The sequence below is a fragment of the Globicephala melas genome, chromosome 2, assembly GCF_963455315.2.
Source record: "Globicephala melas chromosome 2, mGloMel1.2, whole genome shotgun sequence".
Taxonomy (NCBI): Eukaryota; Metazoa; Chordata; class Mammalia; order Artiodactyla; family Delphinidae; genus Globicephala; species Globicephala melas.
Genome location: NC_083315.2, coordinates 176,899,636 through 177,034,895, shown reverse-complemented (window position 1 = coordinate 177,034,895; position 135,260 = coordinate 176,899,636). Strand labels below are relative to the sequence as shown.

The window sequence follows — 135,260 nt, the reverse complement described above, 5'->3', positions numbered from 1 at the left end:
TCCAGGCAAGTAGGGGGCGATGACCAGAGCTACCCTTTGGGCCCATGGGGCAGGGAAGGTCAGAAAAGGCCCTAGAAAAGAACATCTAGTTTGGGGGGCCCAAGGAGGGGTCCCCTCCCCCCATCCTTTTGGCGGTGGTTCTGATCAGTCACCAGATCCTGCTGCTGAGATTTAGGAGAAGCTTTTCTGGCATCTCTTCTGTTTCTTTGTAGCCACAGTATTCACAGTTGCTTTTCTCTCTAGTTGCTGTCTGTGTCTTGTTGTCTACTGAAAGAAGCCCAGCCCAAGCAAACGGACTTTCTTCCCTCACCCTTGGGGTTTACCATCCAGCGCCCCATTAGCTCTTTCTCCTGCAGAGGAGCCCATGCTGGCTCCTTCCTTTGTAAGAGCTCAGCCTCCAGCGCTGACTCCCTATCTGGAGCTGCAAACAGCTGTGGCTGCTTAAAGCCAGGGTGGCATTTTGGAGAGAACAAGAGAATCTGTGTTTCCCACATGTTCCTGCGCCTTTGGGGTGGTACAGCTGAAAGCCACGCGGGGCTGTCTGTCCTCAGCCAGCTGACTGGGTATTGTCTTACATCGCTGCTCCTGCCAGGCAGAGTGCCTGTGGGTCTCATACCTCTGAGATGGGGGGAGGGAGGTGTCCGGAGAACGGGCACCAGCCCCCTGTGAGGAGAGGGGCCCAGTGACCTCGGCGTTTGGCTTGCTGCGGTGCTGGATGGCGAGAGGTGCGGTGGCGTCAGATGAATGGGCCACCTGACACTTTGTGTCTGTGTGTGCTGGCATCTCACCCAGGAGAGGAGTATACCTGGGGGTCAAGTGAGGAGATGTGGGGTGACTAAGCCGTACACAAGGGGGCTTGACACCAGCTGCCTGTACAGTAGAGTTGTGCCCCTCCTCGGTCCCAGGGACCACTGTGAACCCTTCATGGACTGGACAGCCCTGTTCCATCCCCAAGTCACAGACGAGGAAACTGAGGCACCCAAGGGTATGCAGCCCCTAAGGGGAGGGGCCCGGGTGTGGGCTCACACAGTCTGGTCCAGAGCTGTCCCGATAAGCACGACGGAGGAAATGCTTAAATCTTTCTGCGAGGCAGGGAGGCAGAAACTGGAAACAGGCTGTGTGCTCTGTACCTGTGACTCTGTTTTTATTTGTTCCTTTTTTAAGGTAGGACCATGTGGACACCACAATGTTAGTGGTGGTGAGATGGAGTGGACAGGTATCACTTTGTGATCAGAGTCACCTTTTTGGCCAGAACCTCTTCCATGCATTGTCACCCTCTGTGTTTGAAAATGACTCTGGACTGTGTGTCCCAGGATGAGTGCCCTGAAAGCTGGGAGGATGCCCCTCCAAGTGGTACAGTGTGACACATGCTCCCCACACACACACCCCGCAAATGTTTGGAGGACATCTGTTCTTTCTGATGGCTGTTTCTTTAGAACAGGAACTTGGTTAAAGAGGACCCTCTCTGGACAACTGGTGTGGCATGGGTGGGGATGAAGCTGGCGGAGAGGGTTTGTCTAGAGCAGAGGTCCCTGGAGGGCGCCCTGAAATCCTTTGCTAAGGACCTGATAGTGTGCCACCTGCCTGCCAAGTTTTTCAAACGCATTAAGGCCTCGGCTTTCCAAACGGGGCGGTAGGACTGCCGCTGTGTTGAAGCCCCCCGACTCCCGGTAGATAGGACGAGGTGGAGGCTGGCAGCTCCTTCCCTGCGATCCCACCCATCGTCACTGGGGGGCCCTGCGCCTTCAAGTCCGGGCTCTCGCTTTTCTACTGGGGCGCTCTGGATCTCCGGCCCTTTGGAAACTCATTCGTCTGTTCAGCCTGAGTTAAATCCCCCCAGGCGTGGGAGGCAATGCAGCACCAGGCAGGGCGGCCCCTGACTGCAAGAAGCTCCCCTCCGGGTGCGGACACCGCGGGGCTCCCTCCGGCAGGAGCCTCGGTGCGCGTCTTCCCGCGCCTGGAGCGCAGCGGGCTGGGGCGCGCCAAGTCGGCGGAGGCTGGTGTGCTCCTCCGCCCTGTGGCCTTTGGAGTGGCTGCAGCCGGTCAGGTGAGTGGCCAAGGCCTCCTGCAGGGCGCAGACACCCGTTCAGCTGGGTGGTTCCAGCCTGCTCCAGCCCGCAGCTTGGCGGCATCTTCTCTTCCTAGGGCGGTGCTGCGGGAGAGGCGCAGGGGCGGGGCAAGACTCTGGCCTGCCCACGCTCCTGGCAGAAACCCCTGGATGTGACCTATGTCCCATCCACTCCTGTGGGTGGAAGATGTGGTGTGGCTGAGGCACCATCACTGAAGTAGGGATGGGAACTCTTCACAGAAGCCACAGCAGACGACAAAGAGTGGCCCGGGAGGCAGTCCTCTTACAGGGAAAGAACAGCTGTGACCTCCCAGGGCAGGGCAGGTGTGCTGGGAATGCTGTGAGCCCGAAGTCTGTGTCTGAGATGCTCCGGGAAGCTGCAACAGGATTGCGGGCATCTGGCACCAGAGCCTCAGGGGTGGGTGGGCTCAGCTTGAGGGCAGCACCAACACTCCTTCTGTTGATATCCAACACAGGGTTAGAGATTCAGACACTTAGGATGCCTGCCTGTCTCATTCACCTGTCCACCCCGGCTGAGCTTCGTAAGCCAGGATGGCATTCAGCATCTGTCTCCCTGGGATGCCCTCTAAGTGGCTGGCATGGAGCAGGTGCCCCACTGATCCCTACCATTGACTGACTGTGAAAGAGGCTGGAAATTCCATCAGGAGCTGCCCAGTGAAAACGTCTCAGGTGACCCTTACAGAGCTGAGTGGAAAGGTTCAGACATTTGTTCACTTCATAAATGATCATCAGGCTAGTTTCCAACCCTAGGGACACAGGAAAGAAAAAGCAGAACCTGGTTCTTACCCCCATGGAGCGTACATTCTCCCAGGGAGAGAATATGAACAGGTCAACCAACACACAAAAACATTGTACTTTCCGATAACGGGTGTTTGGACTGAGAGAGCGTGGGCAGGGAGGTGACGTGGGGCTGAGGATGGAAGGACAGTGAGGTGCCAGTGGGGGAGGGCAGTGCCGGCCTGGGAGCTCCCTAGAATCCTGTCTGCTGGGCTCAGGCTCTGCAGGGCTGGAGCGTCCCCAAGAGTTTAGGGCAGGCCTGCCCTCAGCCGGCTGAGTGTTACTGAATAACAGAGAACAGAGACTGAGGACCACGGGCAAAGGCACAGCGGAGTGTTTACAGAGGGGCCAACGGCATGTCGTCCAGTGCGCTGGGGGCACAGAACAGAGTACAGGGAAAGGAGCCACAAGCCAACCATCCGGAGAGGTCTGCGCAGGGGCACATCTCGGCGGCCTTTTCTACGCATACCCATACTTCTTCAAAAAATCTGGGTGGAAGTACAAGTACTGTATTTTTTTTACCTAACAGCAAACTATGAGCATTTTGCTGTATCCTTGAATGTTTTTCTAGAGTGCGGTTTTCAACGGCCTTTTGCTATTCTGTGATGTGGATATGGCACAATCTGTTTACCCAGATGTCCCTTTGCGGGCATTTAGACCAGCATCATATATGTGGTAAAGTGTTAGTGGCATCCCATTAAAAGGGTCAGTTAGTCCTTAAAACGTTAGTAAGGGCTAATGTTTTAGTGGGAGGAAGGAAGAGGTTATACCGTCATTATGAATAGAATTTGGTTATATCCTGAGAAAATGCAAGAGAAGAACGTGGAAGAGTGCTGTAACTAAGCAGAAGTAAGAATGTTACAGGTTGTAAGACGCAAAGGGACGGTCCACCCCTGAAACAGCAAACAATAAGACAAAGTACCCCTCGTGGCAGAGAGAGCTAGTTGGCCGCAACACCTGTTCTCTCTCTCCCAGAGGTTCAGAGCTCTTGATCTGGGGCTGAACACAGGAGGAGAGATCCCTTTTCCAGCTTTGGGAGCATACAGCTGGGTTGTAAAGGAATATTTGCCTGTGTGGACAGCAGTGCCATGTGAGGAGGCTTCTCTGGGAGGGGACTCATCAAGTGCTCCCCACAAACGGACGGGTCCAAAATGGTCAGTGCAGGGGGCTCATAGGGAATTTTGTGTTGACCCAATGGCCACCGGTGCCCAGATTAAGCACTGTTTCTGGGTGTGTGTGAGGGTGTTACTGGATGAGATCAGCACTCGGACAGGTGGACCTGTAACACAGGTGACCCTCCCCAGTGCAGGTGACCCCCCCCAGTACAGGTGACCCCCCCCAGTACAGGTGGGCCTCATCCATCTGCTGAAGGTCTGAATAGAACAGAAGGTGGAGGAAGGAGGGATTTGCCCTTTTGCACCCGCCTCACCATTGAGCTGGTCTCGTCTCATCGCCTGTCCTCGGATGGGAGCGATGCCATCGGCTCCCCAGGTTCTCAGGCCCTCGGACTTGGGATGAATCACACCACCTGCTCCCTGGGTCCCCAGCCTGCGGACGGCAGCTCGTGGGACTTCTTGGCCTCCGTGACCGCGTGAGCCGACCCCTCATAACAAACCTCCCTGTCGGTGTCCGTCCTATTCGTCTGCGCCTCTGGGGAACCCCAAGTACTACAGGGAGCTTGAGAAACTGGTGCTGAAGTTCACCTGGAAGAATAAGCAAGGGGTCGTAGCTGTGAGACGGGGTGACTGCAGCAGCCCGCCTTCTCACTTGTGAGACGGGGTGACTATAGCGCCCACGCTGCCTTGTCGTGGGATCAGCACGGGGGTGGGTGTGAACGTGTGGAGCTGCTGCCCAGAAGGCACAGGAGAAATGGGCAGTGTTGACGGCACCGCTACTGCCAGGCTTCGGAGGGAAGCGGAGGTGTCCTAACCAACTGCCTCATGAGATGACAGTGACCGAAGCCATGCCTGTCCCTGCAAGAATCCAAGAGGTGGTCAGTAGCACAGAACAGGTGAGAGGAAGGCTCTTCTCAAGGCTGCTTGCCAGAAAATCAGGCGTGAGCCTCCCTCGTGCAGAACACCTGCGCGAAACCCAGGTGGACGACACAGTTAGGCGTCAAATACGGCACAGCCACCTCTGGACTTGAGGGGACTTTCTGAGCATAGCAACACTCTAGGAAGTCACTGGCTGATAGCCGGTGGTATCTGTGTACCTGGAGATGTCCACTGTCTCCGAAGCCAAAAATCCACTGTCAGCAAAGTTAAAAGGGAGAAGAATGTATGTCGTAGGCCAAGGGTGGTAACCTGGTTACCTAACGACCACCTACAAATGGATAGGAGTGATGCAGACAGGGGAAGGCATTCCAGAAGACCGGTAGATGGAGGTGGGTTGGCCGGCAGTCATGGGAATCGAATTCCCACATACAGAGACACCCGTTTCGCCCTGAGAATTTGAGGATCTAACACTGGGATCCCTGCGTTGGTGCTGGTAGGAAACGGGTGCCGGTGCACCGGAGGGGCTGTATCAGGCCCCCTCTGGGGGAACCGGAGGAGGAGGGGTCAGGAGCACAGGACCCCGCAGGTGGCACTGCCCTACAGCCACACTGCAGGAGGTTCCTGAGGTCACCTCTGACCTGTGGGAGCCTCGTAGGCCCGGGGCTGGGCCAGCGGGGCTTCTCAGAGTGAAGACTGGAATCATGTCCAGGGTCACAGAGCCAGGGGAGGTCAAGCCGGCCACCGCACAGCCACCCCCTGGAGCATACAGCTGTGCAAAATGGTAAGTTAGGACATGGCTAAAAATACGATCCTTTTTGGTTAACAAAATGTGTGTGTAAATGCACGTACGTGTAAAATGTATATTTACATGTAAGTGATTATACGTGTAAAAGACCTATTTTCAAAGTACAAGGACAATACGGAAGGTTAAAAATGAATCCAAAGTGTTAAGAAATTATCTCTTTGGCAGGAATTCAGTTGATCGAGCTTTTCTTTTTGCTTCTCTTTACCTCATATTTTCTCTATGATGAATATGTATTAATTGTACCACGAAAATAAAGGAAAAGAGTAGCAGCTTCTGTGGTCAAATGGCACGGGCGGCCCGTGGAACATGAAGGTGCGGGTAAAACGGGTGACTGTGCAGCCTCAACAGCAGGGAGAAAGCCCACCGCACATGGCTGTGTGAGAAAATCAGGGCGTGCAGCTGAACAGACGCACCCCTGGGGTCAGGAGAACGCATGGGAGCCCTGCTGCCTCTTACTGGGGGGTGTTCTGGGCCCTGAGTGTAAGGGGCGCCTTTGTAGTTACTTTTTTTTTTTTTTTTTTTTTGTGCGGTACGCGGGCCTCTCACTGCTGTGGCCTCTCCCGTTGCGGAGCACAGGCTCCGGACGCGCAGGCTCAGCGGCCATGGCTCACGGGCCCAGCCGCTCCGCGGCATGTGGGATCTTCCCAGACCGGGGCACGAACCCGTGTCCCCTGCATCGGCAGGCGGACTCCCAACCACTGCGCCACCAGGGAAGCCCTGTAGTTACATTTTAATACTTTTCTGTGTTCCCCACAATGGAAATTGTGTCACAATAAGTCAGTACAAGAGTTAAATGTTGGAAAAGAAAACAACAAGGCCCTAACACAGAAATCAACAGACAACATTCCCGGGTAATTCACAAAAGCTGGAACACCATGGTGGCAGCGCCCATGAATCAATGTTCGACCTCAGTGCTGTTCAGATTAACATAGGAATGATTTCCGGTTTTCCTTAGAATTTTCTTTGTTTTTCTGATGTTTTACAATTAGCAAACATGTTTTTGATGCTTGAAAGCAACATTATTTCTCAAGCAGAAGAAAAAAAGTCGGACCAGTGGAGGGTGGGCCCCGAATGCCGGGCTTTGTGCAGTTTTAAGCAAAAAGAGACCTGAGTGACACAGCATTTTTCAAATATTGGTGTTGGTCGCATGGCACATGGGACAGGGACATCTGGGGCACCCGGGGTGCACTGCCACTGCTGGGGGTGGGCCTAGCTGGCTGCTGAGAGCCACGGGTAGGTGGGCCTGGGAACGACCTGGTGGTCGTTCGAACGACCTTGGGTTTGGGGCAGGGGGAAGAGAGGAGTAAAAACCAGCTCAGGCTTGGAAACTGACAGTCTCCCAGGAGAACGAGCAAAATTCCTGAGGGGGAGATGCAGTACAGAAAGCAAAACAAACACACAAAGGAAAAAACGGGAGAGTGTCTGGGATGCACAACGGTCAGGTGGGGAGCCTGGCCCTGTGTTGTACGCTGCAAAGGGACACTAAATCACACAGACACAGCACATCTCCCAGGAAACTTCAGGCACTGCGAACTAGTGAGAGTCCCCTGACAGGTCTGTCAAGGGGTAACTTTAGCTGGGATGGGGAGGAATTCACTGGAGGCACAGAGAGTGGCACATTCACCCCAAGGGCCACCTGCATGACGTGGAGGGCGGGCATGAGCTCTGCGTGGCCAAGCCAGCCCAGAGGAGAGCGGGTGCAGGGTGGTCCTCGTCCAAGGAGGAAAACTTACCCATCCAGCGAATAACTAGTAGGTGTCTTCCCCTTTGGGGAAGATTATGTGTTTGTACGTAATATTAAATTTTGCAGTAGTCTGGAGGTTTGCAAAAACAGGTTCAGCTAAAAAAAAAAAGCAAAAAAATAACCCCAGCTATTCTACTAACATTGCATGCTGATTTCTCTCATCCAGTATGACCCTGGCGCAGGGGCTGTGTCACCGCTGTGCTGTCCCCTCCCCAGGTCCTTTCCTTCTTGGGACATATATTGGAGTCACGGGGGTCAGCCAGGGCTTGGAGACATGAGGACATCCAGGGGACCCTGGGCTTTGACCTTGGGGTACACTCCCCAAGGAGGCCTGGTGCGGCATTCCTCTCTCAGACCTCTGGACCCGGAGCATGCACCTGAAGGGGGCCCTCAGTGTGGCCCCAGGAACTGTCAGGGGAGGCGACACCTTGGCTGTAGGTGGCCTCAGAGCCGGAGAACCTAGCACCCACGCGTCCTTAGATTCTTCATTTGTGCCAAGTCCAGTCCTTAATACCTTGGTCTTGATGACCGTCTTGCACTGGTGAGGATGGGGTGCTTCCAGCCTTGCTAAACTGTATGCGGCTGGCCGTTGCTCTCCCTGGCCCATCTCGGCACATCCCCAGGTGAAGGTCCTCCCGACAGTCGAGGAGACACCTTCTCTGAGCAGATGGAACCAGGAAAGCCTCTATCCCCGAAAGGCAGCAGCCGCAGCCACACCCCTCCTCCCAAGGAGGCTCACTGGACCTGCGGACGTTCCAGATGTCTGGAGTCCAGGAGCTGTCCGGAGGCCGCAGAATTCAGGCGTGGAAGGAGCTGTAGAAAGGGGTCAGGCCCCCGTCACCCCGTCCACGGGAGGAACCAGAGAGATGCAGGTGGGGCAGGTGGCCCGCTACACCAGGGACCCCTCTCACCCCTGGTGGAGGCGGGAGCCTGTGACCCACTGTGCATCGGCCCAGGAGGTGGGACACGAGGGCGCCGGCCCATGGCTTCTGTGGCGGAAGATGGACTGCACCCCCCCTCAGTGGCACATGATGAGGGTGGGCAGAACAGACAGAGACAGGAGCCTGCGTTCTGGGTGGTCTGCGATCGTCACTGCAGTCTGTGGCACATACGCCATTTCCCCTGCTCTGCCCCCGCCAGTGCTGGGATGGAGATGCCGTGACCTCTGCTATGCAGACGAGGAGACAGAAGCTTGGAGACCTCGCCCACGGGCACTGAGCTGCTGATTTTCAGGTGCGGTGCTGGAAGCTTGCGTGCCCAGCCCGGTCCTCTCACCTGTGCTGACCGCCACACGGCGGGGACGTGTTGTGAATGTGTTAGCGACCAGGGTTCTTGCCCTCCTTAGTCGACAGAAATTGATCAGAGGCCAGACAAGAAATGCACGCAAGGCTTTACTGGGGCCCCTGCTACAGCAGGGGAGAGGGAGAAGCAGCAGGCCCCCTTACTTGCTCCCCGACGTAGGGCAAGCTGGTTCCTTCTAACGGGTAGGGATAGGGGCGTGTCCGGGGTCAGGCTGCAGGGGTGGCTGAGGTAGTTTGCCTGCCCTCGGGCGGTGCTGTGTGCAGCGGGCATGCGCAGTACCGTGCTTTTGCGCGGGGCCCTTCGGAAGCATCAGCTGGGCTTTTTGGTCTTGTTGTGCCTTGTTGTCCATAATCTGCCCCAGCTGTTTGCATGCACACCTTTATTTGCAGTCCCTTATCGTTTCTTTGTATTTCGTTGCCGGAGGAGAGGTGTGTCCAGGTGCAAGCCTGCAGCAAAGGGTCCCAGGTCCCAGCCCATCTCAAATGTACCCGAGATGTGTTTTAATCAGGTGTGGTAAGGTGACAGACACAGAGACAACTGCCTTTGAAAGAAGGTGCCTGAAAAGCAGGAAGGCAGAGAACGCTGCAAAGCCTGGAGTAAAGCTTGGAATCCTATCAGCGCCTGATTGCATCAAGGTATAGGTCGCCCTCACCTGTGTGACTGACCGAAGGAAAATAAATTCTCTCTGAATAACAAAAACATCTCTGAGCCTCACAGTTTTTCTTTACAACGATCATCATTTAGTCCAAAATTACCAGGTGTGCCAGGAAACGATTTCACATAAGCCAAGAAAAACGACAGACATAAATCGTTAGGTCACCAATATTGGAATGATTAGAATGAACCTTAAAAGGTGATTAATATATTCAAGAAAATAAATTTTAAAAATGGAGAATTTCATCAGAGAATTGAAATCTAAAGAAAAATAATCATGAAAATTCTAGAACTGAAATATAAAATAGCTGAAATGAACAACAGAATAGATGGTTTCAAAAGCAGATTACACACAGCAGAAGAGAAGATTAGTGAAATGAAAATTATGTAAGTAGAAAATACCCAGATGGAAACAAGGAGGGGAGAAAAGAATTTAAAATACAGAGTATAGTATGAGGAACGTGAGCAACAGAATAGATGGTTTTAAAAGCAGATTACACAGAGCAGAAGAGAGGATTGGTGAAATGGAAATTACATAAGTAGAAAATACCCAGATGGAAACAAGAAGGGGAAAAAAAAAATGTGTCAAAATACAGAGGCATATAGGACATAGCAAAAATCTAACATGGGTGTAATTGGAATCCTAGAAAGAGATTTAAAAATTTTAAAAGCATCCAGGAAAAAAATTGTAGCTTAACTTCAAAGTGCAACAAAACAGATAAAAAACAGACTTTTTCAACAGAAATGATGCAAAGAAGACCATGGAATGAGCCTTGAAATTGAAGGGAAATGACTGACAGCTTCCAATTCTATCTTGGTTGCCGGCAGCGTGGCCACTCCCGCAGGGCCCTGTCCCCTCTCCAGCTGCTCAGCTGCTCCCACCTGTGTCCCACCACCGAGGGCAGCGGCCAGGCTGCAGGGTCCCTCGTGCACTCTACACTCGTCAAGCCCCCCACACCCTCTCATATCCCCACCTCGGGCGTCCACACCGAGGATTCCGGCAGCTGGGCAGGTTCCCAGCCAGGGCGAGGGGCGGGCTCCCTCCTCCAGGCGCCCCCATCTCTCCTCACAAGACGCCGGGGTCGACCCCCACTCCTCTCCCCGAGGGATGGGGAGGAGAAAAGCCACCTGCCCCTAGGACTCCCTGCAAGGCAGGCAGGTGTCTCTCCAGCCCCCCCCCCGCCCCCCAGGCCTGCAGCCTGCACCTCAGCCTCGGGAGGGAGGTGCCCTCCAGCCTGGTGCTCCAGATGGGGCCTGGGAGCCCACTGCTCTGACTCGGGGCCCAGCTGGCTGGGGAGCCCCGCCCCATGCCCGGGCAGCCTCTCCTCCTTCCCTCTATCGGGTGACAGGTGTGGGAGGGAGACAGCCGTCCAGCGTCCTCCGCATCTGCTCGTCCGGGGCTGGCCTGGCTCTCTGCTCTGGACACTTCCCTCCTCTGTGTGGGTCGCGAGGCACTCTCGGGCTCCCGGACCCCAGGTCTCTCCCGCGCTGGCTGCAGTGGGGTCCCCGCGCTGTTCCCCCTCCCTTGGAAGCCTGCAGGGGTCTGGGCGCCCAGGGTGGCGCTGGACGTCTGGTGCCCCGTGTGTGTGTCAGGTTGGGTCAGGGGGGCGGCCGGTGGCGCTTTTAAACATGTTCCGGGTCCTCCTCCCTCGGGTGTGGGCAGGACGCCCAGGTGGAGCTGGTGCAGCGACGGCACTGGCAGATTGGTCAGCCAAGCCTCGCATCTCCTGTTCTGTGGGTCCCGGCCCCCGGCGCCCCTGTGAGGACGCTGTGGGGGCTGCCGGGTGAGGCGCTCAGGCCCCACCAGGAGCCACGTGAGGGAGCTTGGAGGCAGAGCCCCTAGTTCCGGCCAAGTCTTCAGAGGTCGCGGCCCTGGCCGACACTTTGGCCGTGACCTCGGGAGACCCCAGGCCAGAACTGTCCCACGAAGCCTCTCCCAGACCCCTGACCCACGGAAACTGTGAGATGATAAGTTTGTCATTTGAAGCCGCGAACTTTTGTGGTTATTTGTTAGACAGCAATTGATAATGAGCATACAAAAAGTTGGCCAAAATGTGGAACAGTATTGAACTAGGAGACAGTAATTTCATGGGACAATTTTGGGGATCAGTTTGCCCATGTGTGGTGTGTTGAGCGTAGGAATACTCTGCGCTCCAGTGATGCCCCTTGGGGAACATCCATGTGTGCATGGGGGCACGAAGACAAGGGTCATCACTGCAGCAACCTCTGTTTCCTCAGCATGAGACCGGTGACCAAAATTCTGCTCTGTCCTTCCAACAAAAGACTATGTTGTCCCGACCATACATGCACTGTCTTCTAGCTTAACCGGCTCGACTGTCCACACCCTGCGGTGAGGGCGGCCACCTGCAGGGTGAGGCGATGATGAGCCACACATCAATGGGGCTCAGAGGCCAGGCACCCTCCCATCATGACAGAGATCCACTGCAGGTTTACAATACCCTCTTGTATCTTATTCCAGGAGTCATTGCAGTTCTGTTTCTAAGTTCAGCATTTAATGCCATTTGGGATTTATTTTTAGAACAGGGTGAGGTCGGGGCTCAATTTACCCTTTTCCTCCTCTAAACGGAAACCCCAGCCCCACTGAAAAGTCTGTCTTTTCCACAATGATTGAGGCCCCTAAATTTCCGTGTATAGTTGGGTTTGTTTCTGGACTCCTGGTTTTATTCCACTTGTCCCTGTACAAATACCTCGTGGTTTAATGGATGTAATTTGATATAATACTTTGATATACAGAAGGGCAATTTTCCTCTTCTTTTAGAATTTTCTTTTTTTTTTTTTAATAAATTTATTTATGTATGGCTGCGTTGGGTCTTCGTTGCTGCGCATGGGCTTCCTCTAGTTGTGGTGAGTGGGGACTACTCTTCGTTGTGGTGCACAGGCTTCTCATTGCGGTGGCTTCTCTTGTTGCGGAGCACAGGCTCTAGGTGCGCAGGCTTCAGTAGCTGTGGCTCGCGGGCTCTAGAGCGCAGGCTCAGTAGTTGTGGTGCACGAGCTTAGTTGCTCCACGGCATGTGGGATCTTCCCGGACCAGGGTTCAAACCCGTTTTCCTTGCATTGGCAGGTGGATTCTTAACCACTGCGCCACCAGGAAAGTCCTTTTTAGAATTTTCTTGACTGTTCTTGTGCAGTATCTCTTCCAGATGACTTTAGGGTCAGCTTATCAAGTCACTTGAAAATCCTGTTGACATTTTGGTGGGGATTAAATCGACTTTACAAACTGACTCGTGAAGATTTTAAGTATTTACAACATTGCTTTCAAGTGGGAATAAGGCATTTTCTAATTCAGTTAGAGCTCCTGTCAATCCTACAGTCAAGGTTTAACGGTTTTTGAAAAACGTGGTCTTGGGAGTTCCCCGTTGGCCTAACGGTTAAAATTCTGGGCTTTCACTCCTGCGACCCGGGTTCGGTCCCTGTAACTGAAATGCCGCAAGCCGCGCGGCCAAAAAAAAAAAAAAAAAAAATGTCGTCTTGCACATTTCTTTTCAGGCTCATTCCCGGGGACCGCATGGGTGTTTCGGCGACCGTGAATGGCACCTGAAGGTAACTGAGGGCGCGGGTAGAGGGACACAGAAACGTGATGACACCGGTAACCACAGGTGGCACAAGTGACTGTCAGGGGGTGGGGAGACACGGGGGGGGTCCACACAACAGGGGGCGGGGTTGCATGGGGGCGTAAGGGCACCGCCAGACGGAGCCCGCGGAGCCACTAAGAGCCGCGGAGCCTGCCCACAAGCCCGGAGGGAGGGGCGGGCGGGGGCGGGCGGGGGCGGGCGGTCCCGGGCGAGGGTCTCCACCCTCAACCTGCGCCAATCCGTCGCAGAGCTCTGCTTCTCAGACCCCGCCTGAGGCCCCGCCCACAAGGTACGCCCACAGTCCCTGGTCCCGCCCATAAGGCCCTCAGGTCCCGCCCACCACTCCCCTGCTCTCGCTCCTAAGGCCCCGCCCACAAACCGCGGTCCCGCCCATCTGGCCCCGCCCCCGCAGGCCGCTCAGCCTTTCCTCCTGCTGCTGGCGCGCCGCCGTTGCGGACTGTAGGTCCCAAGTTCCGAGGCCTGGTGGCTGCGTCCTGGCCCGGAGGCCGCGGGTTCGAGTAGTCGCGTCTTCGCCGCGGCCCCGGAGCCCGTGCCCGTTCCGCGGGGCGCGACCGTGGCGGGCAGCGCCGTCCCGGCCCGCGCGGCGAATCTGCCGCTGCGAATCGGCGGGCTCGGCGGCGGCGGCCTCGCGAGAGTCTGGGCGGCGCGGACGCGGCTGCGGACGGGCCCGCGGACGGGCCCGGCGGACGCGCGGGCCGGCGGGCTGACTGGGGCCGGGGCCGGCGGGCGGGGGCCCGGCCTGGAGCCGCCGGCATGACTGGCCGCGTGTGCCGCGGCTGCGGCGGCACCGACATCGAGCTGGACGCGGCGCGCGGCGACGCCGTGTGCACCGGCTGCGGCTCGGTGCTCGAGGACAACATCATCGTGTCCGAGGTGCAGTTCGTGGAGAACAGCGGCGGAGGCTCGTCGGCCGTGGGCCAGTTCGTGTCGCTGGACGGTGGGTCCCGGCGGGGCTGGTGGGGCGGAGGACCGCGTGGCCAGTGGCCTCCGTGCGTGTGCGGTTCTGGCTTTAGTAACGGAACTTACCGGAACAGGGGAAAGGATGCGGCCTGGGGTCGGGGTCGTGGCCCATCCCCCTCAGCGCAGTCCCTTCGCTCCTTGGGGGGACAGTTGTTTGAATCTGGGGGTCGGGGACGTCAGCGCGTCCCCTCTCTCAGTCATCATAGTCGATCCAGCTCCTTTCGGGTTACAGTTGTATGAATTTAAACACATTTGGATTCGAGTAACACCACAGCGAGGATAGAGTTCCACAGCCCCACGCCTCCCCGCAGCGGCAGCTGCCCTCCGTCCCTGCAGTCTTGCCCTCCGTCCCTGGAACCAGCCCGTGGGCCACCTTCGGAGACTGGCATCTGTCCCTCAGCCCTGTGCCTTTGGGATTCGCCCAGGCTGTTGCGAGGATCTGGGCTCCTTCCTGTGCACGGCCCACGATTTGCTGAAGGACCTTTGGTTTGTTTCCAGTTGGGGGTGATTATGAATAGAGCTGCTAAAAACTTCGAGGATGGCTTCTTCCGTGGACATAGGTTTTCATTTCTCTAGGGTAGTTACCCAGGAGTGGATGGTAGCCGTATGTTTAACTTTATAACAAACCATCAAATGGATTTTCAATGTGGCTGGCACCGTTTTGCATTCTCACTAATTGCTTCACCAGAACTTGGTGTTGTGTCAGTATTTATATATATTTTGGGTGTGTTTTTAGTGTGTTGTGGTGCCTCATCTCCGTGTTGATGCATCTCCCTAATGCATAGTGATGTTAAACAGCATTTAATGTGCTTATTTGCCATCCCTTAATCCCCCTTGCTGAAATGTCTGTTCAAGTAGCTTTTTGCTCATTTTATATTCAGGTTGTTTGTTTCCTTACTGTTGAGTTTTGAGCATTCTTTAATATTGTAGTTACAAGTCCTTTGTTAGATACGTGATTTGCAGAGCAGAAGTTTAAAATTTTGATTAAAAGTTTTAAAATTTGATGCAGTCCACTTTATTGATTTTTTTTCTTTCATGGATTGTACTTTTCTCTTGTTGCAGAGCATGGGCTCTAGGCACGCGGACTCAGTAGTTGTGGATCGTGGGCTCTAGAGCACAGGAGCAGTAGTTGTGGCACATGGGCTTAGTTGCTTCGCAGCATGTGGGATCTTTCCAGACCAGGGCTCGAACCCGTGTCCCGTGCATTGGCAGGCAGATTCTTAACCAGTGCGCCACGAGGGAAGCCCCCGGTAGTAAGTCTTGAAATCAGATGTTGTGATTCCTCCAGCTTTGCTCTTCCTTTTCAGAATTGTTTTCGTTATTGTAGTTCCCTTCCCTTTTCATTCAATTTTAGAATAAGTTTGTGTATATTTACAAAAATTCTTGCTGGGGCTTTGACTGGAATTGCATTAAATCTCTTGATAAATTTGGAGAGATTTGACATTTTTACTATATTGTGTCTTCCAGTCCATGAGCACAGATGTCTCTCCATTCATTAGGTTTCCTTTGATCTTCCGTCATCGTTTGAAGTTTTCAGCATATAGCTCCTGTACATATTTTAGATGTTTACCTGAGACCCAAATAGAGCTGTTGTCAATAGTATTTTTCAGAAATTCAGTTTTCAGTTGTTCATGGCTGGCATATAGGAATACGGTTGATTTCTGCCATTGGCCTGTTTCCTGTGAGCTTGCTAAACTTATTAGTTCTAGGAGTATTTTTAAAAATAGATTCCTTGGGATTCTTGATGTAGACAATCATATTATCTATAAATAGGGGCTGTTTTCTTTCTTTTGTTTCTGTTTCTTGCTTTTGAGCAGACATGCTTGCCTTCTTCCCAGTCTTAGAGGGAAGCATTCACTCTCCTCCCACGCAATATGATGTTAGCTATAGGTTTTTGGTACCTGTTCTTCATCAGTAAAGTTGAGGAAGTTCTCTTTCCACTCCTAGTTCGCTGAAAGTTTTTATCATGAGTGGATGATGAGTTTTGTTTTTCTTCCTTGGTCTGTCAGTGTGGCTGGTTTTTGAATGTTCAACGTGCTTTGCATTCCTAGGGTAAACCCAATTGATCACTGGGTATTATTCTTTGTATGTGTTGCTAAATTAGATTTGTTCATATTTTGTTGGGGATTCTTACATTTATGTTCATGTGGTATATTAGTGTGCAATTTTCTTGTAATGTCTTTGTCTGGTTTTGATATCAAGGTAATGCGCCTCCTGGAATGAGTTGGGAAATGTTCCCTTCTCTTCCGTTTTCTGGAAGGATTGTGTAGAATTGGTGTTATTTCTCCTTTGACTGTTTGGTGGAATCTACTGGTGTAGCTATCTGGGCCTGGAGGTTTCTTTTTCAGAAGTTTTTAATTACAGGTTCAGTTTCTTTAATAGTTGTAGGTTTTATTTATATTTTAGAGTATCTCTTTCATGTCGGGTGAGTTTGTCGTTTTGAGGATTTGGTCCATTTGATCTAAGTTGCTGAATTTATGCACGTAGAGTTGTTGGTACTATTCCCTTATTCTTTGGATGTCCGCAGGGTCTGTAGTGGTGTCTCATTTTCCTTTCAGATATTGGTGTTTTGCATCTTTCTCTCTTTTTCCCTTTATTTCTCCTGCTGGAAGTTTATCAATTTTTTTGATCTTTCCAAAGAACCGGTTTGGGGTTTCATTGCTTTTTTTCTCCTGTTTTCTGCATGGCACACGTCTTTGTGTTCTTTTTTTTGTTGTTCTTTGTTTTTTTTTCGTCTTTGTGTCCTTCCTGAGCAACTTCCTGGGACTGCTGTGGCGGAGTCTCCCTGGCACTGTGTTTGCAGCTTTGTCACATGTTGCCAAACTGCCCCCTCAGTCATCCAAGACTTTGATGCCTGTTGGGAAGAGAGTAACAACGACAGTAAGAAGGAATAATCATAGTAGCTGACACTTAGGGTTTCCCATGGGAGGCACTGTGCTGAGTGCATCCCTTGTACCTGATGACAGCCTGTCCTCACTGCAGACGACAAAGCTGGGTGCAGAGGAGTCCTGGACGTGAGAGATGTGCTGCCACCTGTGGGCAGTGACGTTGGTCCCACGGCCTGTGAGCACAGGCTCAGAGCTGGGTGCCCTTTGGTGGTGTGATTTAAAGGTGGTATGAACCCGGGCTGGCTCTGTCCGGTGGGCTCACTCTCTGGAGGGAAGCGCTGCAGGGGTTGTGGGTTCTCAGCTCCTGTGTAGAGGGCGGAGAGGGAGGGGCGAGGGGCGCCGCCTCCTCCAGCAGCCCCTCCCTCCCCTGGGTGGATCCCTCCCAGACTCCTGGCCTCCTCCCTTCCCCATCACAACAGCAGCCGCCCTGGTAGTCGGCTCTGGCTGCTGTCAGCCTGCCTGGTGCGGAGTGTATGCCCAGCTGGCCCCCCAGCTCTTCCTTCGCTCCAGCCTCATCCTGGAAGCTGGGCCTTCTCTCTGGGGTGCCCTTGTGCAGGGCCCAGGGCCGCTGTCTTTCTTAAGCGTTCTTGTTTACTCTTTGAGAAGGAGTGGTGGGTGGTTAGCTCCTCAGTTCACTTGAGAATATGTAAATTAGACGTCAGGGCCCTGTGGCCAGCGGCCCTGTCACCAGCTGGGTTTCTGACTGTGACCCAGGCCCAGGGTCCAGAGGCGAAGAATCCCAGTCCCCCTGGGTCCCCTGGTAGATGTTTGAGGATCGGCAAAGTGTGAGTCCAGCGTCCCAGGCTGGACTCGCAGAGTGGTGGCAGCTAGGGTGGTGCTGGGGACGCCTGGGCTGTGTCTTTCAGTTGATGGGCAGCTGGTGAGGGGATGGGCGTGGCTGAGAGAAGGGATGGATGTGAGGACTGCAGGATGGCAAGGTGGTGGGCAGAGCTGGGGCAGCTGGGCCTCTGCGGGCCTGAGGAGGGTCCTGCTGAGTCATGGGGGAAGGGCTCACCAGAGCGTCAAGGAGCTCAGGGGCAGAGTAGGGCTTCCTGGCACAGGCCCACGCCAGCATCCCGTCCCTGGTGTCGGTGCTGAAGGTCTCGAGGACAGCAGGTCTTTCCCCTGGGTGTCCCCTGCAGTTGATGGTGCACAGTGAGCCCGTGGGCCCCTCCCGGGAGCTGTACCTGCTGCTCCCCCAGGATGAAACCCAGAGGCAGAGGGAGCTCCTGCTTCCCTGGGTCCTTCCCTTCCTCTTCTGGGGTGCACTCCCATGGGTTCCATGACCACAGCTTTTAATCGCTGCAAACTTTGTCCCTGAAGTCAAGGTGTCTGTAAGTGCTAGTGTTCTCGTGGTTATGAGTAATGAGGTGCTTTCCATGCGTAAAACGATGAGGAAGGTTTGGTGCCCAGCTCTGGTGGGGGTGGAGCCTCTCTTGCTCGCTGGGGCAGCTCCCTGGGTCCTAAAGAACAGCAGACCCACCTGCCCTCTGCCTGGCTTGTGCCCTGCCCGGAGAGGGTTCTCTCGGGCACAGCCTACCAGGTGTCCTGGGCAAGCTCTGGTCCTGGAGTTTCAGAGGTTCTGCATCTCTGTTTCTATCTTGTGGCCCCTCAGAGCCCCACTGAGTCCCTGCGGGAAGGGACCTGCTCTCAGGAAATGGCCGAGTTTTGTCCTGGAGGCACTTGCGTGAGAGGAATGTTGTTCCTAAAATGTCATTTGCTGCTTTTATCACCTGCCATGCTGCATGCTGCGTGGTTTCCATAATCAGACTCTTAATCGTGACGAAACAGGCTCTTCAGTAGCTGTGTCTGGTTGACAGAAGTTTAGGCTGCCGCCACTGTTTAGCTGTTGATTCACCGACCGCAAGAGGTATGTGTCCAGCCACGGCCCCATGCCCGGGGCTCAATGTGGACTTGCTGAGTGTTTCGGGTGCCTTAGGGGAGTTATGCCAACGTCCGAGCTCAGGTCGAGGGGCCACTGGATTTCTCTTCCGTCCTGGAACCGCCCAGCTGGACCTCGTGCAGTTGTCCCCCCTTAAAAGGAGTTTCACAGCAGTGACAGAAACCCCTCACTTTAAATAAAATGAATACAGACTTAGGAAAGGTTTTGCTTACCCATGTGAGAGGGATCTGTGAGTGAACTGGAGGACGGGGCTTTGTGCTGCTTTTCTGTTTGTGGTCTTGGGGTGTTGGTGTTGCTGGCTTTGTCCTCAGTGCTCAGAGTGGCCGAGAAGCACCCCCCGCTCCCCCACCAAGTTGCAGGGGTCAGGCCTTTGCACCTTCTTGCTTTTGCAGCCACAGCTGGGAGGGGCACAGGTGCATCTGGGTGGAATTTCCGGCCCCTCCCCTGCTGTCCACAAGGGGGCAGTCTTGGCCCGGCTGTGCTGATAAGAACTGCAACTTCTACTTGTTAGATGTAGCTGGTTGTATCTTGTTTGTTACAGGATCTTGTTATAGAAAATACCAAATGTTTTTAGAAGTAGAGGGAATAATATGAAGGGCATCTGAAAGACAAGTACAGCGTGCATTGATGGTTTTGGTCAGAGGTGGTACTCAAGCTTTCTTTCACGCTTCAGGGGACCCTAGCCCCGTGGTGTTAGCTATTTGAGATTTGCTGAATAAGCACTTTTCATAGGCTCCACCACTGCTTTCCAGATGTTATCTACTGTAACCAAATCCCCAGTGGGTAGTATTTGTTGAATAAAAGAATATGCATCCATTTGGCAAGCAGGTTTTGACCTGCCCCCTCCCTTCCCCCAGCTGGCCGGACCTAGTAAGGCACCTTCCTTGCCAGGACTTAGTCCCCGTTTCTCTTGGGAGCACATGCAGGACTGAGGCTACGTACAAGGGCCTTGGAGAGCACCAGGGTGGTGTGTGTGTATATGTGAGCGTGTGTGAGTGTGCACGGGGGCAGGAAGCATCAGCTCCCAGAGCAGGTGGGGCCGGAGCAGCCCCAGGAAGCGTGACTGGGGCGTTGGGGAGAGACAGGGAAGGACAGCACCGCAGCAGGAAACAGAGGTCCTGGAAGTGCAGGGGGGAGCGCCTGCAGAGAGTGCAGGGGGGGAGTGAGGGGAGAGGGTGAGGGGAGGGCGTGACCTCTCAAGGTCTTGCAGTGCCTTTAACGCTCACCCAGAACGAGGCTCTGCTCTTACTCAGCAGCATCTTCGGGTGACCTGCCCTGGTCGCTTCCCATCTGTGTCTAAGCAGGGAGAGGTGGCTGGGAGGAAGGCCCCCCAGGGTCCTCGCGCCTGGAAGGTGGGGCTTCAGGGGATTTATACCCTTACGTTGTTCTTTTTCTAATGCAACATTATTGTAATTGTTTGCTTAAAACATGTGCTGATTTCCGCTAAAACAATGGGGTGATTTTTTTTCCTTTTTCTCAAATAAAAGTTGGGCAGCACTGCACGCAGGTCAAAATGTGGCCGTCCTCGTCAGGGGGCTGAGGGGTTGTGGCCTTCTTCAGTGGTTCCTACGTCCAAAAGATCACAAATATAACAATCCTGAAGTGTATAAAAGCTGCCACAAAATAGGGGGGTACAAGATGCAGACCCCCAGTCTCAGGCCGGTGAGCCCCTGTCGGGCTTCTGCAGAGTCAGAGGTAACACTGGAGTGTTGGAGGCTCCTCATTTCTGGGCCGGGTGGACAGGTCTCCCCTGGGCCCTGCACTGCTCCTGGCCCTCTCCAGGCCCCCAGTGTGCCCTGCCTGGCCCTCTCCCTCCCTGCCCTCTATGGCCAGCTTCTTGAAGACACTAAGTTTGTGGTAACTTGTCAGGGCAGTGATAGAAAGCCAACACACCCAGGGTGACAGCAAAACCTTCCCCAGGCACCGCCACCTGTCCCCAGGCTCCACATCCTACTGTGAGAGAGCCATGGGCTCCCTGCCAGTACCCACTGGGGCCGGCGCCTAGACCCCACCATCGGACCACAGGAGTTGGTGGGGGACGCTGCCCAGTCCTGGGCCTCAGCCCCAGGGAAGCTGCTGAGGCGGGGACGCTGGGTGCTGGGGCCACCAGCCAGCCAGCCCCCTGCTATGCTCCCGGCTGCTTCCAGCTGCTCGTAGCCCACTAACTGCCCAGCCAGGCCTACTTGTTGCTCGTTTCAAAGTTTTCTTAGCCCATCTGATTTCTTTCTTTCCCAGCTGACCTTTAGAATCGTTTTGCTGAGATCTTTAAAGAATCTTGTTAGTGCTGGTTTGGGATTTGGTTGCAGTCACAGAGAAGCCGAAGGCCGACTTGTTCTCCGCTGTCTGTGCTGGTAGCCGGCCTATGGATGACCCAGAGGTCCCTGCTGGCCCCAGGAGGTGGGCCACGTGTTCTCCTCAGGGGCCTATTCTCAGACTTCAGTGATCTGGCTTCCCAGATCCCTGTCACTTCTGAGTTTCCATTTCATCCTCCAGCAGGCCCTGCACCCTTACCTCCCCCACGTGGCTAACAGTGTGGGGTCGTGTTCCCTAACTTCGGGAGCCTCTAATCCTTTGCTCTGTACTTCGTAACAGACACACTGGCCTGTGGGATGCGCAGCGCTTCCCCGCTCCCCCGCCTGTGCCTGGCCGCCTGCGCCCCTCACTTAGGCGTGGCGCTCGTTTGAAGATCGCGCTTCAGCGCTGGGGTTTGTAAGTCTGGTGAACAATCTGGATGTCCACCTGGCTGTCTTCACAGGGTATCAGGGCAGAAGTCCCCGCCCTGAAGCCTTGCAGAGTGGAGCATGTGAGACGTCCTGGGGGGGCTTGCCGTTGGTGGGAGGTTCAGAACAGAGCGCCCGTAGGTGCAGCTATAGCTACGCGTTGGGTTCCAGGGCTTCCTAGGTTGCTGCTCTGTGGGCGGGCAGCACACAGATGGGTAGAGGTGCGAGCGTCTCCTGCAGACTGGCTCCTGCCCTCCCCCCCGCCCCCCGGGAGATGGATGCGATAATAAATGTGAATTGGCTGGCCCACGGCCCGCAGAGGGCCAAGGTGAGGGGCTGGGCTGGGCCGGGCCAGGCCTGGGCCGTAGTTGGGAGAGCTGTGTGACAGTCTCTTCTGGGACATGGTTAGAGAATGCAGATGGGCATGGTCCACGCCCTCGGCTCCAGGTCAAGGCCACGACCCTGTCAGCAGGGCAGAGGTGTGAGTGGTGCGGTGAGATGCTCGCTGCTGCCTGCTGCTCTGAGTCTTGCTCCAGAGACACTGATGCACGAAAGGGCTGTTGACACAGATCTCTGCCCAGTGTCGGCTCATGAGTCTGATTTGTGTCTCCAGGTGCTGGCAAAACCCCGACCCTGGGCGGCGGCTTCCACGTGAACCTGGGAAAGGAGTCAAGAGCACAGACCCTGCAGAATGGTATTTCCCGCCGTGGGTGCTGCTGGAAGAGGGTGGGCTCCTGAGGCGGGACAGGGACGTGGGACGAAGGATAAGAGTGACAGCCTGCCGTGAGCCCCCGCATGCTTGTCACCAAGCCAGTGCAGGCCCCACTTCTGGGAGGACTTGTTGGCGGAGTCCCCTCCCCGGGTCGTCAGGACCCTGCCTGGGTGCCCTGCAGTGCCCTGGGCCTCCTGTAGGGGCTCTCTGCCAGGGCTACTCTGAGGTCTCTGGACCCTAACGGGCCCACACCTGTTACAGTTTCAGTTGCGATAAGCACAGGAAAAACAAATGTATAGCAGTTTGATGTGTGGTGCCACTTTTGTTGTATTTTGTAACCATCCCAGTCCACAACAGATTGGAGAAATGTCTGTTCAAACCTTGGCCTGGGGACTTCCCTGGTGGCGCAGTGGTTGCGAGTCCGCCTGCCGATGCAGGGGACGCGGGTTCGTGCCCTGGTCCGGGAGGATCCCACATGCCGCGGAGCAGCTGGGCCCGTGAGCCATGGCCACTGAGCCTGCGTGTCCGGAGCCTGTGCCCCGCAACGGGAGAGGCCACAGCAGTGAGAGGCCCAAGTGCCGCTAAAAAAAAAACAAAACAAACCTTGGCCTGTTTTTAATTGGGTTATTTGTCTTCTTATTGAATCGTAAAAATTCTTTATGTGTTTTAGATACAAGTCTCTCTTATCAGTTATATGACGTGCAGAAAATTTTCACCCGTTCTGTGGGTTTCTTCACTCTCTTGGTGGTATGCTTTGAAGCACAAAGGTTTTCAATTTTGATGATGTGCGGTTTATTTACTCCTTTGTTGCCTGTGCTTTTTGTGTCGTAAGAAAGGTTGCCTGATTCAATCCAAATCGCAAAGATTTATGCTTATGTTTCCTTCTGAGTGTTGTGGTTTTAGCTCTTAGGTTGAGGTTTTGATCCCCTCTTAGTTTTTGTGTCTAGTGTAAGGTAAGGGCCCTACTTCACTCTGTTGCATGTGGATATCCAGCTTTCTCAGCATCATTTGCTGAACAGACTGTATTCAGTTGGCACCCTTGTCAAAAGTCAGTGACCGTAAACGTGAGGGTTTGGATTCTCACCTCTGTTCCATTGGCCTGTGTCTGTCCTTTTGCTAGTATCACACTGTTTTGGTTATTGCATCTTTGTAGCAAGTTCTGAAATCAGGAAGTGTGAGTCCTCCCAATTTGTTCTTCATTTTTAACATTGTTTTGTTGACTATTCTGAGTCCCTTGAATTTACATATGATTTTAGGTTCAGTTTGTCAGTTTCTGCAAAGCAGCCAGCTGTGATTCTGATAGGGATTTACATTGACTCTGTAGACCAATTCGGGGAGTATTGCTGTCTTAACAAGATGAAGTCTTCTGAGACCTGAACGTGGAATGTCTTTCCATTGATTTAGGTCTTCCATAATTTGTTTCAACAATTTTTATGGTTTTCAGAGTATAAGTTGTACATTTCTTTGCTAAATTTATTCCTAAATATTTTATTCTTTTTGACTATTGTAAATTGAATTGCTCTTTACATTTCATTTTTTGGTTGTTTGTTGCCAGTGTATAGAAATATGAGAGGTATTTGTATGTTGATCTTGTATCCTGCAGCCCTTGAAAAACCCACATATTATAATAGTTGTTTTAGCGGATTCCTGAGAATTTTCTATATATAAGATCACGACATCTGAAAATAGATATAGCTTTGCTATACTTTCTAATCTAGACACTTTTATTTATTTTTTTTTTTGCGGTACGCGGGCCTCTCACTGCTGTGGCCTCTCCCGTTGCGGAGCACAGGCTCCGGACGCGCAGGCTCAGCGGCCATGGCTCACGGGCCCAGCCGCTCCGCGGCATGTGGGATCTTCCCGGACTGGGGCACGAACCCGCGTCCCCTGCATCGGCAGGTGGACTCTCAACCGCTGCACCACAAGGGAAGCCCTAGACACCTTTTAATTTTCTTCCCTGACAGCCCTGGCTAGAACCTCCAGCACCACGGTGAATCCAGGTGTCTTATTCCTGATTTCAGGAGAAGTGTTCAGTCTCTCACCATTAAGTGTGATGTTGGCTGTGGTGAGCTCAGGCAGGGACACCTTCTGCTGGGACCTCTCAGACACTCTGTGAGGACGCTGTCAGGAAGGTTATGGCACATAAGAGTGCCTCCGTCTTGGGCGTGTCCCTAAGCGCCGCGATCTTCACTTGCACGCTGGGAAGATGGGCTTGGTGAGTTCCAGCATCCTTACCTATATGCTGGTCACCTTCTCCTTGGCTCTCGAGGACCCGCCTCCTGTTGCTGCTGTGGATGGGAGTGGCCAGCATAGACTCGGCCAGCAACTCCTCCGTCCAGTAGGGCTGACATCCACGTCGGCTGACTACCGTGAGGGCAGGTGGTGGGCTTCCAATTATGACTCGCGTCAAAATGTTGTAAATTTCCCATTGAGCTTTCTCCTCTGACCCCATGGGTTTGTTAGTGTCGTTGGCTCTCCCAGCTTGACTCTTCTGTGTTTAGAGCTCATACTCTGTTGGGTTTCAGTCTTTTGAAATGATTTGACGCTTGCGTTAGGGCCCAACATATGGTCAATTACAATCAGTTTGGGCACCTGAAAATATTTTTCTGCAAAAAGTGGGGTGTTCTGTACATGTCACTTGGGTCAGATTTCCTCCCAGTGCTCACTGATTTTGGTTCTGCTTGTCTGTCTGTCTGTCACTGAAAGGGCATATTAAGATCTCCATGATGATTGTGGGTTTGTCCATTTCTACCCATAGTTTTGTTGGTCTTTTGTTTTGCCTGTTTTAAGACTATGTGTATAGAAGTTTAGCGCATACAAATTTATTTATTTAGGCCGTGCTGCGCAGCTTGCAGGGTCTCAGTTCCTAAACCAGGGACTGAACCCAGGCCACGGTGGTGAAAGCCCGGAATCCTAACCACTAGGCCACCAGGGAGCTCCGTAGTGAACACAAATTCACAATTATCCCTGGCTGGTAGCCTGAGTCTCCATTGCTAGAGTAGTGCCCTGGCCTTCAGCCCCACTTGTGCTGGCCCACTTCCACCCCTTTCCACTAGCTGGTGCTGTCACATAATGTTTCTTTTTCTCTGTGGCTGACTTGAAGATCTTCTGCACATGAAGAAGTTTATCCCCTATAGAGAGTGTATCTATTTCCAGACTTCCCTGGTGGCACAGTGGTTAAGAATCCGCCTGCCGGGCTTCCCTGGCGGTGCAGTGGTTGAGAGTCCGCCTGCCAATGCAGGGGACACGGGTTTGAGCTCTGGTCTGGGAAGATCCCACATGCTGCAGAGCAGCTAAGCCCATGCACCACAGCTGCTGAGCCTGAGCTCTAGAGCCTGCGAGCCACAACTGCTGAGCCCATGTGCCACAACTACTGAAACCCACGTGCCTAGAGCCTGTGCCCGGCAACAAGAGATGCCACCGCAATGAGAAGCCTGCGCACCACAACGAAGAGCAGCCCCTGCTCGCCGCAACTAGAGAAAGCCTGCACGCAGCAACAAAGACCTAACACAGCCAAAAATAAATAAATAAATAAATTTATAAGGAAAAAAAAAAGAACGTATATATTTTCAAAAACCTAGAGTAGGTGGTACATCGGACTCAAATCAGTTGTAGTTGTAAAGAGCAGCATTCATGCAGACGTATTCATGGAAGTGAAACTGGAAACTAGCAATAAAGGAAGAGAAATAACCCACCTAATTAAAAAAAACTTCAGATAGCCCTTGGTTTAAGTACAAAATCAAAGCAGAACTCGCGGACTCCTCGGAACGGGCTCGCTGAGGTCTGAGGCCGAGGTGGAGCCCACTCAGCTGTTTGGGGAGGCCCAGAGCCTGGGGGGCAGCCTACTCTGTCGTCCTCCTCACACCTTTCCTGGGGCTCCTGCCTGGGGTCAGCGGCCAGCGGCCTGGCCCCTGAGGAGGGGCTGGCCCTCCCTCCGCCCACCGTGGTAGGTGTACCCTCCTGTCTTCGGCTGCCTTCCCCGGTGTTATCGTCCTATCTCTGTCTGGGTGGGGGCTGCAGGGACCGAGGGGTGCCGTCTCTCCACAAGGTGCCTCTTTTCTCCGGACCGGACCGGAGCTGACCTGTTGTCCTCCCCCGGGGAAGACTCCTGTCTTTTCACTTCCCACCACCCACCCCCAGTCTGTTGGATTGGGTTGAAATCTATGGATTTAACTTCAGCTGTTACTCTTTGTGTTAGGTTTTGGGTCCCTTTCTTAGAAAACAAGAGAGTTGGGAGAGGAACAGACGGCTTGGACTGTGATTCCGTTCACGCGGGGGTCTGCGCCTCCTGGCCCCCCTCCCTCCCTGGAGGTGTGGTGCCCGCGCAGGTCCCTCTCTAGGGCCGTCTCTGGTTTATTGGGAACGTGCTCAGGTCCCAACTGAGGTGCAGCTCAGTGAGAGAGAAGCCCTGGACTCTTCCCTCCGGGTGCCTGGACGGGGCTGGAGCGGGCGCCCCACTTAGCGTGGAAAGGGCATCCTGGGTGCCAGCGAGGCGATTTGGTCCAATCTGAGTGTCCGTCTCACTCTCTTTTTCTTGCTTAATTTGGCCCTTTTGGGGTTTTCTGTCTATCTTGGAAGTTCTGAAATGCTTCTAGGCTGGAGCATTGGTCACTGACTTGATGAACCCTTTCACATGGGAGGCATTTCTCAGGGAAACTTTTTATTCTGTTCTTTTTGTTTGTCTGTTTTTCTTCATATAACGTATGTATAGTAAAGTGCGTAAAATATACCAGCCTTAAGTGAACTGCTTGATTAATGTGTATGACTTAAGGCCTGGGCTCAGATCATGGTTGAGCATGTTTCTTGTACCCCAGGAAGCTCCCCACTGTCGATTAGTTTTACTTGGTTTTCTGCTTCAGACAATTAGAATCACAGAGAATGTCCTTTTGGTGTGTGTATTTCAGCAGTTTGTTTATTGCCACGTAGGATTTCATTTGTGAATATACCACAACTTATTTATCTGCTTTTCCTATCCATGGACGTTTGGCATCTCCAATTTTGGCTGCCGTGTGTGTTCTTTTTTTTTTTTTAATACGTTTTTACATTCTTTATTTTTAACATTTATTTTATTTTTTTGGCTGCATTGGGTCTTAGTTGTGGCACGCAGGATCTTTGTTGAGGTGTGCAGGATCTTTCTTTGTGGCGCTTGGGCTCTTCGTTGCAGCGCTGGACTTCTCTCTAGTTGCGGCATGTGGACTCTGTAGTTTGCGGCGCATGGGCTCTCTCGTTGAGGTGCACGAGTTCAGTAGTTGTGGTGTGAGGGCTTAGTTGCCCAGCAGCACGTGGGATGTTAATTCTCTGACCAGGGATCTACCCGAGTCCCCTGCATTGGAAGGCAGATTCTTTATCACTGGTTTCCTTTGCTGTGCAAAAGCTTGTAAGTTTGATTAGGTCCCATTTGTTTATTTTTGTTTTTATTTCTGTTGCCTTGGGAGACTGACCTAAGAAAACAGTGGTACAATTTATGTCAGAGAATGTTTTGACTGTGATCTCTTCTAGGAGTTTTACGGTGTCATGTCCTTTATTTATTTATTTGGTTGTGCCGGGTCTTAGTTGTGGCAGGCAGGCTCCTTAGTTGCAGCTCTCAGGCTCCTTAGTTGCGGCTCACCAGCTCCTTGGTTGCAGCATGCAGGCTCCTTAGCTGTGGCATGCAAACTCTTAGTTGTGGCATGCATGTGGCATCTAGTTCCCTGACTAGGAATCAAACCCAGGCCCCCTGCATTGGGAGCATGGAGTCTTATCCACTGCGCCACCAGGGAAGTCCCTATGGTGTCATGTCTTATGTTTAAGTCTTTAAGCTATTTTGAGTTTATTTTTGTGTATGGTGTGAGTGTGTGTTCTAACTTCATTGATTTACATGCATCTGTCCAACTTTCCCAGCACCACTTGCTGAAGAGATTATCCTTTTCCCATTTTATTTTCTTGCCTCCTTTGTCGAAGATTAATTGACTGTAGGTGTATGGGTTTATTTCTGGGCTCTCTATTGTGTTCCATTGATCTGTAAGTCTGTTTTTGTACCAATACCACACCATTTTGATTACTGTAGCTTCGCAGTATTGTCTGAAGTCTGGGCGAGTTATGCCTCCTGCTGTGTTTTTTTTCCTCAGGATTGCTTTGGCAATTCTGGGTCTTTTATGGTTCCATATAAATTTTGGGGTTATCTGTTCCTGTTCTGTGAAAAACGTCCTGGGTATTTTGATAGGGATCACATTAAATCTGTAGGTTGCTTTGGATGGTGCTGCCCTTTCAACACTATTGATTCTTCCAGTCCAACAGCATGGGATGTCTTTCCATTTCTTTGAATCCTCTTTAATTTCCTTTATTAATGCTTTATAGTTCTCAGCATATAAGTCTTTTACCTCCTTGATCAGGTTTATTCCTAGGTGTATATGTATATATATATTTTTTGGTGTTATTTCAAAAGGTATTTTTTTTTTACATTCCCTTTCTGATATTTCATTGTTGGTGTAAAGAAATGCAGCCAATTTTTGAATGTTGGTCTTGTATCGTGCTACTTTGCTGAATTCATTTATTAGGTCTAGTAGTTTTTGTGTGGAGTCCTTAGGGTTTTCTATATATAGTACCCTGTCATCTGCATGTAGTGACAATTTTACGTCTTCCCTTCCAATTTAGATACGTTTTATTTCTTTTTCTTGTCTGATTGCTCTGGCTAGGACTTCCAATACTACGTTGAATAGAAGTGGTGAGAGTGGGCATCCTTGTCTTGTTTGAGATTTTAGCAGGAAGGCTTTTAGCTTTTCACTGTTGAGTATTATATTGGCTGTGGGTTTGTCATAAGTGGCTTTTATCATGTTGAGATATGTTCCCTCTATTCCCACTTGGATAAGAGTTTTGATCATAAATGGATGTTGAATCATGTCAAATGCTTTTTCTGCATCATTTGAGATGACCATGTGGTTTTGGACTTTTCTTTTGTTAATGTGGTGTATTACATTGATTGACTTGCGAATGTTGAAACATCCTTGTGAACTTGGGATAAATCCCACTTGGTCGTGGTGTATGATCTTTTTTATTTTTATTTTTTTTGTGGTACGCGGGCCTCTCACTGTTGTGGCCTCTCCCGTTGCAGAGCACAGGCTCCGGATGCGCAGGCTCAGTGGCCATGGCTCACGGGCCTAGCCGCTCTGCGGCATGTGGTATCTTCCTGGACCGGGGCATGAACCCGTGTCCCCTGCATCGGCAGGCAGACTCTCAATCACTGCGCCACCAGGGAAGCCCTGTATGATCTTTTTTATGTGTTATTGGATTCGGTTTGCTAATATTTTGTTGAGAATTTTTGCATCTGTGTTCATCAGAGATATTGGCCTGTCACTTTCTTTTTTGGTGGTGTCTTTGTCTGGTTTTGGTATCAAGGTGATGATGGCTTCATAGAATGTCTTTGGGAGTGTTCCCTCCTCTTTATTCTTTTGGAAGAGTTTGAGAAGGATTGGTATAAATTCATCTTTGTATGTTTGGTAGAATTTGCTTGTGAAGCCATCTGGTCCTGGACTTTTGTTTGTAGGGAGGTTTTTGTTTTGTTTTGTTTTTTTAACAGATTCTATTTCACTTCTAGTGATTGGTCTGTTCAAATCATCTATTTCTTCTTGATTCAGTTTTGGTGGGCAGTATGTTTCTAGAAAGTTGTTCATTTCTTCTAGGTTGTCAAATTTGTTGCTGTATAGTTGTTCATAGTATTCTCTTATTTTTTTTTTTTTTTTGTATTTCTGCGGTGTCAGGTGAGATTTCTCCTTTTTCATTTCTTCTTATGTTTATCTGGGTTCTCTTTTCTTCTTGGTGAGCCTGGCCAGAGGTTTGCCAATTGTGTTTACCCTTTCAAAGAACCAGCTCTTGGTTTTACTGATTTTTTTCCCTATTTTTTAAAATCTCTATCTCATTTATTTCCTCCATGATCTTTATTATTTCCTTCCTTCTGCTGACTTTAGGTTTTGTTTGTTCTTCTTTTTCTAATTCTTTTAGGTGGTAGGTTAGGTTGTTTACTTGAGATTTTTCCTGTTTTTTGAAGGCCTGTATTGCTATGAACTTCCCTCTAAGAATTGCTCATGCTGTATCCCATAGATTTTGTATGGTTGTGCTTTCATTGTTGTCTGTCTTAAGGTATTTGTAGCATGTTATTTAGTCTTCATGTAGTCTTCTTTTTTTTTCTCATTTCTTTCCTGTGGTTGATGTCTAGTTTCATTGGCATTTTGGTCAGAGAAGATGCTTGAAATAATTCCTGTAGTTTTAAATTTGTTGAGGTTAGTTTTGTGCCCTAGTATGTGGTCAGTCCTAGAGAGTGTTCCATGTACGTTTGAAAAGAATGTGTATTCTGGTGGTTTTTTATTGGATGTAATGTCCTGAAAGTATCAATTAAGTCTAACTGTTGTATTATTTAGGACCTCTGTTGCCTTATTGATTCTGTCTGGAAGATCTGTCCATTGAATGAGTGGGATGTTAAAGTCTTCTACTGTTATTGTATTCCTATCTTTGTCTGCCTTTATCTGTTAGTATTTGTTTTATGTATTTGGTGCTCCTATATTAGGTGCATATATGTTGATGAGTGTAAAATCCTTTTCTTGTATGGATCCTTTTATCATTATATAGTGTCCTTTATCTTTCCTCATGGCCTTTGTTTTAAAGTCTATTTTGTCTGATACGAATAGTGTGACTCCCACTTTTTTGTCATTTCAGTTTGCACGCAATGTCTTTTTCCATTCCCTCACTTCCAATATGTGTGTGTCCTTTGCCCTAAAGTGGGTCTCCTGTAGGCAGCGTGTTATAGGCTCTTTTTTTTAAAAAAATTATTTATTTATTTTTGGCTGTGTTGGGTCTTTGTTGCTGTGCGTGGGCTTTCTCTAGTTGTGGTGAGCGGGGGCTACTCTTTGTTGCGGTGTGTGAGTTTCTCATTTCAGTGGCTTTTCTTGCTGTGGAGCACAGGCTCTAGGCGCGTGGGCTTCAGTAGTTGTGGCACATGGGCTCAGTAGTTGTGGCTCACGGGCTTAGTTGCTCTGCGGCATGTGCGATCTTCCCGGACCAGGTCTCGAACCCGTGTCCCAGGCATTGGCAGGCGGATTCCTAACCACTGATCCACCACCAAGGAAGCCTGGCTCTTGTTTTTTTAAACTCCAGTCTGCCACTCTGTGTCTTTTGATTGGAGCATTCAGTCTATTGACATTTAAGGTAATTATTGATACATATATATTTATTGCCATTTCAGACCTTGTTTTGCAGTTGATTCTTTGTTTCTTCTTTGTTCCTTTCTTTTTGTTTTTCTTTTTGTGGTTTGATGATTTCCTTTCATGCTTGTGTTCTTTTCGGTTTTGGTAAATCTGTTGTATATTTTTGATTTGCGGTTGCCCTGTTTTTCAAGTGTGTCAACGCCTTCTTATATCTGCTTGCTTTAGACTGATAGTCATATAGGCTTAAACACATTCTGAAAAAAAAGAAAAAGAAAAAGAATCTGCATTTTCTTACTGTCCTTCCCCACATTTTATGATTTTGTTGTCCCTTTTTACATCTTCATGTTTATCCTTTTGTTGTTCCTTGTGTTTATCATTGCTTTCACATATAGGTTTTTTTTTCTTTTTGATCTGTTAACTGGATAATTTAAGTGATTTACTGTCCGATTGTGATTTCCTCCTTCCTATATCTTCTTGCTGCTTTTCTATTTAGAGATGACCTTTCAGTATTTCTTTCAGGAGAGGTTTAGTATTGCTGTATTCTTTTCGTTTTTGCTTGTCTGAGAAGTTCTTTATTTCTCCTATTCTACCTGATAGTCTTGCTGGGTAGAGTGTCCTACAGTCGGTTGCAGGGTTTTTTCTTTCAAGACTTTGAGTGTATTTTGCCACTCGCTTCTGGCCTGCAGTGCTTCTGCAGAGAAATCAGCTGATCGCCTTGTGGGAGTTCCCTTGTAATTAACTCCGTTTTTCTCTTGCTGCCTTTAGAATCCTCTCTTTATCTCTACATTTGTCATTTTCATTACAGTATTTCTTGGTGTAGGTCTGTCTGGGTTCATCTTGTTTGGGACCCTCTATACTTCCTGTATCTGGATGTCTGTTTCCTGCTTTAGGTTTGGGAATTTCTCAGCCATAATTTCTTCAAACACATTCTCGGTCCCCTTTTCTCTTTCTTCTCCTTCTGGAATCCCTATTATGTGTACATTGGCTTGCTTTATATTATCCCATATGTCTCTTACATTGCTTTCATTCTTTTCATTTGGCTTTCTGTCTGCTGATTTGATTGGGTAATTTCCACTATTCTGTCCTCCAGGTCACTTATTCTTTCTTCTGCATTATTCATTCTGCTTTTCTGCCTTTAGCTCAGCTTTTGTCTCAGCAAATGAATTTTCTAATTTTTCTTTGCTCCTCTTTCTAGTTCTAGTTCCTTTTTACAGTAATCTGCATTTCTGTCAATAGTCTTTCTTAATTCTTTCAGTATTTTCATTACTGACTTTTTGAACCTGGTGTCTGTTAGACTGAAGAGGTTTCACTGTTCTTTCAGGGGAGTTCTCTTGGTCTTTTAAGTGAGAGTGCTTCCTCTGCCTCTTCATTTTTTTTTTTTTTTTGCCTCTTCATTTTGTTTATGTTTCCCTTACTCTGTGAGTTCAGGAGAAACAAATCTCTACTGTCGTCCCGGAGGGCTCTGTATATGCCGGCACATCTCTGTGTAGCTTGTGTGGGTTTCATATGTTTTTGGCGTGAGGGCTGTTCTTGCTTTGGACACTTGCTGTCTCCTTCAGCATGTGCCGGCCTTTATCCCCTTGAGAGGGGCGTGCAGGTGCATGGCCCACGCGCACGCTCCCGGGGGGGCGGGGCAGCGGTTGGCTTCTGGTCATGGGTCCCTGGTGGAGGCAGCTGGCTGCACGTACTCCGGGGAGACGGGGCAGTGGTTGGCGCCGGGTCGAGGGACCCTTGGCAGTGGTGGGCTGCCCATGCTCCGGGAAGGTGGGGGCAGTGACCTGCACCTGCTCACAGGACCCTCGGCAGCGCTGGCCCGCACTGCCTCTGAGGTCTGAGATGGCAGCAGCGACTAGCGCCTGCCCCTAGAGCTCTTGCAGGCGGTGCCCTGCCGCGTGAGAGCATGGACAAAGAAGCTCCTATGGTGGGCCTGTTCCTCTCCTTGTGTGCCCCCCAACAGTGGTGCCCTGCCTCTCTGGACTCCCTCATTTGTGGCGCACCACACCCCAGCCCCCTCAGGCTGTCTTCGTGCAGCCAAGCCTGGTCCTCTCCCCAGGGTCTGACCTCCAAAGCCCAAGCCTCAGCACCCAGCCCTCACCGGTCCCCGTGGACGGGCGTCTCAGACTGTGGAGAGCCTGTCGGCACCGATCCTCTGTGCAGGTCTCTCTCTGCTCTGCGCTCCCCTCTGTCCTGACAGATCTCCCCACCAGTGAGGGAACTTCCCATGTGTGGAAAGCTTTCCTCTTTCACAGCTCCCTCCCAGGGCAGAGGTCCTGTCCTGATTCCCTTCTCTCTTTCTTTTTTCCCTTTTTTTTTGGTCCTACCCAGTTACGTGGAGATTTTCTTGCCCTTTTGGAGGTCTGAGGTCTTTTGCCAGCATTCAGTAGATGTTCTGTGAGAGTTCCACAGGTAGATGTATTTTTTATTTTTTATTTTAAAAAATTTTTTGCCGCACCTCGCAGCATGTGGGATCTCAGTTCCCTGACCAGGGATCGAACCCGCGCCCCCTGCCGTGGAAGCGCAGAGTCTTAACCACTGGACCGCCAGGGAAGCCCCTGTAGATGTATTTTTGATGTATCTGTGGGAGGTGAGCTCTGCGTCCTACTTCTCCACCATCTTGATCCGCTCCCTTGAGGTTTGCATTTTTCACTGTGGACATCCAGTTACAACACCATTTATCAAAGAGACCATTCTTTCCTAGTCAATTGCATTGGTCCATTTGCCATAAATAAAGTGGCCGTAGACGGAGGAGTCAATTCCAGACTCTGGTAAGACACCACAGACACACTCTGTAGCTGCTGTCGGTTGGTCTGTCTGTCCTGAGCTAGTGCTACATCGTCCTGATCGCTGGGCATTCCAGTGATAACGTGGTGGTGTGAGTTCTCCAGCTTTGTTGTTCTAGCTCGTTCATTCTAGCTCCTTTGCGTTTCAAAATAAATGTTAGAATCAGCTTGTTGGTTTCCACAGGGAAACCTGCCGGTTTTTTGATTGGGATTTGCATTGAATCTATAGATCAATTTGTGGAGAATTGTTTCGTTTACTTATGAAATCTAATAGTTTATAAATTCTCTCCTTCATTAACACTCATGTGGTCTGGGACTAGACATTATTGCTTCTTCCTTTCCTGTCTTTATGGTCATCATTTATTTTCAGGGCTTTGTCACACTTTTATTGCTGTGTGTTGCTACACTCTCCAGGGAGGTGCTGAATAGAATGGTGGGATTGGGTGTTCTTGTCTGATTCCTGACAGTGATGGGAAGTGGTCAGTATTTCTCTGTTATTGAGAATGATGTTAGCATTTTGTCACATGCTTCTTTGTATTATTGAAATGATGATATATTTTTTCTGTTAATTTTGTTATTGTAATTGATTACGCCGATTGATTTTGTGAATGGGAAGCTCACCCCACATTTCTGGAATAAATCTCATTGGGTCTTGACACCTTGTTCTTTTTTTTGTTCTCTTAAGAGCTGTGTGTGATTTACCTGTTTCTTCTTTAAATGTGTGGAAGAATTTACTAGCGAAGCCATCTGGGCTTTGAGTTTTCCTTGTAAGGAGATTTTAATTACAGATACATTTCTTTAACAGGACAATTTTAAATAGGATTTTACTGGGCCCACTTAGGTTTTCTATTTCTTCTTGTCAGTTTTGGTAAGATGTGCTTTTCAATTTAATATCTGTTTCAGTAATTCAAATTCAGATTTGTTGCCATAGTCTTTCATAATATTCTCTTATGCTTTTAATGTGTTTCCTGGATTTTTAGTGATGTTCTCCTTTTATTCCTGACATTAGTAATTTATGCTTTATCCCTTTTTCTCTTGATTGATCTTGCTAGGAATTTATCAGTTTAGCAATTGTGTTAATCTTTTCAAAGAGTGCATGTGGCTTTGTTGATCTGCTGTCTGTTTGCTATTTGATTGGGTTCTGTTCTTTATTATTCTCTTTCTTCTACATCTTCTGTGTAGTTCATTATTCTTTTTTGGCTTCTTAAGTTGGAAACTTCATCAGTTTTTCAGGCTTTCTTTTTCTAATATTTGCATTTAAGATGTACATTTCTCTAAGCTCTGGTCTAGCTGTAACGTCCAAGTTTTGAGATAGCTATTTCTTTTTTTGTTTTTTTTTTTGTTGTTGTTGTTGTCGAAGTATAGTTGATTTACCATGTTGTGTTACAGATAGCTATTTCTCCTTTTAGTTCTGTGGATTTTTTTAAAGTTTTTATTTAAAATGGTGTCAGACCTGCAGACTTACAGCAGAGTTGCAGATACAGCGTCCTGAGCATTCCGGTTCCCAGCTTTCCCGGTAACACACACGTGGTCCGTAACCTTGGCACAGTGATCCATGCTGAGAAGGTGTGGCACGTGGCACAGGGCTGCTGACGACGCTGCACACCTGGCTCCCTGTCCCGGTCTGCCCACTCATGCCCTCTCTGCTTCAGGGTCCAGTCAGGGCCCCCGGGATGCATGTAGCCTCACCTTCCATAGTCTCCTCCCATCTGTGACAGTTTCTCCCAACCTGGACACACGGGAAGAGTCCTGGGTGGGTGTTTTATAGAAGGTTCCTCAGTTTGAGTTTGCTGTGGATTCTGGGGGGAGATCCCACAAAGACGTGGCGCCTTTCTCTTTGCCCCATAACAGGGCTACCTCAGGTCATGTGACTTGGCTCTGGTGATGTTGGCCTAGAACACTGCCAGGGTCCTCCACAAAATGTCTCACGTGTTTCTTTTCCATCCTCTGCCCCTTAGAAGCAACTCACTGAGTCCAGCCGCACTCAGAAACGGGAGGGAAACTGAGTCCCCCTCCCCGGGGAGGGGGATGTTAATGTTACTGCAAGATTGCAGGGAGGAACTTAGTGGCTGTGCAATGCCCTGCTTCTCCCTGAAGCCTTGCCTGCTGCTCCCAGTGGCCCTCAGCAGATCTTTCCTGCAGCAGCGCCTTTTGTGCTAAGGCCCTCATCCCTGCACCATTTTAGTCTTCGGAATTCTGTCAGGTAGCATTGTCCCTTTCCTGTTAGTTCTGTCAAGTTTTACTTTGTATGTTTTGAAGGTAAGCTATTAAGTACATACTGTTGCCCACCTTCAAATACAACAGCCAGTTACGTTACCAGCAACATGAGTTTACTCGGGAGAGGCAGGGGAATTGCAGTTCGGGACCCCCAAGCTATGGCAAACCACAGGCAAGTCCTGCAACAATGGAGAGGAGCCTTATTTTATGGGTGGGGGGGGCGGGGGAAGGAGGAAGTTGGGCGGGACTGCTTTGAAGGTTTTCCAGTCTCCATTGAAGGAAAGTGAGAGTTGAGGGTGGTGGCGGTTTCTCATTGGCTGGGCTGTTGCTGGGCCGGGAGAAAATCTTCCTTCCTCTTCCCAGGGCAGCGCACCAGCTTCTTCCTGCCCAGAAACGCGAAGCAAGCTGGGAAGGAGGGCCTGGTGTGGGAGCGCCCCTTTCAGGGATTCCTGCCTCCGTTTTAAGCGAGTTGCCCTTATTAATTTCCACACTGTAGGGCTGTTATTTCTTCCTGTGGTGTTCGTATGTTCTTATCACATGCCCTCTTTATTTCTAGTAATCCTTCTTGCCTAAAAGTCTGCTCCCTGTCTGGAGGGAGAGGCCTGCCCATGTCAGCTGTGAGCCTCCCTCTGTGGTTTGTCACCTGGCAGCTGCCCTTCTCCTTTGGGGCTGCATTCTGGGAGGGTCCCTTCCTCCAACTCCTAGCTCTCTTTTTATTTTTATTTATTTATTTATAAATTTATTTTATTTACTTATTTTTGGCTGCGTTGGGTCTTCGTTGCTACACTTGGACTTTCTCTGTTTGCGGCGAGCGGGGGCTATTCTTCGTTGCGGTGCGTGGGCTTCTCACTGCGGTAGCTTCTCTTGTTACGGAGCACGGGCTCTAGGCGCACGGGCTTCAGTAGTCATGGTGCACGGGCTCAGTAGTTGTGGCTTGCGGGCTCTAGTGCACAGGCTCGGTAATTGTGGCACATGGGCTTAGTTGCTCCACTGCATGTGGGATCTTCCTGGACCAGGGCTCGAACCCGTGTCCCCTGCATTGGCAGGCGGATTCTTAACTGCTGTGCCACCAAGGAAGCCCCGGACTGTGTCTTTTTAATTACAGCCTATTCATACATTTCTATGAATCGACATCTTTCTAATATTTTGAGGTTATGATGGGGCTTGACAAGCTCTCTTCTGTTAGCAGTCTGCTTGTGGAGCTTGGTGTTTCTCCCTCTTCATGTTGGCATTTTCTACAGATTCTCAGTTGTTAGTTCATGTTTATACGAACGCGGGTCTTAAATTGAACTCTTTACATCTGTCGCCCACCTGGGGCACCCATTGGCTTCTGAGTGCCCCTGGATGTGACCATGGGAGTGGCTTCTAGTGTGTCGCTGCGTGGGGACAGGTGTGACATGCTAGTGCACCGTGAGTCAGGCCAGCTGCACAGGCCTGGCTGGCGCTGTGAAGGTCCTTCCGGCCCGAGGGAGGCTTCTGGGGGAAGCCCTGTGATGTCGTGGCTTAGCTTCCTGAGCTGGGCCAGGTTAGACCCTCCTTCCACATGTTCCTGGGGCACTTGCCTGCCCGCATGCTGCTCTGTGTTCATTCTCGTGCTCTCTGCCGTCACCACCGTCCTGGAAGGATGCTGTTTGGCCACCGTCTCGAAGGGAGAAGCAGGCCTTATTTTTACAAAATGTCAAAAATTTGAACGCCCTCTGTGCTAGTGCGTTGCCTTTTTGCATTCATTTACTATTCCAAGGAGAGGAAGCTGTGGTTGGTTAATCAGGAGTCTGTTTTACATGAGTTTGCATTTGTTAATAACATCTTCGTGCATTTAAAAGCTGCACACATGCCTGCGTCATATGATTTGTTCAGTCTGCCAATTGTGCTGCTGAACTTGCGTGAATTAAAAACTCATTTGGGGGGGTGGGGAGTAACTGCCAGTGGGTACAGGGTTTCCTTTTGGGTGATGAAAATGTACCAAGGTGTGGTAAGGGTCGCACAACTCTGTGAACATACTAAACCACTCAACCTATAAACATTTTAAGTGGGCAGATGTTACAGTACGTGACTTACATTGCAATAAAGATGTTATAACTTACTGTAATAACTTCAAGCCCCCCAAGCTGCTGGGGGGGCCCTGGCCCATGGTGTGGGGGGTGGGGTGGGTCCTGGCGTCTGTGAGCTCCTCTGGGGAGCATCTCTCTCTCACCTTCCGTTGCAGGAGCTCCCAAACGCGCACTGAGGAGCTCGCTGGGAGCGAGACCCCGGCATTAGCAGGTCTCCCATCCGCCGCCCCGTTTCCCTCCGAGCCGGCTGGGCTGCGGAGTGGACCGCGTTTGTCTGTCTGGTGTGTCTGGCGTGAGAGCATGCAGTGCTGACGGGGAGCCAGTGCCCAGCCTCCCTGTCTTTCTGTCCAGATGGTCAGTATGTCGGCTGTTCCCCGGACTCGGCTCTGGCGCGGCGAGCGTGATCCCTTGTCACTGCAACCTGACCAGAGGCCTCAGAGCTGTGTGGGCTCCAGGCGAGCTTTGCTGGGGGTCGAGGGAGCAGGGCCACAAAGGGCAGGGACACTTCTGGGACATGCTGACTGCCTGATGCCACGGTCGTCAGGCCCATCCCTGGGCTGCCAGCCTGCGTGCCTGTGGCCGGCTCCCCGGGGCGCTGGCTCTCTGGGTGCCCACCTTTGGCCGGCGGTCAGTGTTGGCGTGTGTGGGGTGTGTGGGCCATACCGTTAGCGGCCAAGGCTGGAGGAGACCACACAGCCCTCGCTTCCCTGAGCCCATGGTCCTTGTCAAAGAGCGCAGCGGAATCGGCTCTTAGCTCTTTGTGGGCGAAGCAGAGGTCCCTGGCCCAGCGTAGGGCGGCCTTCGCCAGAGGAGAGAGGGTCTCGGGTGCCGAGGACACTGGGTGGAACTGGAGTCTGTGCTGGGACCTGTCTGCTCGCTGTGCCAACACAGCACATGGAGGTGGGTGTGGGCTGGGCCTGGAGCAGAGACGTAGGAAGCTGTGGGCGCTCTGGCTCACAAGGGCAACGCGCTACCGCGTGCGGGATGGCCCACGATGGCTCGCTGGTGTGTGGGCAGCATGTCTGCTTCCTCTCTTGCTGCCGTCTTTTGGCCCACAGCTTCTGAGATGGCCTTGCTTCATTAAGAGGTGTGGACGCAGACTGTGGCCCGGGTCAGCTGACATCCTGGCCGTGCGAGGGCCCGCGCCCCTCCCTCCCTGAATCTGCCTGTGCTGTCCGTGGCCTCACCGAGGCTGGCGGGGGGGCCTTAGGGAAGGCTGGGTGGGCGTGACCCACCCCCTGGCTGTGGGAGCAGGAGGCAGAGCCTGGGGAGCTCACCCACGGGGAGGGGGCATTTGAGGTTGAGTGTGTGGAACTTGCTGGCCATATTGTTTAATGGTGTTCAGCACCAGGCTGGCCGGCCTGCACAGAGCCCTTTCCAGACACACTGAGCTCAGGGCCCTTGAGAAGGGCCCTTGCCCCCTGGGCCTGATGCCACTCCAGCCTGGAGGAGAGCGTCTCACTGCACGTGAAATAATAGGAAATTTGCATCCAGTGTCCATACATAAAATTTTACTGGAACCCATGCAAAAAGTGAACTTAAAAGTGTAAAAGGAAAAGGGTAGATCTTCACTTTCCATCTTAAATTGCTGAGGCGGTCGTGTGACCCTTTTATTTTTAACAAAGTTGTCAGTTAACGGACAGTTGGGAACCCGCGGTAACGTTTCATGTTGTGTCCTAGGGAGGCGTCAGATCCATCATCTGGGGAACCAGCTGCAGCTGAACCAACACTGCCTGGACACAGCCTTCAACTTCTTCAAGATGGCCGTGAGCAAGCACCTGACCCGTGGCCGGAAGATGGCCCACGTGATCGCGGCCTGCCTCTACCTGGTGTGCCGGACGGAAGGCACCCCGCGTATCCTTTGGTTTGGGGACCTCTTGGAGGACCCCATCTTGGCTCTTGGTCAGCCTCCCTCTGCTGTCGGGCTCCGTGTCCCAGTAGCTTAGTGTTTGTGTTTAATTGGAGCACCTTGTTGGATTAACCGTCTGGACGGATAGGAGACTTTCACAGATTGAGGAGCTGGGCAGCTGGGTGCCCGTCCCCCCTCGGCCCCTGGGGAGGACTCTTCAGCATCTTCCTGCGGTTGGCCAGTTGTAGCCAGGCCGGTGTCCCGAGGGGCTGCTGACCTCATCCCCTCCTCGCCAGCCCCGCCTTCTCCGAGAGCACGGTGCTCTGCTCTCCCCTTGTGCCTGGACGGTGGGGCGCCCTCGGCTGCCCTGCAGGCGTTTGCGTGTGTCGGGAATTCTGTCCATCGCGCCTTCCTGAAGAGGGCCTTCTGGGGCTTTCTGGCCCCTCCACTTGGCCTCTGCTCTCGCTGCCTCCTCGTGTCTCTTTTCCCCTCGCCTCTCCTTGCAGGACCCACGCTCCTGTGTCCTCGTACTTATGTGACAGCACGTGCCCCGTGGCTTCTGAGAACGGGCGCCTCTGAGCATCTGACCCCCTGTGGTCTTCCTTCTGCCCAAGCTTTGGGGGTAGTCTGGCAGGATTCTGGGCTGGAAGTTGGTCTCCCCAGCACTTGGACAGTGGTGCCCCTAGTCTCCCTGCGTCCCGCGCGCCTGTGGGACAGGTGGATGCCCTGGTTCGGCGTCCTCTGTGTGGGACGCTGCGTTGCTCTCCGGGCTGTAGCACCTCCTGTTTGTCTTCAGGCTCAGAGGTCCACGTGCGGTGCCCCCAGCGGCCCTTCCCCCGCGGCCTCCCGTCTCCGGCTTCTGGAGTCACTGTGGCTTCTGCCTTTGTGTCTTCTTTGTTCACTCTGCTGCCCTGCTGACCTGTCTTCTGGTCTCCTTTCCTGTTTCCCACTTACTTACCTTCTGCTTTGAGAGAGTTTATCTTCCAGCCAGGCCTGCGTTTCTGCTTTCACGGTTTCAGCTGGAGTAGCTCCGTGTTATCCGCACCCTTCCTTGTGAGGCGGTCCTGCGAGGCTCTCGTGGGAGCCACGGCGTCTGGTCTCTCGTGGGAGCGGTGGCCTCTTCGAGCTCTGTCCTCCCCTGCTGTTCCTTCCGTGTGCCGCGCAGGCTTTCCCCGATGGCGGGTGGCCTGGCCGTCGCCCCCGTTTGCATGGAGTGCTGGAAGGGTCCTCGAGACAGTGTGCGTGGGTGGGCGACCCTCAATATCAGAATCTTTCACTAAAATGTCTTTCAGTTTTTGAAAGGTACCGTTTCAGCATAAAAGCGTTTGTTGCTTGACGGGATGAAGCTGCGCGCTCTGGCGGTCCCACGAGGTGGCGCAGTGGAGCTCCGTCCGTGGTCACCACCTTGCCCCGCGGCGAGGCCTGCCCCGGCCTGGCTCGGGCGGGGTGGGGAGCCGGGGGGGGGGGGAGGGGGGCTGCAGGGAGGTGCGGGCGCTCGGGTCAGGGCCCCGCTCTGCCTCCTGAGCGTGGCCCGAGCCGGAGCCGGAGCCGTGGGGGCCGCAGGGGCGGTCGGGGAGCGGACACAGGTGTACGGGCGGGCGGGGCTCTGGAGGCGGCTGCTCCATTCCCCGCCTCGCGCTCCTCCCGCCCCCCTGGGGCGAAGGGGCGGGCACCTCGTCCAGGGGTCCAGACGTGGCCCCGCCCCCGGGTGGAGGAGAGTGAGCGGGGCCCAGCAGCCCCGGCTCGCCCACACCCGAGGGGTGGGTGCCTCCCACACGGTGGAGCGGCGTGCCGCCTGCAGAGAAACGTGACCCTGGATGCGGCGCGGCGCCCCGTGGAGGAGCCGCACTGGAGGCCGCACGTTGTGTGATTCCCTGAATACCAAACGTCCAGATGAGGCAGATCCAGACAGAGCAGATCCGTGGGTGCCGGGGACTGGGGGTGGTGACGGGGGTGGGGTGGGGGTAGGGGCGGTTCTTTTTGAGGGATAAAAATGTCTTTAAGTTAGATTATGGTGATGTTTGCATAGCTCTGTAAATAGACTAAGAGCCATTGAAGTGTACACCTTGAACAGGTGCATTTGTGGCCCTGACTTTGACCTTGTGAAGCTGTTGAAGATGAGACAGCAGTGTGCGGGGAGTCCAGCACTCTGGCCGCTGGGCCTGCCGGTGGTCCCCTCAGGATGGCCGTTTGGGGGCGGCGGGGGGGGGCACAAGTGTGACACGGTCTTCTCTGTCCTCTTCTGGTTGACGACACTCCCCTGCCCCCATCCCCCAGCGGGGTCCCCAGACTTGTCCGACGCCCACCAGTGCCACCTCCTTTCCTTCCACGTAAATTCCAAGCCCCTAGAGCGCATCTGAAGGCTTCATTCACTCTCTTCTCCTTGCCCCAGGTTGCCCTCCTGTTTCTGCTGCCTGGGGCTGCAACGGCCCTGCAGACAGCGCCTCCCCTCCCCGCCTCCGACCCACAGAGGGTAAAGCCTTCGCCGGGGCAGGCTGAGGAGAGACCTGCTCTCTAGACCGTCTGTCCCTGGGTGGGTATTTGGCAGAAACTTGCAGGCTGTGAGTAGACACCCCTGTTGCTGCCAGGCCGGTGACCCAGCCAGTGCATCTTCCCGAGCTGTGTGTCCAGATGGTTACTGCAGCTTTTTAAAAATGTATTTATTTATGTATTTTAAAATATTTATTTATTTATCTGTTTTGGCTGTACCAGGTCTTAGTTGCAGCACGTGGGGTCTTCAGTGTGGCATGTGGGATCTTTAGTAGCATCATGCAAACTCTTAGTGGTGGCATGCATGCGGGATCTAGTTCCCAGAGCAGGGCTCGAACCCAAGCTCCTTGCATTGGGAGCGCAGAGTCTTAACTACTGGACCACCAGGGAATCCCCCCCTTTTTTTTTAACATAGGCCATCTTCAAAGTCCCTATTGAATTTGTTACAATATTGCTTCTGTTTTATGTTTTGATTTTTTTGGCCTTGAGGCATGTAGGATCTTAGCTCCCTGACCAGGGATTGAACCTGCACTCCCTGCATTTGAAGGCAAAGTCTTAACCACTGGACCGCCAGGGAAGTTATTTATTTATTTATTTATTTATTTATTTGGTTGCACTGGGTCTTAGTTGAGGCAGGCGGGCTCCTTAGTTGTGGCTCGTGGGCTCCTTAGTTGTGGCTTGCCAGCTCCTTAGTTGCAGCACGTGGGCTCCTTAGTTGTGGCATGTGAACGTTTAGTTGCGGCATGCATGTGGAATCTAGTTCCAGGACCAGGGATCGAATCCGGACCCCCTGTATTGGGAGCGTGGAGTCTTATCCACTGTGCCCCTAGGGAAATCTCACCACAACTTCTCGTGAAACACATCCATGGGAGGTGTGTTTTTGCCCACAGCTATTTTTTAAGTCTTTGGTATTTATTGGGTTCCAGCCGAACTGCCAGCAGGCCTGTGTATGAGCAAGTGAGCCCTAGCAGTGGTCTAGGCCAGGAGGCTGCTGTCATCTGTCACCCTTTCTGTGTAGAGCATGCCCACGGCCACAGCCGTGTCCTGCCCACCGTGACCTTCAGATCTTCTCTCCCAGGCTTCAGACACCCAGGGTCTTGTTAACAGCGGGTTCTGGTCTGCAGATCTGGGGCGGGGGGGCTTCCAGAATGAGCTTCTGTCCCTCTTCTCAGGTTCACCTGGGGATCTTCTTTCTTGGAGGGCAGTGAAGCTGGGGACTCCCTTCTCCCCAGCCTACCATCACCTGCTTCCCTCCGCCCCTCCCCCTCTGCTTGCCTCCCCAGGGACAACCTAAGAATTGAAGAAAAAAATTTTTTTTAATTAATTAATTAATTTATTTATTTATGGCTGTGTTGGGTCTTCGTTGCTGTGCACGGGCTTTCTCTAGTTGAGGCGAGCGGGGGCTACTCTTTGTTGCGGTGCACAGGCCTCTCATCGCAGTGGCTTCTCCCGTTGTGGAGCACGGGCTCTAGGTGTGCAGGCCTCAGTAGTTGTGGCCCATGGGCTTAGCCGCTCTGCAGCATGTGGGATCTTGCCGGACCAGGGCTCGAACCCGTGTCCCCTGCATTGGCAGGCGGATTCTCAACCACTGCGCCACCAGGGAAGCCCTAAATAGACTTTATTTTTAAGAGCAGTTTTAGGTTCACAGTGAAATTGAGAGGAGGGTACAGAGATTTCCCATACCCCCCAGTCCCCACACATGCACAGCATCGCCCAGGATGGACATCCCCTAGAGCGGTGCATCGTTACCAATGGTGAACCCACAGTGACACCTCAATGGTGAACCCACAGTGACACCTCATCATCACCCAGCGCCCACGGTTTGTTTACCTTGGGGCTCACTCTTGGTGTTGTACGTTACGTGGGTCTGGGCGAATGTATGATACGATGTTATGTATCTGTGGTATCATGCAGAGAGTATGTGGTCAAAAGAAGGCCTCAGGGGGGCTGATTAGCATTTGTCGGCAGGCACGCAGCATCACTGGGCATGAGGAAGTTGCAAATTCAAACCCATGACAGGCAGAGATGGAGAGGACCGCCCAGTGTTGGCCAGCCTTGGGCCTCTGGAGCTCTGTGACCTGCTGGCCAGTGTGTCCTGCCTGCCAGCATCCAGTAATGCTGAGCATGGGCACACCCTGGGGTCCAGCAGGCATGTCCTGGGCCGAGGCCAGGGCTGGGCATCTGCGTGGAAGGTAGCCTCCCCGTCCTGGCTGCCCTCCACCTCTCAGCAGTATCTTTTGATGAACAGAGCTCTTAATTCTAATGAAGTACAATTTATCCATCTTCTCCTTTGTGATTAATGTTTTTGTGTCCCGTTTAAGAAATCTTTGCCCCAAATGCTGGAAATATTCTCCTGTGTTCCCTCCTGGAAGCTTTTGGTTTTACATTTCCCGTTGGATTGAGGACTTCTAAGGGGTTGGTCTTTGTGTCTGTTGTGAGGAGATGGTCAGAGTTTGCTGCTTTCCACTGGGTGTCCAGGTGACAAGGTGCCACCTGTTGACAGCCATTCCTCCCAGCGCACAGTGGTGGCACCACTGTTTTGATCTTAGGTGGGGGCCTGTTGCTGCTGTCCCTGACCCCTTCTGTTGGTCTGTTTGTGCCAATACCAGACTGTTTTCAGTATGGCGGGTTTATAACCTGTCTCAGGATCTGTGGCATGAGACCTTGAATCCCAGCTGTTCTTCTGCCTCAGGGGTGTCTGGGCTGTTCGTGGCCGTCTGTTTTTCTGTATAAATTTTTAAATCAGATTGTCTATTTCTGTAAAAAAAACTTCTGGGATTCTGATTGGGGTTTGTGGATCAATTTGGGGAAAATTGACATTCATTTTAACAATACTGAATCTTCCAATCGATCAATATCCCTTCTTTCTTTTTTTAAATTTATTTATTTTATATTTTTGGCTGCGTTGGGTCTTCTTTGCTGCGTGCGGGCTTCTCTCTAGCTGCGGCGAGCAGGGGCCAGTCTTCCCTGCAGTGTGCGGGCCTCTCATTGCGGCGGTTTCTCCTGTTGCGGAGCATGGGCTCTAGGCGTGCTGGCTCAGCAGTTGTGGCTTGTGGCTCCAGAGCACAGACTCAGCAGTTGTGGCGCACGGGCTTAGTTGCTCCGTGGCACGTGGGATCTTCCCAGACCAGGGCTCGAACCCGCGTCCCCTGCATTGGCAGGCGGATTCCCAACCACTGCGCCACCAGGGAAGCCCTCCCTTATTTCTTGAGGTGTTCTCTGCTGTCTCTCATCTTTGATGAGGAGGTCTTGCACTTTGTTCGTTAGATTGATTCCTAAGTATTTGTGTTTCGAGCGCGGGTAATGGTGTCTTGTGTTTCCAGTGTATAGAAGCGCAGCTGAGGTGTGCTGACTTTAGATCTAAAAATACAAAACGCAGTGAGCAGTCTCACTAATTGAGCTTTGGGATCTCTTGCTTTGTTTTCTTTTTCTTTTTTAAAAAATTTTATTTATTTATTTATTTTTGACTGCGTTGGGTCTTCGTTGCTGCGTGTGAACTTTCTCTAGTTGCGGCGAGCGGGGGCTGCTCTTTGTTGCGGTGTGTGGACTTCTCATTGCGGTGGCTTTTCTTGTTGCAGAGCATGGGCTCTAGGCGCACGGGCTTCAGTCGTTGGGGAATGCGGGCTCAGTAGTTGTGGCGCACGGGCTTAGTTGCTCCGTGGCATGGGGGATCTTCCCAGACCAGGGCTCGAACCCGTGTCCCCTACATTGGCAGGCAGATTCTTAACCACTGCACCACCAGGGAAGCCCTCTTGTTTGTTTTCTTAATGTATACAGTTGTGTCTGCTGCCAGTTTTAGTTGCTCCCTTCTGATCTGTATGCCTGTCGTGTGTTTCTCTTGGCTGTCTGCATGCCTGTGGTGCCCTGTGGGGTGTGAAGGGGTGAAGCAGGGCGCAGGAGCGGGGGTGTCCTCGGCTCTGTCCTGGCTCCCAAGAGCGTTTCCAGCGCCTTAGACGTGTGCTCTAAGATGCCTTTATCAGGTAACAGGTTGAAGGTGTTTCCTTTTCCCTAATTGCCAGGAGCTTTTATAGTGAAGGGTGTTGAGTCATCTGTGTCTGTATCGGTATGATCGTCATGTGGGGTTTTTCCCCTTAATCTGCGCCGAGGTGAATTACACTGACCGATTTTTTGGGGGGTATCATACCACGCGGCTTTCGGGAGCTTAGTTCCCTGACCAGGGATCTAACCTGGGCCCCCGGCAGCGGGAGCTTGGAGTCCTAACCGTTGGACCACCACACTGACTGATTTTTAAGGTTAAAGCACCCTTGCATACCCAGATGTGGTCATGCCAAGTTACCCTCTCCAGGCATTGCTGGTATTTTGGGTGGAGCTGTGCAGGTGGCCTGTGTTCTTGCGGTGTCCTCGTCAACTGGGTGTGTCGCAGCCGTGCTTGCCCCGACGCTGGGAGGTGCCCCCTCGTGCCCTGCACCCTGGGCAGTCCAGTGGCGACCAGTACTGTTTCCTCTTGAAATGTTTGGGAAAACTCACAGTGAAGCCATCGGGGCCTTTAGCTTTCTTTGTGGTAAGATCGTACTTGTGGCTTCAGTTTCTGTAGTAGATGTGGAACTAGCCAGCCTTTCTGCTTCTCATTCCAGTTTTGCTAGGTTGTATTTTGCAAAGGCTTTGTCTGTGTCACTTCAGAGACCAGATGTATCAGAGTAAAGTTATCCTTAACATTCCCGGTTTCCCTTTCGTGTCTGCGGCACTTGTAGTGACGACCCCTCTGTCATGTCTTATGTTTGTAATTTTGCCTTTTTTTTCTTTGCTCCATGTTGCTAGGGGGTTGCCAGTTTTATTAGTCTTTTCCTTGGTAATGGCTTTGTTGAGATGAAGTTCACCCGTTATGTTGTGCAAGTCACTGGTTTTCAGTTACATGCACACAAGTGTGCAGCCATCCCCACGGTCAACGCTAGAGCATTGTCATCGCCTCAGGACGCATGTCTCTCGTGCCACCAGTCCTAAACAAGCAGCAGTCTGCTTTCTGCCACTCTGTGTTTGCCGTTCTGGACATTTCATGTACATGGGATCGTGTAAGCTATCATTGGAGCTCTGTGTTCAACTGTGAGGCACGGCTGGACTGCTTCCCGAAGTAGCTGGGCCATCTTGCATTCCTGCCAGCAGTGTAGGAGGGCTCCAGTTCCTCTGCAGCCTCACCAGCGCTCTTACCAGCCTTCTTAAAGAGCCAGGCTTCCGCTGTGTTGTTTATCTGTATTGTACGTTTATTTTATATTTCATTGATTTACTTTTATTATTTCGTTCCTTCTAGATTCTTTCAGTTTAATTTACTATTTTCAGCTTTCTTAGGTTCTTGATTTTCATTTTTTCTGTTTCTCCTAACATAAGCATTTGAGACTATAAATTTCTCTCTAGGCAGGTTTTAGTTACATCACACAGTTTTGATGTGTCACATTTTTACTATGATCAGTTCAAAATATTTTCTAATTTCCATTTTTATTTCTTTTAGATATTAAGTCATTTACAAGTGTACCACTTGTTTTGAAAACTGTTGGGAGTTTTCTATTATCTCTGTGTTATCAGTTTCTAGTATAATCCCATTGTGGTCAGAGGACAAACACTGAATGATTTCCCTTTTTTCCCAGTGTGCTGAGATTTGATTTACAGCTCAGTGCATGGTCTATTTTGGTGGCCGCGTCATGTGCACTTCAAAGGAATGGGTATCTGCACCTGTTGGGTGGAGCGGTCTATAAATGTCCATTAGGTCAAGTTGGTTAGTCCCGTTCAAATCATCCTTACCAATTTTTCGGTCCCCTGGTTCTAAAGAAGAGTGTTAAAACTCCCACTGCAGATGTGGACTTATCTACTTTTCCTTTTATCTTGTTGGTTTCCCATTATATTCTTTTTTTTTTAATAAATTTATTTTATTATATTTATTTTTTGTTCTTTTTGGCTGCGTTGGGTCTTCATTGCTGTGCGTGGGCTTTTCTCTAGTTGTGGCGAGTGGGGGCTACTCTTCCTGCGGTGCACGGGCTTCTCATTGCGGTGACTTCTCTTGTTGCGGAGCACGGGCTCTAGGCGCATGAGCTTCAGTAGTTGTGGCTTGCGGGTTCTAGAGTGCAGGCCCAGTAGTTGTGGCTTACGGGCTTAGTTGCTCCGCGGCTTGTGGGATCTTCCCGGACCAGGGCTCGAACCCGTGTCTCTTGCATTGGCAGGCGGATTCTTAACCACTGTGCCACCAGGGAAGCCCTCCCATTATATTCTGATGCTGTGTTAAGAGGATACAGATTCAGGATCCTGTATCTTCCTGGTGGAAATGACGCTTAACGTTATAAAATGTCCCTCTTTATCACCAAACGCTTTTCCCCTTAAATTCTGCTGTGTTGGGTGTTAGTATAACTATACCCGCTTTCTTTTGCTGAGTATGTGCGTGGTCTGTCTTTTCCCATATTTTAAAATTCAATCCTTCATGATATATTTCATGTATCTCATAAGCAGCATATAACTGCTACTGAACCAAACTCGGGTCTGCTCACCCACGTGCAGTAAAGCCAACCTGCTGACACTGGCTGTGGTGAAGGAAAGTGCAGGGTTTATTGCAGGCGCCAAGCAAGGAGTCCAGGCAGCTGGTGCTCAGCAGAGCCTAACTCCCCAGAGGCTTTCAGGGAAAGGTTTTTAAAGACAGAGTGGGGGAGGGGGTTGTGGGGGGCGTGATCAGCTCATGGACGCTTTTCTGATTGGTTGTTGGAGAGCTAGTCGGGAGTCAACATCCTCAGCCTTCTGGTTCCGACTGGTCTGGGGTCTCGGTGCTTGGGGGCAGCATGCAGTTAACTTCTTCCACCTGGTGGGGGTTTCAGTATCTGTAAAACAGTGTCGAGGACGGTGGCTCAGAACAGTATCTCTCACCCTTGAGGAGGAGCTAAAGGTCCTTGACTTTGTTTAATGGCTAAACTATTATTATTTTGTCTTGCTTGACTGTTTTCCTTTCTTTCTGCAATTTTCTTCACTGCTCTGGTTAAATTTATTCTTTGACTAAAGTTTTTCTACAGACGAAAGGCAGGTGGGCGGCTTGTCTGAGGTGGAGGATTCCTGTTCTGGGAAGGCCCCACAGGGTCCTGCTCGGTTACATAATTGTGTGTATTTGTCTAATTTTTTTTATCGTCTTAAAATTTTTTTTTTTTTTTTTTTTTTGGTGATATGCGGGCCTCTCACTGTTGTGGCCTCTCCTGTTGCGGAGCACAGGCTCCGGATGCGCAGGCTCAGCGGCCATGGCTCACGGGCCCAGCCACTCCACGGCATGTGGGATCTTCCCAGACCGGGACACGAACCCGTGTCCCCTGCATCGGCAGGCGGACTCTCAACCACTGCACCACCAGGGAAGCCCAAGTCTTAAAGTATTTTTTATTGGAGAATTTCATCCATTTAAGTTCAGTGTGCTTATTGATATATTTGAATTTAATTCTAATATCTTACTATTTTTCTATTTGTTCTCTGTTTTTCCTTTCTTACAACCTCTTAGTCAAGTATTTCGTTATTCTGTTTTCCTTCAAATACTTTGTTATTTATTTACTTATTACTGCTTTGGTGGTTACCCTAGAGACTGTGTCCTGTGCCCTTGACCTTAAGTTAGAAGCTGGCCTTTGCTGGCAGGACATGCTCTTCCGGGCCCTGCTAGGGGCGCTGTGGGCACTGCTTCCCCAGCCGTTAGTGTGTTCACTCACACCTACCTGCTCTGACCCTTTCCATTCCTGTGTTTCTGTGGTTTCATCTGGGATCATTGTCCTCTGTCTGAAAAACAGTATGCCTCCTAGGAGAAGACTCCTTCAGCTTTTGTTTATGTGAAAACATCTTTGTTTTGTCCTCATTTTGAAAGGTATTTTCAGTGAGTGTGGACTTCTGGGGCAGCAGGTGTTCTCCTGGAGCTTTACTGCTGTCTTCCCGCTTCTGCCTTCTGCCTTCTGTGGTGCTGTGGAGTGGGCGTTACATCGTCTTGTCACTATTTGAAAGTTACCATCTCTTATCACTACCTGCTTCTAAGAAATAGCTTTGTTTTTCTTTCAGGGGTTTGACTCTGATGTACTTAGATGTGGTTTCCTTCGTATTTGTCCAGCTTGTTATTTGTAGAACTTCTGGTATTTGTGACTTAATGTCTTGTCTGTTTCGGGGAAATCTTGGGAGATGTCTTTTCAGACATTTCTCTGCCGTTCTTTCTCTGCCCCTTTCTAGGGTCCCAGTTGCACACACGTTAGACCCTTTCCTTATGTCTCAGGTTGTGTTGTGTATTTTCCATTCCGTTTTTTAAATTTGTCCTGTCTCTGTTTCACTCTGAATATTGTCCAGTGACCTGTCTTGAGTTCTTTCATCCTTTCCTCTGCAGTGTCCAACTGGCTGTTAACCCATCTGTTAACTTCCCAACTTCAATGACTGTTTTACATTAGATTCTTTAGATTAGATTCCAGTTCTTTGGTAAAATTCTCCGTCTCTGCAGTTATATGAAAGCCTTTAGTAACTCCAACAGTGGGGTCATTGGTGGTTCTGTTTTTTTTTTTTTTGCGGTACGCGGGCCTCTCACTGTTGTGGCCTCTCCCGTTGCGGAGCACAGGCTCCGGACGCGCAGGCTCAGCGGCCATGGCTCACGGGCCCAGCCGCTCCGCGGCATGTGGGATCTTCCTGGACCGGGGCACGAACCCGTGTCCCCTGCATCGGCAGGCGGACTCTCAACCACTGCGCCACCAGGGAAGCCCGGTGGTTCTGTTTTTATTGCCTGAGTTTTCTTTTGGTTTTGGTTATTTGGTCCTGTCTCTTGTCATGCTTGGTAAATTTTTATCGAAGTGCTGGATATAGTGTTTGAAAACCTGTGGCAACTGTGGGTAATTTTGCCCCCGCAGGGGACTTCGTTTCCTCTGGCAGGCAGAGAGTTGTGGGGAGCTAGCCTGGGTCCAGTGGAGGCTGGCCTGTCTGGGTCCTCACTGCACATCTTGGGGTGTGCTCGGCTCAGGACCTGGGCAGGACCTGGCAGTGCCATCACAGGGGTCCCTGCCCACTTTCTCTTCTCCAGGCTGACTGCCGCTGGCCGTGGCGTTAAGCCTCTGCGCCCTTGTGCCTGTGCGGAGCAGGACCTGACCAGGGCCTGGAGGGAGCCTGAGTGCGTGGTGTTTGGCCCACTTCTCGACAGTTGGGCGCCTCGAGGCTGGCTGTCTTGGAGGTCCCCGAGCCCTCCTTTTTATCTTCCCCCGGGTGGGGCTCTGTGAGCTCCAGGCTGTGGCCTTGGCCTCTGCCTGGTGCCATGGGGGCAGCCAGTGCCCTGAGGGGGAGCAGGGGCAGCTGGCAGGGCCCCTGGCGCAACGGGAAGCCCTTCCTTTTCCTCGGTGGCTCCTGGCTGCCGCCCACCACACCCCCACGACCCCCCCGCCCCGCTGCCCCGCAGCCCGCGTCCAGGCGCCGCCCTGCCTTGTCACACAGCCCTGTAACTCCCCTGGATGCCTGCTTGCACTCCCGGCCCCTTTGTGGACTGCCTCCAGGACTTGGGGGATCTCTTAGAGACTTACGCCAGGACTCCATGTCGCTGTGCAGGCACTGCCCGGAATAGCCGGTGCGGGTGTCCTGGCGCCTTTGTCCTTGGTAGGGCGTGGCTGCGAGCTCTGCTCTGAGCGGGGCTGTGGGCCGGCTGCCTGGGGAAGGGCTCGCCAGGGCAGGGGGCCCCGCGGGGCTAGAGGGTGGGTGGCTGCTGGGCAGGTCGTCCTCAGGGACGTCGAGGTTCGGCTCGTCAGTGCTGATGGTACCGTCGTTCTGGGACTCACCGGCTCGTGTCCGGTGCGGCCCCGGGAGGGTGCTGTGGGCTCACGTGGCTGGCCCCTGGCCTCGCTGTCCTTCCTCAGGTGTGGCGTCCACGCACACACATGACATTTCGAACCTTCTGGATGGGCGGGGCAGTTTTTCACCCGGAGAGACACTGTATCAGAGGCAGCGTAGAGGAATATCACGCTCTTTTGACCTTTAGTTCTGCCTTATTTAGATCTCTGTAAACTTTTCCTTTGACCAAAAATGAGTCTCAGTTTAAATCAGGTCCCGTCTGTGATTGTTTTCCCAGCAGTGCTGTGTGGGCCCGCCAGAGGGTCTCCCGTCCTCTCGGGGCGGAGCTACTCCCAGGCCCCAGGGACAGTGGTCGCCCAGCATGGGCTGCCGTGCGTTTTCTAAACCCACTGGACGCACTCTGGCCTTTGGACCCTCAGGAACGTCCAGGATCTTCTGAAGGTGTTCTATCCGCCACCCGTCTTTGTGCCGATGCACCTCTTCTAGGACAGGCACTCAAGTGGGTGTTCGTTGAGCAGAAGTGCCGCCCGCTAGAATACGGCTAGGCCCCAGGAGGACGGGAGGGAGACAGAGAGGCCAACAGAACGACACTCATGCTGAGCCAGGGCTTCACGCAGGCCTCATCTGTGGGCTTACTTACCGTCCCAGCAGGTTTGGGGGTCTGGGGTCTCTGCACCGAGGTTGGATGCAGCTGCCTAGCAAAAGGGAACGGCTCCTGGGAAGGACACTGGCCCAGGGGCCGGCCAGACAGGAGACTTTTCCAAGCCATAGAACCCCAAACGCCCATCAGTTGGACCCACTGAGGCCCAGGCCCCGGGGGCGCTGGTGGGCTCTGGCCCAGGATGGGGCATGGGTGGGGGGGCTCTCGTTCAGGAAGCACGTAATTCAGATCACCCCACTCCGAGAGGAACCAGGGCTGTCTAGACGCTCCTGTGGGCACGGGCCAGGTGCCCTGCCACTGTCATTTCACTGTAAGTTGGTTAGAAGTTGAATCCCAATCTCCCTTATAAAATACACACATCCCCCCCATCATTTTATTATGAAAAATATCAAACACGTGGCAAAGTTGAAAGGAGTGATTATGCAGTGGGCGCCCCCCACCCCAGCGTCTCCATCCACACCTTGCTAGTCTATGCTCGGCCCCCTCTCACCCGCCAGCCATCCCTCAGCCTGTCCTTTTTTGGTGTTTTTCAAAGTAGGGTGCAGACATCTATTCAGTGCCCCCAGGCCCTTCAGCAGGCAGCTTATTAACTGACTAGATACCAGTATTTGTTTATGGTTCTTATTTCCTTTTAAGGTAAAATTGGCATAAAATGAAATGCACAAGTCTTCATCGTGCCATTTGATGAATTCTGAGGAGCGCATGTGTCTGTGCGACCAGGTCTTCTGTCAGGATGCAGGGCGGCGCCAACACCCCACCCCAGAGGCACCCGCTCTCCTGGTGACGCCCGTGGGTTAGTTTTGCTTGTTCTGGAACGCCCTGTCCGGGATGCGGCTGTGTGCTCTTCCTGCAGGTCTGTCGCCTGGCAGGCCTCTGCCGTCTTGTCTCCATGGGGCGAGTGTGTGACAGGTCATCGGTGTCTCTGTCGACGGACCCCCGGGCTGTTCCCGGTCTTTTGCTCTTGTGCACGGAGCTGCTGTGAACATTCTTTTTTCCTCTCCACGTGGTCGGAGGCCCTCGAGCAGGGCCGGTGTTCCACTGGGCGCCCTGCCGGCGGGCGTGGCAGCTGCGGTCATCTGTTGCTGTTGTAGGGGTGCTTTAGTTTGCTTTTCTGTGATAGCTGCTGGGGGGGGGGCTCTTTGCTTCTCTTATGAAACATCTGTTCAAAACTTTTGCCCGTTTTTTGCATTTATTTTATTAGTATGAAGAGCAGTTTTAGATTCATGAAGAAATTGTGCAGAGTTCCGTATTCTCCACCCAGCACAGAGTTTCCCTGTGATCAGCTCATGTCAGTGTGCTGTGTGTTATAATTGATGGACCCGTGTTGGTACAGTATTGTTAACTGAAGTCCATAGCTGATGTGAGGGCTCACTCTCGGTGGTCCATGCTCCATGCGTTTGACGAGTGAAAGGCCACGTGTCCACCATCGTGGTATCATACCAGCAGCTTCGCTGCCCTGAAAATCCCGTGCCCCGCCTGTTCATCCTCCCACCTGACCCTTGGCCACCCTGACCCTTTCACTGTCTCCACAATATTGCTTTTTCCAGAATGTCATAGAGTTGGAATCTTAGGGCGTATAGTCTCTTGGCTATGTTAATTTGTTCTGTTGTCACTGATTCCTGCTTATATATTTACGGTGGTCTTCCTTTCATTTCTTGTGATTTCACTTCTCTTTTTTTCGAAGTGCTTCTCACTAGTTTGTTGGTCTGCACTGTAGCATTATCTGTCTTACTGTGACTACACTCTGATGAAACGTCTGCCTTCAGACTGAGAAACGAGGTGCCTTTGATTCGAGGACCTTGGAGGCCACGTTCCAATGCTGGCCGCCCGGTGTGAGGCTTTGGCACTGGGATTTCCTCTCTCCTTGCTTTGCTGGGCCCAGGCTTTCCCTCTGGACACCTGGTCTGGGCTCTGGTTCAGCATCGTGGGGATTTCTTTCTTAGTCACTTCTCAGAGCCATAGCATATCCATGAATGACGCTAAGTTCACTTCATTTGACAAGTTGCCTTTCTCAGTGGCTCGTGTTTTATATTTCTGTGTATGTGTCTGGCTGAGTTTTGAATCGCTTAGGACATATTCTGGTTACTACTTAACCATCTGCTGAGAGCAAGGATAGGTCCCACGCCAGAGTCCCCACAGCTGCCCCCTCGAGCACCAGTACCGAAGTGGTGCCTACCGGCCACCAAAAGTGGCAGCCTGGTGTGTGTGTCTGTCCCCCAGGAGCCTTGAGTCCTGGGACACAGGACACTGCTGGGCATCAGCGGATGCTCGTGAGATGCAGTGAGTGTGGTTGCGCACTTCTTGGGCAGGCCGGGGCGGGAGGCCCCTCGGAGCAGGGGACCCCTGGCTGGGCGGGGCCCACACAGATGCGGGAGCCGCCCCGCCAAGGCAGTTGCACTCCGAGAACCGTGTTGCAGGCCCCCACCCCAGCTCCACTCCCCCTCGTCCGGTACTGACTCGGAGGTCTCCCAGAAGTTGAGCCCTGACGCGGCTGCCTCACTCTGCCCTCACGATCCAGTGCCGAGCTTAGCCCTACAGCAGGGGTCTGCCTCCTGGAAGCCGTGAGGCGGCCGGAGCCTGTGGGCCGGGCGCTGCTCCTTGACTCCCCTTGCAGACATGCTCCTCGACCTCAGCGACCTGCTCCAGGTAGATGCGTTTCCTTTCTCAGCCCTTTCCTGCCCCGGCTGGGAGGGTCCACAGGCGAAGGACACACAGGGTGTGGGTCTCTGTTTGGAAACTGGCAAATGGAGTGGGTAGGGAGACAGTGGACACAGGGTGATGGTGTTGTCCCGGGGGCTGGGCAGCCCTGGCCTTAGAACCAATGGAGAGACCCAGGTGAACTTTGTCCAAGGCAAGGGAGATTCTTTAAAAGAAAAGAAAAATGGACTCACATGCATACATTTTAAACAATATGAAAACTTACATTTACAGTCTATTTAGGGAAACTTGCTTTCTGAGTTCCAGGAAGGCACCTCTCATTTCCAAATGCCTGACGGTAATGGAAAGACCCAACAAGAGGGACACCTGTGTGGATGGGACGCTCGCGGGGTGGGAGCAGCGCCGGGGCGGAGCCACCGCAACTCTGCACTTGTCCCTGGTGATGGCGCTGGGGCTGGGGCGAGCTTGGCCCCGTGCCCTGGAGTTGGGCTCTGTGGTGATCACTCCACTGAGGGCTCGGAAGGAAAACTAATGTCATGGAAAGCAGACGTGACTGCAGTGTGAGGACTCATGCAGAATTCGTAGGAATCCCACCCCCACGGGGAAGCTTCCTCGCAAGCCCGGTGCTGGGCCTTCAGTGCCCTCGGTGCCGGCAGACAGACCTTCACTGAACTCAGATGCCACCTGCATTTGTGTTCTCCCAGGTGCCTTTATAAATGGCATCTCTCAGGAGCCCTGCTGAAATATTCAGGGGTCACGCTAAACATAATCCCTTGGAATCGTGAAAATCCAGCACTCCAGTGCTGCGTTTGGTCAGGGCAAGGCCACGTGGCCTGGTTTCCATCCTGGTGACTCCCAGGAAGGACAGGAGTGAGGGCTGGCACAGGACAGCGCTCCAGAAGTGCATGGGCACCACTTGGGAGGGAGAGGGAGGTGCTCCAGTACTTTCTTGCTTCACACCTTGGGAAGTGGGACACCAGTCAGGGTTCAGGTGGGAGAGGGTGACAGAGTAGATGCACCCACTCACCTGGAGCTGGATCAGGGCCCAGCGGAGAGTCACTGTGCTGACCAGTGAGACCCCGTACGTTCAGGCTGGACACACACAGACAGTTCTAACACCTCAGGTGGAAGGGTGAGCCTCGGGCCCCCTGGTCTTGGGCAGAGCCCAACCTGGGCACTGGGAAGGTGGGAGGTGACCTGGCAACCGTCACCCCCCAGCCCCCCGCTCCCAGCCTCCCACGATGGCCCCGCCCTGGAGGGGCTGGGACAGGCTCAGCACTCACAGGACACACGTGTCTGCAGCTGATTGTGGGTGTGGAGCACGCGTGTCGGGTGAGGGTCCCACTCGGAGGCTTGCACTGCCGAGGGCTGAGCGCTTAGAGGACGTGAGCTGAAGGCTCAGGGCTCACTCCGTTCTCACTCACACGTGCACCAAGGTGGGCTTCTCCCTGGGTTCAGCTCACAGCCAACACCCTCTGGCAGGAGCTGTGGAGGGCCCACGGCACCCTGAGGGTCTTGGCAGGATGTCCCTTTGTCCCCCCTTATAGTGAGGCTGACACATAGGCACTCACGTGCCTGGGCCCCGGCCCCTCAGAGGCAGAGCCAGGAGCCCTCAAGGTCTGCGGAGCCTGCCCGCCATGTGGTAGGGGCACAGGGAGGGCTGGCCACCCACACACAGCCGCAGACACAGGAGAGTGACCATCAAAGCATCTCTGGCAATAACCACACATTTTACAGGCATATCCTTTTTAAAATTTGATTTTCCACTTGAAGTTGTTCAGAGAACGCTTTCCTGCAGCATTCAGGCTTCGTCTGCCTAGGTCCCGGGGTTGGGGTGGTGGGGGTCATGGCGTGGGCAGGCAGGGTCGGGATGTGCTGCAGGGAAGGTGGAGACAGCACGCCGGGTGGCAGGTCCGTTCTGCTCTGGCCTCAGCAGAGGATGAGGCAGGAGGGTCGGGATGCAGGAGCCTGGTGGGAACCCAGCGGAGGAGGATGCACACTGACACACGTGCTTTGGTGGCAGGCATCCCCGGGAGCCCCCAGCCCTTGTGATGGGGATCTTGGAGGACAGAGTGACTGCCAGTGGGGTGGGGGGTGCCCTCTGCTGCCTGGACAGGGAGGCCTGGCCTCCGCTGGGAAGGCCCCAAGCTGCCTGGTGCCCACAGGTACCCTCATCTCCTCCCCTAAGGAGACTCAACATTGTACCACTCCTTAGCACCCTGGTCCCCTGGTGGCAGCAGGCGCCCGTGTGCCATGTGCAAGCCCCGTGATGGATATGACGCACAACAAGGTCTTCACTCTTCCTCAGCACGTTTTCTGGCGCCCTCTTGGGTGCTGGGCCAAGGGGCTCACAGGCCAGGCTTGATCAGGTGAGGGAGCTCTCTGAGGAGGTCAGAGGCAGCCCTCCTGTGAGGCCTGAGTCCTGTGGGCAGGGCTGGGGTGAAGGCAGGTGGGCAGGGGTTTCTCCAGCTCAGGCTGGGACGGCGAAGCCCACAGCTCGGGCCTGGGGTGAGAGCCTGGGCTCTTCTCAGATCTGCACGCCATCCGAGTCTTCCCTGCGCTACTCCTGCCGTCAAAGTCCACTCAGCAGCGTCCTGCCCACGAGCTGCCCAGCCCTCGGCCAGCACCAGGCAGGCTGGGAGGACAGTGCCTGGCCAGGCCCCGGGCTCAGTCGCACCCGGGGAGGTTCTGGCAGGTGACTGGGTCAGGGGCAGGCTCCACGGTGGATTCGGACCTGAGGTGGGAGCAGTGTAGGGTCACTGAGGCCTGCAGAGCCCCACAGCCAGGACTGAGCTGGCCCGTGGGGACAGAAGAGGATGCCCCCGTGAGCCCCTGGGAACGGGGTAGAAGAGTGGCCGTGGGCCCCGCAGGCGTGGCGCCTTGCGCCCTTGATGATTCTGCTCGGCCAGCTACTCGAGGCAGCTTTTCTTCTCAGCAAGTTCAGTCGTTGCTGAGATAGTGGTAGAGTCTAAAAAAGCCACCTGGGGGAGGGAAGGAGTGCCCTGGGCTGCTCTAGGGGCTCGTGGGGGGCAGCAGGGGGGACTCTTAAAGACTGAACGATGAAGTAAGAAGGGAAACATTTCCTGCACATGAACGCCCTTCTTAGTTGTGGTGTCTTCACGACAGGTGAACGTTTACGTGCTGGGGAAGACGTTCCTTCTTTTGGCGAGAGAGCTCTGCATCAACGCACCAGCAATAGGTACTGTGGGGCTCACGGGGCGCGCTGCCGGTGCTCTGGGTGGGAGGGCGGCGTGTGCAAGGGCAGGGACCTAACAGGGAAGAAGCGTCTCACCTGGAGGCTGCCAGGAGCCCAGCAGCCTGGGGGGTTATTTCTGGTCTAAAACCAGAATGCTGTGGTCAGTGCCCGCAGGTAGGGATGGAGTGAGACGAAAGTGCTGCGTGGATGGGGGCCCGTCTCTCCGTCTCTCGAGGAGCACCCCTGGCAGCACGGTGCCTCGGGGTGGGCAGGCCCCCTGCAGATGGAGCCGGGCCTTTCCCAGCCACGGTCGGTCGGCCTTTGTGGCAGCTTTACCGTGAGGACTGTTTGCACAGTTGGCTTGGAGGGGCTGCTCCCTCCTTCGCCCATCAGCGTCTAGAGGCACCTCCTTGTACTAAGGAGGTGGTGTGTGGGGCCAGGGAGGGTGGGCAGGGCGTGCAGTCCTGGGTCACCCACAGGGTGGTCCCCTGGGGCCGGGAAGGCACGGTCCAGCAGGGTGGGTCCGGAGGAGGAGGGCCACGGGCACGGGGGGACCTGGGGCTGGGGGCTGTATCCCGATGCCGAGTGACACGGTCCCTCCCTCCGGGGGTCATGCGGAAGTTTTTCAGAAACAAATGCCCAAGGAGTTTGCAGCAAGGGAGGATAGAGGCAAGAGGCCCAGCGAGCCTGCCTGACGCCACAGCACGCGCCTGCAGGCTGCTGCGGAGCCTGAGGTGGGAGGTCCGCTCTTGGGGGCAGGAGCCCTGGGCCCGGCAGAGCACCCCCCACGCCCCCACCCAGTCGAAATCAAACAGTAGGATTCTGAGCAGCTAGTGACACTTGAGGAAGTAGACACAACCTGACACCTGGCTTTTTCTAGAGCAGTCTGGCTGCAGCCCAGAGAGCAAGCCCTCCCAGATGGCGGAGGCCCGGGCTGCCAGCAGAGGGCAAACTCGGGGACGGGTGGGCCTCTTGGGACTACCCACTAAGCACTGTTAGGGCAATTTGAGACTCGCAGTCATTTATCTATGGCTCTCATTTTGTTAAAACTTTATTATGAAAATCCACTTAAACAGGTGAACTACTTTAAGTGACTTTTCCCATTTTAGATTTGAACAGAAGATCTTAAGCTTAGAACCACTTAGAATAGAATCCAAGAGGATGCGAGGGACGGCAAAGCCCTCAAAGCAGGCGGTGTGGGTGCCCCTGGGCGGGAGTCTGGAGCCTGCCTTGTGCCCCCCAAATCTGCCCTCCACCTGGGAGGTGCGCCCCAACGTACAAGAGATGCAGAGGCCGAGGCTCTGGCTGTGTCGGAAAGCATCTTGTGTCACAGCTTCAGGCTCCAGCCGACTACTTGCAGAGGAGGCACGCCGCGAGCGCAACCTTTGAGGTGGCCGGTCACGGGCTGCCTGTAGAGAAAGGGCCTGCCACTCGCAGTGCATCCCTGCCACCCCACAGCGCCTCAGGCGTAGAAGATGAGCTCGGGGATCTGCCCGCCCTGGACCCCGGTCCCGTTGGTGCTGTCGGAAGAGCACTGGAACTGGAAGGTCACCTTCCCGCACTGCACCTCGGTCATGCCCTCCTGCCCAAAGTAGCTGAGCTCACTGCCATCCAGGACGGCGCTGGCGGTGTAGAAGGTGTCCTGCTCCACCTGCACGGGGTGTTCAAACCAGACTGAGAAGGTGCTGCTGGAGCCGTCGGAGACAAACGTGGTCAAGTTCTGCGCCAGGACCACCCCCAGCCGCTTGAGTTCAATCTTCACGCTATACTCCGCTCTCCCAGAGCTAGAGCCGTACAAGCCCAGCCCCGCAATAAATACTCTCCTGTCCACGGCAAACTGGATGCTGTCGCAGCGGCCGCGGTAGCGCCACTGGTTGCTGCGGTAGGCGGAGGACTGGAAGCGGTGGCACCTCTGTGGGGCGAGGCCCTTCCTCTTGGTCAGGGGGAATTCGAGGAGGGGCTTGTTGGCCGCCGTGTACCACAGGAAGATGTTGTGGGTCTCCTCCAGCGTCAGGATGTCCGACTGGGCGGCGCCGTTGGCAAACTCTTCCAGGGTCATAGTTGGAATTCGGACCAGGTAGAGGGCTGGCCCCAAAACATGCCTCTTGTTGCGCGGGGTGGCCGGCAGGCCCTGCCTCTTGCACTCTGCCTCGGCCCAGCTCAGGACTGCCTCGAAGACCACAGCCTCCTTGGTGTTGAGGGCCTCCCGCATCACGATGATCTCCAGCGTCTGCCAGTCAATTTCACAGAAGCCTTCGGACCTCAGGGCCATCTCAGCCTGAGCATCGATGACCTCCCAGCAGCGCTGGGTCAGCTCGGGCTCCTCAAACAGCCGGCTCTGGGACAGCAGCACACAGGCGTTTTTGGCTTCCAGACTCGTCTCCAGGAAGTTGACACAGGCTTTTGCTAACGCGGGGACAATGTACTTCTTGGCGGCATACAGAGTGGCCAGCACCGTGTCAGCTTCCAGGTCAATCTCGTCACTGTACATGTACCTAGGCAGGACGGGGCCAAGTCACAGGCCGCGTGGGGCACGCCGCGCACCCAGGGCCTGGGAGAGGAGCCCTCCATCCTTGTGGACTTCAGGAGGCTGCAGGCAGCTGGCTGGCGGAACCAGGCAGCGAGGAACCGCCCCATCCTTGCACCCTAAGGAGGCAGACTTACTTTAACAAGATGAGAAAAGCTGTAGGTTCCACGTCAGGGATGTGGATTTCTGACTTGACTTCTGCCAGGTCCCCGTAAAACATGGCATAAAAGACAGAGCTACCCACGGCCAAGACATACTGTGGATGAGAGAGAGAGCTGCCCTGAGCCCTCCCTGCCCCCAGCGGCTGCCACACCCGGGAAGAGGACCGTCCATACTCGGGGAGGCGGCCGGTCGCCTTTGGGAGCTCAAAGGGCCGAGCCTCTACCAACCTTGTGGGCAGGCACCCTCCGGGCCGCGCCCGGGGGCCCCACGACGAAGTGCACGTCGGCCATGAGCTCGTTGTTGAACATCAGCGCGTTCCTGCAAAGGGCAGAGGCACAGGACACGGCTCGGGGCTCGGGTCGGCGCGGGGCGCGGACAGGGGCGGGGGCGCAGGTCCGGGCTCACCTCTCGCGCAGGGTCGGGTGGAAGGACTGCCAGTTGGGGCTCTCCAAGTTGTTGTTGTCGAGTGCGGGCGGCGCGGGCGCGGGCGGTGGCAGGGCGGGCAGCGGGGCGCTGGGCCGTCCCTTCCTGCCCGCGGCGGCGGCGGCGGCGTTGCTGTTGGCGATGTCCGTGGCGGTGGCGGCCGCGGCTGCGGCGCCGGTGGGCGCGTAGAGCTCCGCGGCCATCTTCGCGGGCAGGGCGGCCTCCGCGCGCGGGGGCGGCGCGCCGTGCGCCCTCGCGCCGCGCCGGGGCCTCGGGGGCGGCTCTGCGAGCACTAGGAGCGCGGTGAGGCACTGCGCCACCCGGCCGTGCAGGCAGGCCAGGGGCAGCAGCATGGGGCCGCGGCGGCCCTGCGCGCGGGGGGCCGGCCTGCCCGGGGCGGCGGGCGCTGCTCCCTCGCGCCGCCCCGCCCGCCGGCCGGAGCCTCCAGCCCACCCGCCCTCGCCCGCACCGCCGCGGCGCCCGCGCGTCACGCCGCGGCGCGGCCCCGCCCCGCGCGGTCGACGTACTCGCCTGTGGCTCCGCCCCCTGCCCGGCTGCGCCCCGCGCGGCCGACGTGCTCGCCCGCCCCCTGTCCGGCCCCGCCCCGCCCCCGCGCCCGCCCCGCCCCGCCCCGCCCCGCCCCGCCCCGCGCGGGCGCTTGCTGGAATCCGGCCGCGAAGATGCGGGAGGGACCGTGTGGGCGCGTGCCCGCGGCGGGACGGCCGGCGGCGGCTTTGGTGATCTTGGCGTGGTCCGAGCTTCTACGTAGGGGCTGCCCCTCTTCGAGGCCCACCCTGCAGCCTGCGCGCCTGTGCTGTCCGGAGTCCGTGGGACTGTCAGGGGCGGAAGGGACGGGATGAACTCCCGGAGAGACGACCCCCTGGGCGGCCGTCCTAACTAACAGGTGAAGTGCTGTCTCACGGTGGGTTTGAGTCCCTCACGGTCAGTGATGTGGAGCACCGCGTCAGGTGCTTGTTGGTCACCTCTGTGTCTCTGGAGAGAAGTCCCTTGGACTCCTTTGCCTCATTTTGAATCGGGTTGGTTTTGTCATTTCTGAGATTTAGGCGTTCTCTGCATATTCTAGAGATTCATCCCTTATCGCATGCATGATTTGCAAACACTTCCTCCTGTTTTGTAGGTGGCATTTTTCACTCTGTTGACTGTTTCCTTTGCTGCACAGAGGGTTTTAAGTTTGGTATAGTCCCATTTGTCTGTTTTTGCTTTTGTTGCCTGTGCTTTTGGTGTCATATTCAAGAAGTCATTGCACATTCCAATGTCATGCTCTTCCCCGACGTTTTCTTGTAGGAGTTTTACAGTTTCATGTCGTACGGTTAGGTCTTTAATTCATTTGGAGTTGAGTTTTGTATATGATGTGTGAGATAAGGGTCCATCTTTTTTCTCTTGTATGTGGGTGTCCAGTTTTCCCAGCACCATTTGTTGAAGACGTTACCCTGTCCCCATTGTGTAGTCCTGGCACCCTTATCAGAGATCATGTGACCGTGCATGTGTGAGTTTGTTTCTGAGCTCTGTATTCTGTCCCATTGGTCTATATATCTGTCTTTGTACCAGCACCATAGTGTTTTTGGTTTTATCTCCTAAAATTCTTTTCCTGGTGAAAATAATTTACTTATACATTTACTTTTCTTTATTACTTCTTTTTTCCTGTATTAATTTTTTTTCTTAAGATGGAGGTTTTTAACCTTTTTTTTTAATGTTTCATTTGGCTTTAGAAGTAATATTTCCATTTCCCCTTTTTTAGCCCGCTTTGCAACGCTCATGTAATCTTTTTTTTTAGTTAGCTTTTTTTGAAGTATAGTTATTTACAATATCATGTTTCAGGTGTACAGCACCTTGATTCAATTATATATAGATAAATACGTATATACATATATATGTGTACTTTTTTAGATTCTTTTCCCTTATAAGCTGTTACAAAATATTGAGTATAGTTCCCTGTGCTTTACAGTAGGTCCTTACTGGTTATCTATTTTATATATAATGGTGTATATGTGTTAATCCCCACCTCCATCCCCCGCCCCTTCCCCTTTGGTAACCATAAGTTTTCTATGGCTGTGAGTCTCTTTCTGTTTTGTAAATAAGTTGGTTTGTATCTCTTTTGTATTTTTTAATATTCCACATATAAGCAACATCACATGGTATTTGTCCTTTTCTGGTTTACTTCACTTAGTATGATAATCTCTACGTCCATCCATGTTGCTGCAAGTGGCATTATTTCCTTCTTTTAAAAAAATTTTTTGGCTGCATTGGGTCTTCATTGCTGCACGCGGGCTTTCTCTAGCTGCGGGAGCAGGGGCTTCTCATTGCGGTGGCTACTCTTGTTGCGGAGCACGGGCTCTAGGCGTGTGGGCTTCAGTAGTTGCATCACACGGGCTCAGTAGTTGTGGCTCGCAGGTTCTAGAGCGCAGGCTCAGTAATTGTGGCGCACGGGCTTAGTTGCTCCGTGGCATGTGGGATCTTCCCAGACCAGAGATCGAACCCATGTCCCCTGCATTGGCAGGTGGATTCTTAACCACTGTGCCACCAGGGAAGTCTCTTTTCCTTTTTTATGGCTGATTAATATTCCATTGTATATGTGTACCACATCTTCATCCACTCCCCTCTCAATGGACATCTTGGCTACTGTGAATAGTGCTGCTGTGAACGTCGAGGTGCATGTATCTTTTCCTGATATATGCACAGGATTGTGATTGCTGGGTCATATGGTAACTATATTTTTAGGTTTTTAAGGACCCTCCATACTGTTCTCCATAGTGGCTGTACCAATTTACATTCCCACCAACAGGGTAGGAGGGTTCTGGGTTCCCTTTTCTCTATACCCTCTCCAGCATTTATTATTTGTAAAGTTTTTTTTGTTGATGGCCATTCTGACTGTTATGAGGTGGTACCTCGTTGGAGTTTTGATTTTCATTTCTGTAATAATTAGTGATGTTGAGCAGTTTCTCATGTGCCGGTTGGACATCTGTATATTGTATTTGGAGAAATGTCTATTTAAGTCTTCTTTTTTGCCTGTTTTAAATATTTCACTTTGTCAGTTTTTTATTTAACTACTTAGTTCATTATTTTGTCCTTACCTAAGCACTTAAGTCTGTTAAGTTACCTAGAAAATTGTTCTTTAATTTCCTAATAGTTTGTCTGGAGGTGAGGGGGCTGTGTACCCTTGTCTTGCTAATTTTTAGTTTTCTTGCCCTTGAGGTCAAAGGGCACGTCCTGTGATATTTCTGTTCTCTGGGATGTAGGGAGGGTTTCTTTGTTCTTTAATACACGGTCAATTTTCATAACTGTTCCACAGACTTTGGAAAAGAATGATTACTTTTTGTAAGGTACTGACTTTAGAACATATTTGTTAAATTGAGCCTATGGTGATGGCATCCAGTTCCCCATTTGGTCTTTTTTTTCCCCTAAGCCAGTCTGTCAAATTTGAGGGAATTGTGTTAAGAATCTCATATCATTGTGGTTATGTTAAAATCTCGTATCAAGTGTGGAAATTTGTTTCCAACACTTTTTGCTCTATTTCATGCTTTCTCTTTCCCGGCGTGTCTGCAGATTTGTGACTGTCCTGTCTTCTTTAAGATTATCTTGTTCTTTCCATCATAAGAACCATTCGTCCGTGTCCCTTCCAGTGATCCCTTGCCCTGAGTCGCGTGTTGCTGCTCCCTTCACAGCTGCCCTTTTTCTCCTGGTGACCTGCTTCGTGGGTCCCAGCATAGCCTTTTGATCTTCCCTTTTTTGCATTATTTTTAAGTGTCTCTTGTAAACACCATATCCTGGTTTTAGCGCTTTTGTGCAAGCTGATTAGGGAATTTAACTTACATTGTGGGATCTATACTTGTGGTTTGTTGTTTTCTCCTAGTTTTTTTTTTTCTTCTCCCTACTTTAAATGCCTCCGTCCATTCCACACCTATCCCAGACTGCTGGCATGTTTGCCTTGAAATTTTTACCAGTACTACAGTTTTCTATTTCAAGAACTAATCAGCGTCAAAGTTCCACCCAAATCAGGATGAGATCTTTTAATGTGCTTTTAATTTAATCCCCAGTTCTGATGGGTTTTGTTTTATTGTATATAACTAGAAACCTTAGCAATTATATTTTTAAAATATGTTTTCTCCCAATAATATCTTAAGCAACCAAATAACCCTCCAAAACCCCAAACCAACCCAAAACAAAACACCCACAGTGGAAGTAGGTGTAGCTCCAGAATGCCTGGGCTCGACTGACTCTGCCCCATCTTGGCCACCTTGTCGTCTCTGAAAAGGGGGTTAAGTGGTAGTAGCTGCCTGTTGTCAACCTAAAACAGCCAGTTACGTTACCAGCAACATGAGTTTACTCGGGAGAGGCAGGGGAATTGCAGTTCGGGACCCGCAAGCCATAGCAAACCACAAGCAAGTCCTGCAACAATGGAGAGGAGCCTTCCTTTATTGGGGGGCGGGGGGGGGGGCGGGGAGGAAGTTGGGCGGGGCTGCTTTGAAAGTTTTCCAGTCTCCATTGGAGGAAAGTGAGAGTTGAGGGTGTGGCGGTTTCTCATTGGCTGGGCTGTTGCTGGGCCGGGAGAAAATCTTCCTTCCTCTTCCCCGGGTAGCGCACCAGCTTCTTCCTGCCCAGAAGCGCAAAGCAAGCTGGGAAGGAGGGCCTGGTGTGGGAGCGCGCCCTTCAGGGCTTCCTGCCTCCGTTTTACTCGAGGTTGCCCTTATTAATTTCTACACTGTGTTGGCTGGGCTGAGCTGGGTGGCTGTTAGGATCCGGCTGGCATAAGGCAACCAAGAGGCACTGTTCCGCTCCCTGCGCCACCACAGCCTCCTCGGTCAGTGCAGGGGAGTGTCCGCCTGAATCCATGCGGTCCCGGGCAACCCAGGCTGCTTCAGGGGTGGCTGCCAATCGCTGTGGCCTCAGAAACCTTCCCTGGGTCCTGTATGTGAGCCAAGGCTGGCAGGGATGGAAGAGGTGCTCGTAGGATCTATGGGGCTTCCAGGGACCAGAGCTCAGTCATGAATGCCCTGTAGATGTAGGGAGGCCAGGAGAAGTGGGCAGGCTGGGGCCCAGAAGGTTGGTGCTGGGTGTTGGCAAACACCTGGGGTCTCTGACACACCTGCTTGTGCTGCTGTTGGGGGTGTCAGAGATGAGCTGACCAGTTCCCTTTCCTCCTGTGCCTCCCAGGGTCTTCCCGACCTGCCCTTCATCCTCCTCCGTCCGCCTGTACACACCTGCTTCCAGGCCAACCCGTCCCCTCCTGGAACCCCCTCCTCGGGCCTCCGCCACGGCCCCCTGAGCACAACCTTCCTGGATGATCTTGTCCAAAGGAGGTCTCACCCCGCTATTCTCTGTCATAGAGCTCTGTAGGGTTCCTTCAGTTGCCTATGGCAATCCAGACGCTTAGCTGAATTGAGTAAATTACTTGGTGGTTTTTGCCCGCTCTGTGAAGCTTCTAGCCCAAAGCTGCGTGAGGAAGTGCTGGTAAGGAGGGAGAGGGTGTGTGTGCAGGCGGCTCTGGTCCCTCCTGAGCCGGGCTGACGCTCCCTTAGTGAGAGACGTGTTCATCTGAAGAGGTGCACACGCCCGTAGACAGGAGGGCAGACGATATAAGCTGGCATTACACAAAAGTAAGTGCAGAAAATAAGTACGTAAAAAATTGGCTGACTCACAGCAGTCCACGAACTGCCAAATGAAGCAGCTGGGTTTTGTGTATGTGTCTGCAGGAGCGTGTGCGATGTGTACGCAGGCTTGGGGCCCCCATGTCACGTGGCAGGGCACGCACGTCCTGCCCACCGGCTCCACTCTGGGTGCAGCAGCCACCCGGCCGCAGTGTCTACAGCTGCTCCAGGAGGCTGCGTGTCCAGGAGGGGGGCTCGTGTCGGAGGAAAGGGGCCCTGGGGAGCCTGTGCAGTGGAAGGGCGGGGCGGGGGGGCACCTGTCGCACCAGGTGGGTTTCCGTGTGCTGCCAGATGTGGAGCACATGCACCGCAGGGCCTCCTGGCGCTGCACATTCCTGTTCCAGGGTGCGTACGGCTGGCTGAGGTGCGTGTCTTCCGCAGACCCCTGCCTGTACATCCCGCGCTTCGCCCACCTGCTGGAGTTCGGTGACAAGAACCACGAGGTGTCCATGACGGCCCTGAGGCTCCTGCAGAGGATGAAGAGGGACTGGATGCACACGGGCCGGCGCCCTTCGGGCCTCTGTGGGGCAGGTAAGGCGGCCTCGGAGTCGCGCTGGCTGCGTCCCGCTGCCAGTGTGCGGGTGCTTTCTGTCCCGACTCTTCAGCAGGCCGAGCCGGTAGGTAGTGGGCTGTCACCAGGGCTGCCTGCTGGCCTCGCTTGCCCGGCCCTCACCCGGCCCTCGGGGACTTCCACCTGCTTCCTGTTGGCCTCCCCTCTGTCTTGGGGAGCAGGCAGGACCCTCAGAGGCCAAGCGGGCTGCCAGGCTTCCTGGCCTTGACCCCAGGCTTGAATGTTGAGGTGCAGCCGTGCTGAGTCATTGCTGCAGAGGGCACCCCGGGCTTTCGGGCTACCTCCCCGTTCCACAAAGGACAGTTGTCTCATCTCCTCTCCAGGTGGCAGCAGCCCACAGACGGCCCTCCTGCTCTGTTCCTGACGCTCCCTGGACCTGGAGCCCCTCCCCAGGAGGGCCGTTACCCTTCCTCTTAGCCTCTTACCTTGGCCCACAAGGTCGAGTCCACTCCTTTCCAGAGCGCTCAGCAGCCAGCAGGATCAGTGCTTCCTGAGATGCATTTTCCATCTCTAAGCCCAACTCCCGAGTTTGCAGTCCAGAACCTGGGCGCCTTCTAGGGTCCGGCCAGTTGTGGTCACCAGCACAGCACAGCCGGGCCCACTCCCTCTCTCCCCGATCCCTGGCTTGTCCATCACCAGCCAGCGTTTCTCACACAGGTCACCTCAGAGTTCACTCGTTTGCTTTGAGAGGTTTACACAAAGTTCTCAAAAAATGTATTTTAATTTTTCTCGCGTTTAAAAAGGGAATGTGCGGTACTTCTTACGTTTTTAAAAATTATTGTGTAATTGCCTGCAAAGCGGTTGGTGGATCTTAGGTGTTCTGACAGTCGTGCAGACCGTGCAGCACCGCCCACAGTAAGGTGAGGAGGACGGTGTCGCCCCAGGGGCTCCCAGAGCACCCTCTGGCACTGTCTTTCCAGCTGGTCGCACTATGGGGTCATCAGCCCTCTGCGCACGGGATCGGTCCTGTTTTGGACAGGAGCACCCTGTTTCTGAATTCTCCATTGTGTTCCTTTCCAGCACTTCTAGTTGCAGCTAGGATGCATGATTTCCGGAGAACGGTCAAAGAGGTCATCAGCGTGGTCAAGGTGTGCGAATCCACGCTGCGCAAGAGGTGGGTCGCTCTTGTCACAGCCGGGGGCTTGGGCAGGCTTCCCTGCACAGCGTCTCAGTCCGTCCAAGTGGTGGACCCTTTCTTCCACCCTGTGTCGAGGTGGACAGTGGTTTGAAAAGTCACCCTGACTCACAGGTCAGGAAACAGGTACTGAGAGTGGCCTCGCCTGTGTCCTGGCTGGTGCAGCCTGAGTGACCGGTCTCTCTGGAGGAAGCCAGGCTCAAGCAGAGGGCCACTGTGTCCCTGTAACGGAGTGGTCGGGCGAGCCCCTGCTTTGGGTACCGTGTTCACAGGGTCATTACGGCAGCTCCAGCGGAGCTCCACGTGGACTGTGACGAGAGAGGCACCGGCCCAGAGTCGCTGGCACAGCCGTCAGCACAGGGTATTTACCCTGAGTCTGGAGCTCTTGATGGCTGTCTTTCAACTGAGATCACATCCTGTGGCAGTTTTCAAAGGCAGAGGGAAATTTATTTTGCTTATTTGAACTCTGGTTCTCTTTAAAAATTTTTCTGTTGAACATTTTGAAGATTGTATAAAATGTAGGAAACGGACAAGAATTAATTATGGCCGGGCACACTGCAGTGCAGGAGCCCTGCCCGCCTGGGACCCGTGGCTCAGCCGCCTTCCTTCTGGGGCCTTCTTGAGTCTACCTGTGGGAGCAATGAGGGTGCCATGCCTTTTTCTCCCTGGGGCCCAAGCTATCGGCAGGATAGAGTAGGGGCTGAGAGGCTGCCGGACAGCCCCCGGGCCTGTGCTCACAGCTGTGTGTGGCAGGGTGCTGGGCCTGGGAACCAGCACCCCTGAGGGACTTTTGTAAACGGGGTGCTGGTTTTTTTTAAATTTGTTTTATTTATTTTTTGGCCGTGTTGGGTCTTTGCTGCACGTGGGCTTTCGCTAGTTGCTGCAAATGGGGGCTACTCTTCGTTGCGGTGCACGGGCTTCTCATCGCGGTGGCTTGTCTTGTTGCGGAGCATGGGCTCTAGGCGTGTGGGCTTCAGTAGTTGTGGCACGCGGGCTCAGTAGTTGTGGCTCGTGGGCTCAGTGGCTCCGCGGCATGTGGGATCTTCCTGGACCAGGGCTCGAACCCATGTCCCCTGCATTGGCAGGCAGATTCCCAGCCCCTTTGCCAGCAGGGAAGCCCTGGGTGCTGGTTTGAGCGCTGTTCTCGGGCACCATCTTCCCTTTCAAGCGTCTGTTTCAGGCTCACGGAGTTTGAAGATACCCCCACCAGTCAGCTGACTGTGGACGAGTTCATGAAGGTCGACTTGGAAGAGGAGTGCGACCCCCCGTCGTACACAGCTGGGCAGAGGAAGCTGCGGATGAAGCAGGTGGGCCGCACGCCCGTTTCCTGCTCTTCCTTCACAACAGTGGCTTAGCTACGAAGACTGAAGGGGGGGCCAGGGTGCACCACACTGAGCGCAGTCCCTCCTGGGCCCCGAGCCATCTCATCTGCTGATGGGGTCTCCCCAGACCCCCCCTCAGTGCATCCCATACAGTTTCCGGGGCAAGCCGCCTTCCTGAGGGCCCTGGTGCTCATGTCTCTGGGGGCCTGAAGCCCGAGTCCCTCTCGTCAGGCTGGGGACCTGCGTTGGGGTCGAGAGGCCTCCGGGTACTGGCAGGCACCGCTCTCGCTCCTCTCATTAAATGCATTCGTTCTGTGCCTTTTCAGCTGGAACAGGTCCTGTCAAAACAGCTGGAGGAGGTGGAAGGTAAGCAGCCCATCTTAATGTGCGGGTGCTTCAGGTCCTTACAGGAACGGACTGTATGCTTGCTTTCAAAAAAAAACATTTTATTTATTTATTTGTTTCTTTGTTTGTTTGGTTCCACTGGGTCTTCGTTGTGGTAGACAGGCTCCTTAGTAGTGGCTCACGGGCTCCTTAGTTGCGTCACGCATGTGGGATCTAGTTCCCTGACAAGGGATCGAACCCGGGCCCCCTGCACTGGGAGCGCAGAGTCTTAGCCACTGGGCCACCAGGGAAGTCCCCTGTGCTTACATTTTGCTGTTAATTTATTGCTTCAGGTGAAATATCCAGCTACCAGGACGCAATTGAGATTGAACTAGAAAACAGCCGGCCAAAGGCAAAGGGGGCCCTTGCCAGCCTGACAAAAGATGGTGAGTCCAGCCACGTCTCCTCGCCCACTGGCTCGGTTCACCCGTGTCCGGCACCTGCCCCTCCTGCCGCCCCCACCGTGGCCGTGCGTCCTGTCTCTTGGCCCCACCCCCGCCCCAGGCCTCCACGCACCAAGCTGGGCGTCAGCTGCTCCCAGGACACCCCGAGCCACCCTGCCCCCAGCAGCTCCGGGGCGGCCGAGTCTTCCGGACCAGTCTCCTGTCCCCGTTGCCCTCAGGGTACTCACTCATTGGCAGACGCTGCCTGTGGGAAAGAGCGCGCCCTGCTCCCGTGGCCGCGGCCCACACAGCCCTCCCCGCTGCCGCCTCTCCCCGCGTCCCATCGCAGCTCTTGTGCACCCCCGTTTCTGGTTTGGGGCCTCGCGAAGCTGCCGTGAGCCCCCTCGGACAGATCTCTTTGTGCATGTGTGGTTTCCATTTCTCCCACGTTGCCTCCCTTGCCGTGCTCCAGGGACACCCCGGCTGGTTCAGGGCGCCCCCTCCGCTCACGCGCTGCGGGTCCGCGGCCGGCGCCCTCCCACCCCCTCTCTGGCTCACAGGACAGGGACGGGTGCTGAGTAAGCGTCGGTTCCATCAGTCATCCAGTCTGGAGGGCGAGCACCTGCTCACCGCCTCTTCCCTGGGGTTTGTAGCTGCCCTTGTTCACTTTCTCGCCCGATCTTTAGAGTCATCCTGGCCGCTGCCTGCGCCAGCCCAGCTCTCCACTCTGTCGATCACCTGGGGCAGGTTGGCGCCTCCTCCCCCCGAGAGCGAGAGTGGGGTGTCTCCCTCCCGGGGGTTTTCTTCCGAGTCTGAGGCCTTGCCTCAGGTGCTTTGGGTCCCAGCCGCACTGCCTTCTCTGTTGCTGCCATAAGTGGCGTCTTCAACGGCGGTGTTTGTGGAAGATGCTGATTTCTAGGTGCTGCTTTCATGCTCCTTGTAAGGGATTCTGTTACTGCTCTTAGTACTTCTCAGTTCATCATTGGATTATTCAAGTAATTGGTGAGTTAGGTCGTCTACAGATAGTGGTGTTTTACTGCCCTTCACGATTTTTAGGCCCCTCCTTTCTAGCTCTTGCCTAGTCCATTGCTTGACCCTTAAAGACCATGCTGAGTCTTGCCTGTGACAACGGGCACGTCATCCGGCTTCCCTGCAAGGCCTCTGTGCTGCCCGGGACACACACCACACGCTTTGGGCTGAAATAGCACATTGTCCTGTAAAGGAAACACCCACCGCCGTTTTCACTGAACCGTCCTGTCTCAGCCGTCGGGGAGTGTTTCTGATGTCTGCAGGGTCTGCGGAGAGAAACCCAGGGTTTTCCTGGGTCGATGAATGTGATCCGTCATTTCCACAGTGTCCCGTGGTTCTGGGAAGGCCTTGCCTGGCCAGACGGTGTGCCTCTCTGTTCTCAGGCTGCCACAGCGTCCCATCCAGGCACAGGTTTGGACAAACTTGTATCTTACGATACTTTTGCCTTTATTGTTTCTCTGGTTGATTTCATTTTTATCCTTTCTTATTCTGCATAGTTTGTTTCTGTGTTTTTTAACCTAGCTAGGTTGTTGATTTCCCATTCAAGCAGCTCTTGCACTGATTTATGAGGCCTGCTGCCTTCCTGTACACTGTTGGTGATTTCCGCTTCCGTCTGCTCTGTCCTCCTCACAGCTTCTCTCCTTGCTGTAAACTGAGGTTGCTGCCAGGCTGGTTCCCTCTGACGCACGCATGCAGGGCAGGGCCCGAGCGTCGTCGGAGCTGCGACCCGCCGTCCTGGCACCAGACGCTTCGCGCCACCCGCAGTCGCGGCGTACGTTTGTCTTGGTGCTAAGAGTCAAGTGAGGGCGTTAAGAGTTGGGGCGGGGCTTTTGCTTTCCGATTTTGTTGTTAACTTCCACACGTACCGCGTTGCGGCCGGGTGTGCTGCTGGCGCTGTCCCTCCCTTGTGCCATCGACTCAGGTGCGCTGGTTGGAGACACCAGTGGTGCTTGGGAGGAGGCCCCCTCTGCTCCCATCCAGCTGGGCTGGGCTCTGTGTCTGTCGGGGCGTCTCACTGGTCACGTCGTCAGTTTTGAGGTCCTCTTGCAGACAGAGGTGGCCGCCGTGTTTTAGCTGAGGCTGGCTTGTTTTTGGTGCCTGGCGCCCTCCGCGGCCTGGGGGCACGCCTGGTGGTCCCTGCTCTGCCTGCCGCACCTCTTCCGTCCATGTCCTCCTCTTCTAGAAGCAGAGAATCGGGCTCTGCTTTCTGACCCAGCCTGCGAGCTTTTTCTCTCCCAGCAGTGGAAACGAGCTCTTTTATGTCTGCTCAGGTGCCTTTCTGCTTGCTGTTCTCTGGACCTTGGGAAGCTCTGGCTTTTGTCCCAGTGGTGTCCTTCACGTGGTTTCTTCAGTCCTCTGTTTCTCGGGCAGCACCTGTTCGCACCTGCCCAGCCGTGGCGAGGATGCGGGCTCGCTCTCCTGCCCGCGCCCGGCTGCCAGTGGCCGCCGTCGCGCTTACCGGGCGCTGTGGAGGGACCACTCATCTCCTGCTCCAGTTCCAGCTTTTCACACGCTTCCCTTCTGGGGAGACCGTCGGGGACGTGTCCTCCTCCATGCCCCTGCGTTTGGTTATCTGGACCAGCTCCACGTTGCATCCGTTGTCTCAAGAAGGGCCGGGCCTGGCCCGCCTTGGCCGCGGGTCTTGCTCCTCGGATCCGTTGCCGCCTCGCGAACAGCCCCTGAGCCTCCAGCCCTGGCGAGGAAGCCGCAGCTCCCGCGTCCCCTTCTCTGCGGTGAGGACGGAGGCTGGGCTGGAGGAGGGGTGGAGGAGGACGTGGGCCACGGACGCAGGTACGAGTCCTTCCCTGCGGAGGACGTGTCGCGTGCGTGCAGGGCGCTGGGCCCTGGGACCCCACGGCGGACAGAGTGGACCGACCGATGTCCTCCCTCTGCTGGCCCTCCTGTGGGTTGTCTGGTGACACACACGGTAATGGCGTGGGCTTCCAAGCAAGGGGCCGAGAGGGTGTGAGGGAGCTGTGCGCGTGGTCGGGGGTGTGTATTCCAGGCCCAGGCCCTGGCGAGTGCCCACCCCGGTGTGCAGCTGCCTCCTATCGCTGGAAATTAGTCATGTTGTTTACGTACGTGGGATCGTGTAGTGTGTACCCTGTTTCTCTCCTGGCTTTTTCACTCGGTGTAGTTGTGAGCCATCCGTCGCTAGATCAGCCCTCTTTGTGGAGTGGTGGTCCCCGAGTGCACCCAGTCCTGGGTGGAAGGACCCTGGGATTATTTCCAGTCTTGGACTGTTGCACGTAACCCGCTGTGAACATTCGTGTAACTGTCTTCGTTTTTTTTTTTTTAATTAATTAATTTATTTATTTATTTCTGGCTGCGTTGCATCTTCGTTGCTGCACGTGGGCTTTCTCTCGTTGCAGTGAGCGGGGGCTACTCTTCGTTGTGGTGCACGGGCTTCTCTTGCTGCTGAGCGTGGGCTCTAGGTGCGTGGGCTCAGTAGTTGTGGCTCGCGGGCTCTAGAGCGCCGGCTCAGTAGTTGTTGCCCACGGGCTTCGTTGCTCCACAGCATGTGGGATCTTCCCAGACCAGGGCTTGAACCCATGTCCCCTGCATTGGCAGGCAGATTCTCAACCACTGCACCATCAGGGAAGCCCTAGAGTTCTCAATTTTGATGAAATCTGACTTATCAGCGCTTTATTGATTCTGCTTTCGGCGTCACGTATAAGAAGTTTTTGTTTAATTCTCAGTCACCTGTCTTCCCATTGTTTCTCTGGAATGTTTCTGGTTTTAGCTGTTAGGCTCACAGCTGATCCCTTCTGAGTGAACCTGTGCGTCGCGTGTGCGGTGTGGGCCGAGGCCCATTCACGGGCGGGTGGGTGTTGGGCGTCCTTGGGACGAGGCGCGTCTTCTGGAATAAGTGCCTTTTGCTGCTGGGCGGAAACGCTCCTCTTCACCAGGCGGGCCCTCTGGCCTCCTGCCTGGTTAACACGTGGTGCGTGAAATTGTGTCCCTAGGCTCCGTTGAGGACACCACATCCAGCTTATTTGGTGAGGAGGACGCTGAGGATGAAGAGCTGGAGGCCGCTGCCAGCCACCTGAACAAGGACTTTTACCAGGAGCTCCTTGGTGGAGGCATTCCTGGCAGCTCGGAGGCGGCAGGAGGCCCTGAGGGAGGCGGTAGGCCCCCCGCCCTGGAGTCCCTGCTCGGCCCTCTGCCCACTGCGGCCAGTCTGGGCATCTCGGACTCCATCCGAGAGTGCATCTCCTCCCAGAGCCGGGACCCCAGTGAGTGCCCAGGGACTGGGGGAACAGGGGGGATGGAGAGACGGTGGGGGGCTCCTCCGGGCGGGTGGGGTGGGGTTTCCAGGCCTGGGTCGTCCCCGCCTGCCTGTGGGAGTTGGAGGTGCTGCTTCTGAGGGGCCTCCTAGAAGGGTGGGCTTGGGAGGGGCACTGCCAGCTCTGCTGCAGGCTGTGTGAGCAGTCAGTGACCCCAGCTGTGCTGATGCCTGAATGCCACAGAGCTTGTCAGCATCTCCGGGACCCGCCTCCGCTGACCAGAGCCCTCAGTTAGGCCGGGCTGTGGCTGGAGGCTCCTTCCTGCCCCTGTGCAACTCGGGAGGCCTCAGTGCAGAGGGGCCACGGGGACAGACTGGCATCCCCTGCCCGCACCTTTGCACCCAGCCTGGTGGGAAAGTGTCGGCCAAAGGCGGCATCTCCACTGGTCAGACGGATGTCACTTGCTGGGCTCCAGTACCTGCAGTGCCGGGGTGCCTGCGCAGGGGCCCAGCTCTTCCTCCCCCAGGGGGGCCTGGTGTGCAGGCAGCTCCAGGAGGGCGGTGGGTTTGGTCTTGTCGCATTTTCACCGTAAGGTGGGCCCTGCTTCCTCTCCTCTGGGCACCAAGGGCTTGTCGTCTGTGTGCAAGGAACCTCTGTGAGAGGGACGCTGCTCAGGTGTTCCTCCCGTGCCCTGTGGCTGGGCGTGGCGATGGGCGGTCATACGCCTACCCTGGTGGCGGTGGTGGTCTAGAGGGGAGAGGGATGTGACACAGACCCAGCCCATCAGTTAGGTACACGTGGGTTGTACCCCAAAGGGGCTGCCATATGAGTGGAACCCGGGGCAGGTCCCACAGTGCACTGAGCAGCGGGCATGTGCAAAGGCCTTGCGGCAGCTGGGGAGCACTGCAACCTGGACAGAAAGAGGCGAAGCTGGCTGGAGCTGAGAGAGCAAGGGGAGCAAGGCTGACCGCAGAGGGGCGTGGGGGTGTGTCCGAGCGCCCCGCCGCAGCCGCGGAGCGGCAACGTGACAGGAGAGCATGCCTGACAGCCTGCTGGCGCGAGAGCATTCCCAGTTCCCGTCGGGCTGGAACCAGCAGGGCGGGGCAGAGAACCGTCGGATGACGAGGGGCAGCCCACGGGGGGGGGCAGCCCACAGGAGGGCCAGCCCACAGGAGGGCCAGCCCCGCACTCGCAGGAGTGGGGCCGGGACCGGCCGGCGGCCGGGAGGAAGCGGGTGCTAGAAGCCCTTGGCCGCACCCCGGAGTCCTGAGACGGCCCAGGTGATGTATGCGTTCATTTAACTGGACGTCGGCCCTAAACGCCAGGCTGTGCTTCCCTTTAGAAGATGCTTCCGGGGACGGTGAGCTAGACCTCAGTGGCATTGATGACCTCGAGATTGACAGGGTAAGCGCCGTGAGCTCTCAGTGGCCTTTCGGGGGTGCTGGTTGGGGTCCATGGGGTGCCAGGCTGTGCCCCATTGGGAAGCTCCTGTGGGCTGGGGGCACAGCTCCCTATCCCCCTGGGCCTGCCGTCGTTCGGACGGGCTCTTAGCAGTTTGTCCAGCAGTGCTTGTTCCCTGGCAGGCGGGAAGCCTTTCCCCTGATTTGTCACCAGTCACCTTGTGCCTGAGGCCACCTGCGTGTTCTTAAGTCGGCGTCTTGAGCCCTCACCTCAGTTCTTTCTCCGGGACCTATGTCCCTACGCTCTGGCTGGCCTGGCTCCCGTGCCCAGGGGGACCGCAAACTGCCAAGAGTCGGGGGGCGTTGGCTGCGGGGTTGGTTCATGGATGTGGCCCTCAGGCCGGCCTGGAAAGGGTGAAGGACGCCGAGGTGTTAGCCGGGTCTCCACACACGTTCCGTCTTGGGTCGGAGGCCTGCTTCCTGACCAGTGTGTATGAAGGGGAGCACGTTGGCGGAGCTGAGCTCTGGGCGTGCCCTCTGACTGGTGCTGCGCTCTGCCCCAGTACATCCTGAACGAGGCCGAAGCCCGCGTGAAGGCTGAGCTGTGGATGCGGGAGAATGCCGAGTACCTGCGGGAGCAGAGGGGTGAGTGCCCCCCGGGCGCCCTGGAGCGCGGGCCCCATGCACCCCCACCCGCCCAGGCGCCCTGGGACGCGGGCCTCACGGACCCCCACCTGCCCAGGGGCCCTGGGGCGCCAGCCGTGCTGACCTCGCTCCTTGACCTTTCAGAGAAAGAAGCGAGAATCGCGAAGGAGAGGGAGCTCGGCATCTACAAGGAGCACAAGGTAAGGCACGGCCTCTTCCTCAGGGACCTGAGAGCTCCCGGCCGCCCAACCTGCGCTGTGCTGGCCTCCCACTGGCAGACGCCCGGCCAGCCCCCACCCCCACCCTGTGACCTGGGAAAGCCTGCTTGGGGCCCAGCCCGGCCGGGGCTCTGCACGGTGGGCTGTGGGCAGATTGCAGCTGCCCAGTGGCCCCTATAGCGCTGGACTGCCCGGGTGCCCCACTCTCCAGGGAGAGTAAGACTCCCCAGCCGACCCCGATTGTTTGAGCCCCGCTCCCACGTCATGAGTGGCACCTGGCAGGTTCATAGGACCAAGACGTACAGGAAGCGTAATGTTGTGTTTCCATTGAGCCCAAGAAGTCTTGCAAGCGACGGGAGCCGATCCAGGCTAGCACGGCTGGGGAGGCCATCGAGAAGATGCTGGAACAGAAGAAGATCTCCAGCAAGATCAACTACAGCGTGCTCCGGGACCTCGACAGCAAGGGCGGGGGCAGCCCACACAGGGAGGACGCCCGGCCTCAGGAGAGGGCTGGCGCCAGGAAGCTGTCTCGGCGGAAAACGCCAGCCAGGAGGAGCGGGGCTGATCCCGTGGCCAGCGTGGGGAAAAGGTACCGTGCCAGGCGGGCTGGGTGTCGGGCGGGCGCGGGGCTGCGGGGCATTCCCCACGTGTGTGCTGGGAACCAGTGTCGGTGTCCAGCGTGGCCCCCGCTGCCCTGGCCAGGAGCTGAGCAGGGTTTCAGCCCTGGAAGGGGTCCTGCTGCATTGGGGTCTGTTCTGTTTGAAGAGACTTGTGGGCCAGGCCCATTCTCCACCCCAGGGGTTCGTTCTCCCGGTAGGGCCCCCCGCCTTGCTCTGCCCACTGCCTGCCCGTCCCCCATCCCGCTGCTCTCTCTGCCGAGGGAGAGCAAACCACTGATGGGGCAAGTGGGGTAGGGTGGGGAAAATACGAGCTCGACCACAGGGCCCTCCTGATGGCGGCTGGTGGGGCCACCCCTCCGCTGTGGAGCCAGGTCCTGGCAGCTCTGCAGTGCCCCTCGCCGCAGGCCGAGAGCCCCTGCGCGGCCCAGGCTGGTCGGTGTGCCCGCAGCCTGGCTCCAGGCTATGCTCGAGGGGGATTCCAGAGGGGAGGGCCCTGTGGGGCTGCACTCCCACCACCCCACCCCCTCTCCTCTGTCGCTACCGTTTTCTACTGCTGACTCATTTGAGAAGTAAAGATGTTCTGATTTGCATTTCTGTTCTCTAAAGTGGGAGTAATCATTTTTCGCAGTTTTTGCGACACTTTTTCTGTAATTTGGTGACCCCACTCCCTTGTTCCTCGAGTCCCCACGCCCCCAAGTCCCCAAGCACCCAGTACAGCCTGTCAGTGTCCGGACAGCTGGTCCTGGTCCTGTTGGGTGTCTCCGTGCTCCCTTTTTTTTTTTTTTTTTTTTGCGGTACGCGGGCCTCTCACTGTTGTGGCCTCTCCCGTTGTGGAGCACAGGCTCCAGACGCGCAGGCTCAGCGGCCATGGCTCACAGGCCCAGCCGCTCCACGGCATGTGGGATCTTCCCGTACCGGGGGACGAACCCGTGTCCTCTGCATCGGCAGGCGGACTCTCAACCACTGCGCCACCAGGGAAGCCCCCATGCTCCCTTCTGATGACAGGCACGAGAGTGGGCACTGCGGGAGGCCCACGCCCGCTCTCCTGGAGCCTGGGAAGCGCCCCCCCCCCCGCCTGGACGCGGTGTGGCCGCTGCATGTGCTCCCGGGTCATGGCAGGCAGCCTTGTCCTGTTCAGCCTGCCCTTTGGCGAGGGGGCGCCTCACCCCCGAGCTCGGCATCCCCTGCCCCCATCACCATGCACGGGGGTGAGGGGGGCTGCTTTCCCAGAGCTCAGGTGCAGCCTGTGTTTGTCAATGGAAGGTGCTGTGGCCGCACAGTCCGGCTGTTCCTTCGTGGACATGGTGTTCGCCGTCCGGCCGTGAGCATTTTGGTGGCTGGCGCCCGCAGTGCATTTGCAAAAGTGGTGGGGCAGTGGCCCTGTGGGGCAGCCACGGGTCCTCCAGGCCACCGGCTGGCTGGGGCTGTGGGCTGAAGGGAGGAGCGTGTCCCCAAGTGCTCGCAGACCCCCCTGAGAGGCCCAGCCAGTCACCCGGCTGCACGCAGGACCGTGTGTGGACGGCTGCCGGATGCGCCTTGAGAGGAGGGCCCGAGACCCAGACCCGCCTCCTGCCGGCCCTCACGTCAGGAGCCCCTCTCACCCCATCCGCTAACGGCGTGCTCTCCCAGCCAGGCTGGCTCTCGGTCGGTAGGGAGCACGCCACTGGCTCCCGCCTTCTGGGTTCTGGGGACTCTGGACTTCTCTGCTGGGCCTCAGGTTGTTACGGCTGTGGCTCCAAGCTCACATCTCCCCAGGTGACAGGTGGGGACCTGGAGAGCCGTCCGTGTGGGAGGGGCTTCCTCTGAGCTTGGGCACAGCCTTGCGTGAGCTGCCGCCTTGTCTCCTCCAGGCTGCAGCCCCAGACCGTGTAGAGCGAGGGCTTCCCGTGAGACCCCGGAACCACTGCTTCCGACGCCCTCACGGGGCGGGCTGCCCAGACCTGGCCTGACGGGCCAGACCCCCGCCGTCAGGTGTCCACTGTCGGCGGCTGTTACGGGGTCCACTCCCCGTGTGCCCAGCGTTCATTGGCACGTCACAGCAGGGCTGGGCCAGATAGCTAGGAGGGTCCAGGGTAGCGGGTGTGCGGGGCTGGGGCCGCTGTGGGTGCAGCTCGATCACCTGCGCCCCCTCCCTGCCCCCGCCCATCTTCCTTCAAACTGTGCCCTGGAGGGAAGTGGCTGCAGTATGGGCTCTGCCCCTGCCCTGGCCACCCTACACAGGTCTGGTGGGCGGGTCCCTGGGTCTGGACGGCTCCTGCGGCCAGGGCTGGGAGGAGGACCTGCCTCATCTCCCGTGGGAGTCCTGCCGTCACACTTGGGCAGGTCAGCGGCATCCGGGGAGCCTTGGTGTGTGCCCCCGGCCCCTTGCAGTGGGTTTTGTGTAGAAAGCGCCTTGAGTTTTGTGTTTGGAGGGTCCGAGGGAAGAAGAACAAGCCCACTGAGGGGGGTGCTGTGGGCCTGGTGGGGTGGAGGGTGCAACCAAGGCTCTCAGGCTGGGAGGAGAGGGGAGGGGAGGGGTGGGGTGGGGCGGGGCAGGCTTGGGTCTTAGAACGTGCCTCTCCCCCTCCTCCTCTTCCAGCAACAGGGAAAACTCAGGATGGACCAGTGGGAGGACTGAACAGGGGTCTCCCACAGCAGCTGCTGCCCGCAGCCTCTACACGTTCTCCTGGAAGTATGGGGGGTGGCAGGGAGCAGATGGCCCAGGACCGCTTCAGAAAACAGCTGGCCTGGGGGACCTGGAGTGCCTGGGTGGCAGGGCAGTGTGATTCTAGTTTTTAATCCTTCATCAAGTATTGACGAATACATGGGGGTTCTGTCCAGAGGGACCTTCTGTCGCCCTGCAGAGTGGCTTCAATGAAATTTGAATTTGCTGCCAACATTTAAAAAGAAGCTTTCATACAAAAATCCAGATTTCCGGCTGCTTCTGGCTCCCCGCGCCCCCATCCCAGCACCCAGTGCTCGCCCAGGCCCCGGGGAAGAACCTTGCCTGCGCCGTGTCTGTTGGGCAGACGTGAAGAGGCCCAGAGGGCGGCCCACTCACCCAGCCACCTGCCCAGCCGGTGGGGTCGGGGGAAGGACAATGCAGGGGCTGGGGCGGGGCAGGGTGGGCTGCCAGGCCTGGGTGGAGGAGGTGACAGGACAGCGCTCAGGGCCCAGGCGCAGCCACTGGGTGGACAAGACCCAGTCAGGGTGGTGCCATGGGAGCCTCAGTACACCGTCATCCTTTACATCTGGCCAGATGCTGCCATCAGAGAACGGGCCTTCCAGCGGGGCCGTGTCCTCGTGGCCAATGGTGCAGCCTGGGCTGAGGCCACGGTGCTGTGCTCTCTTGCAGGTTGAGGCCGATGGTGTCGACGCAGCCAGCTAAGAAGGTGGCCATGGGAGAGGTGCGTTGTGTGGACATAGCCGGGGGACAGGGATCCTTGGGAAAGAGCAGACGCCCAGCACCGCGTCTGTGAGCAGCGTGTCAGGGAGGGAGGGCCAGCACCGCTGCTCCGGCAGTCCCAGCCCAGCCCAGCCCAGCCCAGCCCAGCCCAGCCAGGGGAGGCCTGAGGCCCAGGGGCGGCCCGGGGCCTGAAAGCCTGAGCCCACCAGTGTGTGCCAGCCCACGGCCATCGCAATCCTCCGTGTGGGAAGCCAGGCCCAGGTCCCAGGGTCCAGCGTGGTCAGTGGCCTTCCCTCTTTCCTTGTCTTGGGGTTCAAGGGTCTTCCCTTCTTATTGTTGGAGTCCTGGTCTGGTCTAGGAAACAAAAGGGAAAGGCAGGGCCCCTGCGGGGTCCCAGGGCAGCTGCAGGGGCAGGCTCGGGGGATCGGGTGTCCTTGCTGACCACTCTTGAAGGGTGGGGAGTGTCCCCCCTGCCCCGGAGAGCACTCCCCTGCGGTGGCCTGGGAGCCATGCTCTGTCCCCAGCTCACCCACTCGCCAGCAGGCCTTGCTCCCGAGTACCCCCTCCCTGGAAGCCGAGCCCGTCAGGCCCACAGCGGTCGTGGTGGAGAGTGGGCCAGTGTCGTACCACCCAGAGGAGGACGCGGACGAGGAGGACCCCGACGAGGAAGATGGGGAGCCCTGTGTCAGCGCCCTGCAGATGGTGGGCGGCGACGGTGAGCGGCCTCTGCAAGGGCAAGCGGCCGGGGCCGGGGCGGGGCGGGGGCTCCCGGAGGAGGCACAGGCCCCTGCCTGCAGATGATGGGCGGCGACGGTGAGCGGGTGAGAGCCTCCGCAAGCGGCCGGGGCGGGGCGGGGGCTCCCGGAGGAGGCACAGGCCCCTGCCTGCACCTCGGAAGGGAATTTGAACTGGCGTCTTACGATTGGCTGTATTGGTTTTGAGGCCCAGGCTGCTAGAAGCAGCTGGCCAGGACCTGCTTGCTGTGCAGACTGGGGGCTCTGGGCTGCCCGTCCAGCAGGAGAAAGGTTCCCACTCTCTGCATTGCTCACGTGGGCGCTTGCGCCCGGGACCTGCAGAGATGGAGGGACCGACGCGGTGGTCCCCGTCAGTGGTGGTGGGGCCCGTGCAGCTGTGGCCTGCGGGGCTGGGGCTGGAGCCTCGCTGGGGCGGCCGTGGCCTGGGGCGCCGCTCACGAGGTGGGCGGTGGCGGGTGCAGCGTGCGGCGCCTGGGCTGCTTGACCACGCGGCACCCCTCAGTGTCCATGACTCTTTCGTGCTTTGCAGATTACGGCTGTGACGGCGACGATGACGATGGCTACTGAGGCGTGACCTTGCTGCCGGCAGTGTTCTGAGGGGTCAGATGGGCCTCTGGGGCCAGCTCACAGGCGTGAGCGCCGAGACTTGGTGACGAGATGGGGGCCGGCCCGCCGGCCCTGCCGCCCGCTTCCACAGCCACACGCGGCCTTTGTGGTACTCGCTGTCTGTGCGGCCGTGTTTCGAGCAACGTGAGGAGTGTTTCTGCCCAGCGAGGGGAGCCAGACCAGCTGTCTGGATCTGCTCAGAGGTGGGCCTCACGGCCCAAGAACCCTTGCAGGCGGCAGTGTCGTGTCCCACGGAAGGAAACTAAGGCACAGGGAGCCCCAGCCACTTGTCCAAGTGCGTGGAGGGCTGGGCGGGCTCCAGGACCCTCCTCTGCCTGTGTGGAGCTGGGTTCCCTGCGCCCCTCACCTCCTTGCCATGTCTGAGAAGCACTTTGTGTCCCGCTGGTCCAGAGTTGATTGTGTATCTCCAGCTGAAGTCCCCAGCCACTGCCTGGGCCCTGGGGACCCCACAGATCTGCACCGAAGAGCCTAGAGGCTGCTTGGCCAGCCGGCATCACTCGGCAGACACGTGCACAGCCACCGCGGGTAGCCTGCGTGGCCGGCCTGGGTGAGGGAGCCAGAGGTGCTTCCTGTCTGAGCTGCGATCAGGCTCGCCGTCCACAGAGGCATGGCCGGCAGAGGGGCCTCGAGCTTGGCAGCCCTGCTCTGGGTGGTTCCTGCCACCCAGAGCCTCCCGGGCCGGGCCTCCTCATTGGAAGGCCCAGGGACCACTCTCGGTCTGGGCTTGGGCACCGCTTCCCTGGAGGTGTCCTTGGGGGGAGGGCAGATGCCTCTGCCCCACCAGGGCCCAGCGCCCCCCCCACCCCTGGGGTGGGCAGACCCCTCCTAGAGTGCACCCTCCCGGAGTGCATCAGAGTTTGCGGGGGGGGGGGCGTTTTGAGGCCATTGGCTGTGCCCCTTGGCCTGTACCATGCAGCCAGCCTGGACTCCAGGGCTCCTGCAAGGCTGGAGTGGAGGGTTGGCTTGGTGAAACAGAAAGATCGTTCCTTAAGCAGAAACCCACTGAGTCTGTGGTCTACAGTTCCCTGTCTGGCTCCCTGGAGGAGGGAGGCTGAGGCAGGGGTACCTGCCCTCCAAGCTCCATGCTCCTGGCCTTGACTGATGGGGGCCATCAGTGACATGTCCACTCTCACAGGAAGTCCCTGCGCCATTGTTCCCAGCTGTGGGCCATCCTGGCCCTGGGCCCCTCTTGGGACTAGGAGAGCTTGCTTGGCTGCAGCGGCTCTTAGAGGAGCCTCACGGGCTGGGGGCTCATTGCACTGCGCAGGGAGCAGATGGTGGGCCGGACCAGAGGTGACCAGGGAGGGGCATGCTCAGGGAACCTCCCGGGAGGTGGGCTGGAGGCGGGGGAGGGGGGAGGGGGAGGGCTGGCTTCCTTGGTGGGCGATGGCTGTGCCTGGGCCGGGCTGGCTCTCAAGACAGAGCTGTGGCTGGATGGTTCCCCTGGGAGGCTGGGCAAGAAGGGGGTCCGGGTGGAGGCATGGGAGGCTGGGTGGGAGGGACCGGTACTGCCCAGCCCCGTAAGGTGAGGCTCAGGTCTGCGAGCGGGTGTTCCGTGCAGAGGAGAGGCCGCCGAGGCCGGAGCGGAGGGGAGCGGGAGGTGGGGGAGGTTGGAGGGGAGCACCGAGGCCCAGAGGTGAAGTGAGGCTGGTTTCCCAGCCCTGCCTCCTCCCCCGCTGGGGACAGGACGCTGGGAGGCAGGGGGCTGCTGGAAGGGGAGGTCTGGGGGCTGGTGGTGGTGACCGGGGGTGGCGTCTGGTTGGAGGAGTCAAGCCCCAGGGTGGCTGGGGGTGCCTCTGGGCTCAGCCCACGCCCTGTGGACAGGCTACCACTGCCACGGGCTGGCCCAAGGGGGACGTGCAGGCCCGTGTGCACCTTCGTCCCACATCTGCATGCCATCCTCCCACCCCGAAGAACGACCTGTTCGTCTGACCCCAGAATCGAGGGAGGGGAGGCCAGGAGACAGGGCCCCAGAACTCACACTGCCTGGCATCTGCCGAAAGCCGGGGCCTTCCAGCCGCTGGCCCAGAGCCCTCCCAGGTGCAGGCCTTGGGGAGTGGCCCCCAACAGGGAGGGGCTCAGGCTACCACTCCCTCCCCAGCACCCTGCAAGTCTCGGCCCCTTCCAGGATCGCCAGGGTGTGGAAAGGTCCTGCAACTACGTGGACAGGACACCAGCCTGACGGCTCCCCCCGCCCCCATGTCTGCAGCCCTGCTGGGTGCGTGGCAGCAGTGGGCACTGCAAGGGCCTGGGGCGGCCTGGGCAGCAGGCCAGGAGAGGGGCCCTGGCGGCCCCCCATGCTTCTCGGTGAGCAGAGCTGGGCCCTCAGGAGACTCTGACGTCTGATGGTCAGGGTCACTGAGGTTCTCATTGTGGTGGCAGCGATCAGGCCTGGATGGGGGGTGGGGGTCCCACGGGGGGGCATCTGGCAGGGGCCATTTTGAGGCCTCCAGTTTCTCTCCAGGCCCCTCCTTCCCCACTGCTGCCTGAGGCCCCGCCGCGGTGCCATATGGGAGGGCCTTGCTTCCCCTGGGGCTCGGGGCCTTCCCTCCCCTGGGGCTCGGGGCCTTCCCTGGGAGCTGGAGACAGATGGCTGGCCACGGTCTGAATGCGCATGGCCGCTGGTGCTGACTCCGGGACTCCCAGTGGCTCCCGATGGGTGGGCCCCAGTCCCATCCCCGTCTCTCAGGTGAGGCCAGAGAGAAGCATGAGCTTTGACACCACCCACGGTCACCCAGCTGGGAGGTGGCCTCCCTGCCCTGACAGCCACCGCCTCCCTGTGGAAGTGGGCCCAGGGCGCGGGGCCCGGCTGGACCCACTCTTTTTTTTTTTTAAGATTTTATTTTTAAAATTTATTTATTTAATTTATTTTTGGCCACATCGGGTCTTAGTTGTGGCACGTGGATCTTTTGTTGAGGCATGTGGGATCTTCCGTTGGCGGTGTGCAAGCTCTTTGTTGCAGCGCTGAGCTTCTCTCTAGTTTTGGCAGCAGGTTTCCTTTCTCTAGTTGTGATGCGCAGGCTCCAGGGCACGTGGGCTCTGTAGTTTGCGGCACACAGTCTCTCTAGTTGAGGCGTGCGAGCTCAGTAGTTGTGGCGCGTGGGCTTAGTTGCCCTGCGGCATGTGGGATCTTAGTTCCCTGACCAGGGATCATACCCACGTCCCCTACATTGGAAGGCAGATTCTTCACCACTGGACCACCAGGGAAGTCCCTGTACCCACTCTGACGTCAGCAGGGTCCTCCGTGGGGCCTGGCTGGGGAGCGCAGGCTGGCTCCTGAGGAGGGCACGCGGCTGGCCGCCGGCCTCGGCACGGTGCTGGGGAGCAGCTGGGAGAAGGCGGCCTGCTCCCCGCATCCAGGCCCAGCTGCCTGGGGCCCAGGCCTGCCCATCCCTGTCACGTGCTGGGTGGGGCCACGTACCACGCTGTGGCTGACCGGGGACAGGCGTTTGCACACATACCTGTGTGCACCCCTGCGCCCCCCCCCCCATTATCCAGGGTGAGGTCCAAGGCCTCCAAACCTCTCTGCCTGCCTCCAACATGCACTGGCTCCTCCAAGTGCGAGGGTCCTACCCATTCCTCTTTCCCGGGTTTCCTGCTCTCCCCGAACTCATACGCACCTTCGCCAGCGTGTCCCCTCCCCAGAGGCCTGTTGGGGAGGGCCAGGGCCAGGGCCAGCCTGGAGGGGACACAGCACACGGCCTCCACACTTGCAGGTGCGCACCTGTGCGCACAGACATACACATACAACTCATACACGTCTGCGCCCCTCCATGTACTCATGCATCTGTGCACACTTACCCATTCGTGCCTCTGGACCACCCTTCAGGGTGCTGGGTGCTGGCCTCTGACAGGACCCAGATCCGCACCCCAGTGGTGGCCGAGCTCAGATGCCCATGGGCCTGGTGGTGCCTCTCGCTGCAGGGCACGTGTGACAGGGCTGCCCCCTCCCCAGAGAGGACGTGGCATCTGCTGGTCACCCAGCCCACACCATGCCCATTCCTGCCCGTCTCTGAGCCACAGATCTGGGACCACGGGTAACCTTCCTGGCAGGGTTGGGTGGGCCCCAGTGACGTGCCACTCACTGCCTCAGGCTCCTCCAAGAATTGGGGGGCAGGCCTGAGGACCCTCCCCCACCCCCGCCAGGGCCCTCAGGTGGGAGGGGGCCACATCCTGAGCCAGCCTGCTCTGTGCTGCCCTAGCTGGAGCCTTAGCACCTTGGTCCCAGGCGCCCTGAGCCGGCAGTGGGAACCCGGGGGTGGGGGTCAGGGGTCAGGCAGAAGGAGGGCTGGAATGATGGAAGCGCCCCTCTCTGCATCCACCTCCCGAGAACTGTCCGCAGTGGATGGCATCTATACAGTCATTCAAAGAGGTCAGCCTCAGCCCTTTCCTACCCTTTGCCCAGCTGCCACCGGTCAATTCAAGGTCACACCAACTTGCTCAACCTCAGCCCGTGTTTGCCCTGGGCCTGGGCCCGCACACCTGCCTCTGCCCAGCTGCTCCCCGTGTGGCCCCGCAGTGGTTTCTGGATTGGCTAGGCAGGCAGGCAGGCAGTGGGACTGAGGGCCACCCACCGCTGCCAAGGCCACCTGTGGGCAGGGGGAAGGCCTCTCAGGGAGGGACAGGTGCTGGGTGGCCCCAGAGAACGAAGGTCCGCTGACACCTCTGCCTCAAGGAGCCCAGCCTGAGCCCCCAAGTGCACCCTTCCCACCGGCAGCGCCATAAACGCCGCTCCCACCAGCTCGGTGCCACGTGGGAAGTTCCAGACCACACCTCCCTGCCCCTCGCCATCCCAGGGCCGGTGCCCCGTCCCCCTGGGCACCTCTTGCTCTCCCCCCAGTCTCTGCTGTCCTCTACCCGCTGCCCCTCCTCCGTTTCTCAGTAGGCTGGAAAACCGGCGGAGCGAGGGCTTGGGTGTGCCAGGGAGTGGGGGCCTCTCGTCACTGGCCGACTCTGGGCCAGGTGCCCACTCCTGCGTCGATGGGGACCCCGGGAGGGGTGTAGACGGTCCCGTCGCCCCCTGCAAGGCTGGGGATCGCCCTACGGATTGTCCAGTAGGCGTGCTGAGAGCACGGCTCCTGGGGTCACAGTGGGACAGATTCAACGGACCCGCCGAGAGAGTGGCAGGGTATGCAGGGATCTATGCTTGCGGGTCCCCCAGCGCGGCTGTGACCACGTCGGGAGAAGCCGGGGCCTCGCCCCCATCCAGCACTGGCTGAGTCAGGGCCTGGTTGCCCCCCAGCCCCATAGCTGCGGCCACACGGCTGCCCAGGCCAGTCCACCTGGCTTCCCGCTTCCAGGCCACAACTGGGGTTCAACAGAGACCGTGGCCCCCACACCCCGAGGACACCCTGTTTCCTGAATAATAAAGGCTACCCTCAAAGCCACGGGGCTCAGTTCAGGGCCTTTGTTCTCTGTCACCGCTGGGCCCGGGACTGCTCTGCCCACCGAAATCCCAGTGCAGCACTGCTGGGTCCAAGCGTCACCCCAGGCCCCCGCTGCCCAGGCTCTGGCCACCCCTCCACTTGCAGCCACAGTGCCCAGCGGACCACCCGAGCTCTTAGAGCCTGGGACCAGCTGGACCCCTCACCCCAGCTGCCTGTGACCCGAGGGGGCCCTAGACTGTGCCCCCGCTACAGCCCTGGCCCCAGTTGTGCAGCCACACCCCAGGCAGCAGGGGGCGCCCCAGGACCAGCTGGGCTTGGTAGGGAGGCCTGGCCTAGCTGGGGCAGGCCCTCTGCCTGTCCCCTATCCTGCAAGGGGGCCTTGGGTTCTGGGCACCTAGCCACCAGGTCCAGCCCAGGTGTCCTGCCAACACCCTCCCAGGCCCCGAGCTGCCATGTCAGTAGGACACTCAGCCACCCTGCACACACACCCTGGCCCCTTGGGGGACACAGGGGCCAATGCTTCCTGAGGGTAGGAGCTCCTGAGTGACGGCCGTGTTTGGGGCTGTGCCTGCGTGCGGCCAGCAGCTTCCCTGCCTGGGCAGTGCCCACCTATGCTGTCCTTTGCCTACGTGCCTGCAGGGTTGGCCGGTCCCTGGGGAGGCCTGGGCCCCGGCCAGGCTGGCAAGGGGTGGGGGCCGAGGAACTGGCTCCGGGGCTGCAGGCCTCAGGCGCTGACCGCCCAGGCCCTTCAAAGGGGCCGTGGGCGGTGGCAAAGTGGAGGCCTGATGGCTTTCCTGCTGGGAGAGGAACCTGGCTCAGGAAGCCATTGTCGCCACACAATGGGCCCGGCTGGGCCCTGTGAGGGCAGGGGCCCCAGATTGATAGGACCTGACCCTGACCTCAACCCTGACCCCAGCCGTCATCACAACCTTGACCCTGATCCACTGGGAGGATCCCAGTGGGAGGCCGTGAAGGGGGCACATCCTGGGATGGCCCCACGGGGCTGTGGTGGAGCAGCGAGGGTCATCACGCCTCACAGGGAGCAAACTGCTAAGGCCACGCAGGCTTCACTGGAGCCCGGAGGCCCTGGCTGACGAGAGGAAACGCCGCTTTGCCAGACAGCGTGGGGACTACACTCCCCTTGGCGATGAGGAGCCTTCACGCTGACCAGAGCGAGTAATCGCTCCCGCTATCCAGAGGTGAATAAGGACATCGTCTGCCAGGTGCCCGCCTTGGTGGGGCCTAGGAAGACGACTGTCCGGCGCTTCACAGGGTGATGGCACTGTGGCCCTGGCCTCCAGCCTCAGCAGGAGTGTGGAACTGAGCTGGCAGCTGGGGGGATGCCCCTCGGGCGGGAGGGCTTGGGTCAGCGAGGGCCAAGCCGGCAGGACCCACGCCATCTGGCCAGGGCCTGACTGCAGAGGGAGGTGGGCCCCCTGGGATCAGCAGCTGCACGTGCCACGTCACGGCAAGTGATGGGAAATGGAGATGTTAGCGTCTGCCTCTGTGTCCATCCCACCCCCAGGCCTCCCTGGGGTCTCACCACCTCTGGGTTTCCCTCTGCACCAGAGCCCCTTACCAGGACGCTCCATCCAGCTACACGCAGGGCTCTGGAAAGTACGTTTTTCCCATTCAAGGCCTCAGCAGGCCTTGGCAAAGCCTCATGGCAAAGCTCTGAGGCTCTGAGGCTGGTCGTGGGACCGGGGACACGGCAGGGAGGGAACAGCCTCCATGCTGTGGGGAAATGCCGCAGGCAGGGCATAGAGGGTGAGCAGTCGGTGTGCAGCGGAGGGCGGGGCAGAGGTTCGAGGCCCGCCAGAGGGAGGGGAGCCAGGCAGGGTCTGCGCAGGAGGCCCCTGTGGCTGTCACTGGGGGATGGGGGCCGTGGGTTCAGGGGCCTGCTGGGTGTGCAGGGCAGCCGATGGAAGAGCCTGAAGTGACGGAAAGGCCACACAAGGGGTGGAGATCCGGAGCACACCAGCCTGTGGATGGCATTCAATCCCCCGCCCCCGTTGGTGCGCCCCCGGCCTAGCCCTGGGCAGGACTGCTGCTGTTCAGAGAGAGATTTTCCAAACGACCATCACTGACCCCAGCCTGGGAATGTGAATGTAGGAGAGGTGGCATGGTGGTCACAGGGCCCAGGCCACGGGGTGCAGAGGAGTGCACACGCACACGTGGGCACATGCTGTGCGAAGCACCCACTTCCTAGCCCCGCAGGCTCGGCAAGTAGAAGGGGGTGCTGCTTGGTTAGCCAGCAGGCGGTGCTACAGGACTCCCGGGTGGGCCTGAGTGGGCTGGCTGCGTGTGCACGATGAGGACCATTTTGCAGGTTCTGTGTGTGCTTGTGCACACGTGCTCGTGCATGTGCGGGTCAGTCCCACAAGGAGCCCTGCTCCAGGGAGGGGTCGGCATTTCTTTGGGAAGGGGCCCACGCAGATGGCTGTTTCCTTTGCCATTTACATCTGCCCCGGACCTGGGGCGGGGCGCCCTGCGAGTTCAGACCAAGATGAGCTTCCCAGGGCCCCCTCTGCCCTGTGTCCCCAACTTCAGTTACCGTCCTGACCCACGCAGTGTCGCCGGGCATGCTGGGCGAGGGGTGCACTGGGGCGAGGGTGGGAGGTGGGTTCTGCCAGTGAGCAGCAGACTCTGGGTTCCCGCTGAGGGTCCAATAAAGCTCAGAGACGAGTTCCATGGACTGGAGACATCCCTTGGGAGGCCCCAGGGTGGGAGGATTGTAGGGATTAGACCAGGAAGGCTTCCTGGAGGAAGAGGGGTCCACACTGAGACCAGAAGGAGGAGGAACTGGTCAGGCCGTGATGGGGCACAGGGGAGGTAGGTGCGCTGCCAACCTGGGCTTGGGTGACAGGGTGTGGGGAGAAGCAGTGAGAGCTGAGGGTGGGAGGGGTCAGGGTCCTCAGAAGGTGCGGTGTGGTGCTCCTTGCAGAGCTGGGGGACAGCAGGGCCCGTGGGTAGGGAGCAAACTTGTGGCCGCCTAGGTGGGCAAAGCAAGGAGCTTGTGCTCAGCCCTGGTGGGCCCTGCAGCCCCGGCTGCCCACCCTACTGGCTATGAGCACTTGGGACTGGGGGGGGGCACAAAGAGGTGGGGGCACCTCAGCCCTGCTTGTCGGGGATGGGGGAGGGAGGGGAGGGCTAAAAGATGGGGAAGATGCTGGTGGGTGGAGAATGGTGGGAGGGCCAGGGAATGGGGGCTCAGGGTGGCCCTGCCAGCCAGGTGTGGGCCAGGGTGAGGGCGGGAGTTCTCAGGAGGCAGGAGGTGTGGGCCAGGGTGTCCCCAGGCCGGGCTCTCGGTGAGTCACTGCTGACCTGGTGTCCCGGCGCCACGGGGCCCAGGCCTCGCTGGCCGCAGGAAGCGTCGTGGGCTGATAAAGAGCGGGAGTCAGAAGCCGCCAGGCCTCCCATTTCCTGCAGCCCGAGCAGCAGGGCCCGGTGCTGGGCAGAGGCCAGGCAGGTATCTGCTCACGCAGACCCAGGTGTCTGTGGCTCGGCCCGGATGTCTCACAAAACAACGCAGATGTGACCCATGACCACCTGGCTGTGCTTGCGGAGGCCGTAGCGGGGGACATCGTGGTGGGCGCGGGGAGTGCCACGTGGCTGCTGGAAGGAAGGGTAGCCGCAGTTCCGAGGCTTTGGATCAAAGGGTGAAGTGGAGAAGGTGGTCAAGGCGAGGACACGGCTGGGGCCAAGGTTGCTGTTAAGTCAGGCTGTGGGTCAGAGGGTCAGGTTGTGTCCGCTTGAGGGTTGGGCTGCATCCACCTGAAGGCCAGGTGTGTCCATCTGCCCAGGCCACTGAGGGGTCACGGTTACCTAGGTTACTCAGGAGATGGGGCACTCACAGCACGTGGGAGGGGCAGGAAGAGTTGGCAGGAGACACCTGGTTCCTTGGAGGGCATGACCCCAGGCCACTTAGTGGAAGTCTGGGCAGCCTCTCCGAGGCACCTGGAGCCACGTGGGCTGCCCTATGGCACCACCCCCAGTGACCGCAGCCCCAGCAGTCTGCCATGCTGCCACGCCCGTGGCCACAACCTGCCAGCCCACCAGCAGGACCACCACTGTCAGCCAGATGGTGCCCACCACCACCGCCACCAGCCTGGACCTGCATCTCCAGGGCCGCAGCCTGCACCCTCTACGCCGCACCACCGTCACCATCACTCCCGGCCCAGCCCAGCCTCTGGGACGCTGACAGAGACACCATGCAAGCACTCTCCTCCCAATGGCCACCTTCTCCACAGGCCCAAGGGGCAGCTGTGTCAGGGTGATGCCTGGGGCCTGGCCACACCCCCCGGCCCCCTGGCTGTTCCACCTGCGCTCCTGGACCCCTTGCCCTTCTCCAAACACCTGGCTCCTCCTTGTCTCCAGCCTGTGTCTGGGCCACTCCCTCTCCTGGTGGGTCTATCCCGTCCTGTCCTGGCAAATGCAACACAAGTGTCACCTCCCCCAAGAAGGCTTCCGATGGCTGGGTCAGGGCCCGCTCTTGGGCCCTGCAGCCTGCGAGTGTCCCTCTGCCTTGGCTTTGCCCACCCTGTATCACCCCTATCCTGGGGAAGGCTCCCACCGGGGCAGGGGCTTGCTGAAGGCGGGGCTTGCAGGCTGGTGATGCCAGGAAGTAATGGCAGAGCTGCGGGCTGGACACACACAACAGGAGGCTGCTGTGGGCCCGAGCTCCCCAGATCCCTGCTCTGCCTGGGGCCTGCCAGGCTCAGAAGTGGGCCGCCTCATCCTGCCGGGAGGAAAGAGCCTATCTCAGTTCTCCCAAACCTCTAGGCCTTGCCCCTCTCAGCCCCGCTCCTCCCCTGCAGGTGGCCAGGCTTCTTCTGGAAGATGCTGTGACCCCCTTCCCAGACGTACACACGCCCTGCCACATTCCCTGACTACAGTTCTGTGCCTGCCTCTTCACAGAGCCTCCCAGACTGGGGGGGATGACCTGGTGCACCTGGGCCCTCCAGAGCCAGCGCGGGACTGACTCCTGACCTCAGCTCCACGGCTCGGGCCTGGGCAGGGGCCCCCGCTCGTCTCTTGGAGCTGGCTCTCAGCGCCGGGCCTCCGCACACGGAGCTGCACCATGTGCACCATGTGTCCTGGTGCCTCCGGAGGAGGGGTGCCTCGGGCAGGCGTGCGGACCAGGCTGCCCCCGGAGCACAGCGAGCCGCCCGCGACCCTCGCAGAGAGCCAGGGAGTGCGGGGAAAGCCGGCCGGGCCGCCCTCCCGGACTGTTCCACCCAAAGTAGGCGAAGGAAGCGCAGCGAGGCGCCGACTTCCGACGCTTTTAGAGGGGAAAACGCTTCCCAGAGCTTGGTTTCGTTGGCCCGCCCAGGGCCCAGCCGGGCGGGCGCGCCGGGCCGGGCAGGGGGCGGGGCCAGAGCCGCTTGGAGGGGCGGGGACGCTCCCCGGTGAGTTCCCGGATTGGTCCCCGAGTGGCCGGCGGGGCGCGCCGTCTCCCCATTGGCCCCCAGTCCGCGGGGCGGGGCCGCGCCAGCCCTGAGCTCCTGCCGCGGATCCCGGAGCCGGTCAAGCTTGCGGAGCCGTCTTATCAGCGCGGGCAGCTGGTGGCCTGTCCGTGCGCGAGCGCCCCGGCCCAATTCAATGGCCATTGTCCGCCGGCCTCTTTGTTCAGGAGGCGGCCACTTCCTGAGGGGCTGGGCTGGGGCTGGCGGGCAGGAAACGCTCTGAGCTGAGGCCCAGACACAGAGGCCGTCCGAGCCCGGGGTCAGAGGGGACGGCCACCTGCCCGGAGCCACCCTAGGCTCGCTGTCGGGGCCTCCGAGCCGGACCAGGGGACGAAGCTGGGCTCAGCTCAGCCCTTTCCTCTGGGTCTCAGTCTGCCTGTCTGCAGGGTGGGTGGATGAGCCAGAATGTCCCCTCCTGGGGAAGACTTGGTGGGGGCTGGGCTCGTGAGATCAGATCCTGTAGAGCTGGGGGAGGGGCATGGGAAGGAGGAGAGAGACCCTCTGGCAGAGGGGTGCTCCTCCCAGGTCTGGGCTCTTCCTCTGATCCCTGGCAGGGGTTGCAGGCCTGAAGAGGTTAAGCACAGCACCAGGCGGGACTCAAGCTCCGGAGGGTGGAAACCCAGCTCCCACTGCTCCCCTATAGAACGAGAGGAGGAGCCCACTGGGACTCCAGCCGGGAAGCAGGACTGTGGCCCGGCGGGGGAGTGAGGGAAGCAGGGCCCCCGCGCTCCCCACCTGGGCCACGCCGCCCCTCCCTCCTTCACCTGGGCTCTGCCATGCAGTCCTGCCCATCGTGGACAGGCCGTCCACTTGGGGCCACACCAGGCCTCCACTTCCGTCGTGCCCTCTGCCCCAAGGTTGCCCGTTCACCAGGCCCCGTCAGTCAGCCCAGCGCAGCTCTCTGGCTGGGCCTCAGTCACATGCTCACCCACAGCTGAGAGCGGGGTCTGGGAGGGGATGGGAGACGGAGCTGGCCCCAGAGGCACGGCGTCCCGTCCTCACCATGCCAGCCAAGGCGCACGCGGCCCAACTGCTGCCCGCTCTCCCACCACACAGTGCGGAGCTCTCTGGGCCAGCCCCCAAGCCCGCCCCTCTCCCCAGCGCCCTGGAACCTGCTGCGGTTCCTTCCTCTGAACCCCCCTGTGGCCCATCCTGCAAAACCCTCCCGGACTCAATCCAACCCAACCAGAAAAAAATCACTGCGGGTATTTCAAATGGCGGGATTTAACATGAGGAGTTGGTCCCAGAGGTCTTGGTTGCCTGAGGCCAGAGGAGCCCAGGGTACAGTTGTCACCCAAAGCCCACCATGGCTGTGTCCCCGTGGTGCCTGGCTGCTGGCCGAGCCCCTCTGCAGCCTCGGGCAAGCCTCAACCCCTCTGAGCTCAGCTGTAACACCGGGGTTTGCGCAGAGACTTGAGGTGTCAGATGGAGAACACCCAGCGCAGTGCCAGGACATCGTAGGTGCTGTGCAAAGGGCAGCGAGCGTTCACAGAGGGCCTGAGCACCCACCAGGGAAAGCGGGGAGCTGTGCCACCCTGGAGGCTCCTTGGCTGGAGGTCACAAGGTCCAGGAGAGGCGGCGGCGGCTTGAACTTGATCCCGTGTGAGAGGCCAAGTGGGGAGCTGATGTGGACGAGATCCTGGGGGGAAACACCTGTGAAGAATCAAGTGGGGGGCCAGACCCCATGCAGGGTGCCTGCCCCCGGGGAAAGCAGGAGAGGCAGGAGGCCCGGCAGGAGGGGCCTCAGGCTGCTGTGTGGCTGCAGGAAAGGGCCTCTGCACCCCTGCCGTGCTCCGTCTCTCCCTCGTGGGCAGGCGGCAGCCGTGGGCAGCGAGGCCTTGGCGCCAAGGCCCCGTGCATCTGGAGGGCAGCAGCCGGGCCACCGTCCACCAGCCTCACAGCGGGATGTCCTAGTGAAGCCTCATCTCAGCCACACCGTCCCAGCCCACAGTGGTGTCATCGATGCCTGCATAGAAGGGCCGTGTGTCCCCAAAGCAGGGCGGTTGGTCCCACCATCTCTGTGTTTTGGGCCCTGAAGGGGAGGAAAGTATGAACCGAGCGGCCCCAGAGCTCCAGGGAGGGGGTCTGGCCGTGGTGGGGTTTGGGTGTGGGAGTGGCAGGAACCTCGGGCGAAGGCAGGAGGGTGGTCGGCCAGGGCCTCCCCCAGGAGAGACCAAGAGGCAAGTGGCCACAGGGCGGGGCCGTGGGCCGGGCTGCTCGCGGGTCACATGAGTCCTTGTGCCCTGGGGACAGAGAAAGGTTGAAACATGGAGATCAGGGGAGGGCCCGACAGGCTGAGTGCCCTGGAGGACGCATCAGAGCTGGGAGCAAGGGGAAGGGGGGACCAACAGGCAGCCCTGTCCTCAAGTGTAGAGGTGGGTGGGGACAGCGTCCTCATCACCCGGCCCAGAGGACTCCTCAGTGTGAGCCTGGGCCCAATGCTCTGTCCCAGGTGCCGGTGCCCTGCTCTGCGCCTCCCCCGTACCCCACAGTGGGGTGCCGGGGTCAAACCCCCTCCACCGAGGTCCTGCCCGCAAACCTCTTCTCGAGAAGGGAAAGACCCCAGGGGTGCCCTCAGGATCCTGTCCCCACCCTCCAAGCAGGCCAGACATTCCCTGAGCTCTGGGTCTGACCACCCGGGCCACCCAGGGCTGCGCGTCACCCAGGACCTGCGGGTGGGCTCCTGGCACGTTCAGCCTCACTCCCTGGTGTCCCTCGTCGGTCATTAACCACTGAGCTTCCTCATATCCAGGAATGCCCCCCAGGCCACCCCACCCTCTTCACCCAGAATATGGAAGGAGCCCAGGCACTGCTGCCGCTACCCCTCCCTGGAACCCGCTCCCCTCCACCCAGTACCATGGCCTGCCCTCACCGTGGCACCCCGTCTGCTCTGCCCCTGGACCCTCTTCCCCTGAGCAGCTCTCTTCATGGCCCTCCTGACTGGCTCCTGCTTAGCTGTTAGCACTCTGTCTGAGGTCCCCTCCTCCAGGAAGCCCCCCACGCCCTCTCCCAGCCCTGCTGCCGCCTGAACAGCTCCGGGGCCTCTGAACATATCCAAGCTGCTGGGGCTGGAGCTGAAGCTCGGGAAGGCAGGGGCTTGGAGGACGGTGGGTGGACCCCTCACCTGGCCCCGGGGCCCCAAGGGGTGCAGGGCCCTTGGGGCACCTAGCCCTGGCTGACTTGGCTAGAAGCTCCTCTTTGTGGGAGGTCTTGTGTGAATCACCCCTCAGGCGAAGGCACAAATGCAGGAAGTCGCCATTCTGTTAAACTCTATTTTCTCCCACAGAGGGGAAAGTCTGTCACACGAAGGGCATTGTTCCCGGGCTCGTGCTTTCCGGGCGGGCTCAGCTGCAGTGGGGCTTGTGCGTTCCCGGGGCTCCTGGCGGAGCTGTTTCCCTTCGAGACCCCGGGGCGCCTAGAGGTTGGGAATGTGGGGCCTCGGTCCAGCCACCGGTGCAGGGCGACGCCGGCACGTCCACAGGACGGTGCACGTCCAGGAGCAGGCCCTGTGCGGGGCCAGAGCGAGGTCAGAGCTGGGGTCCCGCACGCCGCCGCTGCGCTCTCCACCTGCCTGTTGGCCTCGGGGTCCGGCCCAGGCCCTGCCCCAACTCCCCCTGCCTCCCCAGAAGGGCCCCCCAGCCGCGCCCGGCACCACCGGCAACCTCTGAGACCGGCCAGGGGACTCTGGCCAGTGGGCCCGTGCTGTCCCACGGCCCCAGCTCAGCTCGTCTCTGGCCTGCACGGGCCACTCTGTCCCGGGGAGACCTTGCCACGGCTGGGGGTCTGAGAGTCCAGACTATGCCGTGCCCCAGGGGGAAGCGGGGGGCGGGCGGGGCAGGCAGCCCTCACATGACCACACCCCCTCCCCGGGGCCACATCGAGTCCCACCTGGGTGCGTGGGCCACGGTGTAGTGAAGGAGCAGTGGTGTCGCCTGCATGTCGGCTCAGCTGTACGCGGGGAATGGCCGGTGACCGAGGGGCCGCCACGGGCACCCTGGGCGGCGTCAGTAAGGGTCGTGGACAGCAGGCACCCCCTCCCCGCATCCTGGGGGACGCCAGTGAGGAGTCTGGGCACCTGGGGTGCAGGTGTAGGGCTGCCCCCAGCACTGAGCCCCAGATTAGCGCCGGCACAGGTGGGGGATGGGCAGGGGCTGAGGCCGGAGGGCGCGGGGGCTTTGGGGGCTTAGGATGGGTGGAGGCAAGCAGGAGGGGCTGGGCTGCTGGTCGAGGCCCTGGTGGGCCCTGCGGGCAGGGTAGGGAGAGGGCCCCACCCCTTGGTCCTGAGCACCTCCCCCAGCTCCGCAAGCTCTGTGGTGGAGCCCGGGCGTCCAGGCCGAGGTGGAGAAAGAAGCCACGGGTCCGGCTGTTCTGGGCGGAATGACTGACCGGACGGGGCTTCACAGAGAAGCCCAAAGGGCAGGGGCTCAGGAAGCCGGAGGCAGGAGGCAGGGCTCAGAGAGAACCGAGAAGAGGCACGGACTCGGGAGGGATGAAGGGCCACCCTGGCGACACAGCGATGGATGGAGAAGGATGGGGAGACAGCAGCAGGTTCGCGATTCCCAGAAGGAGAAAAGAGGCGGGGACTCTTCCGAGACACAGAGTCTGAGGATTTGCCTTCACTGAAGATGAGGACTCAGGGCTCCCGTGGTTAAGCCTCCGCGCGTCCACTGCAGGGGGCGAGGGTTCAGTCCCTGGTCAGGGAACTAGACCCCGCATGCCGTGCGGGGTGGCGGAAAAAAAAAAGCTGAGGACTCGGTGGGGAGGTCCTGTGATGTGTTTCCACACTGCCCCCTCCCGCCCGTCCTGCACGTCCCCGGGTCACCTAGGCCCCCCCACCCCCGTCCCTCTCACGCCTCCTCCAACCTGGCTGTTCTGAGTAGATCCCAGGCGTCACTTCACACTTCAGCTGTATTCCCACAATGTAGCTATAATGCCGTCAGCACAGAGAACCTCTCAGGTTCCGGGCTCCTGGACGCTGCTAGGAACGGCGTTTGTACAGTTGGCCTGATGGAGATGCACACAAGGCCCACGCGTTGCGACCGCTGGCACGCGTCTTGAGCCTCTTCATCCTCAGGTTCTCCCTCCCGGCTGTCTTGAGTTTGCCCCGACCATATATCTTCTGTGGACCAGGACTGGAGTGTGGTCCTTGTGGAGGTGGTCGCTCATCAGTGGTTCTTCAGTCAAGAGGAACGAGGCTCTCTGCTTGTTTTTTTGTGGTGCTTTTTTTTTTTGTGGTGGTTATTATACCTAACATAAAATTGATCGTTTTAACCATTTTAAATTAGGAGACAGCAGGATCCAATATTTGTGAGATAAACAGCAGATCAAAAACATACAACATGTATGCAACTAAAAACATAACCTCAGAGACTTCCCTGGTGGTGCAGTGGTTAAGATTCTGTGCTCCCAACGCAGGGGGCCCGGGTTCGATCCCTGGTCAGGGAACTAGATCCCACATGCCACAACTAAGGAGCCCATCTGCCGCAAGTAAGGATCTGGTGAGTCGCAACTAAGGAACCCGCCTGCCACAACTAAGATCCGGTGCAACCAAACAAATTAAATAAAATAAATATATTTTTAAACTCAAAAAACAAAAAAAACCCATAGCCTTAGAAGACAGAAAACAATAGGTGACAACTGACCCAACAGCGGTGGTTGGAGATGGAAACCCTCCAACTCGCCTCTCAGACACTGACAGCTCAAGCATCACAAGCAAAGTTGTGGACTGTGTGGATAACACAAGAAATAGAAAGAGGCACACTCTTTTTTTTTTTTTTTTTTTTTGCGGTACGCGGGCCTCTCACTGCTCTGGCCTCTCCCGTTGCGGAGCACAGGCTCCGGACGCGCAGGCTCAGCGGCCATGGCTCACGGGCCCAGCCGCCCTGTGGCATGTGGGATCTTCCCGGACCGGGGCACGAACCCATGTCCCCTGCATCGGCAGGCGGACTCCCAACCACTGCGCCACCAGGGAAGCCCGAGGCACACTCTTTTCTAGTACAAATGGGACATTCTCCAAATTAACATATATTATTAGGTCCCCAAAGAGGCCTCAGAATGGCTTGAGAAGTGAAAGCAGCCACCCTGGAGGTAAGTGGACAAGGAATCAGTACCTATGAAGTGCTGGAGGAAAGTGATTTCCAACCTAGAATTCTATACCTGCCCGAGCTATCATTCAAGTGTGAGGGTTTCGTAAAAACTTCTCAGACATGCAAGGTGTTAAAAATGTATCTTCCACGCATGCGCTGTGTCTCAAGCAGCTACTGAAGGATGTGCTCCATCAAAGCGAGAGTAAACCAAGAACTAGACCAGGCGAACGGACCTCCAGCATCTAACTCAGGAGCGGGGGGAGGTGAGTGCACAGGGGGTTCTGAAGGGAGATGTCTGTAGGACAGCCGTGCCCCTGGGACCGTCAGCCACCCAGGTCAGTGTGATACAAGAGATGGCACGGCGGGGCTATCTGAGGGTGGGGCTTCCCCAGGAGTGTCTCCTTTGGCCCATCTGACCTGTGCCAGAGGACTGGGAGATGGCCCTGGTGGGTTCAGAAGCAGAAATACAGGACAGCCCAAGCCCCAGCCAGATGCCCCGCCTGTGGGGGGCCTGGATATCCCTAGGTCATCAGTGTCCCTGCCCACCGATGGCCCCAGAACAGTTCCTAAAAACCCTCAGGGAGGCTGAGGCCAGACCTGGACCCCATGGCTCTGCTCGGCTTCTCTTCTCCTGGTGCCTCCAGGTGAGCTTGGTCAAAACAGAAGAGACTATAGCTCGGGGGACACACACCGAATGCTGACAGGTTCAGAAGAGGCAGTGGACAGTCTACCTCGTCTGGAGGAAGTTACTTTGCTGGGGGCAGGGTCCTCCCCCTGCAGCTTCCAGGCCACCAGGAATGTGCTGTATTCCGTGACCTGGCTCTTATTCTTTAAACTGTACTTTAAACAAGGACATTTTTCATTCTCTTCTGCATGTACACGTTTCACGTTTCAGTGTCTGCGAATCAGTGGCGCTCCTTCCCATGGCAGTAAGCCAGCAGGATCCTGACAGAAAGCAGGGCAGTGTTCCCAGCAGGAGGGAAACCACGCAGGAGTGGGTCAGCCGGCAGAGAGGAAGTCTGGATGTAGGCGATCTGGAGAAGCGAGGAGAGCTGCTCCGTCTGGGCACACGGGGAGCCGCGCAGACCCCGAGTCTCTCCCAGGTGACTGCAGACCCGATGCCACCCCAACTCACCTTCCTGCCATTGGTTTTGCCACACTTGTTCTAACATTTGTAAGGAAAAAAGTCAATGATAAGTAAGTTAATTCTGAAAAAATGCCTGTAGAACCAGGCATCAAAACCACAGCACTGGTGGGCTTCCCTGGCGGTCCAGTGGTTAAGACTCTGCACTTCCAATGCAGGGGGCCTGGGTCCGATCCCTGGTCGGGGAACCAAGATCCCACATGCCACACAGTGAGGCCGAAAAAAAAAAAAAGCCAAACCAGAGCGATGAGACAGGCTGATGCTGGTGCAGCCGTCTATGGAGGGTGGCGGGGTAGAGAAGGAAGCTTGAAGACACACCCCCCCCGGGCGTGCACAGGTCACTCTGCTCTGTGCCCAGGCCGGGGGCCCAGGGCTCCCCTTTGGAGAGAGACACCAAGAGGCCCACAGAAAGGACCCCCCAGCACTGAAACCTGGGGGCCCCACCGGGGAGCTGGTTCGACAGTTTGCAGCACGGCCCCCCCAGTTGACAACACACCCACCCAGACACAGACGGGGTGCCCCCAGCTCCCGAATTAAAGGAAACAGAGAGAGTGAGCGTGGGCCAGAAAAACCCAACTGTACCCACAGTCGGGTAGAAGACACGGAAGGGGGAGAGAGAACAGCTCCCATCAGGTTAAAAATACAACGGGAGAGGGCTTCCCTGGTGGCGCAGTGGTTGAGAGTCCGCCTGCCGATGCAGGGGACGCGGGTTCGTGCCCCGGTCCGGGAAGATCCCACATGCCGCGGAGCGGCTGGGCCCGTGAGCCATGGCCGCTGAGCCTGCGCGTCGGGAGCCTGTGCTCCGCCACGGGAGAGGCCACAACAGTGAGAGGCCCGCGTACTGCAAAAAAAAAAAAAAAAATACAACGGGAGAAATATGGAAACGACAGATGGACTGAAAGATAAAACTGAGAAACTCTCCTGTAAAGACGAAGAGACATAAATAAAGAGGAAAGTTAAGAAAATTGGGATCGTTCCCGTAATCGAACATCCAACTAACCGGAGTTCCAGTCAGAAGAGAGAAAATGGAAGGAAAAAAACGATCAAAGAAGCAATACGAAGATTTCCCAAACGGAAGGGCACCTGTTTCCAGACTGAAACGGTCACTGCCTACTTGGCCAGGGACTGAGAAACCCAGGGTGTTACGGAAGCTGGGGACCCAAATGGCTGCAGAGGGAAAGGAGTTCCCCACAAATGCTCAGGGACTAGAAAGGCACGGCGGCCCAGCGGGCAGCCTGGTGCTGGAAGCTTCGTCGTGGGAAAATGACACTCCTACCAGGATTACCCATCTGCTCAGGCATCCATCAGGGCGAGGGGCTGGTGACATGTCCACGCACGTGAACATCCTCCCTAATCAGCTTTCACGAGGCATTTCGAGGACAAGAAGGACATGCACCAGCGAAATGAGGAAGGGAACCAGGGACGGGGAGGCATGGGGCCAGCGGCCTGGGGCTGGAACTCACCTGGGAGATAGGAGACCCCTGGGTCCTGGAGGAGGAAGCGCCAGCCCAGGGCGAAGGGAGGAGGGCCCCGGGGAGCTGCCACCAAGACAGACCAGCTGCAGGACAAGCGGGGCGTTGACCTTGGCGGGGGCGACAGGTTCTCCGGAGAGACAGAACGCACACGTGACGTGTGTTACGTGTAGACGTGTAAAGCAGGCCAGATATATGCACCCGTTTATCGTGAGGAGTTGGCTCACGCACTGTCACGGAAGCTGACAAGTCCCCAGGTCGGCAGCGGGCCGGCTGGAGACCCGGGGGAGCCGGAGGTGCGAGGTCCTGCCTGAGTCTGTGTCCAAAGGCAGGAGGCCGCTGTCCGAGCTGGAGTCCGTCGGGCCAGGAGAGCCGATTCTGCATCACTCGCTTCTGCTCTGCTGAGGCCTCCGGGCCTGGACGAGGCCCACCCGCGAGGGGAGGGCACCTGCTTGCGTCAGACCACCCGTTCAGATGTTACTCTCAACCGGAGACGCCCAGAAGAAAGTCTCACCAAGTACCTGGGCACCCGTGGCCCAGCCAAGTCCATACATAAAATTAAACATCACAGAAGGAAAGGAGGAGAAGGCAGGGGTTAGATCAGGAAATCAGAATTACCTGTGGCAGGAAGGGTAACCAGAATGCACTTCAGATGCTACGGGGTCCACCCTCTCATCAGGGACAGTGACACCCGGCACTGACTCAGCTGGCGGTCCTGAGGGGGACGCACTGGGAGAGAAGGAAGGGGACGTGCGGGTGTGGAGCCCTCCAGGGCCGCGAGCCTGAGGCAGTGGCCACCTCTCCCATGTCCACTCCCTCCCTCCTCACCTCCTCTTCACAGTCCTAGCCTGGGGTTGGGGGCATTCACCCTCCCTGGCGTGTGCTCAGGGAAGGCACTGTGCCCCCCACAACCTGGCCCAGATCTTAGAGGTGAAAGGTCACTGGTCCTCACAATGGGGGCTTCTGGGCAAGCGTTTCCTCCTAATTTGCCAAGAGACTCTCCTCCCCTTTACTGATGCCACTGCGTCTGTAGGTGATGCCTGGGCCACAGCAGCCATGTTGAGATCATGAGGTTGAGTAGGGGCTGACCTGCTGTGCCAGGGGGACGTGCTCTATGGAAGGCTTTGGGGCCTCCTCCTTCCAGACGTCTCGTCGGAGACTGCCGACCCCACGCTGTTGGAGCTATTCTGGTGGCTCTCCTGGCTGCCTGTGGCTGAGCTGGCCTGACCAACGCAGTCAGAGAAAAATGCCCACAACCAATAAATCAAGAAATGGCCGCGTGAGCAGAGACGCTTGGAGGAGAAACATCAAAAGGATCAGCCTGAAGGCTTGACAGTGGCCGCCTCTGGGGGGGTCGGACTGTGGAGAGGGCTGGGCTGGGGGCTGGTGGTTTTGTGTGTGAGTCTTGCACTAACATTGAACGTTCCTCTTTTTCCTTTTGCTGTGTACGTGCATCACTTTGAAAAAGAGCAAAACACTCAAACCAAATGAAACTAAAACTCCAGCACAAACAAGAAACACTTAACCACCACTAAAGCTCCCTAACTCAGGTGAAAGGAAAAGCCTTCTTGGGACTTCCCTGGTGGTCCAGCGCTTGGGACTCGGTGCTCTCTCCGCCGTGGCCCGGCTTCAGTCCCTGGTCGGGGAACTAAATGCTGCGAGCGGTGTGGCGCGGCCATAAAGAAACAAGAAAAGGCTGCCCCAGGTGCCCAGGAAGATCGGGGGTTGCATGGCCCCTGCTTTCTGTTGCTGCCCCTGGCACCCCCCTGAGGACCTCAAAAGGTGAGACCTCTAGCCCCAGAAGGTAGCCTTACTGCGCCTGGGCCCTCAGCCCTTTGCTTAGCATGCCAGACCCACTGGTGCCCAGCCTGGATGCCCTTTGCTTCTGGCTGCAGAGATGCAGAGGGTAGGGTGCCGCCCCTGCAAACACAACACTTGGGGGCAGCTCGTCATCAGTAACCAGGTGGCGTGAATCCAGCCCCCTGCCAGCTGCCCCAGGCCCTCTCCTCCTCTGCCTACTCCCTGCTTTTGGGGCATCACTATTCCTCTGGACCTGGTGTCTGCTACACCCCTGTAGCTCACCGGTGTCACCCCTGGAGCCCCGCCCAACCCCTCACTCGGGCCCCGTCCTCAGGCTTCCTCTGCACCCACTTCTGCCGCCAGCCAGCAGGCTCCCACGCCCACGCCCCTGACCTTGACCCTCCCCGACTGCCCCGTGGCTCAGCCTGCGTCCAGGCTTGCGTTCTGTGCCTGTTTTGGACGCCCAGCCCGACTCCCCCGCTTCCCGCTGCCCGCCAGCCCCTCCGGTCCTCACCACCCTCCATCCCTGGGGTCTGTCACATCAGGAACTCCCTGACCAGTATCCTCACCTCTCTGGACCCACGGGCTCCCCGTCACCCCCTCTGGGCAAAGGCTGAGCCCTGGAGGAAGCCGATGTCCACCTGTCCACTTGCCCAGGCTGCTGGCGCCGTCCGAGGGCCTCCTCCAGCCTTGAGCCAGTAGGAAGCCCCACTCACCAGGCGACCGGGACTCCAGGCCCCCGACCCCATGGGGTCCACATGCAGCCACCCTCTCCACCCGCCCCACTCTTGGTAGATGACCTCGTCCCTGCCTCCTACAGAGGAAGGGGAGGCGGCGGCCAGCAGGAGTTTCCCCCCGTCCTGCCAGGGCCCAGCAGACTGAATCCCACCCGGGACCCCGCCCTGGCTCTCGCGTCCACACCGTACTCCCAGAACCCTCGAATGGGGAACCTTACACGGCAAAGACCCTGAGGTAGGGGGATCCAGGGTCATGGGGAGGCCGGTGTCGTCACGGGGTCCTTGTGGGGGACGGCAGGGGGGTCAGAGTAGAGATGTGACAGCGGGAGGCAGAGCCCTAGAGAGAACAGGACTGCTGGCCGCTGGCCGGGAAGGTGCAGGAGGGGCCCGGAGCCGAGGCGTGCGGCCGCTTCCAGCTGTTAGAGGCCAGGAAGGGGTTCTCCCTGGAGCCCCCGGGAGGCAGCCCTGCCCGTGCCTCGGCTCCAGCCCAGGGAGGCCCGCTACGGCTCCCGCCTTCACGGCTGTAGGACAGCCAGTCTGTGCCGTCTTACGCCGCCAGGCTCGCGGCGGCCTGTCCCGGCAGCCCTGGGGCCCTGACGCTCAGGGTGAGGGTCTCCAGCCCGCGCTCACCTCTGAATGTGGCTCGGCGGGGTCTCCAAAGCCCCCTCGTTCCCAAACCCAGAGGCGGGTTTTCAGAGGCTCCTCGTGGCTCGGGCCCCGCCACCCCGAGCTGTCCCCCAGCCAGCCACCTCCGCCCGCACCTGCCCCCACGGGGCCCAAGGTCAGCCACCTGCACGCCCCGCTCTGGACGACGGCCCAAGTCCCTCCACTGGCCTCATGCTCCCCCGGCCGGGCGGCCACAGCGCCCTTCCAGAGGCAGAGCCCAACCACTGCGCCCCTGTCTGGGACCTTCCACGGCTCCCAGTGCCCTCCGAGGGGCCCAGCACAGCCCGCTGGCTGCCCCGTGGGCTGTGGCACCCTCTTCCATCCTGTCCTTCTCGTCCTCCTGGATCCTCGGGTCTCTGCGAACAGCGCCTCGTCAGCGGGCCGCCCCGCAGCCCGGCCCCCCTCGACCGTGCCGTGTTCTTGTCCTAACGCCCTCCGAGCCCCAGTTCCACGCTGCCCGCCCCCAGCGAGCCCTCCAGACACACGGCTGAACTCCCTGTGCCTCTGAGGAACGCCCCGCCAGGCCTCACTCCAGACCCCCACCGTGCGCCCTGTCCCCAGGCCCATGGCTAGGCTGCAGGGGCCTGGTCCCGACCTACCACAAAGGGCCCCGGGACTGCAGCTGACGGGGCTGGTGTCCACGGCCAGCGTGGAATGCTCCGGAACAGTCTCACTGATGTACTTTTCCTTCTTTAAAAAAAGTGAACTGAAATTCACATCACCTTAACCGTCTTACCTTGTACACTTCGGTAGCACTTAGCACACTCACAGTGTGTGTAACCACCAGTCTCCCTAGTTCCAGAACATTCTCATCACCGGAAAGGAAACTCTGCCCCATTAAGTCACTCACTCCCTGTTCTCCCCTCCCCCAGCTCCTGGCAGCCCCCAATCTTTCTGTCCCTGTGGATTTACCTACTCTGGACGTTTCATATAAATGGATCATAGAACGTGGGGCCTTTCGTCTGCCTTCTTTCACTCAGCATGACGGCTTCAAGGCTCCTCAGTGTGGCAGCACGTGTCAGAATTTCATTCCTTTTTAAAACAATTTTTATTGAAGCATACTTGATTTACAGTGTTGTGTTACTTTCGGGTGTACAGCAAAGTGATTCAGTTACACACACACATATATGCACTGTTAGAGTCTTTCCCACGTAGGTCATCACAGAGTATTGAGTAGAGTTCCCTGTGCTCTACAGTAGGTCCTTATTAGTTACCTATTTTATAAGTAGTAGTGTGTATATGTCCATCCCAATCTCCCAATTTATCCCTCCGCCCCATCCCCCTGGTAACCATAAGTTTGTTTTCTACATCTGCGATTCTGTTTGTTTTGTAAATAAGTTCATTTGTAACTCTGGGGTTTTTTTTGCCTGCGTTGGGTTCTCACTGCTGCACGCGCGGGCTTTTCTCTAGTTGCGGCGAGCGGGGGCTGCTCTTCGTTGTGGTGCGTGGGCTTCTCATTGCAGTGGCTTCTCTTGTTGTGGAGCACGGGCTCTAGGCATGTGGGCTTCAGGAGTTGTGGCTCGTGGGCTCAGTAGTTGTTGCTCGTGGGCTCTCAAGCGCAGGCTCAGTAGTTGTGGCTTACGGGCTTAGTTGCTCCGTGGCATGTGGGATCTTCCCGGACCAGGGCTCGAACCCATGTCCCCTGCATTGGCAGGCAGATTCCCAACCACTGAGCCACGAGGGAAGCCCCTGTACCATTTTCCAGATTCCACACATCAGTGATACCATATGGTATTTGTCTTTCTCTGTCTGACTTAGTTCACTCAGTATGGTAATCTCCAGGTCTATTCATGTTGCTGCAAATGGCATTATTTCCTTCTTTTTTATGGCTGAGTAATGTTCCACCGTATCTAGGTACCAACCTTCTTTACCCACTCTTCTGTCATGGACACTGAGGTGCTTCCATGTCTTGGCTATTTTAAATAGTGCTGCGATGAAAACCTTCATTCCTCTTTATGGCTGAGTCACATCCTCCTGTGTGGCTAGACCACACTGTTTATCTGGTCATCAGTTGATGGACACGGCTTGCTCTGACCTTTTGCTATTGTGAATACTGCCAGTGTCTGTGAGTCCGTTCCGAAGCCTTGGATAGACACCCGGGAGCAGAATTGCTGGGTCACCCAGTAGCTCTCTGTCTAACTGCCTGAGGAACTGCCAGGCTGCTTCCTGCAGGGGTGGCGCCTTGCTGACACTCTGAAGGCACACACGTTCTGCAGTCTACGCTGCCAGCTGGCTCAGCCTGCAACAACGTCAAATGCTACTTCCCCCCAAATGTGGGCAAAACGATGCTCTGTGGAGCTGCTGGTTCTTCCCTGCATCTGAGCTGCAGCTTCCCGGGGCCAGCCCAGCCAGTGGGCGGAGGGGCTGGGAGCAAGGCTCCTCCTTGGTCTGGGCCGCTGCTGTGCAGGCTCTGTGGCTGGTTCCCATTTTCACACAAACACAGGAGGAAATGGCCTGTGCTTGAGGGAGGGAGCACACCCTGGGTCCCGCGTGTGGAGGAAGAGGCCCGCCTGGCTGTTGGGCAGGATGGGGCCAGCTTCCAGGATGGGCTCTCTGGTGGGTGCTCACTCTGGCCTCCAGGACACTATGTGGCCAAGCCAAGGCTGGGAAGTGCACTGCCCTACAGAGTTACGGGGGTGATGGCTAGTCTCTTACGATGGCCCTTATAAACCATGTGTCCCAGGTCTCCTACCCTTGGGAAGTACCCCCCCCACCGGAATCTGGGGTGGCCAGGACTTACTTTCTGGCCCATAGGACGCAGTGCTGTCAGACGTCCCGGGATGGGTCGTGAGAAGCTTGGCCCCGTGACCGTGGGCTGGGCAGCTGCCATGGAATAGTCCCACTACTCTGAGACCGCCATGCTCCCAGGAAGCCCCAGCCGGCCACACGGAGAGGCCACGCTCGGGGAGAGGGCCAGCCAGCCACCCAACTAGGGCAGCAGACATCCTGGACATGCATCCCTCAGAAGATCCCACCCCAGCTGCTACCTGACCACACTACAGAGAAGCCCCCAGGGGGAGCCGCTCAGCTGAGACAGGGCCATCCACACACCAAGACAGAGAGGAACAAAGGGGGGCTTTAAGCCACGAATTTTGGGGGTGCTTTGTTACACAGCAATGGATAACGGGGACATGGGAGTCCATTTCAAGCCCACCTGGGCTGTCCCCCCTGGGGCCATAGTTCAGAGAGCAGGTGCAGGTCAGGGCTCAGCTGCCCCACCCCACCATTTGTGCCTGTCCCTGGGGAGGCAGCGGCCGCATTTGAAGCAGGTCCTTGGGATCCACATCCAAGCAAGGAGGGGGCCCTTCCTCAGCAGGGAGGGGCTTCTTGGGGGAGGGAAGAGCACTTAGTTCCTGCCGAGGTGGAAGAGGGGCAGCCCCACAGACAGCGAGTGGCAGCTCCTCCCAGTGGGGCAGGCGGGGCAGGGGGACAGTCTCTGCGGGGAGGGCCTGGCTCTGCCTAGACCCTGGTCCCTCTCCCTTCCCCACTCAGGCTCCTCTCACCTTGCCCTCTCTGAGAGTCTTCTCTCCCTCCACCCAGGGGCCCCTAGAAGTGTAGACACTCTCTCCCCACCACGGCGCACTTAGGACCCCGTGCGCAGCCCCGAATCCACCTCTGCCTTCCTCCTCCCGGGGCTCGGCGGCGAGGCAGCTGGGACCGCCAGCTTCTCTCTTCAGGGCCTAGTCGCTCCTTCCCTGGAGGCCCGCCCCAGCCCCGGACGACCCAGTCTCCGGGTGTGGTCGGCCCCAGTGGGGGAGGCGTCCGCTCGGCTCATCCCCCCTTCCCCCAGAGCTGCGCTGCGTCTCCCTCCCCCCAACCAGGACGCCCAAGTCACCCCCCGACTCCAGCACCGGCGGTCACCTCTCAGCCCGTCCCCTCCAGTTGCGCCCGCCCCGCCCCGCCGCACGCTCGGCTGACCCCCTCCCTGTTGCGGGGCCCACCTGGCGAGCCCCCCTCCCTGCTCACACCCTGCGCGACTCCGGGAGTGCCCCGCGGTCACGAGCCCCCCACGTGCACGGGGACCGGGGCAGGTGCTACCTGCGCGCTGGGCCCGCCCTCCCTGCTCGGCGCCGCCCCGCGCCGCCCCGCCCCGCGCGCACCGGGCATGCCCAGAGCCCGGTGACACGCCCACCCGCTCGAGTCCTGAGCGGACCCTGCCCGCGTCCGCCCCGGGCCCGCGCTACCCCGCGCGCCGCCATGGAGCGCATCGAGGGGGCGGCCGTGGGCCGCTGCGCAGCCTCGCCCTACCTGCTGCCGCTCACGCTGCACTACCGCCAGGTGAGCCCGCCTTCCGCGTCTTCCGCGCCTTCCGCGCCTTCCGCGGCCTGACGCCGGCCCCGGACCCCGCCCACGCGCCCATGGTCCCGCCCATGGCCTCGTGCCCCCGCCCCGCGGACCCCGCCTCTTCGCCGAGCGCTCTGCCCGTGAGTCCGCGTTCGCAGAGCCGTTGAGCGTCCGGCTCTGGGCAGGGACACCTCGGGGGACCACTCATTCCTCCAAGGAGGCTTTGCTGGGCCCCGGCCCTTTTTTGCGGTGGGACGTGTTGCGCGCCCCGGGGATCAGGGAAAGCTTCCTGGTGGTGGTCTCCGTTCTGGGCAGAGGAGGCCGGCGATGGAGCTGGTGAGCCCTGGGGAGCCTCTCCAGGTGGGCTGCCTGCCGGGGCGTCACCTCCTCCTGCCGGCCCGGGAAGGGAGTGCAGGACCACGCCGCCTCCCGTGGCGCTGTGCAAGTAGTAGGCTCACAGGAAACACTTGTTTGTCCAGTTCGGGCCCCCACCTTTTGCTTGCCGCTCCGCCGAGTTCCTCCACGCCATCCAGGTGAGGACTGCACTCCTCCGAGTCTGGTGCAGCCCCTCCCTGCCCCCTCAGTTAGGACAGGTGGTGCAGGTCTTTGGTGCCCCTCTGCCGGGCTGTCCCTGGCCTGCAGCATCCTGTGACCCCCCCCTCCTCCCCAGGCCCATTACTCTCACTAACCTGTGAAGCCCTCTTGACGCCCAGCCTGACAGAGGCTGCACTCCAGTGTCGCCTCTCCCTTGTCGCTGCTGTCCCGTTGGCTCTAGGGGACAGGGAATTCCTATCCCCAGGATGGACCCAAGTTGGCAGCACCGGCTGGGGCAGAAGCCAGGGTTGGTTGAGGGCAGAGTGCAGGGACGCGGAGGTTGCTGGCCTTTCCCTGGTGTTGGCCTGGGGCAGGGATGCCTAATTGTGGCTGCACAGCCTCCAGGGGCTGGGGATCTGGGGCCAGCAGGTGGGCACAGGGTGATCCAGGCACGTAACCGCTGTGGCCTATGGCTGTGGCACCCTCCTCCACTTCCTGTGGAGTGTGGATGGGTGCTGGTAACCAAAGCTGAGCCCATGCGGGCGGTAGGCTGCGATGGACACAGGCTGGGGGCCGGGGTGGTGTTTCCCAGGGGCCATGGGACACTGGGCTGGGTGGTGAACGTCACTGAGGGGCACCTGCAGCCTTTGGTCAGTAGCCACCCATGGCCAGGGGAGACCTGGTGGATGGACAGACAGACCAGCCAGAGGCAGGGCACCCGCGTGGCTCTGAGGGGGAGGGGCTGTGTTTAAACTCCAGTCCTGTACCTCCCTCCCAGGGCCCTGGAAGATGAGCCAGGCCTGGGTCCTGACCCTCTGGGAGGGGCTGGCTGGGCCTCAGTGGGCCCCTCTGGACCTTCCCCTGCACCCTGCCTTGGCTGGACCTGAGGGTCTGACAGATGTTTTGATCTTGATCCAAGAGGGTACCTGAAACCAGCACGAGATGACACTCACCCTGAGGGAGGCAGGGGCACAGCTGGCACGTGGCAGACTGGGGGGCAGGCCTTCCCCGGAGCTCGTCCTGGGGGGTGGCTGGCCCTGGGGTGGCCAGATTGCAGGCAGGCCCAGGCTTGCCTCTTGGGGGTGGTGTCTCACAACGGCCTCCCGGGCAGCCCGACCTGCACAGGGCAGGCCATCGGCTCTCCCTCCTGCTTGGAAACCGGGGCTCCTGCCCGTCCAGAGCACCTCCGCCTTCAGGCCCAGCTCAGACCAATGTCCCCAGCTCCCCTCAGACCAGCATGCGGGCCTCTGCCTGTCAGGGCCCACTGCTGGGAATGAATGCCCTTTCTTTTCTGTGGGGCCTGGTGCAGTGTCACCTCCTCCAGGAAGTCCTCACACAGGCTGTTCCTTAGTGTCCTTCCTCTTTTGCAGCCCCGGTTGCCCTTTCGGTGTCTCTGGTGCTCAGATCCATGTGTGTTTCATGGCTCGGACGGGGCCTCAAGTGTGGGGCCAGCAGCTCGCCAGGGCGCAGGGCTGACCCAGTGGCTGAGCAAGCTGGTGGTGGGTGTCCACAGGGCTGGGCTCTAGGGCCCCAGGGCCAGCCCCATCCTCAGAGACCCCTTGGGGAGGGGTCAGGGCCAGGCGGAACAGCCCGGAGGACGGGAGCCTACCTCACCTAGTGGTGTCCCGCTGGCAGGGTTCTGGCCCCTCGTGCCCCCTGCCGGCTGGAGCCCCGTAAGCATGGGTTCTGGCCGCCCCCGGTGGTGCTGGCCCAGGCCCCGGCCCCCCGCACTGCCTTTTGTTCACTGAATGCTGCTCAGAGCCCTGGGAGCTGCTGGGACGGGGCGTCCAGGGTCGGGGAGCAGGGGGGTGGAAGGAAGTGACAGAACAGCAGGACCACAGGACACAGGACAGACAGCCCGAGACAGAAACCGGGCCGGGGAGAGGGTCATCCACTGCCCAGTCATCATCATTGAATCGTCACGTCCTGCGGGCTGAGATTCTGCCCGGCACGGGCACACCCTTCCCCAGCTGCTCCCGGGGCTGCTGCGCTCTCCGGAGGCCCGCCTGCCCCGCCTGCCCCTCCTGCCCTCCTGTCGCCCTTTGTCCAGTGGCCCAAGGGAGCTTCAGCAACGAAAACCTGATCTCTGCTCTACCCGCTTGGGACCCCTCCTGCCCCTCGCCCTGACTGTGAGGACATGTCACGCCCGCCTCTCCCCACACCCCCGTGGCCCTTCCCGCACTTGGCGGCAGCGTCGTCTCTCTGCAGCTTCTCGTGCTCACCTGTGCTGGGTGCTGGCTCATGCTGTGCCTGGGACGCCTTCCCACCCTTTGGCCCGGTTTTCCGCCTCACCCCTTGAGAGCATCAGGCTGTCCTGGACTTCCCTGCCCACCCTGGCGGCTACGCCCTGCCCCACCCGCTGCAGCTCGTCGCTCCCGAGGGGCCCGGGGCCATGACTGGCCGGGTACGGTGGGTCTGTGTGGCCTTCTCGCTCCCTGGAGCACCTCCACCCGCGCTGCCAGCCCTTCAGCCCTCCCTGACCGCTGCCCTGCCTCTTGCAGAATGGTACCCAGAAGTCATGGGACTTCATGAAGACCCATGACAGGTGAGGGCCCAGCCTGGCTGGCCGCCAGGGAAGCCCCAGGGTGATGTCTGCAGGGACACCGGGCCCAGGGGCACAGAGCCCCACCCGCCTCTGCGTGTCTGAAGTCCCCACTTTCCCTGTCGTCTCACTGAGGGGTCACCCGAGGCCTGGAGCCCGAGCTGGGTCCCAGCTCAGGCCACCTGGACCACCTCTTGGACCTGAGAGAAGCTGCCCAGGTGCCCTCGCCCCCGAGCGTCGGAAGTAGGGGCTGGATGGCAGCGTGGCTTCAGGAGTGTGGCTGGCGGCAGCTGGCCAGCAGGGGCCACGTGTCCCGTCAGTCACCCGTCCTCAGCTGCTGCCACCCCCGGCCTGCCCAGCTGCCCAGCATGTCCTTCCCACCCCCCGGCCCCCGTCCTGCCAGCTGGAATACAGGAGGCCTGGGTCCTAGCCTGACTGTGTGACCCTGGCAAGCTGGGACCCGTCCTGGGCCTCAGTCTGCCCACCTGAGCAAGGGACACCACCTTCCTGGGTTGTGGAGGAGAGGAGGTGGGCTGGGCCCCCAGGGGGGTGAGGTGAGGGGGCTGCTTCTGTGCTGAGCTGGGTCCCTCCCCCTGCAGTGTGACCATTCTCATGTTCAACTCTTCTCGAAGGAGCCTGGTGTTGGTGAAGCAGTTCAGGCCAGGTGAGGCGGCCCAAGTGGGGTGTGGGGGGAGGGGAGGCCTGCAGGCTCACGTTCAGGCCCCTGGTGTCCTAGGGTCAGAGTGCAGACGTGGGGAGAGGGCTCTAGAGGAAACTGAGGCCCGGCAAGGGGGTCTGGCCAGAGCGGGTCACGTGGAGCTGGCCACCACAGGGCGGTGACTACGGTCTGCCTTCCCCCAACCAGCTGTGTACGCTGGCGAGGTGGAGCGCCTCTTCCCGGGGTCCCTGGCCGCCGCGGACCAGGACGGGCCCCGGGAGCTGCAGCCGGCACTGCCTGGCTCGGCAGGGGTGACATACGAGCTGTGCGCCGGCCTCGTGGACCAGCCCGGGCTCTCGCTGGAGCAGGTGGCCTGCAAGGAAGTGTGGGAGGAGTGCGGCTACCACCTGGCCCCCTCCGGCCTGCGCCGGGTCGCCACGTACAAGTGAGTGGGGCTGGGCCCGTGGGCCTGCGGGGCTGGGGAAGGGCCGTCTGTTGCCAGCGCAGCCCAGGGGATGGGACGAGCTGCCTGGGAGGCAGTGAGCACCCAGTTCCCAGGGGTGTGCAAGCAGGGCGATTGCTCCTTGTTTTTTCAACCTTCCCACGCTGGGGAAGGTTGGACGGAACGCACCTCAGGGCGTGATCTGGGCTGGAACCCGGGGCCCTCGGGGCTAGTCCTGCAGCCTGCTTGGCCCCGTGCCCTCCACCGCGGCGGGGCCGCCCGGCTCTGCTCCGGGTGGCAGCTGCTGCCGACAGATGCCTCTACTTCCTGTGGGATTAAGCGCCGGGCGCTGGGGGTGGGGGTGAGTCACAGGTCTGCTCTGACAGCGGCTCAGGGGCGAGGGAAAGGCCAAGTCCTGGGCCGGGGCTGGGGGGCGAAGTGCGGCCCGCCCCCGCCAAAGCCCGCCCCTCATTCCCCCCGGCCCAGGACAGGATGTCGGGGTGCAGCCCAGCCTTGGCCTGAGGATGTCACAGTGGGTCCCTGACCTTGGTGAAGTCCGGGGGCAGCAGGAGAGTCTCACGGTGTCGCCCGATGCCGAGCCCCTGGCGGCCTTCCCCAGAGGCGGAGCCGCCCTCCTCGGCCCAGCAAGGGGCCGCTCAGTGTTGGGCCTGGGCCCCCTCGGCGACACCCAGGGCCTCGTCCAGGCGCCCCCGGCCTGGGAACTCAGGCCTGGGATTTCTACACCAAAGAGCCAGACATCTTGGTGTGAGGGCCTCAGTTACCTGCGGGCATCCTCCGCGTGGCTGGCCAGTGGCCACGTAGCCTCTGAGCCTTTGGGCTGGCGGTCCGGGGGGTCGGGAGGATCCAAGGGGCCTGACCTCGGGTAGGGGGTGAGCCAGCGGGCAGGCCAGGAGGAAGGCAGGTGGAGGTGCCTTGGAGGGTTGGGGTCCCCCGAGCGGGTGAGTCTGGGGGGAGTCCTGGCAGAGGCGCTGCATGGCAAAGGCTCAGGGGCAAGGGGACAAGTGGCCCTGGCCTCTGGGCTACGGCCTGATCCTGAGGGTGCTGGGTGCCGAGGAGGGCTCTGGACAGCGAGTGGCCTGCTCAGACTGCACTTTCGAGGTGAGGGTGGCTGGCTGTGCGGAGGCAGGGCCGGACGGGGCTGGCATGGAGGCCAGGGCAGCTCTCCCTGGGAGCCCGACGGCGGGCTGCATGAGCAGGAACTTGTGCTCCCCTGGGGTGGGGCCCACGGCTTCCTTCCGTGGCCCCGGGGGGGAGCCAGGCCACTCATCTGCCCGTCCCAGGTGACAAGACCCAGTGCTCGTCTGAGATCCCCCAGCTGAGGACGTGTTTGAGTGAGCAGGGAGAGGCAGTGCCCGGCCTGGCCGGGCACATTCTTCTCGGCGCCGGTGTCCGTCACACGCCGGCGGAAACTGGGACTGGAAACCCCACAGACCGCTGCTTCCATCAAAGGCGCAGGCTATAGCTGCCGGCGGAAATGGGCTGTCAGGAAGGGTCCGAGGGAGATAAGGGGCGGGAGGGTGGAGGAAGCAGCTGGGTGAGGTCAGTCTGGGTGGGGCCCCCGCCTGGGGGTGGGGGGCTTGGGGAGTGGGAGGGAAGCGCCTCCAGCTCTGCTCCCTGCCCCATGTGCAGGGCGCACCTCGGGGCCGCGTCCACCCTGCAGGCCCCGGCTGGCCTCAGCTAACCTCCTGGGGTGGCCTGGGGTCTCCCTGATCCCCTGGACGTCTCCCCAGACACCCTCTGCCTCCCCTCTCCCCCAGCAGACCACGCTCAGCCCTCCCCTCCTGTCTGTCACCCCGTCCTCATGGCCAGCTGTCACCATGGCTGCCCACTCGTTACCTCCCCCAGCACCGGTCTGGGCCCCTGCCCTCTGCCTGGGTGCCTGTCCCCCTCCTGGTGGCCAGAAGCCCCCTCCTGGCCACCACCTAGGGAGGGAGGGGACTCCTTGACAGTCCTCTCCAGCCTGTGAACCCTGGTCCTGGCCCTGGGGACCGCGCCCCACCCCGCCCAGAACAGGCGTCCTGCGGGTGCCCACATGGGAGTGCTCGCAGACCCAGGCTGCGCCGGCCAGAGCCCCGGCTGCGACCCGGGGCCCGCTGTGTGGCGAGAGGCCTGGCTGAGGCCCAGCGTGAGCAGAGTGTCGGTGCGCAGGACCAGCCGCCAGACTCAGCGGCTTCCAGCGACGCCCATTCACAGCCTCGCGGTTGCTGGGGGTCGGCAGTCGGCTTGCTGCGGACTCGGCCCACCGCTCAGGGCCTCGCAGCCTGACCGCCAAGCTGCGGTCAGGCGTCGGCCAGGCCGAGGTCTAATCTGGGGCTGAGGCTCGTCTTCCCAGCTCCCCGTGGCTGTGACTGAGGGCGCTGTCTCCCGCTGGCTGTCAGCCGGGGGCCCGTGGTCGGCTCCTAGCCCATAGGCCCTGGCACGTGGCCCTCTTACAGCATGGTGGCTTACCTCGTCTTCAGGTGTCTCTCTGACTCTTTCCACCTCTGACCCCTAAAACCGGCAATGAAGAGCTTGCCTGACTACGTCAGGCCCACCCAGGATCACCTCCCTTTTTGATGAACTTAAAGTCACCTGATGAGGGCCCTTAATGACATCTGCAGAATTTCTCCTCCATCACCTGACCTAACCTCATCACATGGGAGCCTAATCACGGTGGGAGGTCACATCCAACATGTTCCTAGGTTTCCCCCACACTTGAAGGGAGGAGATTACATGGAGTGTGTACACCACAGGGGGGAATCTGGGGGGCCAGGGGGCATCCTGGAGCACTGCCTACCAGGGGCTGGAAGGAGTGGACAAGAGAGGGCTGTGGAAGGGGCAGGGGTGGCCGGCGGGGCCTGTGTGGATGCTTCAGCAGGTGCTGTCTCGACCCGTAGGTCTGGTGTGGGACTGACCAGCTCCAGCCAGACCATGTTCTACGCAGAGGTGACAGATGCCCAGCAGGGTGGCCCAGGCGGGGGCCTGGCGGAGGAGGGCGAGCTCATTAAGGTTGTGCACCTGCCCCTGGATGGCGCCCAGGCCTTCGCCGATGACCCGGATGTTCCCAAGACCCTCGGCGTCATCTTTGGTATCTCGTGGTTCCTTAGCCATGTGGCCCCTGGCCTGGGTCCCCAGTGAAGCTCCAGGCGGTCTGGACGAGCCCAGTTCTGGACACCTGCTCCGCAAACCTAATAAAGGCTGGTGTAGCTCTAGCCTGTGTCTACCGACTCCGAGCTGTGACCATGGTGGGCTGGGGGGCGGGGGGGGGGTGCGGTCTCCGTGAAAGCCCCTCAGCTCCACTGGGGCAGAAGCCTTGTCTGCAGGTTGTGCAGGGGGCAACTGGGGGTTGGCGGCTGGCAGAGGGCTAGGCCAGGCCCTGGGTAGTGCCCCAGGCTGAGTGGGGGGCAGGGAGGATGGTGCCGTGCAGTGCCACTTCTGGGGGTAGGAGAGGTTGGGGACGGGCTCAGCCATGTCAAGCGCTCAGGGCCCACTGAGTACTGGGCAATGGATGGAGCTGTGGCCTTAGGAGCGGTGGCTGCGCCAGCCACGCCAGGAGAGCATGTGGACAAACCCACAAGGCACGTGCTCCCTGCTTCTGGGGCCAGTGAGGGGTCCCCTCCGTGACTGGGGCTCTCAGTAGCCCTGTGTCCCCTGTGTTGGTGATGAGGGCTCACTCCACCTGCCAACCTGTGTGTGGGGTAGCCTGAAAGCCCCATAGGACCCCTGCCTTGCACACCGGCACGCACTTGGGGCCGCAGGAGGGCTGGATGTCTGCTCAGCCAGGCACCGAGTAAGACCTCCGTACATAACGGGTGGGCTGGAGCCCCCCGTGAAGAGTGTGTGCTGGTCACCATGGTCATGGGCATGTGTGGGCGTGGCTGGGCCATCAGTTGGGGATGAGGGCCCGGCCTGAGGGCCAGGCAGGCTTCTTGGAGGGAAGGCCGGCCTGACCTCTTCTGAGGGTGGTGACCTGGCCCGGCCTTTTCCCAGAGGCCCCCAAATCCTCTGGTCAGCCCCTTGGGCAGTGCCCTAGGGGATGGGATGGGGGCAGCCTGGGTCATGGTCCACTGACCCTGTAGCGGACAAGGGGATGCTGCCCGGCAGGCAGGTGGGGACTGGGGAGCTGGAGTGACTTCGTGCCCTGTGCCCAGCGTCCCCTGGGACTGGGCCCTGGGCTGGAATGCTAGAGCATGCCAAGGCAGGACATGCTGCCCTGGCTTCCGCTGAGACCCTGCTGTCAGGTGGGGGTACTTCCCCGGGGCCGCGGCCACCCTGCCCTCCTGTGCCCCCAGGCAGGCGGGCACTTTCCTTCCTGCTGGCCTTCGGAGTGTGTGTGGCTGAGCCCCACCGGGAGTGGCTCAGTGCCAACAGCCCCCGAGCCTGGCATTCGAGGCTGCCTTGGGACAGCTGCGCCCAAGGGGCCCACTCAGGCAGCATCACCTGTATGCAAATGCCGGCTGTGACCCAGGTGGGGCCACCCAGGTGGGGCCTCCTGGGAGCCCAGCCCGGCACTGACACGCTGCTGGGGAGGGGCACTCAGGCGCGGGTGTGCGTCCAGGGGGCCGGCAGCGTCGCGCTGCACTGGGGTCTTGAGCAGCCCAGCTCCGCCCCGTCCAGAGGAGGCCTAGTGGGCCGCCCCGGGCCCCAGGACACCTGGAGAATTCCCAGGGCAGCACGGCGCACCCTGCCTGTGTCTTGTGGACTGCCTGATACTCACCTGAGCTCCGCTGGCCTTCTGGGCTGGGCTGCAGGCGCTGCCCACCCTCTCAGAGGGGCCCCTAGTGGGTACTGACTGGGGCTGGGGGCTGTCTGTGCCCTGGGGAGCATGCCGGGCTCCAGCCTGGCGGGGCGGGGGGTGGGGGCAGGGCCGCGGACTTGGGTGCAGTCCAGCCCCGCACTCTGCTTGGCAGCCCGACGGGGCGGGTCAGCAGGCACCGCCGCCGGACCTAATGGAGCTGGCATCCATTTCCCGGCACAGGGGTGGGGGGGCTGTAACCGGAAACTCCCCTCCCTGGCCGCTATATTTAGCACCGCAGAACACGGGCGGAAGCGCAGCTCACTCCTGAGCCCAGCCGGCTCTGTCCAAACGCCCAGCAGCTTGCACCCCGGCCTGGTCCTGAAGCCCCCTGGCCAGGCGGAGAGGCCTCCACCTCGTCCGTGCCTTGTCCGGCACAAGTTGAGACCCATCCCAGAACTCGCCTGGTGTCAGGCGCTTGGAGAGGGAGCCCTCGGGTTAGGGGGCAGGTGGGGCGGGGAGACTGAGGGGTGTTGTGGCCCAGTGGGCCCCAGAACAACGCTGGGGGTCCTCCTGGAAGAGGCAGGAGCCTGGCCCAGCAAGGGAAGAGGCAGGAGCCTGGCTGCCTCTGGATCTCCGGCCCTCTGGCCCAAGGGGTGCAGAAATCCCTGTAGGAGGGGACCCCAGGAGGGAGGATCCCCTCTGCCAGCAGCCCCAATGCCTTCCCTCAAGAGGCCAGCTTCGTGTCTTGAACCCCTCCTGGGTCCCTTAGGTCTGGGCTGTGGCTTCTAGGGGGCAGGAGGGGGAAGGGGACCATGAGCGCGAGGGGGTTTCTGTTCCCTGGGCCGGGAGGCAGGGACCCGTCCCATTCCCAAAGGGCCTGGCTGGAGGCAGATGGGGCCGGACCACTGTCTCCCCAGGGTCGCAGGGCGGGCGGGGGCTCCCTGTATCCCTGAGGCAGGGTTGGCCAGTGGGAAGGGCTCCAGGGCGGCCGCGTCCCCTGGCAGGTGGAGCTGGAACCTTGAGATGCGTGAGCATCCCTCACTGGTGCCTTCGTGCCGAAGACGTCCCTGAGCAGGGGAAGAGCCTCAGCTGAAGCGCAGCAGCTTCTGGAACCGCCGCACAGCAAGCCCAGCGTCAGCCACACCACCCGCCCGTGTGAGCTAGTCCAGGCCATCGTCTCCTCCCACAGCTGGCCAGGAGCAGGAAGCTTCGGACGAGGGAGGGGCGCACGGCGGGGGGCTCTTCTCCAGATTCCGCCTCTTACTTGCGCTGGAAGTCCCCCCTCCTCCACCTCTCCACAGCCAGGCCGGCCACCGGCCCCTCTCGTTTGCACTACGGCAGTGGCCGCCTATGGCCTCCCTGTCTGACCTCGCCCTGTGCTGCCCCTCCCCCCCAAGCCAGGGATCTTTGTGACAACGTAAATCACAAACGTGCAGCCCAACCCAGCTCAGCTGCTTTCTGTGACTTCCCGTCAGTCTTAGCAGGAAGACTCTAGCCAGGCAGGCCCAGCACAGCCGGCACTCACCACCACCTCCAGCCTCCCCCTCTGCCCCTCACCTGCTCTGCCCTGGCCATGTGTTCTCCTCAGCCCCAGGGCCTTTGCATGTGCTCTTCCCAGCCCCTCACCTGGCTGACCCTGGCCTGCCCTCTGGGTCTTAGCAGGCTTCTTCCCCATGTGCTGCTGCATGCCTCACCCTTACAGTTTGCTGTTCTGCATTGTTTGTCTATGTTCTCTGCCCACCCCACCCCCCAGCCCCCACTGGCTGTGTCAGCCTTGCTCACTGCTCGATGAGTGCAGGAGAGCGGTGGGTGTAGGACAGCGGGCATGGGCAGGGTTGGAGCCCTGGACCCCTGGGACAGAGCCTCCAGTACTCAGTACTGTCTCTGGGCCAGAGCAGAGGAGGAAGCCTCTCCCCGGGGAACCCCCTGTCCCCACAGCAGTAACCGCTGCCCACCCTCAGGAAGACCGCAACTGGAAGGCTCTGAACACAGCTCACATTCCCTTATTTGGTGGGGGTCACTGTGCATGGCGGTGCCTGGCTTGTGTCCTGCCCCCTCCCAGCCTACAGAGGGGCTCAGGTAGGGATGGGCGCTTGGAGTGAGCAAAGCCAGGCCCATTCCTTTAGGCCCCTGAGGCCCGGACCCGCAGGCTGGGCGGTGAAACCAGGGCATTAGGCCCCTTAGGCTGCTGCTGCGCCTACATATCCTAGTGTGAGAGGGGGCAGTGTCTGTGCTCCTGAGCTCCTTCTGCCATTGCCCTTGCCTCCTCCAAAGCTCTCTTCCTCCAGGAAGGCTTCCAGCCCCACGCCAGCCCCCAAATGGTAGCAGTGACTAGCTCCAGGCAGGGGTTGCACCCCCAGCATCCAGCCCAGGGCCGGAGGAGCCAGGGGAATGAAGAAAGCCCAGTTACTACGGAGGTTGAGCGGGAAGACCCCTTTGGACCGAAGCGGTATCCCTAACGGCAAAGGCGAGCTCCAGCCCTGAAAGGGACGCTGACTGGCGGAGAGGCTGGGATGTTTGGAGACAAGGAGCCTCGGCGGGGGCGAGGCGAGGCGAGGTTACTCCAGTAGAGGGCAACAAGGTGATGACAGAGGGTGGGATATGGGGGCCTGGCGACCGGGACAGCAGCCGGAGCCTCTTTGGGCGGCCCTCACCTTGTCCATTTGGGGGGTGCACTACCGTCCTTTATTCGCCCCGCCCCGCCCAAGCCCCGACACCCAGCCTGGGCGTTCCTCGAAAGTATGGCCTGGCGAGCCCCGCACCAGCACCGAACTGGGCACACAGTCTGCGCGGAGGAACATTCGTTCCCTGGCTTCCTGACCCCCCCCTCCACCGGCAGTGAGGCGGGGAGGGCCGGGGCGTGGGAAGGGAGCAGCGCCCCCTGCGGCCGGAGTGGAGGTGGTTGGAGTGGAGGCGGTAGGAGCGGCACGGATGGGGGCACTCACAGGGGAAGGGAGTCGCGCAGTAGGGCCGGGCAGGCTCGGGTCCCAGGCCGCGCCTGCCCCGCGTGGGGCCGAGCCCTGATTTGTGCAGGAGGCAGCATCTCCTTTGGGACCGCGAGCAGCGCGGCGGCGGCGCACCGATAGGAGAGGACCACGGCGGTGACCTCAGGGGGCGCCCCACCCCCTGGCTCCTGACACCCGGCGGGGCTCGGGCGAGGGGAAGCCGCTTTGCGGCGCCCAGCACCACTCTCCCGGCTCGGCGGAGGCTTTAGTGGATCCGCCGCCGCCGCCGCTCCGCCGCCCGAGGGCGACGGGAAGCGTGCGCCGGGTCCAGGTGCTGGCAGGAGGAGTCCTCCGCCGCCTTTAAATCCTGGGCGCCCCCGGCACCCCCCCCGCAGCCCCACCCCGCGGCGCGGCCCCGCCCCCTCATGCATATGCAGGTACGCGGGTGACGAATGGGCGAGCGAGCTGTCAGTCTTGTCCCGAACTTGTTGGCTGCGGGCGCCGGGAGCGCGGGCGCGCAGAGCCGAGACCGGGACCCACCGCCACCGCCCGCCGCCGTCGCCCGCCGCCGCCGCCTCCGCCCGCCGCCACCGCCGCCGCCGCCGCCGCCCGCCGCCACCGCCGCCGCCGCCGCCGCGAGGGAGCTGGGTCGGCGCGGCACCCTGCGAGCCCGAGCGCCGCCGCCCCCGCGCGCCCGCAGCCCCAGCGCGCCCGCCGCCCGGGCCCGCGCGGCGCCGCCTCGACCCCGCCCGCCGCCGCCTCATCTGCCGCTGCCGCTGCCGCTGCTGCCGGCGCTCGGAGGGCGGGCGGGCGGGCGGGCACTGGGAGGCCGGGGCCGGGCGCGCAGGGGCGGCGGCGGCGGCGGGCCGGCGGGCGGGGTCGAGGAGGCGATGCGGGCGCGGGGCCGGGGGCGCCTGCCCCGGCAGCTGCTGCTGCTGTTGGCGCTCTGCGTGCAGGTGAGCGGGGGCGCGGACGGGGCGCACCGGGCCGTCCCTCGGGGTCGGCGGCACCGCTTGCGGGCGCCGCGGTTCGGAAGCCCTCGAGGCTGCGCGGCGGGTGGGGGCGGGGCGCCCCGGCTCGCGACCCCGGCCCGCGCTTCTCTGCGCTCTCTCTCTGCCTTATTTTTAGGCGGCGCGGCCCATGGGCTATTTCGAGCTGCAGCTGAGCGCGCTGCGGAACGTGAACGGGGAGCTGCTGAGCGGCGCCTGCTGTGACGGCGACGGCCGGACGACGCGCTCGGGGGGCTGCGGCCACGACGAGTGCGACACGTACGTGCGCGTGTGCCTCAAGGAGTACCAGGCCAAGGTGACGCCCACGGGGCCCTGCAGCTACGGCCACGGCGCCACGCCCGTGCTGGGCGGCAACTCCTTCTACCTGCCGCCGGTGGGCGCAGCGGGGGACCGGGCGCGGGCCCGGGCCCGGGCCGGAGGCGACCAGGACCCGGGTCTCGTCGTCATCCCCTTCCAGTTCGCCTGGCCGGTACGTGCGCCCCCACCCCCCCTCCCCCAGCCCTCCCCTCCCTCGGCGCCCGGCTCCCGGCCCCGCCCTGCCCGCAGCCCCTCGGCCCCTCGGCCTCCCCGCACCTGCGGCCCCGGCCGTAAGTGCGAGCCTCGCGCGCCCGGACCCTGCGGGTGGGGCCGGCAGGGGGCGCCGCGCGGCGTGCGGACCCCGGGCGCCTGCTCCGTGGGGCCGGGTCCGCGCCCGGCCACGTGGGCGCGCGGGGGTCGCGGCCGGGCGGGGTGGCCTCGGCCCGCGTGCACGGCCGCCCGCGGCGTGTGCCTGCGTCGCCCTGCGCGTGTCTGTCTGGGTGGGGAGGCGCGGCCAGGCGCCTCGGGCCTGGGCAGGCCGGGGAGGCATGTGCGCCGCGCGTGCTGGGGCTGGTCTGGGGCAGGCCCCGGCGGAGCCGCCTGGGCCCTTGGCCAGCCTGCGCCCGCCCTGCAGTTTCCTGGATGCCCGGGGGCGGGGGTGGGGGGTGGCAGCTCCGGCGGGCACTGGGGGACCTGGGCCCGGGCAGACCTAGGGCACGTGTGCTGGTGGCAGCCTTTGCTCCTGGCCCAGATCCGGGGGGAAGGTTCAGTGGGCTTTGGTGCAGTGATTCTTTGTCAGGTTTCTTACACCTTGCAGTCTTGGGTTTTAGGTTTAATTCTTTTGTGGGAGCGGGCTTGGGGCTGGCCTGGCAGGCAGGAGCCTTGGGCCTGAGAATGCTGGTAGGGATGTGGTTCATCACCGTGGGCTGCAGGGAGCTGTGGTCGCGCAGGTGGAGGCTTCCTGCTGCCTGATGTGGCCCTCCCAGGTCTTTGTGCTGCTTGCATGGAACTGGGTGGGGGCAGGGATGAGAGAGGACCCTGTAAAGCGGGGCCTCGGTGTGCAGGAGCAGGTACCCGCAGCTGGGGTGGGTCTGGCTGTAGCAGGATGCCAGGCTCCGACTGAGAGGTTGTCCTTCTGACTAAGGACCTTTGGCTGGACCAGCCAGCGGGAGCCAACAGGAGTATGTCCGCCTGATGTCTTGGTCCTGGAAGAGACGGGGGGTTGAGGCCGGGCTGGTTGAAGTTGGGCCCGACGCCCTCCTCCCCCACCCGGCTCTGAGCGCTGTGCTGGCACCTTCTCCTCTGCCTGGGCCGGGGGCCTCCCCTGTCCTATTTACCCCCTTCCTGACCCCTGGCTACACGCTCCTGGGGCCACAGCCCTACCCCCACATACCTGGCTGGCCTCTGGGGTCTCCCTTGACCCTGGGGCCTCAGGCGGGGAATGTGTCCCTGGGGTGGAAACGGCAGGGGCGGCCTGGGAGGCCCCGGGCACCGGGATGAGCCCAGCCCCCTCGCCCCCGCAGCGGCGCGGCAGGCAGGTCTGAGCAGGGCCCGCAGCCTGTCATCTGCGCTTGGGCCGGAGCCAGCACGGTTCGAAATCGCTACCTGAGGATGTGTTTTCGGCTCGAGTTGGCAGCAGTGGCCGTGGGGGCAGGGAGGCCTGGAGGAATGTGGCGGGCCAACGCGTGTCCCTCAGGCACTTGGCCCCGCTGGCCGGCCAGGGGTGGAACGGGACGGGGCAGGCCCTGGTCTCCCCAGGCAGGAGCCTGCAGACTGGGCACCGGGTCCTGGGCCAGCTCCCCTCCCTTCCTCCTGCCCCCAGCTGGGCCAGCTCCCCTCCCTTCCTCCTGCCCCCAGCTGGGTCCTCTCGGAATGAGCAGGTGGCCCACTCTCCGGTCGGGGGTGAGGCTGGGGGGCAGCCGTGTGCTTGGGGGCTGCACTTGTCCTCTTCTCCCTGCCAGTGGTGTGGTCTGGCTGCCAGGCCTGCAGCCGGCGCGGCAATGCCAGCGCCCTGGTATTTCCGCTCGGCCGGCAGCAGCCCTGGGGCCACACTGCCTCTGCTGCTGCAAGCCCAGCTCCGTCCCGTGAGCTGGGGTGAGTTGAGCTGGCGCGAGTTTGGAACCCAGTGTGCCCACTAGGGCCCTTGACCCTGGCCGGAGAAAGTGAGGACTGTGTTTGGTGCCCTGGGGACCGAGGAGGGGGCCGGGCCTTGCCTCGGGGCTTCAGGTGGGAGGGCGCCCGGTCAGGACCCTGGAGTAGGGGTGTGAGCGGGGCCTTGAAGGCGGCTGCAGGTGCACGGGTGTGGGGAGCCGCCCTCCTGCACCTGACCCAGGCCGCTGGAGGGGGAGCGCCCCCGTGCGCCGCTGCCCCAGGCCTGGCTGGGGCGCCCTGACCTGGCCGCGTGGGCCCGGGTCCTGCGCCGTCCACCGCCTGTGGTTTCAGGTTGGTGTCGGGCTTAGCTTTCTGGAGAGGGGCGTGTCCAGGGTCTTGGGGGTGAGGGAGGTGGGGTCAGCCTGGGTGTGAGACCTGCCTCTTCTCTCCTCATCCGGCCCCATGGATGTCTGTATGTGTCCCGCTGGTCCCCGCAGGAGGTGGGTGATGCCGTGTCGGCCCCAGCGCCTGGCCTGTAGCTAGTAGGGCGGAGGCCACTTTTGGTCACGTGTGTGTGCACGTGCGCACGCGTGAGTTCTCTGGGTGTGGTAGGTGGCCACTGGGGGTGTTGGAGGGGCCGGGTGGGGCTGGCCGATGGAGGTGCAGTGTGGCATCGGGGGTCCTGAGTGAGGGGGCCTGCTGCCTAGCTAGACGCCGCACCTGCCTACTTGTTTGCGCTCCGGTAGCGGGGACCCCCGGAGCTGGCCCGCAGGTCGAGGGCCCCTCTCCTGGAGCGCGCCCTGTGGGTTCGAGGGGGTGGCACAGATGGCTGCTCGTGAAGGCCAAGCTGGAGTCGTGAGGAGAACCGAGGTGGACCTGGGCCTGGGCCTGATCCCGTTGCTGACGGTGTAGCCAACCTGAGATCGTGGGCCAGAGCAGGTCCTGGGACCTGGCCGCGTGGTGCAGCTGTGTGGGCGGGGGACAGGGCTGCAGGGCTCAGTGCCCAGCCTGGCCTTCCAGCTGGCCTAGTCTCCCCGCTTCCTCGCCGGCTGCCCATCAGAAGGCCAGAGTCCCTTGCGGGGTCTGTGATGTGCTCAGGGGTGGGCAAGGGACTTGGGCCAGTCGGGGGCATGCACACCCAAGGGGGAGGTCTGCCCAGCCCCCCCACGTCCGACTGCCAATGGGGCTTGTCAGCGGCGCGAGCCCCCATCCCAAGGTGGGCCAGGCCAAGGTCTGCGCCTGGGAGGGCCTAAGCTGCCCTGGGTGGTGTCTGACACCGCCCTCCGTGTGCTCCCGACCCCCAAGGAGCTGGGGACTGGGGTGGGGGCTAACGTGGACCCTGGCCCCTTCCCCACACTGCTCCTGGGGCCTCCTCTGCCCCCTTCCTCTCCATACCTTCCCACTGGGGCCTTGGGGTCCTGCCCAGGTGACCTGCTCCGTGCCGTCACCTGCCCTGTACTTCAGGGGTCTTGGTCGAGGCTTTGATACTGGGGCAGCAGGGCGGGGCTCTCGGGCAAAGTGGGGACACCGGGAGGGCTGCACCGGCCAGTGGAGCGCTTGGATACGGGCGGGGGTTTTGTCCCTGGGCCTGAGAGGTGGGTTGGGGAGCGAGGCTGCAGCGTGGCAACGAGGAGCTTGCTGGAGGGTGTGGGCAGCGGCTCCTTGGAGGGCTGGTGGCTTTCAGGGAGCCTCTCAGGGGTAGTGTCTGGCTGAGGGCAGGCTGGGCCAGTGAGGGGTTTCCTGGTGGAGACAGGCATCTCTAATCCTCAGGCCTGAGCCAGGGTCCACGTCCCCCCAGACCCCAGGTACACTGGGGTCCTCATCCCCCGGCTACCATGAGCCTGGTGTGACCAGGGTCGACCTGACTGTGGGCTTTGCAGCCCCGCGACGTGCGTGTGATGAGGTGTCGTGAGACCGTGGGCTGCCGGCCCGCAGTGGGGTGGGAGGGGCACGCCCAGGCAAGGCCCTGTCTGGTCCCTGGTGCGGAGTGTGGGTGTCTGGCTTCCCTTTGGGGAGGCCTGCGGTCCGCTCCTCCTGCGGGGGTGCCGGGGCCCAGCACCTTGAGGGGAGGCGGCCCCCTCCCCTCCCTGTCGGGTGACAATGGAGGCAGAGGCTTGGGCCTTTCTGAAGCTCGGGTTTCAGGAAACGTATCTGTGCTTAGAGCTCCTGGCGCCGGCGTGAAGCTCTGCTCCGTGGGGGGCCGGGCGCTGATGCAGGGTGCTGTGGGAGAGGAGCCAGGGCAGCAGGTCCAGGGTCTGTGCTAGGCCTTCTTGGCCTGGGGTGTCCTGGGCCGTGGGGTGTGGCACATCCGGCCCCACGTCTGCCCTGTGCCATTTCCATGTCTGAGGGCGGCTGCCCCATCATCCTTTCTGGGGGGTCAGACAAAGGGTTTGGACCTGGCCTTGGGGGTGGGCCAGGAAGAAGGCCGTGGTCGGGCTGGGATTCTGGTGTGGGTAGGTCAGGTCGGGCTTCCTGGAAGAGGTGTGGCTGGGTCTTCAGGGACTAATGCCAGCCGGCTGGGTGGGCCTCTCGAGGTTGGGCAGGCTGGTGGCCCAACTGTGCCTGGCCAGGGGTGTTCCCCTGCCTGCTTCCTAAGGAACCCGCCCCCGGCCCCTAGCTGTCATCAACCCTGCCCAGGCACCCACCCCCCCAGCCCGGTCCCTGGGATGACAGTGTGCCCTCCGAGGCCTCCCGTCCAGGCCTGTTGCCTTTTTCCTGTTCTGTAGAGACCTGGGGTTGACAAAGCCCTGCCGGGCCCATGGCCCACAAGGCAGCAGCAGTGGAATGAAAGGTTGCCATTTGCAGGAGGGAAACTGAGTCCTAGAGGCCAGTCGGGAGGAGGAGAGGAGGTGCCGCCCCACCCAGTGGCTCAGGTTCTCTCTGGATGACTTCCTGCCGTCCAGGTGTAGAGAACCCAGCTGGCGGGCGGTGGGGCCCTTGCGGGTGGGCGGGCAGCACATGTCCCCGCGGGAGCAGGTAACCGGAGCCCTGGGCTCTGGCGAAGGTGGCGGTAATCCTACCTGAGTGGCTGGCGTGGGGTTTCCTGGGAGCCAGGAGGCGCTCCCTACTCCCCGAAGCCCAGGTGTGGGGAGGTGGACTCCGGCTGCCCCAAGGGGTGAGCGCCCTGTGGGATGGGCAGCCCGGCCTGGGGCGTTCCTCCACCTGCCCTACTGGGGGCCTTGACCACCATGGTCCCACCCTCTTGGGCGCAGCCCGTGTCAGCTCCTTGCTTCCTCCTGTGTCCTTTATAGCCCGTTCTGTCAGGTGGCCAGCACGACTGCTGAAGCCCCCCGTTGCTCTCTGGCCTCATTCAGACCCACCTGGCAGCCACCCACTTTGCTCCAAAGCGTTAGCACCAAGACTGGCACAGGGGCTGGCAGCCCCGCCGTCTGACTCTGGGACCCTTGTTCCCACATCCCTGCTCTTCCAGCCCGAGGCCATGCCACACGGCTCTTTCCCGTACTCTGCAGCCTCAAGCCCAGAGGCACCCTCTCCGCGGCCTGCCCTGACCCCCTTTTAGAACAGCAGCTCCGTGCCCCGCTGACTCACCCGTCTGCCAGGAGCATTCCAGGCAGGGGGATGGAGCCGTGTGTGCAAAGGCCCAGGGGCAGGGTGGGCGTGCTGGGTACCTGTGAGGAGGGCGCACGCCACGGGGAGCCCCAAGAGGGCTGAGCAGTGGGGGACATGTGGACAGAGCCCTGGGGATCACTGGGGCTCCTGTGAACGGGGGTGTGGAGGCCCCAGTGTCTGCCGGGAGCCCTTCTGGTGGAGATGGGCAGCTTGGGGACGGATCCTGATGGCCTGGCAGAGGGCGGTGGCAGGAGTGAGGGAATGGGTTTCAGGGAGACTCAAGAGGTGGGATTGAGAGCCTGGGGACAGCTCCATGGGGGTGAGGGGCGGGCTTCTAGAAGGATGGAGGGTGGTTCCCCGCTTCCCGCTCATGCTTCTTGGGTGGGTGTGGGTCCTAGGGTGGCGGCTGTGAGCATGAACTCCTGCGGGTCGTCCAGGGGTGTCTGGGAGACAGCTGCTGGGGGGCTGGGCTCAGGGCAGGGGCAGCGGCGTAGGTGAGCTGAGCGAAGTTGAGGGTGGGCACGTGTGTCCTGGGCCCTGAGGCCGTATCATGGGAGGGGCGGGAAGAAGAAGGGCAGCTGGAGGCACGGGGTAGGGGACAAGAGGAGGGTCTCCGAGGGAGGACCACGCTTGGGTGTCCAGGGGCTGTGGGTGTGATTGGATGTGGCAGGCAGCCCACGGGGAGCTGCCTGGGGCCGGGATGTGGGGGACGGCAGAGCCAGGGCTGAGTGGGGTGGGGTGCCAGCAGGCAGCTGCAGAGGCGAAGAAACCAGCCTGCAGGGGCTGGGAGATGGGGGTGCCGAGGGTGGGGAGGCGTCTGGTCTCCCCAGGGCAGTAGCCCTCGGGCAGGAAGCCGGCCAGCCCGTGTCCCAGACGTGGCCCCGTCCTGTGAGCCCCCAGCCCAGGTGGGGCGAGGGCCGGGGGGGTGGTAGTCGGCGCCTTTGTGGCTGGCCCGAGAGGGGGCCGAGCAGCGTGGAGTGGGGAGCCATGGAGGGTCCCGGCCGGGGAAGAGCTGGGCAGGGAGGGGTCAGGCGAGGCGCGAGTTTGTGCCGGGAGCGACTGGCTGTCTTCACGGCCGGCGGGGCGGTGGTGTCCTGGGGCTGCTTAGTGACGTCAGCCCATCATTTGCCTGGTGCCCGAGGGCTGGATGGTCTTGGGGGCAGGGAGGGGGAGAGAGCATAGGCTGAGGCTGCCTTGGGCAGTCCCTGGGCCTCAGTTTCCCTATCTGTGCAGCAGGGGCCGCTTTCCGGGTCTTGGGTGAAGCAGGCTAGTGGGGCAGACGTTTACTATGTCCCGGGGCGGGGGGGCGGGTGGCACCAGCGCTTGGGCCTGCCCCTGCCGTCCCGTGGCCTGGTGACGGGGCATCGTCCCTCCCGGGCAGGCTGGGGGTGGGACCTCCTGTTCCCCACGGTGGGTTGGGCCCCTGTGAGCTGCCGAGGGGCCTCCCGCTCGACCCCCTCTGGTCCCCGGCCACCTGGCCCCCCTGTCTGCAGCTGCTCCAGCTGTGCCCACCTTCTGCCTGCTGCTCTGTCTGGGTCACTCTCCCTTCTCTCCGTCCTGACCCAAGCCGGTCAGGCTCGCCGGTGGGCCACGAAGCTGCGGGAGCCACGAGCTCACACCCCCTGAGCCTTCGTGACCCGGAGGGGCAGTCCTCCTCCAGGGGGTCATCTCGGGGTCTGCTGAGGAGACCCCTCCTCAGAGCTGAGGGATAAAGTGGGGGTGTGGCCGAGGCGTGGTGGTGGGAGGGTTGGGCTGGGGCAGGGCCTCGGGTACCTGACGGGCCCCTCCTTGTGTCTGCAGCGCTCCTTCACCCTCATCGTGGAGGCCTGGGACTGGGACAACGACACCACCCCGGATGGTGAGTTAGCCCCGGCTGGGTGGACTGCTGCCTGCAGGGCCTCCCTCAGGGCACTGGGAGGCTGACCCCCTCGTTCACGGAGATGCACGTAGCCAGGTTCCTGGTCCTTTGCCTGCTGGGGACAAAGGCCCATGTGGTAGGAAAGCTGCCTCTACCCTGAGGATCTTTGTGCTGTTTCCCTTTTTGCCCTGGCTGCCAGGAAGCTCTGCCACACTTGTGATTTGCTGAGCTGCGCGTGCACTGCCCTCCTCCCCAGTCTCAGCTTCCTCTGTGTTGTTCTGATGGGCGTGTGTCCTCACTGAGGGCCGAGGGCCGCACCTGGGCCTCCCCAGCACTCCCGTAGCCTGCTGATGCCGAGACCCAAGCCTGTTCTTTTGAGGCCGGGTCAGTGGCACAGCGGAGTGGTTCGCTGCTGAGAGCTCTCTTTGGCTTTCTGAGCCCCTCTCTGCCCATCTGCCCTGGAACTTGGGGCTTGGTGGCCCTCCCCCGCAGGCTCACCTGGTGGCTGGCCGACCTTGCATGGCGTCTGCGGGGCCCTGTGGTGGTGGGGCAGAGAGGTTTTCCGTGGACAAACGGGGAAGAGCATTTGCGTGTGCGGCAGGAGCAGTAAATGCCAAGGCCCTGAGGCAGGAGTGAGCCCGGTGCATCTGGAGAAGAGCATGGGGCCCTCACGGCAGGGGTGGAGGCAGCGATTAGGTCAGCAAGGCCGGGGTCAGGTCGCGGAGGCTTCGTGGGCTGGCTTTCTCCTGGAGCGGGGTCGCTCAGGCTGCTGCTGGAGGGCGGGTTGCAGGGCCGGCGTGGAGGTGGGTGAGGAGGCGGTTGTGTGAACGCAGGTGGCGGTTGGGGGTGCTGGGACCAGGAGCAGCCTGCGGGGTGAGAGGGGCTCCGGTCGCTCTGAAGGCCAAGGCACGGGGCTTGCTGGTGGGTTGGACGTGGTGAGAGCGGGCAGGGGTGGCCTGAGCAGCCGCAGGGCCGAGAAGCTGTCGTGCGGACGGGCCGGAGCCCAGTTTGGACATGCCGCGTTTGGGGGCAGTGTCACGCGGGCAGTTGGCTGCCGAGGCAGACCGAGCCCCTGGGTCCCACGGGTGACGACGCTGTGGGGACGCAGAGGAGCCGCTGGAAGTGGCGGTCAGCGGGGCTGGGCGGGCGTGGGGACAGGCTGCCCAGGGCAGGAGTGTTCCCCGGAGGAGGGCGGGGATGGGTCGGCCCAGGGAGAGACGCTTCAGGGAGGGGCCTGGCCTTTCCTATAGCTCGGGGGTGGGGGGGTGCACGGGATCCTTAGCCTCTTACCGCAGACTTCCCCAAACTGGTACGAGCATGTAGGGAGACGTACCACGAGCCCTGTGCCTGTTGCCAGCTCAGGGCGTTTGCGCCCACGCGGCAGCTTGGTTTGAAGGGAGGCCCAGCCGTCGGGTCGCTGGATCCATGCGTGCTCAGGGCCGAGGGAGGCTTGTTCTCACTCAGTAGTGAGTGGTGCGGCTGCTGCCGGGAAGGCCCTTAGAGAGAAGGGGTCCCGGCAGGGGCGGGAGGGTGGCCAGAGACGTCCACTGGCGAGGGGTGGGCGTGGTGCCCGGTGGCGGTGCCGGTGGGAGCAGGCCGCGGGCTGCGGGGCACGGGCGGGGTCACCCACACCCAGCCCTGCCGGCCCCGCCTGCGTTAGCGGGGCAGGAGGCCCCTCTAGCCCCGCGCTTCCTGCGGTGGCCCTGCTGTCCCGGCTCTGTGGCCTGGGCCGCTGGCCGCGTGGTTTGGCGGGCTGTGCGCCTCCGAGGGGGATGTGGCGGCTGAGCCGGCTCACTCTGCCGCCCCCCCCAAGAGGAACTGCTGATCGAGCGGGTGTCGCACGCGGGCATGATCAACCCGGAGGACCGCTGGAAGAGCCTGCATTTCAGCGGCCACGTGGCACACCTGGAGCTGAAGATCCGTGTGCGCTGCGACGAGAACTACTACAGCGCCACCTGCAACAAGTTCTGCCGGCCCCGCAACGACTTCTTCGGCCACTACACCTGCGACCAGTACGGCAACAAGGCCTGCATGGACGGCTGGATGGGCCAGGAGTGCAAGGAGGGTGAGCGGGCTGTGCAGGGCCACGCGGAGGGGCCACGCGGAGGGCCGTGCGGGGTGCCACCTGGAGGCCCCCCACCCCCACCCCGTGCCTGCCTCAGGGCTGTGGGGGCCCGTGCATGGCTGGCAGCAGCGGCGCCTCTCTGATCTCTCTCTGCAGCCGTGTGTAAGCAAGGATGTAACCTGCTCCACGGGGGATGCTCCGTGCCTGGGGAGTGCAGGTGAGTGAGTGCCGGGCGCCTGCCCCGTCTCTGCTCTCCAGGCACACCTGCTCCCTCAGTGGGGTTTGTCTGAGCGCCTGCCGTGGACACGGTGCTGGGGAGCTGGGTGTTGGGGCCGCATGAGTGGGGACACGGGCCCTGCTCCCACGCAGCTTGTAATCGGCACAGGGACGCCCGTGGCCTCAGAGCCTGGGCGTGCCCGACAGTGATAGCCCCACGAGGACGGGGGCGGGGGCCTGGGGAGGGGGCGGCCAGGGCCATTTCACGTAACTGGGTTGGGATGGTCTTACACACGGGGCAGAGCCCGGGAGGCAGAGAGCCGCCCGAGGGCAGGTGTCTGCAGCACAGGAGGTGCGGAGGGCACAGCGGCTTGTGCTTGTGGGTGGAGGACAGGGAGGGTGGTGAGTGTGGGGGGGACCTAGAAAAGAAGGGGGTGCTGCTGCAGGGCTTGGAGCTGAGCGAGGTGGGATGGAAGGACCAGAGCAGCTGCTGTGTGGGTGGGGCCAGGCTGGGGAGGGGGTGTGTGATGGTGACAGTCCAGTGGGAGGTGGAAGGGTGGGCAGGTCCTGCAGACGTCCTGGAGTGGAAGCGGGGGGGATCGGGGAGGACCCCAAGCCTTCTATACCCTGTGCCACTGGACACGGGGATGGGCTCAGGCGCCGCAGGCAGGGGTGAGAGCAGCAGGTGCCCCGCCCCGCCCTGCCCTGGGTTTGTGGGGAGAGGCCTGGCCCGAGACACGGATGGGCCCCTGAGGCACACGGCCGGTGCTGACAGCCGCCGGGGGCAGCTGGAGAGGAGAAGAGGTCCAGGAGCCGGTCCCAGCCTCCTGCTGCTGACAGTGTACGATGAGCTGGCAGAGGCCACCGGGCAGTGACCCAGGGTTGGCCGGGGTCAGAGGGAACCAGAGAGCGAGGGATCCCCGCAGCCTCATGCAGACAGTGGAGGCCGTCGGAGACCTCGACTGGGGGAAGGTAGAGTTGCCGGCTGGGGCAGGGTCTGGTGGCTGTGGGAAGGGAGGAGTAGTCCTGCCAGGTAGTGAGCAGAGAAGCGGGGGTTGGGACAGCCGGAGGGGCGGGGCCAGGCTTCGGGGCCAGGACGGCTTAGAGCGGGGCTCTCTAGGGTGTGTGAGCAAGGGCGGGCGCCGGGGGTGCGTGAGGATGGCCCGGGAGCTGGGCCTGGGGGACCAGGTGCGTGCTCAGGGGCGAGCCCCTGGGAGGGGCCCGCACGTTGGCAGAGAGATGAGCAGGTGCAGTGAGTGAGGCCTGTGCCCCAGCCTTGGGTCTCACTCATCCCAGGACCCCTTCTGGAGGGCGGGTTTGCTCCCAGGTGTGTTTTTCAGATAAGGGCGCTAAGCAGAGAAATTTAGTAACTCCCCCGTTGAGTTTGGACAGGGAGGGCAGTGTTTGGGATCCGGGGCCGGGACGGGAGGGTGACCCTCTGCTCGTCCTGTGGTGGCTTTGGCCTGGGAAGTGGCATGTGGAGCAGACCCGCCAGTCCCAGGGCAGGGAGGCGGGCAGGCTGCCCAGGGATAGGCAGGGGGCTAGGGCTGCACCCACCCGGACACTCACTCTGCCAGGTTTCAGACAAGCTGAGTGGATCTCCAAGTGGCGTGGGGAGCACAGTGCCGGTGAGAGGGCACCTGGGGGCCTGGCCCAGGGTGGGCTCATGTCTTGAGGGACAGGTACCTCCAGGAACCAGATCCTGGGTGGGGGACTGAATGCAGCACTGCTCTCTGCCCTGGGCAGGGCCCTCCCCTGAAGCCCTG

The 135,260-nt window shown here is 58.8% G+C and overlaps 4 protein-coding genes across 11 annotated transcripts in view; 3 read left to right on the top strand and 1 right to left on the bottom strand.

Annotated features, from left to right (window-relative positions):
* Nucleotides 1-13,644: 13,644 nt before the first annotated feature.
* Nucleotides 13,645-84,485, top strand: BRF1 (BRF1 general transcription factor IIIB subunit). 6 transcript variants are annotated; one of them, XM_030883162.3, is made up of 18 exons: nucleotides 13,645-13,916; nucleotides 22,064-22,144; nucleotides 40,067-40,240; nucleotides 55,769-55,800; nucleotides 58,939-59,011; nucleotides 68,168-68,317; nucleotides 69,378-69,471; nucleotides 70,673-70,799; nucleotides 71,141-71,180; nucleotides 71,492-71,584; nucleotides 75,577-75,846; nucleotides 77,180-77,241; nucleotides 77,801-77,882; nucleotides 78,027-78,082; nucleotides 78,433-78,689; nucleotides 82,055-82,106; nucleotides 82,649-82,820; nucleotides 83,390-84,485. In XM_030883162.3, exons 1-18 carry the CDS (start codon nucleotides 13,733-13,735, stop codon nucleotides 83,425-83,427), a joined length of 2,037 nt encoding a protein of 678 aa, XP_030739022.1. In that variant the 5' UTR covers nucleotides 13,645-13,732; the 3' UTR covers nucleotides 83,428-84,485. The 6 variants fall into 6 exon arrangements, with proteins under 6 accessions (XP_030739022.1, XP_030739021.1, XP_069901122.1 ...); XM_030883161.3 differs by having other exon boundaries at nucleotides 82,646-82,820; XM_070045021.1 differs by having other exon boundaries at nucleotides 70,661-70,799; nucleotides 77,183-77,241; nucleotides 82,646-82,820.
* BTBD6 (BTB domain containing 6) lies at nucleotides 60,037-62,513 on the bottom strand. Its single transcript, XM_030883167.3, has 4 exons — nucleotides 62,103-62,513; nucleotides 61,925-62,015; nucleotides 61,673-61,791; nucleotides 60,037-61,503 (listed from the first exon to the last, which is right to left on the bottom strand). Exons 1-4 carry the CDS (start codon nucleotides 62,471-62,473, stop codon nucleotides 60,471-60,473), a joined length of 1,614 nt encoding a protein of 537 aa, XP_030739027.1. The 5' UTR covers nucleotides 62,474-62,513; the 3' UTR covers nucleotides 60,037-60,470.
* Nucleotides 84,486-110,373: 25,888 nt separating the features above from the next.
* NUDT14 (nudix hydrolase 14) lies at nucleotides 110,374-117,902 on the top strand. 2 transcript variants are annotated; one of them, XM_060293673.1, is made up of 6 exons: nucleotides 110,402-110,522; nucleotides 113,271-113,466; nucleotides 113,564-113,607; nucleotides 114,204-114,268; nucleotides 114,470-114,707; nucleotides 117,602-117,902. In XM_060293673.1, the coding sequence occupies exons 2-6, from the start codon at nucleotides 113,455-113,457 to the stop codon at nucleotides 117,840-117,842; spliced, it is 600 nt and encodes a 199-aa protein (XP_060149656.1). In that variant the 5' UTR covers nucleotides 110,402-110,522; nucleotides 113,271-113,454; the 3' UTR covers nucleotides 117,843-117,902. The 2 variants fall into 2 exon arrangements, with proteins under 2 accessions (XP_030739030.1, XP_060149656.1); XM_030883170.2 differs by lacking the exon at nucleotides 113,271-113,466 and having other exon boundaries at nucleotides 110,374-110,522.
* A 5,343-nt stretch (nucleotides 117,903-123,245) lies between these two features.
* JAG2 (jagged canonical Notch ligand 2) overlaps nucleotides 123,246-135,260 on the top strand; it is a 22,377-nt gene continuing 10,362 nt past the window's right edge. For both annotated transcript variants that reach the window (XM_030883176.2, XM_030883175.2), the window contains exons 1-5: nucleotides 123,246-123,343; nucleotides 123,516-123,866; nucleotides 131,156-131,213; nucleotides 133,027-133,278; nucleotides 133,435-133,495. In XM_030883176.2, the coding sequence (XP_030739036.1) occupies nucleotides 123,278-123,343; nucleotides 123,516-123,866; nucleotides 131,156-131,213; nucleotides 133,027-133,278; nucleotides 133,435-133,495 (788 nt within the window). In that variant the 5' untranslated portion in view covers nucleotides 123,246-123,277. The remainder of the gene's footprint in view (nucleotides 123,344-123,515; nucleotides 123,867-131,155; nucleotides 131,214-133,026; nucleotides 133,279-133,434; nucleotides 133,496-135,260) is intronic.

Excerpts from the sequence above, each read along its gene's own strand:
- BTBD6 (XM_030883167.3), bottom strand. The coding sequence starts at position 62,473 with ATGCTGCTGCCCCTGGCCTGCCTGCACGGCCGGGTGGCGCAGTGCCTC. Across the intron at positions 62,016-62,102 it reads CACCCGACCCTGCGCGAGAG|GAACGCGCTGATGTTCAACA; the intron begins GTGAGCCCGGAC and ends TGCCCTTTGCAG. Across the intron at positions 61,792-61,924 it reads GGAGGGTGCCTGCCCACAAG|TATGTCTTGGCCGTGGGTAG; the intron begins GTTGGTAGAGGC and ends TCTCATCCACAG.
- BRF1 (XM_070045019.1), top strand. The coding sequence starts at position 13,733 with ATGACTGGCCGCGTGTGCCGCGGCTGCGGCGGCACCGACATCGAGCTG. Across the intron at positions 55,801-58,938 it reads ACCTCAGCGACCTGCTCCAG|GTGAACGTTTACGTGCTGGG; the intron begins GTAGATGCGTTT and ends TCTTCACGACAG. Across the intron at positions 71,181-71,491 it reads ACAGCTGGAGGAGGTGGAAG|GTGAAATATCCAGCTACCAG; the intron begins GTAAGCAGCCCA and ends TTATTGCTTCAG.
- NUDT14 (XM_030883170.2), top strand. The coding sequence starts at position 110,442 with ATGGAGCGCATCGAGGGGGCGGCCGTGGGCCGCTGCGCAGCCTCGCCC. Across the intron at positions 110,523-113,563 it reads TCACGCTGCACTACCGCCAG|AATGGTACCCAGAAGTCATG; the intron begins GTGAGCCCGCCT and ends TGCCTCTTGCAG. Across the intron at positions 113,608-114,203 it reads TTCATGAAGACCCATGACAG|TGTGACCATTCTCATGTTCA; the intron begins GTGAGGGCCCAG and ends CTCCCCCTGCAG.